Source organism: Aulonocara sp. 'chitande type north' Nkhata Bay, linkage group LG17 (assembly GCF_057382095.1).
Source record: "Aulonocara sp. 'chitande type north' Nkhata Bay isolate Kocher_YH1m ecotype deep benthic linkage group LG17, A_spYH_male_GT1.1, whole genome shotgun sequence".
In the NCBI taxonomy this organism is placed as follows: domain Eukaryota; kingdom Metazoa; phylum Chordata; class Actinopteri; order Cichliformes; family Cichlidae; genus Aulonocara; species Aulonocara sp. 'chitande type north' Nkhata Bay.
In genome coordinates this window covers 1,097,671-1,227,500 of record NC_141360.1, presented here as the reverse complement: position 1 = coordinate 1,227,500, position 129,830 = coordinate 1,097,671, and the positions used below count along the sequence as shown (strand labels likewise).

Below are 129,830 nucleotides of genomic sequence, written 5' to 3'. Positions count from 1 at the left end.
GAACTACAAAAATACACCAGTAAACATGTGAACACAACCAACACGCTTCCAAGACCTGCACATCTGGATATCAGACACATCTGAAACTGCAGATCCATCATTCTGCCTGCTGAGCTGTGACATGTTCCTACAGCTTTGTGTTTGTATGACAGTGCAGCGCTCACAGCTCCACAGCAGTGCTCTCTGCGGCTACGTCCACACTGATCCGGAGAAATGTTTCGTCTGAAAACGCTCCGCGTCCACACCAGCATTTTCAGTCGTCTTCACAGAGTTGTGCGTCCACATTGAAACGTCTGAAAACGCTTACGTTCCAGTCCTGCGCATGCGTGAAGATTCGACCTGCCTCATTTCCGTCTGCCGCTTATTTACTCTCCGGCTCTTTGAAACGTGGCGGCAGAATGTCGAGGAAAAGCAGCGAGTTCTTTAAATGGACTCACAATGAGGAGGAGCTGTTGCTGCGAGTAACACAAAAGTACAACGTTGCAAAAGCGAGTGAGAGTTAAAGAATTTGAAGAAAAGCTCTCTGCAGCACGTACAGACTGATATTCATCTTTAACAGGGCTGTCAAACAGAACAGCTGCTGTGTAACGCCCTCTGCTATCTTAGTTTAATTGGTCACATGACTGCATCACATGACCAACACGCATCATCGTTTTAGAAAGGCTCCGGGTTCGCTGTCCACACTGCGACACGAAAACTGCGTTTTCAAATGTTTCCGCTTGGAGAGCGTTTTGAAAACGCCGTCTCAGTGGGCGGGAGGCCAAACTGCAGCGTTAGAGCAGCTTTGGTGTTATCAACTAATGTCAAAGTGTGAGAAGGTAATAAAAAAGGAATCTACTTGCTGGCATCATGGACACAAACATGTTTTCCTCCAATTCCTCACAGGAAGAATGTCCTGGCTTCAAATCCATCGGAGCCTTTATGTGTGGAGTCTGACTAACTGGCAAATGAGCTACAGGTATGAATGTGAGCACAGATGCTCCATCATCTTTCACAGCAGTCTGACCAGGACAAGCAGAAGAAAACAGGTACTGGTGTTTCTATAGGAAGTATTTAGTTTCCTAATGAAGTATTTTATGATACTAATGTGTTTAAAAAGAAGTGAAAACTTTGTAGAGTGAAGTTTGGAGGTCTGATGTGAGCAGAGAAACTCTTCCCTTCATCACCGACGGTCTGCAGACCCTCGTGTCAGCGCTCTGTCTGCTGGACAGGGAACCAGAAAAGCATGGACAGCTCATGGCTGTGAGAATTGCACAAATTGCCGTGAGGCTGCATTGGATGAATGTCACTGAGCTGTGAGCGTTTAGCTTCAGTACTTCTCTAGCACATCAGCAGGGGACAAACACACGAGACGATGACAGAAGCCATCAGCCTCACCAGCCAGCACCAAAGAAGCACGTGAGCTTTGAAAGCAGGGCAGGATGGCTGCAGGTCCAAACTGTTCTCCTTTCAGGCGCCAGGCTGATTTGTTCAGGCTAATCTGATCTTTCAATAAACTGTTATTAGAGTTTAGAGAGAAGCAGCGATTTAATGCTGCAGGGAAAGTCTTTGTTTTATTGCTGAAGGCACACAGTGTCTGCAGACACACACACGCAGCTACAGCAAACACAGCGAGGGGTTACACAAAGGTGCATGCACACACTCACAATACAATACAGTTTCATTTATATACACATTGAAAAACCCAAAGGCACCAAAGTGCTCACAATGATACAGAGACTCAGCATAATTCATTACAGATCGGGCACAGTCAGGAGTTAGGCACTCGCAGACCGGAAGAGTAAAATAGTTATGCTCAATTCAGGAGGATGAATGCAAAAACCAGCAATAAACGTTATTCTAGGTTTAAAAAGGGTATGAACTGAGAAAGCAGGTTAAATAAGTACGCTTTCCATCTCGATTGGAAGGATTGGCTAGAGTCTGAGGCACGAGCAGAAGCAGGGAGGCTTTTCCAAAGGTGCAGCTGGGGCAAAGGCACGATCACTTAGCTGCCATTAAACCGACTGTTCACTCAGACTCAGATACTCAAACTACTCTGCTGTTGTTTCCGGGCAGCTTTGCAGCAGGCTGCAGAACAAAACTGCATCACAGCAGTGCAGCTGTAATCACTTTATCAAACGTGATCATTTCAGCCAAAGTTCGTGAGCTTTGGAGTCGGACGCTCCTCACAGACATGCACTCCGCTGGTTCCTGCTGTAAAGAGGCCCAAATGTTTGTTCCTGTTTCAAACAGGCCTGGCAGCAACATACTGTGTTAGTCATCGACGTGCGTTCTTTGACCCTGATGTTAGAAACATCACTGTGAATTTTACTCAGCTCTGTTTCCTGCAGATGACACTGGTAATCACACACGTTTGACTCGGTCATAATTCGTTCTGTATGTTTAAAACAAAAAGTCTTTTTTAATCTGCGTGTTTGTTGGCAGAGACGAATCTTAGCGGTGGTGACGCAGCTGTGTCTGCAGCAGTGACAGCTGGAACAGGACTGCGTGCATCGCTCACTCGCCTGCCGCCGTGTCTCTGAACGACGTGCTCTCCTGCATTTCTACCACGACTGACCTTTAACATCTGATTTGTCCTTCTTCAGTTCAACACAGGGATTACAGAGCTTAATAATTTTACCCAGATTTAATTGTTTCATCTTAATCATCAAGTGTATGAAGTGAGCATATAATACTGGTCCAGCACGGTGGGGTGGGCCCAGCCTCAGGTCTCCCACCACACTCACAGGGTCAGGACACGACTTGTGTTGGAACGTCACACACATCACATTTCAGTGATTTGTATCAGGAGCCAACGAGTTAGGTAACTTGACTTGTACCTGCCAAAACTGCTTCACCGCTGTGTTATTACAGAAGAATGGGGTCATCATATATTTAGCATATTTATGTGGCATTCAGTACATAACAAGCACAGGTTTCAAGAATCTCAGCATACAAAGCAGCGACACACACATTGTGCCAAAGTATTTACAACCTGACGGCTCCTCCTTCAGCCCCAGCACCGACATCTCTGCTGGTATGTAGAGCGAGCTCTCAGCGTGCGCACACTGAGGTGAGGCCGTGTAATTAGCAGCTGTCAGGGAGAGAAACACAATCTGAAAACCAAACAGCAGCTTCAGCACATTCTGTTCTCCACATTTGTTTTTCAGGTGACATAATGACATCAGCTCACACAGACGGGACAAAGCCGCTCTCACAGGAACATTTATCAGTCGTCAGACGGCGTTTAGGAGGAAAATCATTCCAGTGCAGCTTTAATTCAGTTGTTTATAAAAACCTCTACAGTGTGAGCGCTGACAAACAATGATGGGGCCCAGCTGCAAACACATAACTGTATGATACTGATGAGTGAAGTGTCCAAATAGTCGTTATGATAATGATTTTAACAGAAACACTCTTTGATTCACAGTTTTAACAATAACAGGACTGTTGCTGGAGCAATGAGTAAAGGCTTTAAATAAAAAACTGTAAGTTTAAAGTAGCCAATTAAAGTTGCTTCCATCTTTAGCTAATTAATAAAGTGCTTGAAACATCCTGTTGACATTCTTTAAATGCTCACATACGTGAAGTCGTTGAATATGTGCATGAAACAGAAATGTGCTCGTGCGTCACTTCAAAGTGAACAAAACCAACAAACCGTGGATAGAAAAATCAAAGTGACACACGAGCATTTGCTTGTGTGTGAACATCTTTGTTTAATGTGCATCTGTGTGTCTGTGTGGCAGAAAGAGCTCATCAACAATCACGCGTGCAGCTTTCATCCACAGGTAGCAGCTTCACACAAACACTCCTCTGCTCTTTCGGTGTGTTGTCTCTCTGCGACTCACACGCTCGTGGTCAGCGTCCTGCACGGGCGGCAGCAGGCGGGGATCGAACAGCAGAGACCTGCACACAGCTCACGCTGGGCTCTAAGCTCATGTAAGGAACAATAAATCTGAAACTTTGCATTGGCTTGGTTTCGACTGGCAGCCATGTGTCTCAGCATTCTTCAAATGATCTAACAGTCCTTCAGGTTCGTTATGCAACCTCACCTTGAGCTGGTATGTGAATATTTGCTTTTAATGGGAGCTGCCCGGTTGAACATGAAGCGTAAATAGACAGGTGTAACGTAGTCTGATCAGGGAGGGCAACCACTGTACAGTTTCATCCTCAGGTATTCACAGAGGGACGGGTGTGTTCTTTCTCAGCGTGTGACGCTTGAAGGCTGGCAGTGACCTCACCTGGTTAGTGTTGAAGGATGTTTTTGATTGGTTCTCCAGCTTCGGTCAGGACACACATGAAGAATCTGTTCAGCAGCAGCGCTGTGGTCATGACTCGTTTTAAATCTGGGCTGAGAATGAACAGTCAGTGTTCTTAGGAAGGACCTGTCATACTGAGTGGCAACGGTCAGGCCGACTGTTCAACCAGACACATTGTTGTTATCCTTCACGCACTGGCTCACAGGTGGCTGGTGCTGTTTCTCACCATGAGGTGACGTTTTTAGAAACACAACATCAGTTCCTTCACTCTCAGTCTGTGCTGCATCCACCTGGAGTAAGAAAACATGAGCCACAGAACATCTGAGCCTCTGAGGCCAAACTGATTGTGACCGACTCTTCTGTCAAACAGCTGCTTGAGTTACCACCTGCTGTGTGATGACTAGACCTCTGCTGTGTTTGGGCCCGTGGATCTTTTATTCGTCCTGGGCAGCAGCAGCTAATGAAGGCAGATCATTCAGCTTCCCCGTGAAGTAAAGGAACTCTCCACAGAACAGCAGCAGGTCAGCCGGGCGTCGTGCGGGCCGAGGCCTCTCACGCTTCACTGGATCTGCATCAGCCGCTGAAAAACAAAGACTGAGAGGAAAAGCGTCTGGGAAGGAAACTCTGTTGACTTCATTCGCACCGAGGCAACTTTATTTGAGATTGGAAAACTCTGTGACGGGGGACTCCCTCCAGAAACTACTACCAGATGTCTGCACCATCGCGCTGCTTTTGAAGTGTCCCTGTGCGCTGGTGTGCTCGTGAGCGTGAGTGCGTGTAACCCCGGGCGCTGTGATCCAGACACACGTGACTATGTCAAAGCAGTCTGTGAGTGTGGGAGCAGACGTGAGGGTGGAGGCCAGTGTGGAGCTGGAAACAATTAAGCAGCCTTTAATCTACTGTTGTAATCAATAAATGATTATAATTAAAGCGCTAATCTTCTATATCTGCTTCCAGCATCGCTGCTGGTTTTGCCTCGTGTTATAATTTACAAGATGGATGTTTGCTTGATTTATGTCATTGTTATGTGTTTCTTGTTGCTTGCTGGGTGGTGTCTGTGGAGTTTCTCCGTGTCCACCCTCCGACCGAGACCCGGTGCTCCTGATAGAGGACAGGAAGGATCTGATCAGCTGCAGTTCCCTTTAGCAACACTTTAGTGTACAGCACGAACGTTTTTAAAAGTAGGTGTTTGTTCTTTAGAAGATTCATGTTGATGAGGACTGGAAATAAAACCCTCTCACGCAGGTTTACTGACACACTGCTGGTGATACTTAGTGCACCAGAGCGGCCTCAGTAAGTGATGATGCTGGATACGCCTGAAATACACCAGCTATTCTTCTCTGTGAAGACTGAAACACTGCCAGGTGGTGTGTGCTGCTGGGATCATGTTTACACACACACACACACACACACACACACACACACAGACACACACACATCTGCCACTTCAGTGGAAAACAAGGACATGAATGTTCCCAGTATTTAGTCTGCGCCTGTCTATAAAAGGGGGCACTTCGTGTTTTGGCAGGACGATCTGGTGTTGCATCATCGGTCAGTGCAGATAATGTGATTAGGCAGTATTGATCCAGCATCATTATGATATATCAGCTCCTTTTGGCATCTTCTCCCCGACTCTGTGGGTGAAAGCCTCAATGAGCCAAGCTGCTGTGACGAAGTGTGTTTGAACCCAAACCACAGCATCCTGACACTAACCGGGTGGTTTACGGTGACTAAACTTTACCAGCACGTGGACAAAAAAAGAAAAAAAATCCAAAGAGACACAAACCAGAGTGTGGTGCCTAACAAGCCTACCGTATGCCAGGCCATCCCTCCGGTCTGCGCAGACACTGGGGCTGTGGACGCCGTGCTGCAGCAGAGTGGGCCTCAACACGCAAACAGGACCTGAATCATGTAAGCAGTTACAGTGTTTCAGCTTCGTGTGACTGAGGAGGAATGACAGTCTGGGCTCTCTGAGCAACATGTTAATGGAGTGTGTGTGCTGCAGTCCCAGCATGCTGTGTGCCTGCACAGCACGAGTCACGTCATGTATGTCACGTTATAGAAACAGCCGTGTTCAGTCCAACACAGAGAACACACGGTTTTAGACTACAATATGCTCATTTTTGATGAACACACTGTTGATTATTGCACCATCGTTACACGTGTACGAGTCTGTTAATCATTCGACTCTCAGCCGTGATAATGACGTTCCTGTGAAACCGCTGTAAATCTTTTAAAAGGTGGACGTTGCACCTTCAGTATAAAAGCGCTGCAGGACAAGGCGACAGCTGCCAGTAAGAGCGCTGTTGCCTCTTCTTTTAAATGTATTTATGTGTGAATCTGTAGCAGCAACAACAATGTTACACCACACAATAAAAGCATTATTTTCTTTCTTTCTATGAAGCTTTTATTCTGACATGAATGCACGAAAGAACTCCAACAGCTGCTCCGTCACCGACATGGCCTTTCTGCAGAAACCTCTGACCTCCAGCTCACTCCAGGCACAAAACATCAATACGGGAGCAAGAAAAGTGAGCGTGAGGCCACGGACGGTGTAACGAAAGAAGAGAAACAAGCTGCACGTTCAGGCGCACTGCATGTTTGAGACAGAAGCGTCCAGTTCGTATTTCCCACCAGTGATTCTGCTCTCATTCTAAGGGAATCTCAAGTTCATTAATGTCAAATATCCAACAGTGCAGCCCTGCTCATCTGACCCCGACCCTGAAACAGTTAGCCCGGCTTTGTCTGGAGATCCAAACCTGTGACAGTCTACCTGACATCCTGCATACAGCTGGAGTCATCGTATCCCCCATCGGTCACTGAACTCAAGCTTCCCGTTGCTCTTTCTAGACATCACCCACTTTAATGAACATCTGGATATGAACTTTTAGTGCACATGCATGCTGGCCTGCAAATGTGACGCTAGCCTTCAGCGCAGTGATCACATCTGCTGCTCATTTGAGCGTGGTGATTTCCAGGCTGCAGTGTCTGTTGAAGGAGCGAAGCACTGGACCATCACAGCATCCAGCCCTGTGTTTATCTCTGACTCTCAAATAAAAACCTCCCAGTTCCTGTCTGCTCCAATCCACAATCTGCTTGGCTCCATTTGACTTTCCCCTGCTCCTCTTTTACCGCCAAGATGCGATGCCCCATCTGTTTATGGCCTAATGACAGATGTGGTCCTCAGGAGGCAGAGCGAGGGATGTGAGGAAATCAGCTGGGCCAAATTATTTAGCCACAAGCTGGAGAGTGGCCACAGAAGCTCATCTTGTCTTTTCCCTCAGGGTCTGAACACATGCTGACACAGCCTGTTTCATGCTCACCAACATTATACACTATCTGTTTGCATGACAAAGGATTTCTTTGTCCATGGCGCCACCTAGCGGCAAATGAGGGGAACTGAGCGGGCTGCTGCATGAGCTAAAATCATGTCAGCAGCAACCAGCGCTTATAAACAGCACTGATTCTGACAGCAATCACAAGACTACAGTCAATGAAGTCTAAGTGTGAAAGTTACAGAGCATCTTATCTTGACTTTAAACAGGAAATGCATGTCCTGTCCTCTTCCTCCTGAGCGTCCACATTTTGTGCATCACTCCAGTCACATGCGCTCACCTGCTGCTGCCATAGATTCACCTGCTACGTTTTTCCACAAATATCTGATAAGCCAATCACATGGCAGCATTAGGATATACTGACTTAGCATGAAGAGATGCTAAAGTTCAAACTAGGAGAGAGTGATTAAGGTGGCTTTGAACATGGTGTGGTTATCGCTGGTACATGGACTGGTCTGAGAAATTCAGTAACTGGTGATGTACTGGGATCTTTCCACCCCAAAGTCATTGGGGTTTACAGAGAATGGTTTGAACAGAGGAGATATCCAGGAAGTAGCAGCTCTCTGATGCCAGAGGTTAGAGAAGGATGGCCAGAGTCCTTTGAGCTGACAGGAAGGCAGCAGTAACTCACGTAAACACACGTCATACTCCGAGTACAGCTGAGACCACAGGAGGTGCTGCTGTGGCAGCTGAGGGCAGGAAACTGAGTTAATAACATTGTTAGTAGCTGTGAATGGCAGCTGCTTGATTTCAGCACATTAGATAACCATGAGCTTTCCTCTGACCCACACGGCTTCATGTAAACGTGAGTTTGAGCTTTGTATTTGTGCACGTCACACACAACCCTGAACCAATCAAGTTATATATATAAACATATCTCCAAGTTGGGGTGGTGGTTAGCACTGTTGCTTCACAGCAGGGAGGTGCTGTGTGACTCCTCCACCTGCCTTTCTGTGGACTTTGCATGTTCCCCTGCGTCTGCTGCTCCCACAGTCTTAGGACACGCAGGGTTAGCTTGGTGACAGTGGGAAGAAAAACTCCCTTGAACCAGGCTGAGGGAGAAGCAGCCAGTGTGCTGTAGTATATGTGACACATTTCCCTGTCGAGTGTATTTGATCATGATGAGTACAAGCCAACATATTTGTGTATACATGCATCTTTAATACCTGCGGTTTTACAGACTTGTTTCATCTATAAACACCTTGTTGTGCGTTAGTGCGTCATGTTTGGTTGTTTGGGACTTTTGGACTCAGTTATTGGTTACCGTGGAGCGGCTGCAGAGCAGGTCACCTACTAATTGGAAGGTTGGTAGTTCGATCCCTGCCAAGCATCCTTGGGCAAGATCCTAACACCAAGCTGCTCTCTGATGCATCCATGGGAGTGTGAATGCTGTGCACAGCACGATATAAGAATCGGTCCATCGAGCATCTCTTCAATGATGGAACGACACGGGAGAAATAAAACGCCATGCTACAGTGCTGTCAACAATCCTATGCTGGTCACAAACGGTGCTTTCTAGAATAAGCTGGCCTGTTCAGCACCTGCTGTTGTGATCTGACACAGACCGATGCCGCCATGATGGCCCGGGCCAGCATGCAGGTCCTGTTGTTTCTCTGAATTCATGCAGGAAAAAAAGGTCAGCAAACACATCGTTAGTGCACTTTAAGTTTATTCATCACATGCAGAGCAGTTTAACAACATGGATACTGAGGACACGTTGTGTGTTATTGATCAGGATTTTAATCAGTGCTTGAGAGAGAACTGCATCTGTTCAATCAGCAGAAAAGAAATGCTGTCTACAGCAAGCTTTGCTTTCAAAGCTCTGTTATGGACTGAGAGACGCTTCTTATCTTCAGTAGCTGGGCGCTGCCCTCGTGTCGTTCTTCAGCCCAAGCCTTTGACACCAAACACATTTCATAGCAGTTATTTTCAGCCTGAAGCAGAGGATTTGATTTGCTGTTGAAGGCAGCGCTCCGTGAGAGCTGTGCTTCCAAACCATTTACAGGCTGACGTTACAATGACCCCGGCTGCATTTCTTTCAAATGAGTAACAGCCTGACATGGTACGTTTCTAGGAATCTAGATTTTGATTAACTTTTTACAGCGTGCGTATTTATGACAGCAGGCCAGCATCGTGAAGCCCGCTCACGTTTGGCCAAACGAGGGAGTGAACAGAGATTTGGATGAAGGCATGAACTATGAAATATTGGTTCTGAATTCTTGCTGAAGCTGTCAGACCAACAGGCAACACAGCAGGTGCTGATCTGCACGAGCGCTGACAGACGCCCCGTGCTCTTTAAAGCTGGGCAAGGTAACTGTGCCGGCTGGCAGCTGAAGACAGCAGCGAGGAGAAGCTAAAACACTGAAGGGTGATGTCAGCAGGCCGCACGTGCACAGAGTTGATCCTTCATGTCATCAGGTGTGCGAGGAAGAAAAGAGGCGAGTTCTCGTGGTTCAGGCTATAACATGAAGCACTGCGACATGGAAATGTATTATGTCAGTGAGAGGAGGCATTACAGGAGCCAATCGAATGGTCGAGTCGCTTCTTACACACAACATAAACTAACCTCGGCATGAAACCGTCTGCTTGTTTTCTCCTCAATAAAAGATTCTCCAACCAGCTCACGGGTGGCTGTTGGGTTTGTGATGGAGGCTCCACCAGGAACTTCCTTGTAGTTTGGATGAAAATACCAACATTTGCTAACTAACTAACTAACTAACTAACTAACTAACTATCTTTGCAGCCAGTTTCACAGTAGCGCCTACTTGGCAGCTGGGTGTGGGATCCACATTTTCCCTGGCAAACGGGAGTTTGCAGAGCGACCTGTGTGACTCGGGCTTGCTGCTGCTGTTATTTTCAAATGGAATAGTTGCAAGTATGGAAACTATAAAGGGCGGAGCCACCATGTTACCCAGTCACAAAGACGCCGTCTGCTGGTGAATGTGACGAGAGGAGTGTACCTGCCTGAAACTGAGAGACGTCCCTGAGCCCACACATGAATGTTTGTACCACCTCCACATTAGCCCAGATAGATTTGACAACGCTCTGCGTCCACCCTGCGTTTTCACAGAGTAAAATGCGTCATTGTTTTAGAAAGTCTACGTTTGCGCTGTCCACACTGCGACGCAAAATGCTGCGTTTTCCTTGAGCGAAAACGGCGTCTCAGTGTGGACGGGAGGCCAAAACAGAGAGAAAAGCATGCATCAGTGTGGACGTAGATCAGAGAGCACAGAGTGTGACACTCATCACCACCCAGTGGTCACTCAACAGAATCCAGCTGTGAAGCGCTTCTGCAGCAGTGTGAGGTCACAGATGTGCGTCCACTCTGTAGGTGATGTAACCTGAGCACGAGTCAGTGACAGTTGTGATTTGTGAATACGGTGTCTTTGTGAGATCAGCAGTGGTGTTAAAAACAACGACTGCTTCATCAGAGACCACCCAGAAGTTAAACGGTTCCCGAGACGTTTGGCTGATCATTAAGACCATTAATATTATTATTATTAAGAATGTGCTGCAGGTATTTACAGACACATAATCCAGTAACACTGCTAAAGAGAGGCCTGTGGCCTGACTCCCTTTCCAAGGATAAATCACAGTTAATAACTGCCAGACAGGGAAAAGAAACAATATAAAGAACTTGAAGGAATTCATACCAGCTTCCTGTGCCTCCTGTTAAAAATATTACGACCTGACAGGGCTCAGTGCGTCGCCTGTGGAGCAGATTTAATGGAATAAATGTCTCACGGCTATAAATAAGTGACCAGGATCAGCGTCTCCTGGAACTGCACCAGCAGGGAGCATCTGCAGAGTTTCACGCTGCAGCCCTGACAGCAGACTTGCTTGGTATTCCTCTTACGAGAAGCTTTCTTTCCTTTGCACGCCATGCCCCACTTCATCATTTCATACTTTGAGTCTGTGCTGCGCTGTCCCAGCAGATCCAGCGTTTGATCCAGAAACCATTAGCTGCTTCCAAAAGCAACATCTCGTCTTCCTGAGCGTCGTTTCCAGTTAAAAATAAACAGCCTTACACAGTCATGGATTGGAAGCACACTCTGCTCTGGAGGTAGACAGACTGTTCATGAAGCTGTTTAGGACTCAGATTAGTCGCTGGCAAACAAGTCCCCCACACATCATCTAACTAACAAAGTCAAAGAGAAGGTGTGAGAGCCGCCATCTCTGATAACAGAAGCTACTGTAGGAGGCGAGTCTGTCAGTGCTGCTTGTGTTAACATCAGCAGATAGAAAAGCTGCTGTTGCGTTTCCACTCGCTGTCCCTGCCATCACTGCCAGTCGACTAAACGCATCACATGCAGAGAGTGAAGTGCTGAGCTTATTTTAAAGTAGCTGCGGGACTAACATCACTCTCGTTTCCTCCCGACTCGAGGTCATACCCAAAGACGTGCAGTGCAGCAGTGTGTTGCTGCTTTGTGCTTCCTCTCAGACTCACAAACTGTCGACCAGCATAGAAACCAAACATTAAACGTGTATCGTGTGTTTTCAGCAGCATTAAAGGCATTTACAGCACAGACACTGTGCATTTAAACACTTCCTGTTAACAGGTGGTGATGTCACAACATCAGAGTCAACATCCACATATTTTGTCCACGTTCAACACACATGTTTAAACTAGCTTTGCAAACGAGACAGAAGCAAAGAACATGTGTTCAGTGTGTGTGTGTGTGTGTGTGTGTGTGTGTGTTAGAGAGCAAGCCAAGTGAAAGTCAGTGTTACTCTGCTCTTTAAAAACATCTCATCTTACAGCAGCACTAATGCGATCACACAGCCTGAACACGCCGAGTGCAATAGCTGCTGCAGTGTGTGCATGGCAGGGCTCTTAAACTAAAGGAATCTCAGGCAGCAGCTCCAGAGCTGTGCCAGCTGTGCTCATATTTAACACAGTGCTGTGCAGTTTCCAGTCCTTTGAGCGCCGGTCGGCTCCTCCTGCAGGTGGCGCTCACTGATAGCAGAGGTAGCTGGTGATGAGTTTAGGGACCTCCAGCTGGCCTATGACATTTAGAGCCCTGGTGCCGAGCTTCCTCCTCACTGCCAACCTGCTGAGCTGCTGCAGACTCAGAGGAGAGGCTGAACACGGGGAAAACATGTCAAATCTCTGTTCATAACACATGCAAATGATAATATGACATTTTTCACAAGAACAAAATGACGTGTCAGCCTCTAGAACACTGATTCACTGTGAGAGTAAAGCTGGAGAAGTGAAAGACAGCTGAGCAGCTGTGCATCAGAATGTTATGGCACATGTCAGGTGTCGTCTTTCTGACGCTTCGTGGAAGTGAAAATGATCCTCTCGTGCCTCCTGCTGGTGCTGCACACTCATGAAACTTACTCTCATAAGACTGTAGGCAGGCTGCAGAGGGAGAGCCCGGCGTGGTGTAGTCCACGGGTCTCCTCTCGTGTTGATCTCGAGCGTAGATGTTGGCTCCAAACTCCACCAGCATCTCGATCGTCTCCACCCGCATGCTTTTAGCAGCGTGGTGCAGCGGAGTCTCGTGCAGCCTGGCGGCGTTCACTTTAGCGCCTACGCAGAACAGAAACATTGAAGCCTGAAGGAAGACGTCGGTGTGGTTATTTAACACATCGTTGCACCGCGGCGGTTCGTGCCGCGCCTCAACACAAAGCTCAGTTTCTCAGGGGGGCAAACATTACTGACGGAGGTGCTTTTTGTTCTTTCTGGAGCATTTCTGTGATTGTGTGCCAATAATGTCTGAAGAACACTCGTGCTTTTACCAACAGCATGTTGGAAACCTCTCTCTGCTCCTCACACACCTGTGGCATCAGGACGAAAATCCTGTTGCCTCGTTCTCGTGTTCCCAAAGCGGAGCGTTCACACTCCCAGCGTGACCAGCAACAGTACCCACCATCCTTTTACGGCTCCGGGGTAAGGGGCTAAAAATGTGTTCTCATCTGCTCCTTATACCTGCTGGTCTACAGTTAGCACGCTGACTGTAAGGTAGCTTATACTGTGTTGTACTCTGTGTTTGATTCATCCTACTGTGCAGACCCTCACCTGCATTGAGCAGCTCTCTAACACAGTCCGTGTGCTCGTTAGCACAGGCCGCGTGCAGCGGGGTGCCGTGGTAAAGGTCATACGCCTCGAGACAAGCTCCCATGGAAATCAGCAGCTTCACACACTCAGAGTTTCCTGAAATACAAACATATATAAAATTAACTTTTATTTTCCAAAAACACAGACAAAAGCACAACACGCGACACTCTCACCTCCCATGCAGGCCTCGTGCAGGGGTGAGGCTGTGCGGGAGGTGAGGGCAGGGTTCGCCTTGGCACCGTACTGCAGCAGAAGCCTCACACACTCCAAACTCCCAGCTGAACAGGCATCACACAGCGGGGTACTTCCATCCACATTCCTTGCATCCACCTGACAGCATCATGGGGAACAGAGTGTTTTCTATCAAGCCATTTCTACTTGTTTGATCTACAGTTTGACCGACTGTAGATCACATTACTGCGCCTGTGACTCACCTGAGCTCCAGCCTCAAGCAGCAGCTGCACACACTTGGCCTGTCCGTGGAGGCACGCCTCGTGCAGCGGTGTGATGGAATCCACGGCCACCATGTTGACCGAGGCTCCGCCCTGAATGAGCTCCTCCAGTTGGGAGGCCTGGCCGAGCGACGCTGCCTTGTGCACCTCTGTTCGCTCCGCCCAGCAGCCTGCAGAGGAGCACGTCAGGAAGAACTGAAACCTCATCTCATTTACAGCAGCTGTTCTGCTGGGGTTTCTCAGTTTGCATGTTGCCTGTGGAACACCTATACACTCGCAGACCCGGGGCTGAACGCAGAGACGAACACACCAGGACAAACCTGGACAAACCTGGTGTGTCCTTAGGAATCTTGAAGGACTGTTTACAGAAATCAACATGCTGTAAAAGTTGCTTAATCTCTTCTAACAGTCATTTAAAAACCTCCCACTCATTCACCTCTACAGCTTCCAAAACACTTTGTGAAAGATTTCAACAGTTTCTACTGGAAAAATATCAGATTTGAGGTACTGGTCCCTACTGGGAGTGTCGTTCCCTGCTGCTGTAAACCAGTGTGAGCCTGTGTCTTTGTCAGTGTTAAGTGAAGCGTACGTGTAGGTTCAATAAGGAAGCTCACATCCGTCTGCTCCCAGGTGTTGCCGGCTAAATCTAAACTTCACATCACTTCCACTTTCCCACGCTCTCAACCTGTTTGTGACATCACCATTCTAGTCCAATCATCTTTCTCTTGGCCTTCTTCGGGCCAATCAGCATTCACGGCGTGTACTTTAGATCTCACCGCGCATCTTTGGGAACCCCTGTTTTTCTGATGCTTGTAGCCGACACTCACAGTATCCTGTTATGAAGGCTCGAGCACTGTGGCCATTAAGGGAACTGCTCCACAGTGGTTTAAGTCTTACTTTATGAACAGGAGCTTCTCAGTCCAGATAGATGCTTCTTCCTCAGCTGCAGCACCTCTTACTTGTGGAGTTCCTCAAGGATCCATCCTAGGGCCACTCTTATTTTCCTTATATATGTTGGCTCTAGGGTCGATTTTTATTTTAAATATAATATCTCTTTCCACTGCTTTGCTGATGACATTCATAAAAAAAGAAAAACAAGTCTTGGACGCAGCGTTTTCAGTGGGAGAAACGTTTCATCACTCATCCAAGTGACGTTGGATCCCAAAAGGTTGAACAGAATCAGCTTTTTGGGATTTACTTACCTGGATGTCTGAGCATGCATGAAGACAACTCTGTGAAACTGTTATCGGACTGTCTTGCTGATATAAAAGTCTGGATGAACTCAAACTTCCTCCACCTTAACAATAGCAAAATGGAGGTTATGGTATTTAGGAGATCTTTCCAAAACCATTCTTGAGCGCTTTGTTGTTCACTCCTCTGTCAGGTATCTTGGCATATTCTTTGACAGCTCCTTTAAATTCACAAAGCAAATAAGCTTTAAGCTTTATTCAGCTATGACTTCTTGCTATGGTAAAGCTTTATTTTCTTCCTAAGGATTTTGACAGATTGAGCCACGTTTTTATATCAACTTGCTTACTGATTACTGCAGTTCCCTTTATGTTGGTGTCCTGGTGTATTTTGGTGTTTTTGCTCTATAAATAAAGTGGACATATATAAACATATATGGAATTAGTACTTTTCAAGCTTTGCTACCACTCGGTGACCACTGCGTGATGGTCAGTGTGTGTGTGTGTGTAATTCTAAGAGCCGCATTAACTTTTTCCTGTTTTTACTTAGCTTGCATCCACACCTGAGGCCAGGTTTGAGTTTCTTGGCACCCTTTGTACCAGGTCTGCCACTACTGCACATTCACCCAGTGCATATGTCACACAGTGGAAATTTGTATTTATCTTGTATATTGTTTTTATTCTGATTTTTAGTGTTTATTTATGAGTGTTTTATTTGCATGGTTTTATTCTGTTTCTATTGCATGGTTTTTAGTGTTTTATGTGACATGGTTTTTATCCACTGTGGACTGGCTGCACATGGGACAAATTAGCTGATAGGGACCACCTGCTGAGGCAGGGGTGTGTCCAGAGGTGGCCTATCAGCTGTGTAAAGACCTTTTAAAAACAGGCTAGCCGGGCACTGAAAGAGAGAGGCCCCAGACTGGAAGGTTAATGCGAGATGGCCAGTGTGATGCGGTGACCAAGTCCTGACCTCATGGAACGGCAACAGTAAGAGACAACGCGTGTGATTGGCAGCAGGGCAGAGGTTTACCTCTGCCTGCATTTGACACCGACGCAAGGGGAGCTGTGGCGGTGGTCGCATCATGGATTCGGGTGCAGAATGCAAGTCGGGCTGGGAAGTGATGGGCCAGCGGAAGGACAAGAAGATGGGTGGCTCTTTCTTGTCTGCTGAAGACGGGGCTGGCGTGGACTCTGCTCTAAAGGAGGAATTCCTGGCCTGCTGATGGACCCATAATGAACATGTGGCCTAATTATAGCAAGGGGGAGGGGGTTTAGTGAATGTAGAAAATGGTAGTTTTACGGGTTTTAGAATTGTTTTTAGTAGAGAGCAAACATTTTATGACGTACATTTTAAGGGTGTTTTATTTGTGCTCCCTGGCCTAGTAATAAACTGTTTCTGATCAGACCTGCTTCCCCTCCGTGCCCGTGGTATCTGACTCGCTTGCTCCCCCTTGTATTTTAAAGAATCTTTCTTTTTAGCGTGACATTTGGCGTTGTCGACAGGATACAAGTTTGGGAGCAGTGTTCAGTACCTGGGCTACAGATATAGATGATAGAATGCAAAGCCAAGTATTTAAATCAGCTACCCTCGCTGAGGGTTGAGCAAAGGGTGCACAAGAAAGACTTTGTTGCCACGTGAGGAGTCATGAGTAGTGTTCAACCACAGGGATATCAGAGGAGTTAAGCTTCAAGAGTTGCTGGCTGTGGGATCGTGGGTTGCTGCTATGCAGTAGTGCTTAGGAGAAGCACGAAGACCAGGTTATGCCTGGAAGGATCCCAGCAGTGCCCAGCTGAGAGGAGCCAATAGTCTGATAATCCCATACGTTAGCTATGCTATGTGGTCACGAAATTGAAGAAATGCAGATTACCTGGAGGTGGTAACTGGACTGCATCTCACACCTATGCTGTAACGTTTCTAGGATGCATTCGAAAGAACTGATTGATTGGTAGCAGATTATTGCTGATGTTTTATGTGTTATGGGTACAGAATGTGATGGCAAAGCCACAGTATCCAGCAGGTTCAAATGTTGGCCAGCCACCCTCCTGGACAGAACACCTGAATGTTGTGACAGGGACTGTCACAGTTAAAATATGGGGGGATGTCACACAGTGGAAATTTGTATTTATCTTGTATATTGTTTTTATTCTGATTTTTAGTGTTTATTTATGAGTGTTTTATTTGCATGGTTTTATTCTGTTTCTATTGCATGGTTTTTAGTGTTTTATGTGACATGGTTTTTATCCACTGTGGACTGGCTGCACATGGGACAAATTAGCTGATAGGGACCACCTGCTGAGGCAGGGGTGTGTCCAGAGGTGGCCTATCAGCTGTGTAAAGACCTTTTAAAAACAGGCTAGCCGGGCACTGAAAGAGAGAGGCCCCAGACTGGAAGGTTAATGCGAGATGGCCAGTGTGATGCGGTGACCAAGTCCTGACCTCATGGAACGGCAACAGTAAGAGACAACGCGTGTGATTGGCAGCAGGGCAGAGGTTTACCTCTGCCTGCATTTGACACCGACGCAAGGGGAGCTGTGGCGGTGGTCGCATCATGGATTCGGGTGCAGAATGCAAGTCGGGCTGGGAAGTGATGGGCCAGCGGAAGGACAAGAAGATGGGTGGCTCTTTCTTGTCTGCTGAAGACGGGGCTGGCGTGGACTCTGCTCTAAAGGAGGAATTCCTGGCCTGCTGATGGACCCATAATGAACATGTGGCCTAATTATAGCAAGGGGGAGGGGGTTTAGTGAATGTAGAAAATGGTAGTTTTACGGGTTTTAGAATTGTTTTTAGTAGAGAGCAAACATTTTATTACGTACATTTTAAGGGTGTTTTATTTGTGCTCCCTGGCCTAGTAATAAACTGTTTCTGATCAGACCTGCTTCCCCTCCGTGCCCGTGGTATCTGACTCGCTTGCTCCCCCTTGTATTTTAAAGAATCTTTCTTTTTAGCGTGACACATATACTATATGTATGTATATATATATATATATATATATATATATATATAATGTTCTTCCTCTACACCCCCCCAATTTTTGCACATGTCGAGGAGCGTGTCAGGCTACATTTCACTGTGTGTTATACTTATAACACACAGTGAAATGTAGCCTGACACTTATACAAGTGTATAACTATGCATGTGACAAATAAAGAACCTTGAACCTTGTCTATTTGCTCTTTGTGGGGTGGCATGGACTTCCTCCCACAATCCATTTCATATACACACATACTGTGTGCCGGTGTTCCAGATCTACTGGCGTTTAGATCAACTGGCGTTGGTCGAACAGATGTGTGGCAGTCTTGCGTTTCAGGAGCTGCTACCGACAAACCAGCAAAAAAACACCAAATGTGTCACCTGTGACACTTGTGAGGTTGTCTCAAACACACTCCGTCAGTCTTGATGCTGTTGAACAACAAAATGTTTAAAATGTGGCGAGTTTACCTGGTGATATCCTCATGCGCGACGCGATCGCGAAAACAGCAAACAAGTAACACCACGCCGATGTTGTTCACAGGACAGCAAGAGTAAACGATCGGGAGACTCTTGTCGTCGTTATCGTTCCCCTCGCACGGTTTGTTTCTCCGAATTCAGCGTTTTTGCTTCACAACTACAGCGTGCTGTTTACTTTGTGCACTAACATGGAGTCGGGTCAACCAGCGCCACCTCTGGCCAAGTGCCACAGCCTACAGCCAGATCAACCTGTGACACACATCTGCACCACGTTTGAATTCGTGTCATGCACATTTGTACCTTTCAATTGTGTCTGTTTGTGCGTCATGCAAATAAACCTTTGAAATGAATGAAATGATATCATATATTCCTTATTGGCCTACATTTGTTCAAAATCCCAAATTATATACACAAAGTCATAGAAATCACCACTCCAATTGGTCATCATGATTTTGATATTCTCTTTTTCCATAACAATGAAATACACCTTGGACAAATATGACACATCAATATTTCATTAGTGTTGTCACATCACATGTCGTTAGCGCAGTCTGCCTGTGTCTTCCCTCTGCAAACGAACATTTCAGAGTTGGTTGTTATATACATCACATCCTGTAAGCATCGTCTGTCTGTGTCTGTTCCCTGGAAATTAATATTTCCAGCCAATATAGGCAATTCATCAACATGGCTGGAGTTATATACAGTCTGTATAAGTGTGGTTAATCTAATGAAGATTTGTAAGGAGACGGCAGTTACTGTGAATTCACAGCAGTTACACAGTGATTAGTAATAAACAGCCAGTGAGAGTGAGTGGATTTAAGAAAGTCAGTGACTCAGGTGTGTCGCTTGGTTTGTCATCTGTTTGTGAGACTGGAGGAGACGTAGAAATCCTTTGTTTTAAATCTTAGTTAGGAAGATTCCTGTTTGAAAACAAGCACTTTCTGTGAGGAATGCAAGAAGCACATCTGCAGAAAGCACATTTTGTCCAGCATGTGGACAAAATTGAAAATGTTGAGCATTGAAAAACTGAGAACGCTGGGCAAGTTCAAAAGAAATGTGTTTGTAAGAACGAAAAACCAAATTGTTCCTAAAATAGTTATGGAAAGTCTAACTGTTGTATGTCTGTGTTCTACATGTTTATCTAATGGAAAATAAAGTTGCTATTGTTTCATTGCAGTTTTTGGATAATTCTGAGTGGATTTACACAGTACAGGTCAAAATGACCTGCAACAAAATCAATGTCAATTGTTTGTTCTTCAACATAATACAAGGGTTCATTTCCAAAACTTGCTTATGATCTTCAATTTGTAGCAGATCCACTATCACACAGCAGCTGGAGCAGTTTCAAATGGAGGTCAGTCCACTACTACCATAGCCTACTACTAGATTAACTTGTGACACATCTGCACCTGCTGCTATGATCACAGTGAGTAGAGGCTGAGTGGCTGCACTTACCCCTGGTACATCCAAATCTACCCACAAACATGTTGACAGGTGCAATGGCAGCAATGTGGATTGTCAACACTAAAAACAATCAGTAAGCAAAGACAACAGGGATCACTTTTTTCTGTTTATTTAGCACCCACAACATTTGTCCACACACACTGTGTGGTACCACTTTCCACAGAAGGTGCATTCAATCTGCAAGATTGAATGAGATTGTCAGAGTCATTGTCTGACTGTTTATTACTAATCACCTGCTGTACATTCACAGTAACTGCCATCTCCTTACAAATGTTTATTAGATTAACCACACTTATACAGACTGTATATCACAACCAACTCTGAAATGTTCGTTTGCAGAGGGAAGACACAGGCAGACTGCGCTAACGACATGTGATGTTACAACACTAATGAAATATTGATGTGTCATATTTGTCCAAGGCGTATTTCATTGTTATGGAAAAAGAGAATATCAAAATCATGATGACCAATTGGAGTGGTGATTTCTATGACTTTGTGTATATAATTTGGGATTTTGAACAAATGTAGGCCAATAAGGAATATATGATATCATTTCATTCTTTTCAAAGGTTTATTTGCATGACGCACAAACAGACACAATTGAAAGGTACAAATGTGCATGACACGAATTCAAACGTGGTGCAGATGTGTGTCACAGGTTGATCTGGCTGTAGGCTGTGGCACGTGGCCAGAGGTGGCGCTGGTTGACCCGACTCCATGTTAGTGCACAAAGTAAACAGCACGCTGTAGTTGTGAAGCAAAAACGCTGAATTCGGAGAAATAAACCGTGCGAGGGGAACGATAACGACGACAAGAGTCTCCCGATCGTTTACTCTTTGTGTCCTGTGAACAACATCGGCGTGGTGTTACTTGTTTGCTGTTTTCGCGATCGCGTCGCGCATGAGAATATCACCAGGTAAACTCGCCACATTTTAAACATTTTGTTGTTCAACAGCATCAAGACTGACGGAGTGTGTTTGAGACAACCTCACAAGTGTCACAGGTGACACATTTGGCGTTTTTTTGCTGGTTTGTCGGTAGCAGCTCCTGAAACGCAAGACTGCCACACATCTGTTCGACCAACGCCAGTTGATCTAAACGCCAGTAGATCTGGAACACCGGTGGCCTTCTGTCAGTGCAAGCTGCCTACTCAAATCTAAAAGTGGACGTAAATTAAAACATGCCAAAGGATGTTCATCGCATCCTCTACAGAGACAAAGTCAAATGCATGACTCGATGCGTGCTTAATCATCCAGGTAAGGAAAAAAGGTTGATTCTGTTCACCTGGACGTAGCGAGAAACGTTTCGTCATCATCCAGTGACGTCTTCAGTCCCAGCTGACTGCAGGTGTCCCCAACCTTATAAACGGGGCATTTACACGATGACTCCAACTGGCGCCACTGACCTAGAATACGCTAAAGGTCAAGACTGACCACTGATCAGTGATCAATGCTCTTTGATCAGTGGATGTGATCGATTGTAGTTTATGGTTCACGGCTCAGTGCGTGAGTTCAATAAGCAAGATTGTTTTCATTTTTTACCGCGTGCCACTGCTCGGTGTGTGCGCGTGCAGGCCCACGCAGGCCCATGTGGGCAGCGGCGAAGGTGTCTCTCACGTCATCGTCACGTTTTCCAGGTGAATAATTCTGTGTAATAACATGACAGCTGTCATTACCTGCTAGCTCCAGAACAAGGATTACGGCAGCCGGTGCCAGTCCTGCCGAGCTAACTCGGCCTCGATTACCGACCGTCTCGCTCTCGTACTCACCGATGTCGCCAAAGAAATAGGGCCGAGACTTTTCAGCGTCCATCCTCCGACTGCTTCCCCCGCAGAACAAGCTAGGCTGGCACGAAACGCGGGACTTACGGCTGTTTGTAAACAGCGTCCTCGCGCGCTACATGCGGCAGGAGTCACGTGACAAAACCCGACCTCCGCGGGCATGTTGGACTTTGTAGTTTTTACCCCAAATAACACCGTTTCACGCGTGGAGAGCGACTAACATTTATTCTAACTCAGGTTGAATAATATCCTAGCGGGGTGTAAACAGCCTGTCCTGAACAGAACGCCTGGTCACGATCAAATCTGTAATCTGGTGTTTAACACAGCAGCTCGTGTCGGAACCACAGAGTAGCTGCCCTGCACCCACTCACAATATCTTCTGTTGAGAGCTCCTGTAGATTTTCTCTGAACAGGCTTTGATCAGCTGAGCTGTACCTGCTGCTGCTCTGAGGTTTCACTGAAGTCAACAGTTTGTAACCCAATATTTGACACGCTGATTGGCTGATTTCCATTCCCCACACTGACAGTACACTGTTTGTGCTGTTTTCATACCAGATGGTATAAAGTTGGCATGAATTCAGTGGATTAATCAGCTACCCTCGATGCAATCTAATTCTGATCCCGAGCACCTCTGTGCACCAGTCGCACACTGTTCTTTACTCTAAATCCATCACAGTGCACCTCACTACCCTGTTTATCCTACACAAAACTGTAGCATCTCCTTTCATGTAGCATCTCCTGGTGACCAACACCCAAACAGGACAGCCATTCATCGATCGTCTCAGGAGCATCTTTACACAGCCTGGGGTCTTGCCTGGTGTGACAGACCCCAGCCTCTATGGATCGTGTGCTTAGTGCTTGTTCCTCTGCTGCCACGATTAGTGCCTCTGTTCAGTCGAGCTGTATCCAGCCACTGGTAGGACTTCTGGATGTCAGCCACTTCCTCTATCTGGAGATGCAGGGGCCTGTCCTTCCATGATGGTTCCTCCTCTTCCTCAGGTTTCTGCTGCCTGAGGTGTTCACTGAGCATGCAGTTGGTTATAGGCATCTTCCTGATGTATCTGTGGATGTTCGCTGTCTCATCCTGGACTGTGGTGCTGACACTCACCAGTCCCCGGGCTCCTTCCTTCTGCTTAGCATACAGCCAGTCAGGGTTCTGACTTGACCCTCCATGCATGGTCAGGAGCTTCCTCGTCTTGAGGTCACTGAATTTATCTCCTCCTTTGGCCAGCTTATTATCCCAGCAGGGTAAAATAACTTGACCTGAGTCACTGATGTGCTCTTGGAGTACTTTTGGTAGTCTGGCCAGTGTCGCGTAATGTGGAGTAGAGAGAGCTGACAGGCCCCTGGCCATCACAGCTGAGCCGATAAAGGAAATTGCCTTATGTGTTATACATGTGTTGGAAATTGTCAGAGTGCTGAAACAGAGCTTTATATAGATTATACGTGTTCTCATTCAGCAATGAATTGCTTTAATTTGACATACAGTGTTGAACTGACTCCGTACAGAGATTTTCATCCTGGTTACACGTGTTTCATCTGAATGGCAAACATTTTTCAGGGGGCATTTTAAACCTTGTACACTAAATGTTCATGTGTAAGTCTGTAGGGATATGGGACGATCACAGTACTGGAGGTAGCTGTTGATGCGGTGGGATATATTCAGCTGGCTCAGGACCTCCGATGCTCTGGTACCCAGCATCCTCCTCACAGCAATCCTGCAAAGCTGCTGCAGGCTCAAAGGATTACCTGTCAACAACAAATGTTTTAATAAGACGATCAGGCCTCAAAAGCAAAAAAAAAGAGCAAGAACGTAAGAACTTGAATGTTTTTGCTGTAAGTCAGACACAACGCAGAACCTTACTTTCATAAAACCTGAGGCAGGTGTACGAGGGAGATGCAGGTGTTGTGTAGTCTATAGGCTTCCTTCCCAGGTTGTCGCTGGCGTACACATTGGCCCCAAACTCCACCAGCAGCTCAATCATTTCCACCATACCGACCCGAGCTGCGTGATGCAACGCCATTTCATGGAACTTCACTGAATTCACATTAGCACCTGCATAATTCACAATCATGTAAAGGTCTTAGTCCAAAGACATGCACAGGTTAAATGCTGTTAGCATGAGTGAACAGCTGTCTGCCTCAGCCCTGTGATCCAGAATGAACCCGCCCCTCACCCTCTGACAGCTTTGATTGGCTGCAGCACTCTCTGTAGGAAATAAAACAACCATACATTGCACCTTTAACACACCTGCAGTTAGCAGCTCCTTGACACAATTCAGATGTTCTTTAGCACATGCTATGTGAAGGGGAGGCCCAAAGTGGACGTCAAATGCCTCCAGCTTGGCACCGCTGGCTATCAGCAGTCTCACAACTTGGGGGTTACCTGAGAGGAATGTGAAGCGTTGTTCATAGGGAGACACGTGACAGCATGGCAGAGTGTTGTTCCTGCTGAAGGTTTACCTTGTATGCAGGCCTCGTGGAGCGGTGAGGCAGTGAGGGCTGTGAGGGACGGGTTCACCTTGGCTCCATAGTCCAGCAGCAGCTTGGCACATTCCAGGCTGCCAGCAGCACAAGCATTACAAAGAGGCGTGCTACCATGGATGGTGCGTACATCCACCTGGAACAAACAGAAGAACATTATCTAGCTATTCTTTAGGTAATCTACAAAATTGTAGGGCCATGTTAAGACCTGAACAACAAAGAGTAGTTATCGTTTGTGAGGCTGTCACAGAGGGAGTGCCTCTTGCTGCCCAGCAGTGGGATTCTGCACCAGAGAGCATCACTTTGTACCCGCTGTGTTAAGGTGCGCGACTCCCAGACTCTACACCGGCTTGTAGAGTGAAGCTGTGCCTCACCTGGGCTCCTGCCTCCAGCAGCAGGCGAGCACAGTTTGGATGAGCCTGGATGCAGGCTTCATGTAGAGGAGTGATGTTATCCACAGTCACCATGTTGACGGACGCTCCGTTTTCTATCAGCTGCTTCAACTGCAAAGTCCTGCCGTGGGATGCTGCTTCGTGCAGAGCAGTGCGGTCTGCCCAGAAGCCTCACACACACACACACACACGAGCACAACAGCAAAGAGACCGTCCATTAACCAGTTCCATTATGCGTAAACCCAGTAACCACGGCAGCAGTACTGGGTGGAATAAGTCTATTCTGTCAGTATCCATCAGTGTCATGGCAAAGTGTCCATTACTAATATATGAACAAGGGCAATACTTAGACTATTACAGAAATAACGACGTCTTTTTGGCCTCATTCATCATGTTTAGCACATACGTCCATTAGTTCGAGTGTAGTCCTGTAAATGTCGCATTTGCTCCTCATTTACAGAGGAACTCCGAGCATGTCATCTAGCTCTAAGCCGGTTAGCTACCAAATGACTTGGTCTGTGCAGCGGCCGAACTTCCTCTGACGGGACTGTTATTCTCCGTCTACATTTCCCGGTTAAACCCGCTTTTGGCAGCGAACACACGGTGTTATAATCGGACGTCAGCCGTTCCTGTGGATGAGCTGAGGTGTAAACCGTTAACTGCTGACGATGCTTACCGATGTCGCACAGAAACGAGCGGCGGGCTGCCGTCACCTCCATGATTACAGGTTACCACACACGGCGCTCTACAGAGTCGAACGGAAAGCCACCGCGGCATTCTGGGAATTGTAGTAGCGATCTGAAGACGAACCGAGGATTCTGCAGACTCATAAAGCGAACGCGGAAGTGTCGAAATCCATTTCCTAGTTTGGTCACATGGAACTTTTCTTCTTAAAGCGAGTCAGTAATCATAGACTACCTACCTTTAAGGAGTTAAAGGCTCGTTTACAGTGATGCCAGCGAGGTGTGACGACTGCGGTGGGTGATCCGAGGCTACAGTGGTGCTTGGACAGCTTCAGCTTTCCTTCCGTCACCACGTTTGTCCCACAGATGCCTTCATAAGAAAGCAGACTTGCTGTGTGTCCAAGAAGCTCGTGTTTTAGTTTCTTCAGCTTGGCACGAATCATCAGCATGTGTTTGTGCGTTAGATCCATGGAAATGTGTTTTTACCTGATGACCCAGTATTACAAGTCTGAGCTTTCATCCATGATGATGCACTACCAAATGTTGTCAGGGTAAGGATGTGTAGAAGCAGACATTACAAAGCCTGCTGCATACTTGAAACTACTAAAATAAATAAATCTCACACAGCTTTGGATTTTGACAAAGTTTTTCTTTTTTTACTTTGCAGTACAGAAATCATTTGAGCCCCAAGATAATTTTTTTCTTCCTTTTTTAACAACAGTTGTTCAAAACCAGATATCACAAGGCTCCCATCAGTTCAATACTGCTGCAGTACACATTTGGTCCTTCTTAAGCAATTACATGTGTCATCAATCTGCTGTTAATGCTCGGGTCTTTGATTATTTTGGGTAATACAGGAACTAATACATTTTTCTCAGATGCATTATAGTAACTCAAAGTGTTGAAAACCGGTTCAGGAGGTTCATGTTGAGCTACAGTCGTGCCTGTGACTTACTGTATGCTGTCGCACAATCAGGGGATCAAACAAAGAAAGAAGACCTAGCCCATACACCACTAAAGCACTTTTACAAAACCGGACCATATGATGTGGATGCTGAGGTGCTGCCTCGCACGGCGCTCTGCTGTTACCGGCCTGAAAGTGCAGGAACTGCCACATCCTGTGAGGAACACTCAGCTCAACACACCACAACTGAATACAGACACACGATGCCAAGCCACAACTCACAGAACCTGACACGAAAAGAACACCTGCATATACAAAATATCAGCCGAGTATATAGTGTACATCTTTTCCAGATACTATTGATTATGAATCATTTCATTTGGCATCTTTGGACTACGCATCGTCTTAGCATGATGAATTAGAAAAATGTAGGGTATTAACTGTCTATTAGATATAACCAGTATTTAGTGCAACACCCACCTGAATGATGTGAAGAAGCATAGCGCTCTCCCTGAACCCTATCCAACAAAACTATACCGCCTCTCTCTATGCATCATCAACTTCTTCAGTGGGCAAACTGTGTACTCGAGTAATCAGTCAGCCCACTGGTCTTTACTTTTTTGTGTAAGTTTTCTATTTTTTATAAGATTTCCGTTGTCTTTGATTATCAGAGTGTTGCAGGACTGGCTGCCTCTACGAATCATCGTCACCAAAGGTGTCTTTCTTCTTGCGCTCCATCTCAGCAAAGTCAAACTCTGAGCCTGTCATCCTCTTGTAGATGTCCTTGATGTCATCACAGGTGGTCTCAAAGTGAGTTGTTGCATCGTAGGACCGAGAGATGAAGATCTAGAGGGAAACAAAAGTCCAAGTGTGCCTTAACGTCACAGAGCAAACATCGTGAAATAAGCAAAACAATCATCCATACAAAGTAGAAGCAACAACAGAGCAAAGTCTCCAAGAACTAAAAGAAGTCCAATCAAAGCGCCCGAGATGTTCAACTGTAACTGTTCACCAGGTGGCAGTAAGAGCACGCAGTGCGTTCTTTCATGTCAACTACGCACACTACAAATCATTAGTTACAAAAGTATCCTCCTTTTATTTCTGTGGTCACAGAGGAGCTTTCAATGGCTTTGTAAACCTTTGTGGGCGGAGCTGATCGAGCACGTTGTGTGTGCCTCGTGTAAAAACCCAGCATTAGAGTAAAGAAACTGCAGTGCACACAGATATATGGCAGAACTTTGCAGTCATGTCCAGGACATTTAATAACAATATCTGCCGACTGGTTTTTAGCCTTGTAGGCAGATTTACAAGCTAAAGCTAACGACAGAAGGATAACATGCAGTTGTTGAAGATGTGCACTCTGACAAATCAGCTCAACTGCACAGAGATTAAACCAAGTCTGCCTTTATCATGTGATAAATACGGCCATGTGCTAGTCACACATCTATAAGACACCAACGCTGTGTGCTTCATTAACTGCATCGCTGACTTTAGCCATGTTAAACATGCCATTCAGATCCAAGCTGGAAACTGACAGAAACAGACTTCAGCCCAGTCTGGATCTGACACCATTTTTTTAACACTTCTAGTCAGGTTTAACTGTGACATCAACTCCCACTGTGTTAGCACTGAGATTTAAACATTCACAACAAAAAAACATCTCCACAAGTTCAGAGATTGATATACTTGATGGGAAATACAGATGAAGATGAGGGATACGGACACATGCATGAAAAATCCTGGAATGACACGTTTTTCCTCTGTGGGTATTTGGCAATAGTAGCAATACTGGGAAGTGTACGGTCGGAGGTCAAACTGAAGAAAACACCAGCACACAGAAAAATGGTGTGAAAGCACACAAAACACTGGAAAAAGGCAAAAACAAACTCAACAGAAGTGTTTCTGGCAGGGCTAACTTTCTGGTAGGTCACCGTGGCACGGTCAAGAACAAACTGTGTAATAGTATAAACAATATTTCATCTTCATACCTGACTTTCAGTCCCAATGTCAGTGGGTGCATACTGGTCGCTAATGCTGACAAACTTCTGCTCGATGGGCTCCAGTAAGTCCAGGGCTGGCTTGATCTCCTTCTCTGGCTCACCCGTCTCCACTGTGGTGCTAACGATGGCGATGTATTTACCCTGCGCAGCCACATTGTGTGCAAAGGAGATCATACAAACATAGATGTCTGCAAAAGAAAAACTCAAGTTAGTGTCACATTCAATGTTGTCATTTAGTGCCAGTGGCCAACGTTTTGATGTTAGACGTTTGAAACCCTGCATCAGATCTGAGCCTTAAGTAAAACCTGACGTGCATCTCGAGAACGTGACTGCACATCGGGTGGATGCTTGGTGTGGAAGGTTGGGGTTTGGGGATGAAAGGATTTTCACTTACTACGCAAGTTAGGACGTTAAGGTCTGACTATACAAGCACACTATACAGCTGACTGAAAATTTGATCCTAAAGGCCTAAACATGAGGCTGGCTGCTCACCGTGTTTCCTGTTGACCTGATTCTGGGGGATGATGATCTGGCACGAGTTTACGTCGCCAGTGTTGGCTATAGGATGACTCAAGATGCAGATGGCTCTGATCACCTGACCCACTTTGGTGACACGATCCATAATGTAGCTGGGGTCGCAGATCAGCTGCTTGCACCTTGCAATCTGTGATTTGCAAACATGTTCAAAAAGTTAAAGTAGTGAACAACACCAAAGAGCAACTGCAGGGACATTAAGATTATAAAACGCCATTAATCCAGGTGGCCACCAATCACTGTCACTGCGATTCTCCATCAGAGCAAAACATGGTAAATGGTCTGTATTTGTATAGCGCTTTACACATCCACCCATCCACACACTGGTGATGGCAGCTACATTGTACCCACAGCTGGGGCGCACTGACAGAGGCGAGGCTGCCGGACACTGGCGCCACCGGGCCCTCTGACCACCACCAGTAGGCAACGGGTGAAGTGTCTCGCCCAAGGACACAACGACCGAGACTGTCCGAGCCGGGGCTCGAACCGGCAACCTTCCGATTACAAGACGAGCTGCCAGCTGTTGAGCCACGATCGTCCCTGAGACAGTCTTTGCAGATGCTGGTTCTAATACAGCGCTTTTCTACTCTTAAGGATAGGGGAACATAATAAAAGGAGGAACCAGTCTGGCTGTGCCTTCAGCACTACTGGGACCGGCGTTACTCACCTCCCCCTCCGACTTGACTCCCACCACCTTCCCATTCTCCATCACAATCTCTTCTATTGGCTTGTTCAGCATGTACGTCCCACCGTAGATGGCGCTAAGCCTGGAAATTGAGTCACAATTCAAGAGTCAAAACCACACCCAACCTCAATGTAACAAAGTCCAGTTAAAGAAAACGTCCTCAAACAAAAAGTCCAACATATCAAGTTCCATGTGGATTATTAGTCATCGCAATATATTCTGAAGCAGCCTGACAGTCGTGCACTCAAACAAAGTATTGAAAAATATAAAAAGTTGTCTTCAAATAAAAATGCTTACTTAAAAAATAAAATAACAATGAAAATGTGTAGTTTGAGTTTCCTCCTTAACTCAAGCTCACATGTAAACCAGCATCTCAGCTTTAACTCTACTGTGGTCTCCTCACAGAGTTTGGTTTGCACACGTGCTCTGAATGAAGGATTTGACTGAGTGTCGTCACATTGGATGAGTTACAAATGGTAAATGGCCTGTATTTGTAAAGCGCTTTACTAGTCCCTAAGGACCTCAAAGCACTTTACACATTCACACACTGGAAGTCTGTGACCGGGCTGTGTGCATACAATAACTGCTGCAAAGAGAAAGGCTGCGTATATTACAATATATCAAAGTTAGAGTAAAAACAAGTGCTCTGTTTAAACCTAGGACTGGTGAACTAGGATCTAATCTGCCAAACTGCCAGATTGAAAACGTGGTGCCACCTGCTGTGCCAACCCCCCTGTGAATAAGGGAGCAACCTATACTGTAGCTTATTAAACTTTCAGAACTCACTGCAGGAAGGTAAATGAAACCAAAACCTACAAACAGTGTGACAACTTTGTTAGGGTAGATATCAGACTATGAAGCAGAATATCCAACCCTAAACCACAGTTAACATCTTTTTGGTACAAACAAAATATTCATCACACGTGTCTAACAATGGAAAGTGTCCCCTACCTGGCAAAGCCTTGTGGCAGTTCTCCCAGGCCGTACAGTGGGTACAGATATGGGCTCTTGCCATATCGGGCCAGAGACTCACTGTAAAGCTTTATCCTGTTGATTGCTTCCATGCAGGGTTGATCCAGGTAACTAAGGGCAGAACAATTAGAACAATCTAAATGCTACAAGCTGCAGCGTTTCACAGCAGAGGCCATCATAATCATGCCCAATTACAGACACTGTTAAGACAAAAGAAGGCTACTAACTCATCTGTACGGTAGAGAGCAAGGGAGTGACCGGTGAAGTCCATGACTTCCTGGCCCAGGTCAAACTTCTTGTATATTTCCCTCATCGTCGTCTTCTTTGGGTCGACACCCTCCATAGTCTTGGGGTCATTCTCATCAAAGTTGGCAACAAAGACCAGGAACTTTCTGAAGCGCCGCTTCTCAAACAGCCCCATCAGACCTTTGAGTGAGAACGAGTTTAGAAAAGGAGGAAATCCATAACGAGAGCAACAAAACAACCTTCCACTAAACCGTTCAGTATTTAACTAGACTCACTGGATGCCAGGGCCTCCGTCTCCGTAGAGGGAACTTTATGGATTTTGGGCTTCTTGTACACAAAACTGCCTTCAACCACTTTGAAATCCAGGTAGCGAGTCACCTGTGTGATCAGCAGCATGCGGACCAGCTGACCTGCAACAAAGGGATACTTTCATTCATGGAAACGTTCATCGTTATCACATCTAAGGATCCTTTTAATTGTTGCCCAGTTATTATATCGTTTCTTGTCTACCAAAGATCAGGGAAACTATACCATTGGCCATGAGGAATTTAGGGACAAGGTCCACGTTCCAATCCCGGCCTTTTCCCATTGAGTCAGGAGGGCTTCCGGGAAGGTTGAAGCGCTTGTAGAGCTGTAGTGAGACACATAACATCTGACCCACAGGCAACAGCTTCCACTTTCACAGCGGCATCTTAATTTCCTACTCTCACAAAATGAAATATGCTAATTCTATCATCACCACCTCTGCTGGATAGAAGAGGAACGTGTGGCGTTTCAGAACAAAATGGATCCATGTTAAAAGAAGCCATTACCGGCCTTAAAATACAAACGTTCATCCTAACTCCACATCACTGTGGTGAAACAACCAACTCAATACAAAAGGGAAATCAGAGATGTGGGAGGTCAACTTACGTCTTCAAGAGGTGTGATGGAGGCGCTATCACCTCCGTAGTAGGAGTTGCGATCCATGTGCAGAACCTTTTTCCCATTCACTGACATAATGCCTGATAAAATACATTCCTGTTGGGAGAGGAAGTACAGAAGTTAGACTCAAATCAACCACAGAGTTCTTCAGAGTGCTTTCCTCACACACGAGTTACAGGATATAATAATGACAAAAACACTAATAATAAAAATGATTTACTCAACAGGAATAGCTGTATTTACCAGGGCAGCTCAACTGCATGCAACTGCAGTGAAACATTACTTCATTGGTGGTTCAGAACTCGATTACTGCAGTCCAGCACGTGCTGTTATGTTTATACACATGCAGAAACACTAAGATCTATACAGTTACACCAACAAATCTCTGTTTTTTAAAAATGCAGCCAATTCAGGAAATGAACTTTTGTCAGACAACAACAGATTTACGCCTTCATCCTGACCGTAACACATACCATGCAAGTGTAACCTCCCTGATTCTGCAGCTAACCTTCTGCATGTCAGTTTTGCCTCCCATCACTTCCTGTCGGTCTCGATACTTTTAGCAACAGTCTGTAATGTGTGAAGTGACTCAGTAGGTCAGGTCGTCTACCATCACACTCGTAGGGTTAAACTGCAGCTTTTTTTATTTTAAACAAAACAAAAGCAGTGTTTCTGTTACGGTAATTCACTACGCGATTCGGCCATTTGTACTTTACAATGTCCCACGTGTTACTGTTTCCATGACTTTCAATTTGCCACAAGACCAACTTTGACCGAACATGTCTGACATGTTTGTGCAGAGCTGAGAGGATGAGTGCTGCTTCCACTGGGCTTCAGAGGGTTGGACATGATAAGAATTGCCACAGTGGAATTCCCACCCAAACTCAATAAGATTAGAGCTGAGGGCTTGTAGAAGTTAGCCACCAGTGTGAGCATCATGTGACTGGATTTTACTCTAAAACAAGTTGTTCTACTGAATGAAAGGTTAGGCTCAGGAGAATGTTTCTTACATACCAACCAAACTAAGGCAGCACTGACTGATGCCACCTAACGCTTACTGTCAACTTGTACAGCACCTGTGCCAGTACACACCATACTACAGCTTACTGGTAAACCACCTTTCCCATGAAAATATCCATTGCACAAAAACTAGCTGTTAAAAAAAAAAAAAAACAGTTAAAAATACAAATAAACTGAAATAATACAAAAACTACAATCTAAGAAAAAAAATGGAAACAATGTTGCGCTTTAATTTAAAAAAGATACAAAAACTGGATAAACAAAATGAAAATTTAAAACATGCAAAACTATAAACGCCCTGCTACCAACTCATTCACTCATCTCGGCATCATTTCTGCAACACTGTGCACGTTTGTCCAAAGAAAGTTTCATTTGCTCCAGTGAAACTGGATCGTGACGACTGCTCAAAGCCTCGTGCAGACACACCAAATAAATAAAATTAAATATGTGGGCCAGAGTTGCTGTAATGTGGCACAGCCACTCCTCTGAGGAGACGTGACTGAAGCCAACCTGCTGCTGCCTATAAAAACTGCGACTTTGAGAGAGGCCCGGAGGACTGTCAGCGGCAGGATTCATGCTGACAGAGGGGAAATCGTGCCAGTTCACTGTACTGTCAGGCAAAACATTACACCACCACAAGCAGTGACAGAGTCCCAGTTCAATATTTAACACACGAAGAAGGGAAGGGGTAGTCGGGGGCAACAAAGACTCCATCTGGACGGCTTTCTCAAACATCATAGTCACATGTCTTAAATATAACCTGACTTTTAATTTACTAATAATGTAAAGAAGTTAACTGAAGACCTACAAATGTACAAAGTTGGTGTCAGTTGTGGATATATGACTGATTTTCTTCATGTCATGTGACCATTAACGAGCCTGCCAGCTGGATAAAACAAGACATCAGTTTGAAGATCTGTTTCAGGCATTTTTCATCAGAATTTAATCTGATCACCTACAAATGCAGATTAAGACAAAGCTTTACTCTATAGTAATAAACTGCACTGTGCGGTTGACTCCAGCACCGCCACGGGCAGATTAAAGGTCTACATGCAAACATGTGATGGGCTTATAAAATGAGAATGGAAAGTGCCACATCCACAGGATCTCTCCTTTATGACAGCATTTTACAGCAGCACATGCGGAGTGTAACGCATCTTTACAATCTCTATGCTTTTTGTATAACTTCATCATTTCATCAGTAAATTCTCAAACACACCACTGACACCTACAACCTAACAAAAACACTGGCCTGTTAGAGGACGTGTAAGGTCAGCAGTTTGTGACCCTCAGCTTTTCAACCACAACCCACGTTATACTTCACCTTTGGTTTTTACAGCAGACTTTTAGCAGAGCCTTGAATCTGGATTATATTTAAGGCTTTTCTTTTACCCATCAAGTCATCTCTGCTTTAAGTTTGTTTAGCCACAAACTAACCGGTGCCTTTCAGTAAGTCCCTTTGTTGCTTCCTTTTTGGTTGAGTCAGTTTCCTGGTTTTGTATTCAGTAATTTTGTCTCGTCTACAGCGGTGTACTCCTTGCAGAAGAGAATCCCTCCTCTTTTCCTAGCCTGAATTTCATCTTCTTCTTGAGGGTCTTAGCCCGAACATTTCAGCCCAAGTATCTTGTATCAGTTCCATAACTTCTGTATTACTTGACTCATTAAGATTATCAGCAGTGCTTCAAATTCTCTTATTTTTACTTCTAAGCTACTTTTCATAAGTGGAGTCTTGTGTTCCATCATGCCTCTGCACTACAGTTACCTGTAGTCATTATTGTGACTGAGTACTTTTACTGCACTTTAACTATCAATCTTTTAAAGTAAAGCACTTCTGCAAACACTGCAGATCCCTCCTACACATCAACTCAGTTATTTAAAATGGAGAAATGGTTTACCTGACAATGGGAATAAAAACATTTTGCTGACCTCAAATTACAGAAACAAAAGTCTAGATAGTGACTATAAAAACGACTAAGAGCAGTCACAGGTGTCACAGCTGGTTTATTTAGCGTGTTCTTTGGTGTGTGGCGAGACGCTGACATGCCTCAGGTTTGAAACTGTCTTCATTTTGCAGCAGATGACTTTTAAGCTGGTGGAATAATTTCGTAGTACTGCTACCTTTAGCAGCAATAGTTTTACGGCATTAATGCAAATGACCGCACTGTGTTCTGCATCCTCCTCACGAAATCCAAACGCAGCGAGTCTCATTCCCTCGCTCGTCTGAAGCTCCCGCCATATTTTTCCCTATCTGGTGGTATATAAACACAGAGTGCAGTGGGCCACGGGGGGGTTAATATTGCCATGCCAATTTATACTTGACAGTTACATCGAGTATACTCGATATATCGCCCAGCCCTAGTTTTAACTGTTGCTTTTCTCCTCTGGGCTCTGCACTGGTCACGTAACTGAAAAGAATGAATAGTGTCATTGAGTTTGTAACAGACTTCCTCGTATGGTATGAGGTTACTGTGCAGTTAATGGGATTTCCCATCTCTTCTTCAGCTCCCACCTAAAATGTTTCTACACCTGAGATGTGAAGAGCATCTTTGCCCTTCACTTGTATTCGTTCTTCTTCAGTTATTCACTCATTGGGACGAAAAAGAAATAAAAACACACGCACAGATTTTAGCCTCAGGTAACACATGGTTTACTTTGTGAGGGGGAGATGCCTGAGCCCCACCCACTGAGCCAGAGAGCAGCCAGGGACAGCTCGAGTGAATCGAAGGCAAAACATGCCTAACTTTGTATGCCCATCTGTTCAAATCTGCATATTCACTGTAAACTAATTACTGTTCTTGGTTGTCATTGTTCTACTATGTGTTTTACTCCATTGTTAAGTGTCTTTGGGTGCTTTTAAATAACATTTATTATTATTATCATTATTATGCCTCAGTCTTTTCAACAAAACGCCTTTTAGTCACCCGTAGTCTAGATTCTCCATCCTTTATCACCATCTCAGATGACAACACACTTATGTTTAAACTATCAGGACTGCTGGTTTGAGAAGGGTTTTAATGTCAAACTATAAACTGTAAGAAAACCCACAAATTGGTGAGCATCAATTCATCCATTGATAGAAACACTGTCACTGGCTTAATTGGGCCAATCAACTTGTAGAGCTGTCACAACAATCTCTTTATACTTCTCAATAACTAAATGCTGTCCTACTCACATCTCCTGGCTGGAGTCTAAAAGCTGCTTACTCCAACTACCAGCATCATAATGAGGACCGGGCCACACTTAGAGCTTGGCATCTTGTGCCAAGCCCCTCCTCTAATGTGTCGTCAGTAGTGGACAGATGGGGAACCCCGTCCCCCTGCCCCCTGCATAATAAACCTCCCAAAATCCAAGAAGGCCTGCCTAACAATTTCCATTTAAGACCTAGAGCACAGAGTACACTTCACAGTGACAGCTGTTACCGTGCACTTACAAACGTTTTAAGACTAATTGTTGCCATGTACAACACAGCTATCCCTTTCTAATTAAGCATCTGCCCCAGAGACAGGAAACAAAGTCAGATGAAGTTTCCTGGTGGCAGGGCTTGCACAGATTCCTGCATAACCTGCTCAGTTAGTAAACATAGCAACGCCTTTGTCTGTGTTGTAGCAGAAAAGGAGAAGGGGAAGGTGGCAGAATACAGAAGTGAAGTCATTTATTTGCAGACTCAACTACTTCCGTGTGAAACTACACTATGCCACCTCAGTCTTCAAGTCTGCTGTGGTTCTGAGTGGTTGGCCACCAGCTCTAACTAAACTGGCTTCTGGCAGTGTACTTTCAGTTCCTCAGCCTTGTTGGAACCACACCCAGTATTAGTCCTCAAAGTTAACCCGCTGTGCTGAAGTCCTGGGCTGAAGCAACTCAAAAACACGTCACTGTACAGCGACTCAACAAGGTGGTGACGACAATGGTACAAGCAGCAAGTTGGCTTGTGATTAAGCCCCAAACTAACCACTGGTTTTCCGGCATGTTTAAACAACAAAGTCAGGAAGTCTGTCCGAGGGAATCGTTTTATTTAAAAGTACGAGCAGCAAAGAGAGTCCGCAGAAACAAAGCCTACACATCCCCAATCCCACACACGCCACTCGGTACGTTAGTTTTTGGTGGGCGGCGGGTGTAAAAGTGAACTGAAAGTCGGACAGGATATGTAACTTCAACCTGCTGGTGAAGTTTGCGACTGCAGTTACATTAACGTGTCCCAATGCGCCTCTATGCCAAATAGCTTCTCGTTTTATTAAACCCGAGAACCTGCTGAGATTTATTCGTAGTGCTGTTCAGTTTGTAGTAGTTTAGTTGCACTGCCGCACAGAACAGCGCTGAAAGGACACTTCAACGAGCTCAACATAGCTGCACTGCCGTAGAACTGCTGGCAGCAGGCGAGCGGCGGTGGGAACCGTTTCGACCCCAAGAATTCATTCGATGACACCGCTACAACAGGACTGTGCTCCGTCGTTAGCAGGCTAATAAAATAGCTTAATGTAGGTCAGCTAACGTTAACAGACTACTCATCCGTAGGCTAATCTTATCTTGACTGAGAAAAGCTGCCTTAATTGGCGCTCAGTTTCTGCATATCCACACAATGAACTGCGCTAATTAAACTCAAGCGGTACTACAATACCTATTAAGGATACAAAACAGTTTGAGCGTTTCAACTTATCTCGAGCGAGTTAACAGTTGCTATCGTTAATCTTTCTCAGACACTGAAAGCAGCTGCTGATAGCACAGAGCTAGTAGTTGGGGTTAGCGCCTTCATTTAGTTTCCATTGCTTAACACGTAAACGCTCACGCTCGGTTAGCGGCTAAGCTAGCTACTTAGCATTAACCCTGCTGATTAGGCCCCGTCTTCTCCAGCGTTAACCGCGATGTTAACAGGTTGCAAATCACGCCCACGCGTTGTATGTTTTTCTCTCTCACCGTAAGCCCGGTGCCCAGAACGATAACGTCGTATTCTTCATCCATTTTTTCCAAAAGTCTTTGCTCTTCCGCTCCGGAATATGAGGAAAGAAGAAAATGGAGATCTGCGGGGCTACAAGTGAGAAGGGGCTGCGGCTCAGCGTCAGGCGCCTTCGGGGCGGGGCTTCTCAGCCTGTCAGTCACTGCAGGAAGAGGCGTGAAGAAGCGTCGTACCGGGTACCTGTGTGGGCCAATGGTGTGGACGCACTGCTTCACAAAGCACAGTGTTGCACCTGTGCGTTACAGCCGGCAGGGATCAGGTAGGGTGACCAGAACCCGACAAAGTAGATATGGGCCAAACACTGTGTTGATGTGGGAAACCTTACCAGTGCCGGAAGGTAGTGTGACATATCCACAGCTAAATAACAATCTCATAAACTGTTTTAACGCAATACGGCCAAATATATTTAAATGTGACTCACTCATTAAGCATAAGTAAGTAAAACTTTATTTATATAGCACCTTTCAAGATAAAAATCACAAAGTGCTTCACAGAAGCTAAAACCTAAAACTAAAAATCAACTAAAAGCAAGTTTAAAAAGATGGGTTTCTAGCTGTTTTTTAAAAGCGACCACTGAGTCCACAGATCTCAGGCTCAAAGGGAGAGAGTTCCACAATCTGGGGGCCACAGTTCCAAAAGCTTTGTCGCCTTTTGTTTTCAGCCTCGTGTGTTGGACAGCAAGCAAGCCCTGGTCACATGACCTCAGGGACCTGCTGGGAATGTATGGATGTAAAAGTTCACTTATATATGTTGGTGCTTGTCCATGCAGAGCCCTGAAAGTCAAGGTCAAAACCTTAAACCCCATGCAGCAGACTGTGACAGCACTGAGCAGCTCCTTCAGTGGGAGACTGCGGCACCCACGGTGTGGGACGGAGAGATTTCGCAGGTCTTTCCTCCCCACTGCTGTCAGACTCCATAATAAAGACTTTAACTGATCAAGCACACACATCCATACATGTGCAATAACACTAAGTGCAATAATCCTTTCTGTCATCGTTGTATTTTTACTCAGTTGTATATAGTATTTGTATTTGTATTCTATTTTTATCTTATTGTATATTTATTTTATTTTATTCTACTGTATATAGTATTTTATTTTATTCTATTCTGTACAGCTGTGTACTGTATTTATTCTTATTGTATTCTAATTTTTGCCTCATAACTTTTGCACTGTCCACTTCCTGCTGTGACAAAACAAATTTCCCACGTGTGGGACTAATAAAGGTTATCTTATCTTATCTTATCTTAAAGTGGATTCTGAATTTAACGGGGAGCCAGTGCAGCTGAATCAGCAGGGGTGTGACATGGGAAAACTTGGAGGACTTGGTCAGAAGCTTAAAGTACAATAAGGATAACATATGTATTTCTGGTCCACTGAGTTAGGCTTTATTATAGTCCCGTTTTCCATGTTTCTACACCAGTAGTTAATAGTAGCTGTAATTTGAGCCGGTGTTTTGTCTTGTAATCATAGGGTTCTAGCAGGAGTGCATCCATTGGTTTTATGCCTTACTTGTCAATTATAGCAATTGATTGCCAATTATTACAGACATTTGACACACGTACTGTGTCATTTCATTCGCTTGTGTGAAGCTGAACAAAAAAACTACAGCAAACAAACGCTGTGGCTTCATTTTCTTTGTGATAGTTTCCATCACAGTCTCAAAAATGTACAGAAACTTTTAGTGAATTGGAACTTTGCCTATTGAGCATAGCATGGGCAATATGCTCAACTGCTGCAACAACATATATGCATGACACACCTGTTGGCAAACAGAAAAGTCCCAAGTCCTACATCGGTGTGTGGGCTGCTTTGAGCTCATATAGATAGTCACCAAGACCAACATATTTTTAAGTAGAAACAACAGGCAGCCAAGCAGATTGTCAAACAGTATCAAATGTAGTGGCCGACAATGAAAGCTGCATTTTTGTGTTGTGTCGCCACGAGCTGTCCTGGCAGGATGCAGAGTTTATCAGGTAAAGTGAGATTACTGTTAGCATGATCATGTCTAAACCTGCGTCTTTTAGCAAACACAGTTTTTATTGTAATCCACACAATCTGTGCAAAATAACTTGAATCACACTATTAGGCTTCAGCTTTTCTTTATTTCAATAAATTAAGAACTCAATGTTTCAAGGATTGATTAGGGTCTGTGTGCCAGGTCACGTTCAAACACTTGCACTACGTGGGGTTTCCTGGCCAGCTGCCTGGCGGTTGTGCCGGACGCATCCTCAGAATCTTTGAGGCCGAGCTGCAGGAGCGTCCTGGCTGCGTCTGCGTGCTGCCCAATGCACGCCATGTGAAGAGCTGGGAGAAGAGAAACAGCAGTAAAAAACTGCTTCCTGTAACAACTGAGTTTTGGTGGTGACATTATCACCATATGACAATGAAAAGACAAACTAACTCTGTTCCTGTTTCCAAATCTGTTTCATTCACTGTGCCGACATATTTCCTGTAAATGAGTTTTATGAGAGCCAACAGACGACTCTCCCATTTCAGAAGCTTGGTGCTGTTTCTGTAACGCTGAAGATGTTACAGGTCACTATGGAGCACTGCGCTGATGAGTCTCTGCAGGTTCATTTTTCAGACTGAATGAATGCAAACGAGGGACGTGCACAGGTGTATGCAAAACACAGGAACAGATCTTTCTTTGTTTGATGTTAGTGACAAAAAGAGAAGTAAAGCCGTCACAGACGTTCACCCAATATTAACTGTGCAGCTTTCACGTTATTTCAAAGAGTCCAACCAAAGCTGAATGAAGCCTGTAAACTAAAAATGGTGGATTTTTTATGTTGGTTCACTTGCTGCAGCGGTGCATGGCGTGGAAAATGATGCTGCATCCCTATAACCTGCTCCAGTGCAAGATGTGTATGAGATAAGAAATCAGTAGGTACGAGATTACCGCCTACTGACCAATCAGTTCTCTGGAATATAGCACCATCATTCCTGGAACAGAACTCCGTGCACGGACAGTAGGAAGGTCTAAGGCTTCTTAAAGTCTTCCCTGATGAGCATCGATAAGAATCGTGGAATAAAATTACTCAGAAAAACAAAGCATTAATCTAAACATTCATTTCTGTCTGAATGACAGAGCTGCGACTCTGAGCCTTTATTCCTCACGACATCAAACAGGCAAAACCTTATTAATAAAGTGGAGCGACATGTCAAAGCTCACACACTCACACTGCTGCTTTCAGCTTGTATTGTGTTTAAACTGCTCATATGTTTCTATTATTTTCATTTGAAAGCAGCTGCCTGTGGACCTGTCTCTGTTTGCCATATGCTGCAAACATCGCCTCCTCCATGAAAACTTCACTCATCACCAGACTGACAAACGCAGTGTTCACGTAACCAGCTGACGTCCATCACTGTGTACCAAGTATCCTGACTGTTAGTGTGCGTGAAGCCAGAAAAGGTCACGTGTTATTTCCCCTCGTCACATGATCCGTATTATGTTTTCAACTGGCTGAACAAAAGCAGTATTTCAGCTGCAGAACACACGGCACACTGGACACTTCATGGATGGCATTGTTTGTTAGATAATCACAGATAATAATTATCTCTGATTAAGCTGCATGGTCAGAGAAAATAACTTTACATAAAGGCACTGAGAAGGTCATCCTACCAGTCCTCCCCTTCTTGTCCCGGGCATGAGGATCCGCTCCCAGCTCCACCAGTGTGTTTATAGTGGACGTGTGGCCCTCCTGAAAGAGATGCATGTCAGTGCGACTCGGAGAAGGATCTGTAGCCCGTGCTTTGCCTCGAGGCTTTTGTTCTCGTTATGTTCGGTATGTGAGTCTTGTATCAGCAGTCTGAGAAAACTGTTCATTCACTCTTCATGGCTACAATCACAGACGACATAAAACAGCCTCCAGTAATTCTTGTAATGAAGAGCACTTTTCTATCAGTAAGCACTGCTGTTAGCTGCTGTTAGCTAACATTAAATATCAGTGAATCAAACATTGTTGGACACTTAGCAAATGACCTCTCATACAATGTGTAAATGTAATCAAACTGTTTATCAGAGAGAAAGTGGGATTTTTTTCACCCACGTCTAACATTAGCTTATCACCAGCTGTTGTTGTTTAGCCAGCTCATCTGGACTGCATCAGTGAAACTACGCCATAAAGGGGTCAAAGTACAGGAAAAGTGCTGTTAGTTCATTGTGAAGACTGTCCTGTAATTATAAAATATGACATTTTTGTCAGTTCACAGAAAATGTCCTTTTGTAAAAGTTTGAACTGACTGCAGTAACGTTTTTCCACAGTTTTCCCACACAGTGGAAAAACGTTATTTAATTCGTACAGCATGACCGTCAGGCGTGGGGATGGGTCTTTATCAAAAGCTGGAAAACGAATGAAAATACAGTAAAAATAGATGCACTTCTGCACTTTTCCCAAAGCTGTGCAGGGGGCCGGATTAGAGTGTTTGCCGGGCCGATTCCGGCTCTCGGGCCACATGTTTGACACAAAGGTTTGGAAAGATAAATGTAATATTCCTGAAGGATGAAACTATTCCTCCTTCAAACCAGCAACCCGTGAATTTCAGCGTCGCGCCTCGACATCCACCGCTCCACCAGCTGAGCCATGACGAGGCTCTGCTGTTAGTAAATATTAACCACTCCACACAACAACACAGCAAAATACCTGAAACTTCTCAAGTCATCCCATCTTGGTCCCTTTCCTTACATTCCTACGCTTATTTATTTATCTTTCCCAACCATTCCGAAGCTTCCCACCAGACTGCTGAAGGAGACCAGAGGGAAATCCCTGCTCTGACCTTGGCAGCGTAATGCAGGGCGGTGAGCTGGATGCTGGTCGCCCTCTGGTTCACCTCGACATTCAAGTCCTTCACCAGAAACCGCAGAGCCTCATCCTGGCCTGTGACGGCTACCTGGTGCACTGGCTGAGCCCCGAGTATGTCAGCAGCTGCTGCAGATGCCTGTGGCGCACACACACACACACACACACACACACACACACACAGGTCAGGTGGAGACACTACATATAACTACGTCAGTGCAGAAACATTACTGCAGGGGACTGCTTTCCTCCACCTGGTGCTCGTCTAAAAGAAGCCTGGCCACAGAGATGTGTCCATTCCTGATGGCGTCCATGAAAGGCGTGACTCCACAGCTGTCAGTGCTGTCAGGCATGTAGCCACATCTGGAAAAACACCAGTAAATGTAAGGATCAGTCAGACAAAGTTATCCGTGAGCTGCGAATCAGCATCAAGCAGGTGGAGCTACATTTGTGCCAAAAGAAGTCGCAGAAATTTAAGAGTGCAGAAATTTTCAGTGTCATAAAAAACAACTTAAATTTTATAACATCTATCTAACCTTTGACTTCTGCGTCACATTTAAATACATTTTTATACTGTGAATTTGTCATTTTAGGGCATTTTGAGTTGACATGGGCTATATATGTAAGAACTGCTGACAACTAAAGTCAGACAGCATCCAGAGTTGACTGGATTTGGCGTTAAATATGCAGCAGAATTAGTCTCCATGTAAAATTTCAACATACCTGTCCAGCAAGACCTTAACCACCTCCTCACATCCATGCATTGCTGGATGAACAGAGAAAGTGTAAGTTATATGATTTCCCCTCACGTCACATCTCCACATACTGTAAGTACAGACACCTGCGGTGTGTAGTGGCGTCCTGCGTGTCCTGCTCTCCGTCCTCCAGACGTCTGGTGCAACAAGGAGCAGGTGCTGTATGACCACAGGGTCTCCCTCTCTGCAGGCGATGTGGAAGGAGTTCCAGCCGTCCTTGTTTCTCAGTGCGGGGTCGGCACCGTGGCAAAGCAGCTCCTGGATCACGTCCAGGTTCCTCCGAGTGCACGCCATCATCAGCGGAGTCCTGAGAGCAGAGACACAAATCTCCTCTGACAAACAAACTTACTGCAATTGGTGGATATATTCATACACTCTATGTAGAAGATCTGTCCCGTACTTACTGATAGAGCCACTAGGGGGCGTGGATAACCAGGCGAAATATGGAGTGAAGTTGGAAAGATAATGTGCTGCTGCTGTCCTACTGACCTGTTTTTATTTGTTTCCTGCGCTACAATCATGGAACATATTATACAACGTGTAATATCTTCACATTTTAAGAGTAGCTTATGAAAAAAATAATATTACAATTTCTTTCATGTTAATTTTAAACGACCGTACTGAATACACCCCAAACGGAGCACACAGATACAGTCTGAGCACTGTAGAACAGTCAGTGTTTAACAGGGCTGGACTGTAAAGCCTGAATTTGAAATAATGTACATTTAATTGTAATAACGTATTGTATTGTCAGCTATTTTTACCAATAAGCCCCTTCGATTTCCAACTAGAAACACAAATTTATTGAAGTATATTAAAGAAAAGTAAAGCCACTCCTTCAGGTATATTTAGCTAATATTACGCCATTTGTTTATAGTTGTACTGTTCTGTCGAGTTAAAAAAGGTAACTCCTTCGAGCCGGATTCGAACCAGCGACCTAAGGATGTCAGCATTCAGCCTCTACAGTCCTCCGCTCTACCAACTGAGCTATCGAAGGGCGGTAACCCCTCCCACAGCGAAGCCAGCTTTAAAGTGAACCCGGGAACGATGGCGCTTACTTCTTCCTCCTTCCTTTTGGAGTAGGGTTACAGTAATGTAGTAACACGTTAACAGGTTCTTTCTCACCAGTCAGCCTTCTTCAGACTGTCCACTTTGGCGCCTTCTTGGAGCAGGTAGCTAACACAGTCCTTGTGGCTCATGGAGGCTGCTTCGTGTAGCGGCCTCTTATAGTCGTTGTTGTACACCTCTACATCCAAGCCAACCCTCTTTATCAGGTACTTTACAATGTCCAGGTGTCCATGCCTTGCGGCGTAGTGCAGCAAGGTGTCTCCCGACTTGCCGAAGTGTTTGCCACTGACAGTTTGCGCCGCAGTCGAGCCGCCTAATGTTATGTGTTTCTCCAGCGCGGCCAACTGTCCGTCCTGAGTGAGCTTCACTAGCAGCTTCGAAGTGTTTTCATCCATGCTGGGTGGAAGTTAAATGCTGGAGCAGAAACTGGCCTACGGGCCAAAATAAGAACAGTTACTCTGAAGTGTTGAAGAACACACGCTGGCCTGTTTACCAGCGCGATTCCTGGTTGAGCTGCTTAAAATCACGTGGCCAACCATGACCTAACCCTGTACCTCTGAAACCAACATAAAGCACGCAAGTGTTTGGTTTTTTACGTACTTATAGCTTGATCAAAATTCTAAATATTATTATGAGCACTAATAGATTTTTTTTTTGCAATTTAAGATTAAAATGACCTGAATTATACAGTGTGTACATATTGCTACAATTTGATGAGAAACCTTTTATACAACAGTCAAAACAAGGTTAGAGCCGTCACTTGGATTAGGAAAGAAAGAGCATCATTGCCCTTATAGGAGGGCGTGGCCATGTGGATTGTGGGAGATGTAGTTGTTGTAGCAACGTGATATGGCTCTCTAAACTTTAGAGAGTTCACGTTGCAAATCACTTTGCTCTTTACATTAAAGACAATTTTGGTCGTTTAGACTCTAAATTGTCTTTAATGTAGTTAAATAATAAAGAAAATTTAGGTTAATAAATGATTACTGGAATAATGTTAACACATCTCATGAGGGTAATATCACAGACTTTCTTTTTCTCTCTGACAAAATACCAAAAGTGGATCAGATATTGCCGTCACTGGTCTTCTAAACGAGATAATCCAGCATCTGGCTAACAAGAAGAAGACCAACAAGACGAGTCACATCTGGAGGAAAAGGTGGGGGGAGAGAAAAGCGGGTGAGTCTCAGTCCTCAGAGGTTTTACAACACGGACCATCAGCTCCACGAATGGGACTAGCTGTAACCTCCACGCTGTTCTTGCTGGTGAGTGTGTTTCAGACATTTGACTTTGTACTGCACTTAAAAACAAAAGACGGCTGTCGTATCAAAGCAGCACTGACACACCTTCATGCTTTGCCATCTAAAGGAGCTTTTATTCCTCTTTTTTGTTCTACAGATAGTTTTATGTCTGTTATGGTTGCATGATGTTGTAATGTGTAAGGGTTTAAGTAAACCATAGAGCTTTTTGTCATTTTACACTAACGTGCTCTGCTTAAAGATTTCCATCTAAGCTTTTAACTTCAGCTCTCAGTGCTCGGTGAAAGCGCCTGTTTCAGTTACTTCTCTACATTAATGGCTCTTTGTGGACAGAGGACAAACACAAACTGTTTTCAGAGTGATGGTTTCTGCACTGCACCATCACAGATTCACACACCGTGAGGACTTTGTGCTGATGGTGAAAAAGTGGTTTTCTAAATCTAAGTATAATATCACGCACTTGTTAAACTATTGGTATAAACTGACACTGACAATGTGAAACTGCACTGAGATGCATTAAGAGGACATATTACATACAAGAATACTAAAGTGTAACTTCTGTAAATGATGAGTTGTTCAAATGCAGCCCAGCTGTTGGGCAGCTCTGCTCTTCCCAGCTAAAGCTAAGCAGTTCCAGATGTTTCTGAATTCTCTGAAGAGCAGCAAATAAACCAGAAACAAATGCAGGACACAAACTGCAAGTCCTGTTGTATTTCAGCTGACAGCAGCTCTGGTGAAAGGCTGCAGAGTAGGCGTCATTATGAGCTAATCAAGCTGCCATCCTCTCTGGGCAGATTTTACATTTTAAACTTAAAGCATAATTAATGGGGTGTTGGTAAGAATCCCTTATTTGTCTCATGAAAGGGGAGACTTCACCCCTCCGTTCACTGTGTGAGCATTTGTTGTATTTGTATAAAGGTTTGAGAGGCTGGTAGGCAAACACATGCCCCGATGCAGCCGGCACCAGAAAGGAAGGAAATACTTTGGACTCAGCCACGTGTCAGCCCTTGTCTCACTGAATCTGTGTCTGGTCACATCACTCTGCTTCATGCAAAGGTCTTTTTGTGTTACTTTTCACTGTAGCTTTTGTTCGAGCTTAGAAACAAACCTACTGGCTTAGGAATGATCGTGTACGTCACACTTCAGAGATACGAGCTTCCTTCCTGCTAGTGTTACGATTCCACTGTTATCATTCCTAATCCCAGTGTGATAGGATCCCCGACACCACACCGTGACAGAGCCTCCCCGTGTTTTACACATGCCTCTGGACACGCACTGCTGTACCTCTCCCCTAACCTCTTCCATACATACGGACAACAATTTGAATTGAGGCCGTTTCTAACGAGACTTTGACAAATGGTAGATGGATGGGCCGAAGCCCCAGATCCAGCCCTCAGGTCAGGCGTTTGCTGGATTTTACCCATGCTCTTCATTTGCTTCAAATAGTTTTTTAGGCCTGCCATTCATTTGTCGTCCACGTGTACACAGCATATGTCAGCTCTTTGGGAATCAGCTTGTTTATGTAAAATACTGCTTTATGCTTTTGGGCATTTTTTTGCAGATTCAACTAAAGAAATGGGAAAAGCTGTATGTTTTATGACAGGATGCCTTTTTTACACTTTAATAGTAAGTGTTGAGTGACTGGTCAAACAAAAGAAATATCCCTCCCAGTATGGTCAGGTACTGTCCTCAAAATGACTAAAAAGCAGCCAAAGACTGATGAGGAGTGCAGTGATGTTTAGAGGGAGGGCGAGATCGGATGCTGCGCTGCGGTGACTCCTAACGCGAGCAGCTGAGAGAGGAACACGTAAGGACTGATTGTTCTGCACAGACGGCCTCTCTGCTTTGTGTTCGTAGGGTTACAGCTGTACTCTGTCAGACTACCTCAGATTATTCACAGCTGTAGAAGACGCTGCTTCTAAACAGCAGTCATCAGGTTGTTTGACAGTAACACTCCCTGCACTGCAAACATATGAGAGCTGTCATCTTTAGAAATAAAAACACATTTCAGGGCTGTTAGCTGTGTTGGCAGGTTTCAGGGCTCCCCTCCCTGAGGGGCCAAATTACAAAATATTTCATCTTTTGCTCCTCAGAAGTGGCTTCATAGCTCTCTCCTTCTCTGTTCTGGTGTGTGTGCAGATGTCCCTGGAAGCAAATAGAAAACATGGCTCTCCTGAGAAAAAGTAAGTGTAACCAAAGTGTGATGCAAATGGATAAAGACTGATTCATGTCGTCCAGCAGTATTAGCTGACATGTAGCTGAGAAGTAACGTTAGCAGATTGTGTTGTCTGCATGTGCTTTGCATTCACGTCCACTGTGCATCCACTGGACAGCTGTTGCCAGTAAAGGTCCCCTTATTTTTCCCCAGGAAGAGGAAGCAGCCATGCACATGCACCAAATATCTATGGAATGGGATAGACAGCAGGCTGTAACGACTTATTCCTGAACTGCATGCGGTTGTTAAAAAGTAAAAGCTGCATGTGTGCAAATTTCAGTAACTCCAGTGTTTTTCACGCTGTTTTCTTTCTACAGAAAAGGCACATTTTCCACTTTACTCGCCTTCAGGAAATCCACCTTCTACTAGCCAAACCTTTAACACTTAACTCGACTGGTAACTGGATTCTCTCATACTGTGAGAGCAATCCTTAAGTGCTTTCACTAATCTGTGGTTCTAGGTAACGAGTCAGGATGCTGTGCAGACTCCAGTTAGCACTAGCTACAGTACCCGGACGGCTGCACAAAAACCAAAGTACGCTTGTGTTTGCAGACCCTCCTTCCTCTCTGGTGTGTCTCACAGCTGGAGGAAATACACAAAGCATTTTGAAAATGGACATGTTTTACTTTTTATAGTAACAGCTGATAATCACTTAATTATTTATGGGATGATTTATTCTCTGTCTTTGCTGTGCGACTGAGAATCACTGTACCATTGCTAGCATAAAGGTAGCCGTTACCTGCCTATTGTTGCAGCCAGCGTCTCTGTGAAGTCTTTTTTCTTTCTTTGGTTTAAAGCTTTCAGTCGCTTTAAGCCAACCTGAGCTAATGAACAGCAGACTGTTGTCTGGCTCAGCCATAAAGAGCCTCATTTTTATTTTTTATTATTCTTACTTGTACTTTCCTTTGACTGTGTTGGTGGAGGCTCAATCTGATGTCGCCGTGCTGATGTTCCTGGATCAACAAACTGATGTCGGTCCTGGTTCAACATCGATCACACTGTAGTGATGGAAACACCGTCACATCACTCAGCCCTAACCACAATCACATCCTGACCCTGACCTGTTTCCCTGAGTGGACAGCTATGATGTCACAACGGTGTGATTGGTCAGATCCAATGTTGATCCTGGACATCACCAACATGAGGATATCAGTTGATGGAGAGGAATAGAGAGGATCAGAGGGAGTTTCTGTCTCTGCTGATGTAGAGCGAGCATGTGATAGCGTGTCAAAGGAGGACATGTGAGGATGGTGCAGGATGTGCATGAGACACAGTGATGATGGGCAAGCTGACAGATGAGGTCAGGCACAAGTCTGTGGTTTATGATGTTCCTTCTAAACGTAGACAGCTCTTGTTGTTTTACGGCATCAATCTGCTTTGAGACAAACTTCTTTAGTTTTGCACTCAAACACTGAGCGATCGCGTTTCAGTCAATCGGATCCTGCTGGTGCTGCTGGTGCTGATGGTGTGCCTCCTCCTGCGCAGTACACTGCTCAGAGCCTCCACTCGGCCAAGACTCTCAGGTGCGTCAGCGTTGGTCTTCACTACTTAATCTGAGAAATACTCACTAATGTTCCAAATGTGAAATATGTTACTCTCCTTAAGTGAAAAGGATCCCACTGAAATTGAGCATAAACCAGTCTAAACTCCTGATTCCTGACAGAGAACAGGAAAAGCCCCAAGAATGCAGGACAAGTTTCTCAGGAACACGCTGCAGAAGCGCATGATGTCGTGCCCGTCGTCATCTGTGCATCAGAGGAGCGCATGGGTGCCTCCATGGCAACCATCAACAGCATCATCAGCAACACAGACGCCAGTGTTTTCTTCTACGTTGTTACTCTTCGTGATGCTGTCAAACTCACGAGGTGCATCTTTGAACTACAAAAATATGAACCGCACTTTGTTCCAAATATGGAGATCAGTGGTTTTCTCCCAGTATTGTTTCCCAAAGTGAGTATTTCTCACCTAATCTTCCTTTTGTGTCACGTAGGAGGTACATAGAGAAGACAAAACTCAAAGGCATCCGCTACAAGATAGTGGAATTTAACCCGATGGTCCTTGTTGGAAAGGTGAAGCCAGATTCATCTCGACCCGATCTCTTACATCCCGTGAGTGCTGCATCCGTGCCATCAGCCAAACCAAGCACAGAGTTCCTGTCTCAAAGAAATAAAAAACTTTGTTTTGCAGCTCAACTTTGTGCGGTTTTACCTCCCTCTGCTCGACATCCTCCACTCGAGGGTTATATACTTAGATGATGACATCATCGTGCAGGGTACGCATGTCTACAGTCAGTCTAATAAAAGGATTCCATATTAAACCGAATGATTCAATAAGTGTTTAAATGATCTGTACACACATGTGTAATCTTCTACATTAGACACAACTGTGCTACCGAGGAGCGTCACACAGAGTTACTAAACGGCTGAATTCAGAGGTAGACCCTGACATGACCCAGTGAAGTCAAAGGAGCCCTTTATTGGCTCCTAGAGAACGAACTAAACCCAGAAGATCTCTAAATAAATACATCATCATTTGCCTTTACTCGGGTTCTGTTTGTTAATTATTAAAATGAGTTTTAGGATCTGAAGCATGAAAGTGTGACGAGTATCAGGATGGGGACAAATACAGCAGTCTGGTTGTGTTTCAGGTGACATCAGGGATCTGTTTAATATCAAGCTGAAGCCAGGACACGCGGCTGCTTTTGCCACAGACTGCGACCTTCCCTCCACACACGAGACGGTGCGCAGCATCGGGATGCAGGTGGATTTTTACGGCTTCTGTTATGATGTTAGACTTTTATGCCTCGTGTAAATCTCACATTAAAGAGGTTTTATTTGACATAGTAACATGTGGGAGGGATTCAGTCATTATTATTTGGTATTCTCTCCTCTGAGCTCGTCCCCTAGACAACCTACATGGGCTTCCTGGACTACAGGAAACAGGAAGTGAAAGACCTGGGCATCAACCCCAGCGACTGCTCTTTCAACCCTGGAGTCTTTGTGGCAGATATGAACGAGTGGAAGAAGCAGAAGGTCACCAAAGAGCTGGAGAAGTGGATGGAGGAGAATTTCAGGTAAACTCCTTAAACTAGTGTCATTTCCTAAATGTTACCAATATGAACAGTAGATTTGGTTTATGAAACTTTGATCTTATTTTACCTTGAAAGAGAGGTCAAAGGTCAAGCGCTACATATTTTAGATCTCTATACGGTACTGTCTATACGTCGACAATGCACAGCAAACCTGTAAGGATCACAGTTGTAAGTTATAAAGGCTTTGTGTCAGCTTTCAACCAATAAAACTTTATTAAGTTGACCCCGAAGAGCCACACGTCACTCCCTACATGACCTACCTGTCGTTACATCTGTCAGCTTACTAAAAGTGTGTTTGTGGATTTAAACCTTTTATTGCAGATGTTCCTACAGTTTTGCATATGAAGGCCAGTGTCTGGCATTTAGAGTGAAGCAGCTGTGATGGCGAGCGATATCCCACAGATATACTGTAAAAAGCCATTGAACCACTCGTAACTACAGTTAGCTAACTAGCCTCTGTATGTTGCAGCAGTGCTGTGGTTTGGGGTGAGATACGTACACAGAGCTGTTCCCTTTCAGTCAGTTCACTCGGTACAACACATAAGTACGGGATATCACGCCCTCGCGTGCCCTGGCTGAAGAAACCTTTATTCACATGTGATGACACGCGCACGCCCCGCCTGCACATATAGCCGCTGTCATCACAGTCGTCCCTCAGTTCTTACGCTCTTCACCTCGCGGAGAACACCACTGCTGAGTTGGACTGCCCCTGTTGGTGTTAGCTAGGGCCGCCACAAACGATTATTTTGATAGTCGACTAATCAGATCATCATCCATTGAACATACAGCGTACAGCTTATTGCACCAGCAGCATCTGCTCTTATATAACTATCATTAGCTTACAGCTTTAAGTGTTTAAGGTCTGTGCTAACTAAAAATAAAGACAAGATGATAGTTTATTACATTTAAATGAAATTTGCAGATTGTTTCGGTGAAGTTTAATAAACTCCTTGCTATCTAAAATATAACGGGACACCGGAGTATATTCTGGAGCATCTCACACTTCTGATAATCAGCTGTCTGCTTGACGTTTATTCAGCTGTGTAAAAACTATAACTTTAATCTCAGACAAACTGATTTACTCAGGAACAAATAAAATACTGAAAAAAGCCAAACAATAACATTTTTAAGTTAAGTCTAAGTGACTCATATATATCATGTTTAACCTGAGTAGCCAAAGACGGCGGTGGGTTTGAAAACGATTTGCCGGGAGTCCGGTGTTCTCACGGCTCTAGTGAGCCTAGCCCCCGTCTAGCTATCGAGCTAGTGGGTAACAGACGTCTCCAAAAACGTCGGAGCGCTTTTGAAAATATGTGGTGTCTTGATAAACTGAGCAGATATTTGAGGTTTACACAGCTACATTCTCGCCTGAAAATATGTTAAACGTTTATTTTGTGACCCAGAAAGAATAATAAGAGTAAAGTTAAAATCCGGCGTGCAGCTCGGATCTCAGCTGACCCTTCTCACCCTGGACACAGTCTGTTTGACCTGCTCCCCTCAGGCAGGAGGCTCCGGTCCATTCGCACCAGAACCTCTCGCCATAAGAACAGTTTCTTCCCCTCTGCTGTTGGACACATGAACAATAACCATATGACTGTTCCCACCACTAACACATGACCCTACGCTGTGTCACTGCATCATTCCATGTTTGGCACTGATCACCACCTGCACTCATGTATATATCTTTCCACGTAGCACTCTTAATTCTTATTCTCATGTATATATCTCATGTATATCTCATGCACATATCTTTCCACGTAGCACTTTTAATTCTTATCCCTACTTTTATTTTTTCATGTCTATTTAAGTGGTATTTATGACAGCATGTTTGCACTGAAGCACCGCAGCAATTTCCTAATGTTGTAAACCTGCTCAACATTTGGCAATAAACCCCATTCTGATTCTGATTCTGATTCTAAAACTAACTAGCTGCCGCCATTGTTGGAAACTGAGCTGGGCCGCGCTATGAATTCTGGGATAGGTTGGGCCACAAAGTATACACCCCACCCATCCTTCAAATCTGGGGAAATGAAGGGTCCATTTGTCGGAGTCTTTGAATTTGGACAGTCTTCGTCGTGTCGCTGTAACATAATCGGCCTACTAATGCGGGTACAGGAGGATTCCTGCGTCTTTTGTGATCTTTTGTGATCTTACAAAGCTTCAAACGACGCGTCGACTATTAAATTAGTCGTCGACGATTAGTCGACGTAATCGTGACTAGTCGACTAATCGTGGCAGCCCTAGTGTTAGTCTCCACCGTGCAGTTGGTGCGTAGGCTGCCCGCGGAGTGCTAATTTCAAGTTTTCCTGTGCAGCGTTTTGCTTTGCGTTTTTGAACTTTGGACTCCAAACCTAAGCGAGCAAAGCACAAATCTTCTGTTCGCCCCTGTCCTCAGGGATGTGGTTTCTCTTTGCACGACAGCGACCAGCACAATGCCTGCCCCGTCTGCCTGGGGATCGGCCACGCTAGGAGAGCATTGATGGAGCCCGAAGCCTGTGCGTTTTGTCGCCAGCTCCGGCGCTCGACCCTGGAAAGACGGGTGACGTTTGTGGAAAAAGTGCTGGGACGCTCCGCTGTCCCACCGCATGACCCTCTCCTTTCAGAGTCTGGAGCCCCGGCTTCGTCCGAGTCCGAGGACAAGGATTATCCGGTCGATGTCCCCGCAATTAGCTGGGCTGACCACATGGAATATGTTGACGGGTTAGTTGATGACGAGCCGGAACCATGCAGGAGCGCTGACGGACTTCTCTTTCCTCCCTGTTTCGCCGTGCTGCTGAGAAGCTGCAGGTGGACTGGCCCTCTCCTCCGCCAGCTCAGAGGCCGTCGCGGCTCGCGGGTTTTTTCCTCCCACCGGAGCCCGCAACAGCCAAAAACTGCCTTCCCATGTTCCCAGACTTTCTCTGCGAGCTAACAGCATCATAGGACAAACCTCTGTCTACCCGCGTCACTGTGCCCGGCTATGGACAGTACATGGAATTGGACTTAGCTAACCCACCCCCTATGAAGAAGAAGATTTATCGGGCTCAGGCCGGCACTGCTCACGCCATGAGCTCCGTCACCATGCTCCAGACGTACCGGGCGATGTGCCTGGTGGAGCTCGGATCGCTGGTTCCTGATGACAGCCCGCTGGCACCTCTTCTTAACGAGGTCAGAGTCACCACAGATCACATCCTCCGTACCTAGTGCTGCCGTTCGGGCTGTCGCTCGCTCCTCGCACCTTTGCAAAATGTGCCGAGGCAGCGCTAGCGCCCCTCAGAAAGAGAGGCATCCGCATCTTAGCCTACCTGGACGACTGGGCTCTCGTAGCTTGCTCCAGAGAGCAGGCGGAGACACAGCTGTCGCTGGTTCTGTCACACATTCAGACACTGGGGTTCTCTGTGAACGTTCAAAAGAGCTCGCTAATCCTGAGTCAGCAGATTTCTTTCCTCGGTTTGGAAATATGCTCGCTTTCCAGCCGCGCACGTTTGTCGGAGCACAGAGTGGCCGCGTTTCATCGCTGCCTCGCTCAGTTTCAGCTGGGACGCAGACTGCGTTTCCAGACCATATTAAGCTTGTTGGGCACGATGGCATCTATGATCGCCGTAGTGCCGCTTGGACTGTTAAAAATGAGAGCGTTTCAACGCTGGACTCTCTCTCACCGTTTGTGTGCATCGCGTCAGCTCCGGAGGAGGCTGCCGGTAACCACGTCTTGCATGCTAGCTCTCCGTCCTTGGAGGGAGCCCGGGCTGCTGCATCAGGGCTCTCGGATTGGGAGGGTTTTGTTTCACAAGGTGGTGTCCACAGATGCTTCCCTAAGAGGGTGGGGAGCGCTGTGTGAGTGTGCATCAGTGAGAGGGATCTGGTCCGCACTTAGAGCTGTTAGCAGTGTTCTTAGCTCTAAAGCATTTCCGTCCAGTCCTGGAGGCCAGCATGTCTTAGTCAGGACGGACAATTCAACAGTGGTGTCTTACATAAACAGGCAGGGAGGAACACGCTCTCCTCCCCTGTTGAAGCTGTCTCGCTCTCTGCTGTTATGGTGTTCATTTTCTGTCTCTAAGAGCCACCCATGCCCCAGGCCACCTGAACCTGGGGCCGGACCTTCTCTCCAGGGGGTCCTCTGGTGAGAGAATGGAGGTTGCACCCTTTAATAGTGGCTCAGATCTGGGATCTATTTGGCAAGAGGCAAGGGGCAAATAGTGGTTCATCCGTGCCCGGATCTGTGGCGCCTTCATGCTTACCTGCTGAGAGGTTAAACTTGATTGCTAAGGGTTTGCCACCTAGTGTGATAGCGACAATTCAGAGCGCTAGGGCCTCATCTACTAGAGGCTTGTGCGCTTACAAATGGCGAGCCTTCGAGCAATGGTGCCAGGACCGCCACACTCTCCCATTTCAGTGTTTTGACATTCCTGCAGGAGCTGCTGGATAAGGGCCTTTCATTTTCAACAATTAAGGTTTATTCAGCAGCTATATCTGCTTGTCATATTGGCTTTGACGAGGTGACACCAGGTGCACATCCCCTCGCCATACGTTTTCTGAAAGGAGTTTGCCGGCTGAGGCCCGTGCTTAAGTCCAGTGTCCCTGCTTGGGACTTGTCTTTGGTGCTGGAGGACCTTTGTAGCCCCCCGTTTGAACCCACTGAGTCTGTGGATATGAAATTTCTTTCATATAAGACTGCATTACTTCTCGCTTTGGCTTCAGCAAAGCGAGTGGGTGACCTTCATGCGCTCTCTGTGCATCCCTCCTGCACACAGTTCTCTCCTGATGGTCTCAAGGTCGTATTGCGTCCAAATGCTACCTATTTTCCCAAGATCATGCCTGCGTCTTATAGCTCAGTGGAGTTTGAGTTGCTGAGCTTTTGCTCCCCTCCTTTTGCATCTGAGGAGCAGAGGAGGATGCATTCTCTTTGTCCAGTGCGTGTGCTACGCACCTACATTGAGCGCACTCAGAGTGTGCGTTTACGTGACCAGCTGTTTGTCTGCTTCGCTAATCCAAATAGAGGTAGAGCTCTGTCCAAGCAGAGGCTGTCCCACTGGATTATAGAAGCTATCTCACTGGCGTACGGCACCGGTGGTCTTGCTTTGCCCCAGGGGGTGAGAGCTCATTCCACCAGGGGGATGGCAACCTCATGGGCTCTTTTTAAAGGGGTGCCTGTAGCTGATATTTGTGCGGCAGCTAGTTGGGCATCACCGCACACTTTTGTGCGGTTTTATCGGTTGGACGTTACAGGCCCTTCGGTGGCTCATGCTGTCCTTTCTGCTGGGTCTACCACTCACTAAGGATGTGGTGGTCCGATTCCGGTTCGGTGACTGCTCTGTGGGGCCTGTATATATGTCCCATACTTATGTGTTGTACCGAGTGAATCGACTGAAAGGGAACGAATAGTTATGTCTATAACTTCTGTTCCCTGAAGGAGAGGAACGAGGTACAACACAAGGTGGCCCCACTGAGCAGTTTGGCTCGGTGAAGAGCGGCTATCGAACTGATGACAGCGGCTATATGTGCCGGCGGGGCCGTGCGCGTGTCATCACACGCCATCTGCCTTAAAGGCGTGAATAAAGGTTTCTTCAGCCAGGACACGCGAGGGCGTGATATCCCGTACTTATGTGTTGTACCTCGTTCCTCTCCGGCTCCCAAAATTCTTCCCTACTTCATCCCAATTACAGAGTTCTTTCAGATGCGGTTGGCATGTCTGAATTATGCACAGAGTCCTTTTGCATGCGTGCTGTGACCGGCCAAAGCAACACTAAAAGAGTCGTCTCCTGAAGAGCCGGGGTGTGTCAGGAAACTGTGATTATCGTCTAGAGTTTTATCTTTTTATCTTTGTTTATGTGGTTTTCATTTGTTCATGTATTGTTTGTTATCAGTCACTTTTTCATTGATTAGGTTTAAGCACTAAAAAGTACTTTCCCCCACGAGCGTATTGATCCCATCAGCAGATGGGTGACGTAAACTGTTTTGTTCGGAGCCCTGCAGAGGTAGCTGATGGAGGCTCACTGGTGTATAACAAAAAAATCTCTTTCTTTTGTTTTCACTGGCCACTGCATCTGATTTTAAACCCTTCTCACCAACAGACAAAACATATACAGCAGTGCCATGGCAGGGGGCGTGGCAACCCCACCCATGCTAATCGTGTTTCATGACAAATACACGATACTGGACCCTCTGTGGCACGTCAGGCACCTGGGTAAGATTGCTCTCCACACACAGCTGGAATATTAGTGCCACCGTCAGCTCAGTTTCCAAAAAGCTTCGCTGTGTGTCCAGGCTGGAGTCCGGATGTCCATTACCCAGAGAACTTCCTCCAGGAGGCGCACCTGCTGCACTGGAATGGCCCGTTCAAACCCTGGAATTACCCTGCTGTGCATTTAGATCGCTGGGAGAAGTGGTTCATCCCAGACCCCTCTGGAAGGTTCTCTTTGGAACGTCCTGACGACGACAGCTGAGGTCCGTGGCTGCGGCACCAAGGAGCCGGTCAGAGGGTCACGTGACACACGCTTACAGTGACGGGGCGAAGGAGTAAATCCACGAATGTAACACTGAAACAGCGAGACACCAAACTGACCAATCTAAAGAACATAAGAGACTGAATGCTGTTGTGTGTTTGTGAAACGTGTCGCATTATAAAAACTGTATTTCAAACCTAACATTTAAGATTGTTTCTTATCTTTATATGTTTTCCATACTGCTTCATATATCTGTCATCGCTATCCTTAAGCTAACAATACAACTGTATAGTTTTCTACCCAGGATATATTACTGATTTCATTTAGTGTGCAGCTCCAGACAGTGATGGGCTGAGAGGCCCCAGGAGCCCTGAGGACTGTGAAAAGCTGGTTCAAATATAACGTCGTCTCGCGTGGCAGAGCCTGCGTCCGCTCTGTAACGACAGGCTGCGGTGGGCTCTTTTGCGCCCCCAGCAGGTCAGACAGTGCACATTTCATGTGAACTTGAACAGGCACACTCGTCGTTCCCAGACATGAAGCCAGTGACTCTGTTCATGCCTCTTTTCTCTCTCATCTGTGAGGCTGACCTTTCTGAGCGAACAGTCGTTACATTCATGCTTCCTCACACAGAACACGGCGGTCATTTAACTTGTGCTGTCAGATTTTCAATCGAACCAAACATCTACTAAGTCAATCACCATTTAGGTTTCCTTTTCTTAATTAGCCTTTTATAAAAGTGGCTCAGTGCAGATATAAATATATAACCTGCAATTTGTTAAAACCAGTCTTGCCAGGCACACTGGGTAGTTCATATGATGGCAACGGTAAAATGCGTGTTTGAAACTGCGACAAAGTTCACAGCAAGAAGTGGATGTAAGTAGAAGTCACAGTGGATTTCTGGGATGAGCACTTTCTATTGTTGTTATTACTCTTTAGTTTCATGTTGCACTCACTGCTTGGCTTGTTCAGCCCCACAAACTTCACGCGTGAGCAGAAGGCAGCCTGAAGTTTTCAGATTTGTGCCTTTCACAACATGAGCTCCCGTTACTGGTTCCAGCCACCAGAGGGCGTGATGCTCCTGGTAGTCTGTACTCGATGTGAAGCAGCGACTGTCACTGCTGCAGTTGACTGTTGGTAAGAGACACATGATTCCTCCTGAGAACAAAATAAAAAACAAACACACACCTGACCACCTCATTCTATTTAAATGAGTTTATTCTATTTACACAGCACCAGGTCACAACATCAGTCGCCTCAAGGTGCTTTATATTGTAAGGTAGACGCTTTGGCGACAGTGGGAAGGAAAAACTCCCTTTTAACTGGACTGGTCTCATAACTCAGACGCCCTCTACAGGAAAGGGCAGAGCAGGCTGCTGTGGAGACTCAGGTCGTTTGGAGTGGAGGGCCCACTCCTGAAGACCTTCTATGACTCTGTGGTGGCCTCAGCCATCTTTTACGGTGTGGTCTGCTGGGGCAGCAGCATCTCTGCCGGGGACAGGATGAGACTGAACAGGGTGATCCGAAGGGCCAGCTCTGTTCTAGGATCCCCTCTGGACTCAGTGGAGGTGGTGAGTGACAGGAGAATGGTGGCTAAGCTGTCATCCCTGTTGGACAACATCTCCCACCCCATGCAGCAGACTGTGACAGCACTGAGCAGCTCCTCCAGTGGCTGCAGCACCCACGGTGTGGGACGGAGAGATTTCGCAGGTCTTTCCTCCCCACTGCTGTCAGACTCCACAACAAAGACTCCAACTGATCAAACTCATCCACACATGTGCAATAATACTAAGTGCAATAATCTTTTCTGACAAAGTTGTATTTTTACTCAGTTGTATACAGCATTTGTATTCTATTTTTATCCTGCTGTATATTTTATTCTATTCTATTCTGTACAGTTGTGTTCTCTAATGTTTGCTATGTAACTTTGCACTGTCACTTTCTGCTGTTTCTGCTGATCTTATCTCATAAACCTCCGGCAGAGCCAGGCTCAGGGAGGGGCGGGGCAATCTGTCGGGACCTGCTGAGAAATTCACTGTTATGTTCTCTGTCCTTGAGCTGTCCGCCCTCACACACGTGGTCACTTTCCCCTAAAAATTGTTTAATCTGGTTCTCTTTATCTACTTGTAGGATCTGTGCAGGATCCACTGATGTGTAAGTTTCCAACTTTTCCTTCGGTGTTAAGCTTTGTCTGGTTTGTGTGTCCATTTATTTTTGTGTCCTCGCTGCAGCTCTGTCCGACTGCATCGTATAAGAAAAGCAGCAGACGTGGACGCTTCAGGTCAGTACAGGCTTCACTTTGTAATGTCAGGGTGAGAATAGAAGAGCTGGATCACCTCTGACAGGATTCTCTGTAAAGAAGTGCAGAGACTTTGAGTACAGCCAGTGAGCAAAGCCAGAGAAGTCAGTGTATCTGAACCAGAAATCAAAGAGAAATCAAGAACAGGGAGTACGCTCCCAAGGACAGTGTCAGAAAAACGCCTAACGCATCCTTTTTCTGCCCACGTCTCTTCTCATCTGTGTTGCAGTTTCCAGGCTTTTATTTCTCCATTTCCCTACTTTAAATGTCTGCTTGTTTATTGCTGATATTGTAATAACACATGCTTTTGTTCATAGACATAAGAGCAGCTTCCTGTCTGCAGTGTCTGTGCTCCATCTGTCTGGATGTGTTCACCGTTCACCAGACGCAGCTTCTGAACAACTACGGCACACTGCACGGCGACGCTCGTGTCCCTGTTTTTCACATTAAACTGCACTTTTATTTCTGCTGCTGACGTTATGCAAACCGCTGCAGGAGGAATAGACTGACAGCTTCATCTAAGATCTGGAAAAACTCCAGTTCCTCCAAAGTTTCCCGTTCCCGAAGTCTGTTCCATCCACCGAACACTGGACCGAGGGCAAAGTTGAGCCGTTATGTGGCGGCAGAAAGAGAACTGTTGATAAGCTGCAGGAGACGCTCAGAAATGTACGAGCTGTGCAGTAACTGTGAAGTGAAGAGGGCCTAGAAGTATGCAGTGGATGTGACTCTTGGTCCTGACACAGCAAATATCTATCTCATCCTTTCTGATAATGGGATGCAAGTCAGCCCTGGAACAGTCAAACAGAACCTTCCAGACACCCAAAGAGATTTTCTGTTGTTGAGTTTGAGGAAAGCAGCCAGATTTAGTTTGAGGTTCAGGGCAGGAAGACTGGATCTTAGCCCAAAGACCGTGAACAGGAAGCAGGCAGTGAATAGCTGTACGTTTGGCCTCACGCGGTGGCTGTTTGTGGACCCTGAATCGGAGCTGGTCACTTTTATAATATAGATGGGCCGTATGATAAAGTGTTACACAGAACGAATAAAGTATGAACTGAATCTCCTTCCTGTTTTCCTTTGGAAATAAGTCTGTGAAACTCTTTTAGTAGTGAACTAAACCACAGAGTAACATCCCCAAACTGCCAATACTCAGTGTAGATGACCTCACCGATGTCATGCAATACAAGTCATAAAATAGGATCAGACGTACAGTCACATCGATCCTTTTATTTTCGACTGTGGAGCTACGTATTCCTTTCTTCAGGTATTCACAAGCGTGATTATATTGGGAATCATTTGTTTAATCGTTTCACAGCTGACTGAGATTTTTTCACTTGTGTTTGAATTGGTGTCTAAAATTAAATATTTGTTTGTTACATTTTTCTGCTCATGATTAAGATGAAGTGAACTCGAGAGCCGAACTCACGTCATATTGACTCTTTCCTTTTGCTAAAGCATATAGTTAGGGCTGGGTAGTTACACTGCAGTAGGTGTAGGCTGCCGGGGATTCCCATGATGCACTGGGTGTTTCTTCTTCACTCACTATGTATTAACAGACCTCTCTGCATTGAATCATATCTGTTATTAACCTCTGTCTCTCTTCCACAGCATGTCTTTATCCTGTCTTCCTTCTCTCACCCCAACCAATCACAGCAGATGGCCCCGCCCCTCCCTGAGCCTGGTTCTGCCGGAGGTTCCTTCCTGTTAAAAGGGAGTTTTTCCTTCCCACTGTCGCCAAAGTGCTTGCTCATAGGGGGTCATATGATTGTTCTACCTTACAATATAAGGCGCCTTGAGGCATCTGTTGTTGTGAGTTGGTGCTATATAAATAAAATTAAACTGAACTGAAGTTTATCAGAGATAACTGTGGAATAGAGGGGAGATAATCCGGGGATTTCTCTTGCTTTTGATTAAAGAAAAGTAGCTTTCAAACTTATGCAAACACAGTGGGAGTCAGTCTCGTCTGCTTCTTAGTTTTTGTGAGTTTAAGAAATTCTTTCTCTCTGACATCAGAGATTATGGTCTTAACTACCAGTCCAGGACTTATGATAGTGTTTGCTCTTTCTAAACGACTGGCATGAGAACTAAATCTAATAATCAAAGATGCTAAATTGTGCGTGGCTGATGCTATGACTACAGTAGGTTGTGCGTTTTGGGATACTCCTAGTTCATGCTCATTAGCTGTAGGAGTGGATGTTCGCTGTTATTATGTGTATAATTCCAGGAATGACATTATTCAAGTTTTCCTTCAAAGTCAAACAGGTTTGAACAATATAACAATGTCGTGTCAAGGTCACAGATACTGTTTGTGTGCGTCTGTAGGCTGGGTGTATGTGCTGGAAAGAAGACAGGGACTTTGAAGGATCCCTCCCCTGCACACCTCCTGCAGTGGTTCAGTGGTTTTTCTGGACGTTGGGAGCTTGCACCGAATACGTCAGAGGTGGGGGTGTGTGCTGTTGACGTCATCGGGGCATCAGAGTTCAAGTTCAGGTTGTTGTGGAGTTGTTTTAGTCACGTGTGTGCTCAGCATCCCAAGGACATCTGAACTGGAGCTGTTTAATGAAAACATGTGAAAAAACCACGATGCAAACATGTCACGGAAGCACTTTCTTCAGGTTTATGAACGGATTCCTTTCTTTTCCAAGCTCAACACACTTACCTCTTTATCACAGAGATATTTCTAAAGCCTGTTCAGTGCCAGACCCTTATCTCAGACACATTTCAACAACCAAAACATAGCTCTTGATATGTGTGTGAAACTGAAACTCCCTGCTGCCATTGTGTAATAGTGCAGACCTATTCAAAGTTATAACCTGACAGTGGCTGCACGGTGGCTCTGTGTCCTTTACTGCAGAGAGGCACTCTCCCCAGCACCCAGCTCAACAGCTGATCACTGCCCAATGATGTGAGACACACTGAGAGTGATTCTATCATTAGGGGTGTCTGTCCTCACCAGCTGACTCGTCGTCTAGCTCTCTGTGCTCTGTCCTGTGTGTGTGTTCTGGTTTTGGTGCATTTCTGTAATTTTGCACCTGCTCCTGACGTCCTTGTTGTGGCCTCTTCTTCAGGGAGTGGCAGATCTTCAGGCCTCACTGGATTGCTTTTGGGCAACAGTTAGTGTTCCTCGCCTTGAGTACATGTGTCCATTTAGAGAGAGATACTTGCCTGTGTTTTCCTTGTGCTCAGGTTTGCCTGGAGAATTCCCTGTCATGAGCAGTCTTTGTTTGGATTGACAGAGTCTGGAAACTGTCTGGAAAATGTGCAAAGCCATAGTGGAGTTCTGGTGATTTTAAAACTGTATGCAGTGTACTTTGACTTGCAGCCCTGTGTGTGAATCCTACCTGTGTTTAGACAGAGCGATCCATCCAAGAAGCTGGACGCAGCGGGCTTGGGTCCTGTTAGTCCCGCCCTCACTAGGCTAGGTTTTCTAATGCAGTGCTTGTTGGCTTTAGGTCAGCAAAGTCAGACATATTCAGACTGTCAACAGAAAACTGTTGCAAAGAAGAGCATTAAGGTGGGGAGAAGCAGTTTAACCCAAATCTTTCCTTGGAGTAGTTTAAAAACAAATCCAGATGCAGCAGCTCACAGGTTGCTCTCCCTCAAACACGGTAAGTGGAATATGTCAGATTCTCTAGAATTCTGGACAATGAGCGAAGAGACAGACTGCGAGGAGAAAATCTCTACGCAGCCTTTTTGCAGCCGTAATGATGGACTGAAAGGAGAACCAGCTACCAACACTCCTCAGTCACCCTTGGCTCATCTTCCACAACCCAAAATATTGACTGCAGAACAAATAGCATCTCAGATTAGAGCTAAACTGCCATTATTCTTTAAAACACCTCCCGTAGAACCCACCACCACTGCCAAGTTACCTGAACCGCGTCTGTACCCAAAGTTCATCATGACCTCGCCGAAATCCTCAGGTCATTTCCGTGCACCTCTTAACTCCACACCGGACTCCCACGCACCATGAGCCCTCCTTCCCCTGTGCTCCTGAGAACACCCTGTGCCTAGTTATTCCTCCTAAGTAGTTTCGTGATTCAGACAAAGTCTAGTTGGTTTTGAAGTTGGTTGTCTGTCTCTGGTTCTGCGTTTGGGTTTTGTGTTTGTCTACCTATGACATACTCATTTTCTCCAGGTCTCTTCAGGAACACAAAACCCACGTCCATCTGACAACCGACTCTACGTCAAGGGTGAAGAATTTAAAGCCAAGTCAGTTTCAGTGTGTAGAAGGGATAATTAAAATCAGACCCAGTTGAATTTAAAGCAGTTTGGAAAAAAGCAACTCCACATGTTTGTGGGTTTGCTAACTTTGCTATAGGTTTACCCGGGACTCCTGTAAAGTTTCCTCCCCTCTAACAAACCTCACCTCTCCCAAGGTCTCCAGTGAAACCCCACAGCTCAAAAAGCTTTCGACAGCCTGAAGCAGTGTTTTGCTGCAGCTCCCTCCCTGGTCCAGAGTGGAGGTGGATGCCTCAGGTGTTGGGCTGGTCCTGTCCCAGCAGGATGCAGCTAAAATGCATCCCTGTGCATAACTTTCTCGCTTCTCTCTCCAGCTGAAAGAAAGTCTGGACAAACCACAAACCTCTCATACCTACACCTGGCGAAAAGACTGAACGAGTCTTTCCTGCTTTTTTATGTCCAGTTATAGCGGTGTCATACATTTTAGCTTTTCACTCATCTTTAGGTGTTAGCTAGCATGCTAAGTTAGTGCTAACCTCTAACTTTGTAACTTCGAACCGTCAACCTTGTGAAAATTTCGTGGATGCAACACTGTGTTGTAATACCTGTGAAAATAGCCGCATTCATTTTATTCTTCTTCTTTTGGCTGCTCCATCTCAGGGCCTCCATCTCCACCTGTCTCCAGCATCCTTCTCCTCCACACCTGCCTATCCATTAATTTGCAGTGAAGAGTCCTGGGTTTTTGGTCCTATTTTCCTCCACATCCCCAGAAACACTTCTGTGAAAGCATGACAATGCCCTTTTAAACCAAGACATAATCCTCCAGCAAGAAGCTGAGGCAGGAGGAATTTTACAGACACCTTGTTACGTTCTAAAACAGTTACCAACCCCACCTTAGCCTGCCGAACCGTCTAACTCATAGGTGTCAAACTCTGGCCCGCGGGCCAAATTTGGCCCGCAGCCTAATTACATTTGGCCCGCAAAGCCACACCAAATTACTATTAGAGCTGGCCTACTGGTATTATACAGCTAATATATCTATTGTTTAGTATTAAGCTTTGCTTGTTCCATATTCAGTTTTTCAGCAAAACTTGTTCGAGTCCATTAGAAGAGATTCATTCTCATATCTGGAGGTAGATTTTTTTTTCAATAAATATTAATGTTAGCCCGCGACTTTGTTCGAGATTTGAATTTTTGCCCACTGTGTATTTGAGTTTGACAACCCTGGTCTAACTCCTCCCAGCGTCTGTTAGGATAAATGCTGTGAGCAATAACTGTTTACCTAGTAAATCTCCTCAGAGGCATAGTACGTAGGTGGGCTCTGACAGTGTTGGCCAGTGATCATATGCACTTATGGATTAAGTGCAGATATGACAGGATTTAATATCTGCAAAGGAAGGAGAACTGTGGCACATTATCCTGTGGGCTTCTGTGCGTTTTGGCCAAAACCTAAAAGTCAGGTTGGAAAGACAAGGGTTGAAAAATGTTTTTTGGACAGTAATCTCACTGAACAACAACAATTCGGAAGTACCTTGAACTCCATTCCCAAAGCCCTCCAATTTACTTGCCCAAATGGCAAATTCCTGGCTCACATAGCCTGCCACACCTACCACATACACCTACCATTCCTGTTTGCTTGATTCTCTCCAGCAAACACCTGGTGGGGGTGGGGGTCACTTTGATCGTCAGCTCATGTTTTGTGACTATTCACCAAATACTGAATTTTGGGGTGTGTGGGATCAAAACAACTTATGACCACTTTTAACTAGAACCACTGAGGATTTTGCCAGAGCAGAGTATGGAGGCAGGTTGTTGGCTGTCATGAGCAGCACCCAAAGCAGAACTCTGAACAGTGTCCAGCGTCTGGAGAACTAATCCAAGCAAAGAAAAAGAAAGAAATCCAGAGCAGAGCAGTCGAATCAAACAGATTTCAGGTAGAGCTGAGACGATAAAGGGTTGCAGACTAAAGTGGAGCAGCTGGATGAGGGGCTGTTGGTTTGGTGATCAGAGGTAGTGGTGGTTAGTACTGTGGCCTCACAGCAAGAAGGTCGTGAGTTTGACTCCACTCCATTTGGCTTTCTGTGTGAAGGTTGCATGTTTTCTCTGAGCCTGTGTGGTTTCAGCTTCCTCCCACAGTCCAAAAACATGCAGCTGGTGAGGTGATTCTAAATTGTTCATAGGTCTGTCTCTTTGTTAGCCCTGCGTCAGACTGACCTGATGTGCTCTGTGACTTCCTCAATCATTCTGTCTTTTTCTTGGGTGACATATTTTGTCCATCAGTCCATCAGTTAGTGCAAAGACTTGTGGGAAACAAACTGTTTGTCAGTGATGACAATTTGAGTTCAATGGGAAAACTGGTTCTTGGGCTTTATGACTGAGAAGGGGCAGGTGATTGGAGACGCATGTCCAGGCAGTGGTGGATTAGCCGGAGCAGTTTACTTGAAAACAGCTGCAACGCATCCTGCTGTTTGCAAACGTTTAATGTTAGTTTATCAGAAACTTGCTTTACTTCTCCCACGGTCCCATTGTGCAGGAACACAGCAAGCCTCGGCCTCGCTCAAACAACCTGACACCTGCGAGCAGTTCATCATGGAGGTCTTGGTCTGAGGTGTAGGAGCAGTTCTTTCCTGCACATTATTTTGTCCTGCTACCTCATCCCTGAAAAGCAACTGTGTCATCAGTGATGTCATGATTTCACAATTACCTTCAACCTAGAATCCCAGCACATGAAGGCAGACCCCCTCTGCTGGTGTTTCTCCACCACCAAACATCTGATGAACCTTCTGTCCAACAGCTACAGACTGGATGAAATCACATCATGCTGCAGGACAATGACCCCAAGCACAGCAGCAAATCCAGCGGCAGTAGCTGAAAGTGCAGACTTCAACCCAAAATGTGGTGGGAGGAGCTTAAGAGAGCTGTGCATATGTGAATCCCAGAAAACCTGGAGCCATAATTCCTCCACAGCACCGTGAGGCTTCTTTACTTCGAGGTATTGCTGATGAAAAGTGATTCTACAAGTTACTGAATCATCATACTTCCAGACACCGCTTCTGGCTGATTTTTGTTAAATAAAGAATGACAATGAGTGTAAAGTCTGTTAATTATGACTGATATTAAACATATATGTAATCTGATTTATGGACATTTATGAGTGCTGTTTGTCAGCTTTCCGTGGCATTCGTCTTTCGGGATTACTAAAGTGCTCTCATACATAGCAATGAGTGATAAGTCTTTACCATAAAAGCTAATCTGAGAGCATCATGGAGAGTGTGGTGCTGTTCATACGCTCCAGGTGTTACCTGGATGAGTCAGCAGCAGGAGGGCGATCTAATCATATCAGTCTGATTGTAATAAAGCAGCAGTGGGTGTGGTCCACCTTTAAGTATGCCTAACAAGGCCAGATAGTAAAGTCAGCTCACCAGTTTTTCCTGCACCGCTGGAACAAGACAAAATGGAAAAAGTCAAAAACGTTGTGCTTTGAAGCCGTACGTGAACAACCAGGCTCCGTTTCTCTCTATTAATAGCAATAAAATAGTTATTTGTGTTTGACACAAGACCACAGACACACAGCAGAGGATAATCCAGGTCTTGTGTTAATAACCGGTGAGAGAAAAGGGTTGTGGCCTGAGAGGAGGCTATGTGTGAGACTGCACGTATGCTTTCCACAGCTGGCAGCCAGGCCACGGAGAGCTGAGGCTCAGTGTGTGTGTGTGTGTGTGTGTGTGTGTGTGTGTGTGTGTGTGTGTGTGTGGGTGTGTGTGTGTGTGTGTGTGTGTGTGTGTGTGTGTGTGTGTGTGTGTGTGTGTGTGTGTCGAGTCACGTTTATCTATGACTTATGGAGACTGTGACATCACTGCCTGCCTGCAAGGCTTTCACAGATTATTTTCCTCTGCTCTGCCACGATGCACGCTCTTAAATTTAGAGACACATTAACACACATCTGCACGTGCGCACACACACTCACAGATAAACAAAAGGATGACTGTGAGTATCTAACTGACGGTAAATCACACGAAAAGACCACAACAAAAATGTTTGTGTGTATCCAAATGTTTGACTTCTCTGAAAACAATATAAGACTTAGTGACATGTTCTTTCATTACCATAACACACACACACACACACACACACACGCACACACACACACACACACACACACACACGCACACACACACACACACACACACACACACACACACACGCACACACACACACACACACACACACACGCACACACACACACACACAGACACACACACACACGCACACACACACACACACACACACGCACACACACACACCCACACACACACACACACACACACACACACACACACACCAAATGTGTATCAACCCATCACTAAAAGTAGAAGCAACAAATCTAGCATAACCGTGCACAGCTGTAGGCGACTCTGTTCATATTATCAGTGTTGGGGATGGAAGTCACAGCCAGGATTGTAAAGCCTCCTTATCTTGATAGACTTTCCACAGAACTGATCGTATGGATGGATTTTTGTACCTGCTGCTCTCAAGTAAAGATTCGCCTCGATAGCTGCGTGTCATTTTTAGTCACCTGCATCACCATAAGCACCCAGTCTCAGCGCTCCTGCTGTAGCATGCTGTGGGTCTTGGCTTCCTTTTGCGTTATGCAGTGAAGTTATTTTGGCTGTAACACACAACCACGAGCGTCTAAACTTACGCTGCACTATTACGGCCAATCACAGTCCGGCTCCAGTGATGTGCAGCAGAACATGCTTACGTTTGACAGGACATGTGACTGAAGTGTCATATCTCATTGTATCTCACTCTGGCTTCCTAAACGGTCCCTCGGTGGGAATCTATGACCTGCATCCTGAGTTTGCTTTTACCCACTCAAGTTAAAAACTGTCATCAGTGGAGGTAAATTATGTTTTACCAAAAGCTTAAAGCAGCCAAAGTGGATCTGTCTCCTGGTGTAATATGACAACCACAGCCTGTGAAATAAATGAAGAGTGACAAGAGGAATCTGTGCATGATCCATGTGTTTGTGCTCCTCTTTTCTTTTATCCACATTTTTGAATGTGACCTTGTCTGTAGGTGCATGAGGCTTTGCATGGACCCGTCTTAGTAAAAAGTGGTTTATGTAAGGACACTAACCTCGTTCATTTTCAAATCCCCGCCCCGCCTCCTCTGCTAGGTATGGTAACACATTCTTGCTCAAGCCAGTGACTCACTGTCTTATTCCTGTCTCAGCAAAAACCGCCCAACACCAGATAACTGGGGAGCGTGATTTCTGAAAGCACACTCAGAATTTAACTTGGCCAAAGGACAAAATGACTCTTGACTATTGATAAAGTGAAATTAGGCCACAGTCAGTAGTGCATATTTCCACATGTTCATTCTTCATGTCAGGTACCTATTACACGTCTGTTGGGTTCCCCAGAAAAATGTAAAATGATGTAAAAACTGTCAAACAGGCTTCGTCTCCCAGCACGTTTTTCTCATAACATTGTTTACTGTGATTATTTAAGAAAGTGCATTGTCCAGAAGATCCATCATTTCAGTTCATTCCTTACGTCAAGTCAAACCTACTTGACCTATTCTGCTCATTTCTAGCCAAGACAACTTTCCCGTGATTGGTTGCCCATCACAAACATAAGGTACAAATATAGCATGTGGGCGGAGCTCCAGCCAGAACTGTCAAGCAACTTTAAACACATAAAAAGTGTCTGAAGTGTTTTACTTACAGAGAAAACTCGTTTATGTGTTGACCCCATACTACACTTTACAGGTTTCCAGATCAGACTGTTGCTCTTCCTGTGTGGATCCAAGGCTGGTGGACAACGTTGCTGTTACAACCAGTTTTAAATGGATTTTCATTTCATTTCTCCATCCATCCTTCCTTTCCCCTCCTGAGTCGCCTGACGGTTTGCCAGAATCAAAAGTCTTTTTCCATGGTCTCTCCGAACTCCTCCCACACCCGGGGTTTTGCTTGAGCCACAGCCTGAGCCATGTTCTGCTTGGCCTGTCGGTCCCTATCAGCTGCCTCCGAAGTCCCAGAGGCTAACCAAGCCCTATAATTCAATTCAATTCAATTCAATTTTATTTACACAGCGCCAAATCACAACAACAGTCGCCTCAAGGCGCTTTATATTGTACAGTAGAGCCTACAACAATACATACAGAGAAAAACCCAACAATCATATGACCCCCTATGAACAAGCACTTTGGCGACAGTGGGAAGGAAAAACTCCCTTTCAACAGGAAGAAACCTCCAGCAGAACCAGGCTCAGGGAGGGGCGGGGCCATCTGCTGTGATTGGTTGGGGTGAGAGAAGGAAGACAGGATGAAGGACTCCTTCTTCAGCCTGGTGGCTCCCTTCACCTCTGGTGTCCACCATTTGGTTCGGGGGTTACCACCATGACAGGCACCAACCATCAGCTGCAGCTCAGTGCAATGGAGGTGCTGAACATGGTCCATGTCCCCAGTCTCACTGTTGAAGCTCTGCTGGAGGTGTGCATTGAAGATCTCGCAGACTGGGGCCTCTGTCATCACACCCTCACTATACATCATCCTCCCCCGCCACCTGATCCAACTCACCACCAGGTGGTGATCAGTTGACAGCTCAGCCGCTCTCTTTACCCGAGTGTCCAGAACATATGGCCTCAGGTCTGGTGATATGGTTACAAAATCGACCATCGTCCTTTGGTCATTGCCCACATGAGTGTTGAAGTCTCCCAGCAGGACAGCAGAGTCCCCAGGTGTGGCACCCTCAAGCTCCCCGCCCAAGGACACCAAGAAGGCTGGGTACTCTGAACCGCCACTCGTCGCATAAGCGCAGACGACAGTCAGGACCTGTTCCCCGACCTGAAGGCACAGGGAACAAACCCTCTTGTCCACCGGTAAAAACCCAACGTACGGGCAGCACACCGAGGGGATACTAGGATACCCACCCCAGCCCGCCGCCTCTCAGCAGGGGCAACACCAGACTGAGACAGAGTCCAGCCCCTCTCCATGATACTGGTTCCAGAGCCAAAGCCATTCCTTGAGGGGAGCCTGACTACAGGGAGTGCAGAATTATTAGGCAAATGAGTATTTTGTCCACATCATCCTCTTCATGCATGTTGTCTTACTCCAAGCTGTATAGGCTCGAAAGCCTACTACCAATTAAGCATATTAGGTTATGTGCATCTCTGTAATGAGAAGGGGTGTGGTCTAATGACATCAACACCCTATATCAGGTGTGCATAATTATTAGGCAACGTCCTTTCCTTTGGCAAAATGGGTCAAAAGAAGGACTTGACAGGCTCAGAAAAGTCAAAAACAGTGAGATATCTTGCAGAGGGATGCAGCAGTCTCAAAATTGCAAAGCTTCTGAAGCGTGATCATCGAACAATCAAGCGTTTCATTCAAAATAGTCAACAGGGTCGCAAGAAGCGTGTGGAAAAACCAAGGCGCAAAATAACTGCCCATGAACTGAGAAAAGTCAAGCGTGCAGCTGCCAAGATGCCACTTGCCACCAGTTTGGCCATATTTCAGAGCTGCAACATCACTGGAGTGCCCAAAAGCACAAGGTGTGCAATACTCAGAGACATGGCCAAGGTAAGAAAGGCTGAAAGACGACCACCACTGAACAAGACACACAAGCTGAAACGTCAAGACTGGGCCAAGAAATATCTCAAGACTGATTATTCTAAGGTTTTATGGACTGATGAAATGAGAGTGAGTCTTGATGGGCCAGATGGATGGGCCCGTGGCTGGATTGGTAAAGGGCAGAGAGCTCCAGTCCGACTCAGACGCCAGCAAGGTGGAGGTGGAGTACTGGTTTGGGCTGGTATCATCAAAGATGAGCTTGTGGGGCCTTTTCGGGTTGAGGATGGAGTCAAGCTCAACTCCCAGTCCTACTGCCAGTTTCTGGAAGACACCTTCTTCAAGCAGTGGTACAGGAAGAAGTCTGCATCCTTCAAGAAAAACATGATTTTCATGCAGGACAATGCTCCATCACACGCGTCCAAGTCCTCCACAGCGTGGCTGCAAGAAAGGGTATAAAAGAAGAAAAACTAATGACATGGCCTCCTTGTTCACCTGATCTGAACCCCATTGAGAACCTGTGGTCCATCATCAAATGTGAGATTTACAAGGAGGGAAAACAGTACACCTCTCTGAACAGTGTCTGGGAGGCTGTGGTTGCTGCTGCACGCAATGTTGATGGTGAACAGATCAAAACACTGACAGAATCCATGGATGGCAGGCTTTTGAGTGTCCTTGCAAAGAAAGGTGGCTATATTGGTCGCTGATTTGTTTTTGTTTTGTTTTTGAATGTCAGAAATGTATATTTGTGAATGTGGAGATGTTATATTGGTTTCACTGGTAAAAATAAATCATTGAAATGGGTATATATTTGGTTTTTGTTAAGTTGCCTAATAATTATGCACAGTAATAGTCACCTGCACACACAGATATCCCCCTAAAATAGCTAAAACTAAAAACAAACTAAAAACTACTTCCAAAAACATTCAGCTTTGATATTAATGAGTTTTTTGGGTTCATTGAGAACATGGTTGTTGTTCAATAATAACATTATTCCTCAAAAATACAACTTGCCTAATAATTCTGCACTCCCTGTATATCTAGTTGGTACCTCTAAGCCTCATGCACTAACTCAGGCTCCTTCCCCACCAGAGAGGGGATGTTCCATATCCTAGTTTCTAGTCTTGGTAGCTGGGGATCAGTCTGCCACGGCCTCCGCTTCTGGTCACCCCACAGCACACATCGGATCCGACCTCTACACCACCTCCTGCAGCTGGTGGGCCTGCAGGAGAATGGGTCAGTGTCCCTTTTTTTCGGGATGTGCCCAGCCAGGCCCCATGGACTAAGGCCCGGCTACTAGATGCTCCCTCCCCAGACCTGGCTCCAGGGCCCCGGTAACCCTATCCTGGGCAGGGTGGACTGCTCCCTTGATCTTGCGCTCATTGGGGTCTGCTGAATCGCTCTTTGTCTGATCCCTCACCCAGCACCAATCTGCCATGGGAGACCCTACCAGGGGGCAGCGCCCAGTCCCAGGGATCCTTGGGACACACAAACCCCTCCACTATGATGTTCACGGAGGGGACGTGAATTTAATTTAATTTAATTTAATTTAATTTAATTTAATTTAATTTAATTTAATTTAATTTAATTTAATTTAATTTAATTTAATTTAATTTAATTACTTTTTATTCTTTTTAATTACACAAAAAATGAGTCCACGTAAATGTTTTCTTCCTCAGTCTGTTTCTCGCTCATGTCCTCGAGTGTTCCCTGGTTTGTTTTCTTGCTGGCTCACTACTTTTTTATAATCATAGGGTTTTCTTGCCACACTGCAGCACTTTGTGTTTAAGTGAAAGTTCCAAATTAAAGTTCCAAAAAGAACAGTACTCTTCAAACGTCACGATCACCCCTCATGTCTTTATATTTTGCTAGGAAAATGGGAAATATGTGCGCGACTTATTGAAACATGCTAGCATACATGAAAATAAAGCACAAGGCAAAAACAGAGTTTGTACAATCGTAACAAGCTCGAAAGTCAATCTTCTGAACCACAGCCTGAACTCACTTTCAGCTTTCTTCTCATTTCTTGCTGTAGTCTTTACAGTAGTGGGGAAAGTACTCCAGGCTTCCTGACAAAAGCTGCTTGGATTCCTTTATTTTCTGGTAAGATTATCCCACATTGCTTTAATAATGTTGTGGTCTGTTCTGCATTCCTTATTCCATCACTTTTGAAAAGATCCCCAACACCGCTGGCTGAAATGCAGAGTGTGACAGGTGCTATTGTTGTGTTTGAATGAGGTCAAAGTTAAACAGGCTAACAAACAAAAAACACTCTTCTGAAAACGGTGAGGTACAAGAACGGGACTGAAAACGAGTGAGTGAAATGTCCAAAGAAACCTTTGAAGGAAAGCCTGCAGTACTGTTGCTGCAGTTTAAAATGTGTTTGCACAGTACTGGACATACAGTAGAAGCTGTTTGTGGAAAGCCAGTGTGTGCCTCCAGTAACACAAGGAGGGCAAGATTTTGCCCAGCGTGCCCAGTGTAATGATGATGGTTGAAACATTCAAGGGTCGGAAAAAAGTCCAAAAGCCAAATTTTTATCAGGCCGAAGTCATGCATAGCAGGTCGGTCACTGCTGCAAACAAATGTGCCATGGAGTAGGTGAGAGGCAACATCCAACAAACTAGGCAAAAGGTCATTCCTTTGAAGATCCTCTACACACACACGCACACACACACACACACGCACACACACACACACACACACACACACACACACACACACAGATCAGTATGAAAGAAAGCAAAAACCCAGACGAGGAGAGGCTGATCTTGCATGAGACAGGGAAAACTGGTATATGGATATAAATAAAGTGATCCTAGACAAACGTGCCTAAATGTAGGAACAGAGCCAAAATTCAAACCTTAAGACATGTAATGGACACTACTATTGTTTAGCTGTTTTCTTAAGCAAGGCTGTCAGAGTAGTATTAGGAACTCTTGAGTATGAATATTCATCTTATGTAATCCCGAATGTTGACTGTGACATGTTTATCACAACAGCATGAATCCAGCAAATATACTGGACTCCAGGGTTAAAATACACTATTGCATATAGAGTGAAAGGACTTGAAAGAAGCAATAGCAGAAGTGAGGAGACAGACCCACAGCTTACCGGCCCTCAGAGTAGTAGAGTGTGGCTTGGATGCCACAGTGGTGCCAAGTCTCAGGAGGAAGCACTGGTGGCAAAGCCTTAGCCCATGGGGCCCACCCAGTCTGTCTTCCTGTAGGGGTGCTGAGGTCAGGTGCACTGGTTTTGCACTGATCATCACCTTCATGTATATATCAATCTGCTCAGCACTTTTTTATTTTATTTAAGTGTTTGTCTTATAGCATGTTTCGCACTAGGTACCACTACAATTTCCTAATGTTGTAAATCTGCTCAACATTCGGCAATAAGCCCTTTTCTGATTCTGATTTTCTGAGGTGAGATGTGAGCTTGGTGGAAGTGCTGGTCTCACACCTTTGTGTTCACTTGGATAAGCTGGAGCAGGTTAGGCTGCTGCTCCTGTAACCTAGCCCCAGATATGGATGGATGGATGGATGGATGGATGGATGGATGGATGGATGTGATGGATGGATGGATGGATGGATGGATGTAATGGATGGATGGATGGATGGATGGATGTGATGGATGGATGGATGGATGGATGGATGGATGGATGGATGGATGGATGGATGTGATGGATGGATGGATGGATGGATGGATGGATGGATGTGATGGATGGATGGATGGATGGATGGATGTGATGGATGGATGGATGGATGGATGGATGGATGGATGGACGGACGGACGGATGTGATGGATGGATGGATGGATGGATGGATGGACGGACGGACGGACGGACGGACGGACGGACGGACGGACGGACGGATGTGATGGATGGATGGATGGATGGATGGATGGATGGATGGATGGATGGATGGATGGATGGATGGATGGATGTGATGGATGTGATGGATGGATGGATGGATGGATGGATGGATGGATGGATGGATGGATGGCTACAGATGTTGTAGTAGCATATTTGTCCACTCCTCTAAAATCACCACCCATCCATGGATGTAAAACATTACATTACTTACTTAAATGATGTTCATCAAACTTTGCTTTCATAATCTGCCAATGTAATCTGGAGACATCTCCATCCATCCTTCCATGACAACCTGAAATGAGTAAGAATGACTTGATGGGCTTTTCTTGAATACAGTATTGACAGACTATTCCCACAACACCTCGACGGAGTGACTGTGCTGAACACCAGACAAGCAGAGACCACCAGTGAGAAGATGAAGCGATAGCCTTCATCAGTCGAGATCCTTTTGAATCTGTCCAAATCCCACTTTTACCACCAAACACCCCAAACATCTGGAAACATATTTGCTAGGATTGCTACACCATCTTTTCATTTGTTCCTCGTGACTCGAAAACCTCAAACTGGTGTTTGTCTGTCCATGGCACTGTTTTCCTGTCCTCCTCTGTCCAGTTTCTCTTCATTTATGGCCAAACTGAGACGCCACTTTCTGTTTCCAGGGCTCAGCTCTTCAGTGTTGATGAGACTGGTTTGAGTGCTCTGCTGCCAGTTTGAGATCCATGAGCGGTCCTACTGTGAATGGGCACTGTGACTTCTTTAGAGCCGGCTTGTGCTGATCCTGAAGGGAACTCTGTGGAATCTGTATGTAGTCATTAGTTTGTTTTTTGTGTTCATTTTTCTAAAACATTCAGACAAGGCTTTTCCCCCTGTAAATTAGTTTACATGGTGTAACCTGACAATAGTGCACACAATGTGCCACATGAGTGATGAATGCTGAAAATGGCTCGCTGTAATTTCATGTAGGCAATCCATTAAATATTAATTATGTCCAGTGATCTGAGACAGATTCATTACTCATTTACAGTATGATCAGTATGACCAGCCTTTCTGATCGGCGTGCAAACAGGCTTTTCAAAGACAAGGACGTTCCTAAGTCACCTCAGTGTCTGGACACAACAGAAAATCTGATTATGTGACAAGTTTGATGTAACAATAATAATAATATTCAGTTTACTTAAACATGAACATTTTACATGGTTACATTGTAGTCATGGTGGGTTGTTGGTCAGACAAAACAAGATTCTTGGGCACTGTGATGACTTTTGTCAGATCAGATAAAAGCAGATAAAATAATCTCCACTTCAATTAAAATGTTTCCATTATTTGCTGTGTCTTCTCACTCTGTGCTGCTAGTCCCACAGTGTTCATATTCTGTGACTGTGGGGCTGCGTTCCACTGATGGAAAATGTGACGGCACCTGCGTTCTGCCAAGTGTAAAATATTGTCTTGCCTTTTTCCATTAAGTAACACGAACCAGATCCGGCTTCCTGAGTTTCCACTTATTTAAAATCACTGCAATAAGTCAACTATCTCCAGTCACTTGACCTGAACAACACTGCGGGTTCTTTACAGTGTGGATTCAACGTGCTTTACTTTTACTACACAGATCATGTAAAGTCTTATGCTGTTCCTAAAATAATGACACAAGTTTTCTGTGAAAGTCAACCGATCAAATTTATGGTAGATAAGGTGGGAGAGTAGTCTCTGGTGTGTGACACAGTTTCTGCTGGCTGACACATCAGCTGCAGGCAATGATGTGACATAACTCACGCTGGTGCACTTCTGTGCTATTTGATTTTTACATGGTGATAAAACTTTGAAGCAAAGTGATAACAGAAGGAAATATAAACATGGAGAAGAAGTATCCATCCATCCATTTTCTTCAGCCAATCAAAGTCAGGCTCGCAGGAAGGCCAGAGGTTAGGCACTCTACAGGGCCAACACAGAGGCCGCGTCCACACCAGCGCTTTCAGTCGTTTTCACTGAGTTGTACGTCCACATTGAAGCGGCTGAAAACGCTTCATCTAGTCCTGCGCATGCGTGAAGCGCAAGAAGATTCAGCCTGCCTCATTTCTGTCTGCCGCTTATTTACTTTCCGGCTTTTGAAACGTGGCGGCAGAATGTCGAGGAAAAGCAGCGAGTTCTTTAAATGGAAACGTAGAAACTAACAATGAGCTGGAGTTGTTGCTGCGAGTAACACAAAGGTACAACGTTGCAAAAGCATTTGAAGAAAAGCTCTCTGGAGCACGTACAGACTGATATTAATCTTTAACAGGGCTGTCAAACAAAACAGCTGCTGTATAATGCCCTCTGCTATCTGTGTTTAATTGGTCACATGACTGCATCACATGACTAACGTTCGTCATCGTTTTAGAAAGGCTCCGGGTTCGCTATCCACACTGCGACGCGAAAACGGCGTCTTCAAATGTATCCGCTTGGAGAGCGTTTTGAAAACGCTGCGATTTCCTTGAGCAAAAACGCTGCGTCTCAGTGTGGACGGGAGGCCAAGACGCAGAGAAAACGATGTGTTTTCAAACGAAAGCGTATCAGTGTGGACGTAGCCAGAGACAACCATTCACACCTATGGCCAATTTACACACTGACTGCAGGTCTGTGGACTGTAAGGAAGCTGCGGTACCCAGAAAGAGCGCATGCAGGAGGACACACCTCCACGTAGAAAGGCCCGGGTCAGATGGTGGAAGAAGAAATATGTATTTCTAATTTGAACGGCCTTATAAATGCACCAGTGTTGACCCCGCTGTCCCCTCAGTTTGGGAAACTTGAGCATTAGCACATTACCATTAAGATGAAGAGCTCACAACACATACAAATGGACTGGTTTTCTACTCTGCCAGAGCACTCAAACATCTTTATACAACATGCACCATTCACGAGTCTGTCAGAGAGCAACTCAGGGTTACTATCTTACCCAAGTATGCAGGCTGGAGCAGCCAGGAATTGAACCACCAGCCTTCCAAACAGTAGATGACCTCCTCTCCTCCTGAACTACAGCCAGTCAGCATGATAAAGGGCCACCCACCCATCCACCCATTCACTTTCCTTTATCCAGCTGAAGTGTGCTGGGCTGCTGAAGCCTCCCAGCAGGATGAACCCCAGATCTGATCTGATGCTACATAACCATAACATGATAACATGGTTTCTACAGTCTCCTCTGTAGACTGATAACAATAAAGAGACTTTTTCTACTTTTTCCTCAAACATGATCAGGGTTACTTCCTTTCATCCATCATCCATCCATTACAGGGGACTAGAATCAGTGGCAGCATTCTCTGAGGTAGGATTACCTGCCAGAAGTCAAAGCACGACAGTTGTGTCCAATTCTGGGTGGTTTTTGACCGATCTTTGACTTTTAATGCTCACATCAAGTCTCTGGGCCGCTCTCGTTTTTTCCAAACCAGAGATGCTTGTGCATGCTGCCTCCAATCTTTGTGTCAAAGTGCTGCTCTGAGGCTTTCATTGCCTGTTTTCTGTCCTCCACTCAGCTGGGCACCGAATGAACCAATAGCTGGTGTTCTGTTGACCAGCCTCCGCCGTTTGTGACTCATTAACTCTGTGCAGTCATACGACTTCAGGCTGCTATCAGATCATATCCTGATTTCTCAAGGACTGTCCCCCCATAATGATTGACTTCAGTTAGGGCAGATGAGTCAGAACAGCCAGTCGAGGCCATTGCAACATCCGGAGAGTGGACGACGACACAAAGTGGATATGTGCTGTGGACTTCGTTAACCTAATTGGGATTTTGGAGAGGCACTTTCACAGCCTGACGTGACCATCACGTATGTCTTCACATGTTTGAGAAGTGCACACACACAGAGATCATACTGTAACTCACTCCACAGAACACCTTTTATTTCAAAAGTCAATAAAAACAGTAACAATAAGACTTTACTACAGTTCAGACTTCTTTTCCTACCATGTTTAAGCAGCAGTGGAACAACTTTGGTGATACACAGACATAAACATACAAAGATAACTTAAATACATGACTTTTTTAAATACTTTGGTTGATTATCTAAATATTCACAGGTGCCCGTGATGCTCACGGTGAAGCCACGTGGAAGGCACTGACATCTTCAAACACATTCGCAGACAGCCACATTTACACAAGTACATCAGGGCTTTTCATAAGTCTGTTACAGGGAGCAAAATTCAAGTTGTGACAAACGTTGGACAGACATGCTTTAAAGTGCTTCCTGTGATCTAAAGAAGATCGGGTGTCTCTCAGATGGAAAACAAGCAAACAAACCAGATGTGCCTGTTTGTAACAGAAACACTGTTAACCTGCCTGATTGGCTCTGGATGCTTGCTCTGTGCGGACGTATCGGCGGTCGTGGACAGTTTGCTCATACAGCCCCACATGAAGCAATGTCTGATGTCACAAGAACACACTGCGTTTAAACAAAAGACGTTAAAATACAGGCAGCAGGAGCACAGCGATCCAGAGCAGATCAAACACAGGAGATACGTTTCCTGGTAGGCTAGCAGTGCAAACACACACATGTATCATGTGTGTGTGTGTGTGTGTGTGTGTGTGTGTGTGTGTGTGTGTGTGTGAGAGAGAGAGAGAGAGAGAGACATTCTGGAAAGTACAGAAATCAACCAGGTTGTTTTAGCGTTTGAAAAGCCTTTTAATGATCGGTCACGAGACACTGATTAGCTCCATTACAGCAGAGAGTTGCACCTCAACAAGCCTTTGAACAGGTTAAGACCTCTGATTATTGTGACCTGTGACCTCACAGCCCCCACAATTACAGGCAGGATTAGCAAAAAAAGAGACTAAATGCAAACATGTAAAAAAGGAGAAAGACATCAGGCTATAAAAGAAGCGCACACTGTAAAGTCGATTTGTCAAGTACTATCAGGTATTTGGTGATTTTAAACTAACGTCAGTAATAACCAGATATCGCTCAGTGGCCTGTATCCTTTAAAAAGACATAAAGAGTAGCCAAACATATAGTAAAGACTTGGAATAGAGAAATTAAATATATGTTTTACAGTTTTTGTAAGGTTTAACCCAATTCTAGGACTCTTGATGAGGAAACTTCGGTTATTTTCAGTCCATCGTCTGCCCACCACTTCGGACGTGAATATAAATAGAGTGAGAGGAAATGTTAGGACTTGGGTTTTTGCTATTTCGTGTACATATTTGAAACTGGGCACTGCTACACCTAACATTTTGGTTGCTCTGGTCCCTCATTACAAAACAGCAATGTAGTCGTAAAGCCTTTGGCCATCATCTCAGGACTAATTTAAACCCATTTAGCCCATTACACATCAACATTAAGGGTGTTTTACCAACTGTAATATGCAGCTGAACTTTTCTTATTCAGTCTTCCTAAAAAAGACTTCACACAGTTGGCATCGAAGACTTGGCTCATGAGCAGATTGCAGGCTTGTACAGCCTCCACTTTAATGAAACACAGAGGAAAACATTTAGGAAGAAATGCACTCATGTGCACACTCAGCAGTTTTCACAAAAGTCCTTCAGTTGGTCCATAAGACGTCCAAAGGCACGTAAAGAAGGTCAAATGTGTTTTTGGTTTCATGAGATCGATCTAGAACTGAAAGCGACTATCGAGCTACTGAGAAACATCAACAGGAACATCTTCGTCCAGACCAAGAGTCCACATCGCTCCGTTACAACTACTCGACAACACTGTAACTATGGGAACATGGGCTCATTTTTACCATTTGCCAAGCCTTTAATATCTGCACGTTTGCGTATTTCACTTTAGCGCCGCAGACAGCGGGAGACTTGGAAAGCCCCCCAGCCCCCTCCCACCCCTCACATTGTGACTGAACCTTTAGGTTTATTAAACGGCTGTCAGTCCAAAGTCCTGCCATTCTCCCTGCAGGGAGAATGGCAGCAGCGGCGTGACAGAGGACTGATCCATGACTCCAACGTTCACTGTGCTGTGATAGCCAACCAGCCAGTGCAGCTCAAAATTGAAAGCGATACTTAGGGGAGTCCGTTTGTTTGCATTCCATCCAAAGCAACAGAAGCTGACCCTCTCCTCTCTCTGTGGTAAAGTCTTGCTGAATGATGAGTTCGCAGTTCTGAGGCAACTGGAAACTTGCGACCTGCTCCAGGGGTGTCAGTGTTCAATCTGAAATTGCATGTGAGTCCAAAATTAAGACAAAGGGGGCCACAGAAAAGAGGTAAAAGGGTTCACTGAGTCGCCGACGAGTTCTCTAGGAATACATTGGTTCTGACAGGAATCCAGCTCACGCTGCAGCTTCAAATCCACATTAATGGCTTAAGTGTTTGATCAGTGAGCGGCAGGATAACCACTCCTGCGGAGGTCAGTGGGCAGATAGGACCAGGCCACTGGATGGTGTTGAAGACAAGCCTTCATTCTTATATTAACAGGATTTAAACATCAGCCTGAGATCTCTTGGCTTCTTTTGAACGTTCCAGAGGGAGATTCAGAAAGACATCACTAACCCTCAAAGCCAAACTTCCTCATGATGGTGGGAGAAATCAGTTCAGGGGCTTGAAAGAAGATTCAATCAGTCCTGATTTAAAGTTTTAAATCCATATATTGTGCACAAAAATTAGAAGCAACAGTCATCTAAGGCGGGTATAATAAAAGTTGTGTACTACATCAAACTCTAATGCAATAACTATCAATAATACATTAAGAAACAATAAATAAATGGAGCAATAGATAGACTTGCTGTGGCTATTTGGAGGTTTTATCGAAGTCATCCAAAGCTGTGGGGGCTCCTGGGATTAATGGGAGAAGAGTCTTCTCTGCCAGTTTGGCCAATAAGCTGATAGAGCCTATGGCTGAGGTTCTGCACTTGACAGGTCCCCAGGACGCAACCCACCCGCATCAGTTTGGCATGGTGATGGTTGTGGTGACCCCCTCGTGAGTGGGCATGGCGACGAGCTCTCGGTGCCCGTCGCTCAACCTGCAAAGCCTCGGTGGACCGCACCCACGCCAAGGCCGGGGAGGCTGTCCTTGCTCCTGATGCCAGTCGCTGCTTCATGAATCCAGGCAGCCGGTTTGGGGATCGGCTCAAGGGTGAAGATGGGACCGTGCTGATAGTCTGGCTTTCTGCAGCGGGAGCGTTATCCTCTTTCTGGCCAATGAGTTTGTTGAGAACATCCAACCTGAGGAGAAAAGAGATGTCGGGTGAAAAGCTGTTCTACAGGAGTGAGAGGGATTCATACTGAAAGTGCACCAGAAACGTGAAACAACTCAAGATAGCATGAGAACATAGAGCAATACTAGCAGCTACACATAACTAAAAGTGTAAGCTAGAAGTTAATGTGTTATATTCTCAGCAGGTAGAATTGTGACGAGTTCACGAGACAGTTTTGCAGCTAGCATGCTAATTTGTGCTAACTAGAACTAGCTAAGCCGTCAGGAGTTTGTTTGTCCAGAAAATTCCAAAAATATCAACTGTGCCAATCACTGCCACGACTGTTAGCACGATCGAGGGCAATGCTAATTCTGCGGACATCTAATTATAGGTGCAATTTGGTAAATAAACATTTTATGCTAGCTTCTGAACACCGCACAGAGCATCCTTCAGCATCTATATCCTTCACAGGCCAAGTTAAGCTACAAACATGAAAGTTGTAAAGGATCACCCCATCCAACATGTAAAATGTAAAAAATCACACACTTTCTCAGAAACTATTGGCAAGATGGACAGCACCTCTTGTGTGATTGGTCCATCTGTACAAACAGGCTCGTGAGAATACACATGACACTAAATGATGTGTTAAGGTGTGCAGTGTGGCGGACCACTGGCTCAGACATTTTCAGCAAACAGCAGTGGCCGACTCGCCATCTGTTCTTTGTTTGACAAAAACAGTGGCTCCTTCGCTGACCTGTTAGCGCCATGTTTGCGTAGCACGGTGTGACTCAAAATCCCGAGAGAAGTAAAAAGAAACAATGACTGCTCGGTCACATTTCAGACTGTGGAATAGCTATGTTGGTCCACACACGACGCGGTGCTTGTACAAATAAAGGATGTAGGTGCCTTCGTATTTCTGTACCCGTTACCTGCTGGACTGCCCCTCTGTGTGACTATCAAAGTGATTTCTCTTTGGTTTTACAGCCTGTTGTGAAATACTGGTGTTTCTCACTGCTTGGTTTTGCTTTGGCACCAGTAAGGTTTGGGATAAGATCGCTGTTTGGTGAAGAATATCTGGCGTCACAGTGTCAGCTACATCTGTTAAAGCCACAATTTTCATTTCCCAAAGTTGCCAGGATAAATATTTTGCTGTGACACTGGGCTTAACATCATGTTGTGCCTGGATGAACTAAAAAGGTGGAATCTTTGCCAGAGGTTTACATTTAGGATTAGAATGAATCCATCTTTCGTGTTCGCCTTTCGAAGCAAAGATGGAAAAATGTTTCACCATTTTAATTATAAAACGTGTCTTCCACATGTGAAACGCTAACTCGTGTTATCTTCTCATGAACACTCCCTGCTGAGTTCTCCAAGACTTCACAGCCTGTGGTTGGTTTGAGACTCCTCCCAGAGACGCTAAGTGCAGCTGCTGGCTCACTGTTGGCAGAGCCGGTCGCCTTTAGAGGACCTGCTATCCAACAGTGGCGATGGCTGAATAAATAGTTGCATAATGGTAGGCCGCAGACGGAGGAAAGCACTATTTCCAGGACAGGCCGCAGTCTGCCACAGTGCCACATCATCAAGTTACACCCACATGGTCTGCACGGTGAACGCTTAAAGCTTATTTGCATAGCTGCAGCAGTGGCCCCACAACAGATCTCATAAACGCATTTACACAACCCAATGACAGGATGTATAGTTTGTATATTTCCATACGGATACTTACTGTAACCCACAGCATTTTCATTGTTTCAGGCTGGTTTTCACAGCAGTGATAATGGATGTGACTGATGCGAGTCTATAGCAGCTGTAATCTGTGGTGCTCATGACTCTTTCTGTTTGTATCCTGGATCCAGGAGGTCAAAAGTTTAGCATAAGAACATCAATCTTTTCTGACTGGGGCTGAAAAATACACTCATGCAGCTGCCATGTGCAACGTTAAGGTGCTGCAGTGATGTAGGCAATAATAACTGCCTCACATCTAAGAAAAGCATCTGGTACCCCATGGCAACCCCCCCTTGCTTTTCCTGGTCAGTAATCCAGCTCTGTTTATTGTGCGCATTAATGAGGTAAAGGGGATTATGGAGCAACGCACCGCAGTGTAGGAAAAGCCTTGTGATCAATGACAGCAGTGCCTCCGATTCCCGAGCAAACCATCGGAGCACCTGGTGCACTTAGTTAATGGTCTTGAAAAATAAATATGTGCCGGGGAACAAGCGCTGCATTTTGGTTGGGCCAACATCACCTGCAGCTGGAACAATGCCTGACCTCCCTGCAGTCTAACCAGTCATACAGTGAAGGAGACCTTTGTGTTTGGCAGGAAATCAAAGACGTCCGGGCTTCTGGTTTCTGATGTGTTGCAATATCCCAAGTTTATGGCTTTCAGACACATTTGGCTGATGATTTCATAGGACCTAACAGTTAGATTAAAGGTGAAGCCAGTACCTGTAGATCAGCCGTGTTTCCTTTTCTTCTCTATTAATGACGACGAGCTGTATTAGTTGTTTTAGGAAGTCAAATCTGGGCTGAAGTCTCTGAGCAGATTTGGCCTCCCTGCAAGTCATAGTCTAATCTTAAATTCCAGCCACAGGTCTCATGGAGGGGAAACGAAACATAAACCCAACCTGAGCCTTCCTAAGATTGGCCCGCAGTAATCCCAACACTTCAGATTTAAACCCACTACGTTTCAAACGTACACGTTTACAGATGTTTCAAAGGGAATCAGCCATCCGAGGATGAGGAGCGAAAGCTGACAGAAATCTCTGTCTCAATGAAACGAGCTGGGCACTTCCAGCTTTCTAACCCTGGGCTGTAATTTCTATTGTTCAAGCCTTTTTGGCCTCTGAATAAACTCCAGCTGGTGAATTACATGAACTGACAGATGCCAAGTTATAGTTCACAAACCACATAATTCTGATGGATGTAGACAAGACAAAAGGGTGGTTTCTCTTCCCCTCAGAAGCTGCTTTTATTTTCCAAATGCCTTTTGAGGAACTTAAACCACACACTGATCCTCTTACATGCATGTCTTCTACTCTTACATGACGTACAGTGCATTCATGTGCAGCGGCTCTCTGTGTGAGCAGAAACCTGCTCTTTAAGGATGCGAACGTTGGAATTTAGGTCTTAGACATTAATCCACAGCGGAATTCCTGCCGGCAGCCTTCTCAACTTCAGCCTGTGCTTGTGCAGATTTACCTTGATGTGCTTGTACTCTACACATACTCCACACCAGCCCTGAGCAAGTTCAGTGTTTACAACAGGCTGCAAATCAAAGTAGACGCATAAGAAGAAGCCTGGGTTGAGGCGCTAAATTTGAAATCATCCCAGAGGAATAAAGGTGGTTTAAAGAGATGCTCAGAATCGAAACATCAAATGTCTGGACCCCAAACCAAGAAACAGCAGAAAGGCTCCGGCCATGCTCTGTGAGGTGTTTTTCTCTGATAGTCATGTTGGTGCTCGGTGAAAACGCGACAATTCGGCCCTGAAATGTTCAGACAAACTTGCAGCCCAACTTATGCACACAGGCTGATCCAGACAAAGCCGGGGCCATCGAACAAAAGCCTGACCGCAAACCAGCTTCAGAGTCTTCAGTCTGCAAGCAATGAGCTGCTTCCCACTTCCAGAATCTGGACCTAAAGCCGCTTCACTCCTAAAGCCATGTTTAACTTGTCTGGCTGCAGACTATTTTCAACTACAAAAAAGATGTTATGTAAAATGATAATGAGGGGTATGTGTTGCCGTCTTATGCTTAACAAACAATTTCTCCTCGTTTGGAAAGCGCCTGCTTGGCATTGTTACATCTCTCTGTGTCCATATCAGGACACAGGGAGACAATATGGACACAAACACAGGACGTGGAAGGAATGACAGACATCTGAGCTCAAGAGTCCAACAGACAAAAACATGTGAAGTGGTGGTGTCTGCTGTTATCATGCTGTCAGCTGGTGACAGGAACCGAACAGGATGCGTTAGGAGGGTGTCGCAGTCGAGGTCTACAGCACGATAGAGCCCAGACTCTTTCCTTTCACCTGCACGTCTCTGTAAGTGGTCAACAACAGCTCAGACCTCCTCCACAGTACCTGCAGTGCTCAGCTGCAGACACTCGGGAGTCCATTTATCTGAGATAGTCTAAAAGACAGAAGTCATGAGGAAATGTGACTGTTCTTGTTTTGTTATCAGCTTTTTTAAGGCAATAAAACAATGTTTAATTAACTACACGGAGCTGGAACTGCAGCCTTGAACATTTGTAATGGAGCAGAGGACTGATGGGGGAGCCGGCCAGGTGCAAACAGAGCTGCCCCCCCCTTCTCTGGGTTTCAGCAGCAGCCGTTTGTCCAGATGACAGAGACGGCCACAGGAGCGCTTTCCCACCTGGAGGAAAGTTCCACCCTCGGATCCTCTTACACTGGGTTAGATTCAAGTGCGTTTTCACATCATGGGAAACAGCAGCTTCTTCCACGGCGCTCGCTTTAAAACTGCAGAATCAGCGCTGGCACAGAGTTACGGCTCCACACCCAACCAGAAGAGGTCGCCCTTCACTGTGCCTCATCCTCAACTATGCAACCCGGCACACTTACTGCCACTGTGACGAGCTCCCTGCCTCTGACCAGGTGGACGTCTGTTTGCTGCCTCGTGTCTAATGAGATCCTGCTCTGACACCAAAAGAGTGGAAAAGTACAGGTGCCATTCATCCCCTCACAATATCCTTTACAATGACCCGTGATGGTGTCTACGACTGGGCTATTCAGAATGACAAACTGGTTTTCCCACCTTTGGAAATGACATTTTCCCTGCTTGATGTCAGGGAGACCAAAGCAAACAAAAGCCCATATGTCAGTGGTTCATCATGTGACACCGAGAGCTGGGACTAAGGCGACGTTTGGGGCTTTAGAAACATCTGAATTGTTTATAGAAAACAAGCTGAGGCGCAGTTAACTCACTTTAGTCATGTTTCAGTGGCAGGGTTAAATGTAGGTCAAAGGTCACCTACAGCTCAGGTGTAATTTCTCATCATCTCCTTCATAACTGCAAAGATCATTTCGCCTTCTAAAAACACTGAACTCACGCAGCTCTGTGGATTTCTGTGGGCTTTGACCGAGATACACTCCGTGTGGATGTGGAGCAGCAAAGATAAAGCCACAGCCTTCAAGTGTCCACTATCTACTGTCAGGCTGACACGCGTTTACACACACCAACCCTCGTGATTCAAGTTTCGCAGTGTGCGTCAGACTCACAGAAGAGTAAATATCAGCGTGTCTTTATTGTGAACTTTAGAGCACGTTATTTATCTCTGTTAGAAAAACGTTCCCAGCGAGAATATGACGCGAATAAAAACAGTGAGAAGTGTTTGAACTAAACGACGACGGGAAAGTGACGACGTTACAGTCCATTGAAACGCGTTAACGACGCTGATGTTTCTGCCCGATGCAGTGCAGCTATGAACAGCAAGACTTCAGCGGCTCCAGCTGCCTTCTTCGCTCCTCTCAGACAGCAGAGTTGCTCTGTAGGCACTAAAGTAGCACTAATACAGCAGCAGCGCAGCGGTGTGTCCTACCTGTTCGTGCCCGGTCTCTCCTCAGCCGGCAAAGCCTGCTGGAGGGAAAGCAGGCTGATGCAATACACAGTCAGCGGGAAAAAGAACCGCATCTCCGGGCCGACTCCAACTTTACACCCTCTTTCTGGGTAGGAGGGGGCGAAGTGACGGACTGGGTGAAGGTTAAATCCCAGGAGTGGGAGGGAAAAAAAATAAATAAATAAATAAAAAGTGTGATAATGTGTCCAAGATGGGCGGATTGGAGACTGCAGATGGAACCTTTAGGGGGAAAGTAAATAATGGGTCAATCTGCTGCTAATAAAACCAACATATATTTTAAAAAGCACGACAGTGTGAACGTCTACTCATAGCACCAGGCAAACTGATGCACCAAGAACTTTACATTATGCTGAAAAAATGTCCCAAAACGGCAAAATCCATAAAGTCCTGCCTGCTGTTTTATATTTGTTTTTATTTTACTTAAAAGAAGCAAAGACTAGTCTCACCTTTTAGGCAATTAGAGCTCAGAGGGAGGATTTAGTTCCCACGAATCCAAACGTGTTGGTCAAGATCAAGTTCTCCGGTTCTCTGAGCTCCGGGTGATATTGTGGGTTTAAATACTGAGAAGGCGGAGTTCACTGCCTCTATTCCTGGTGGGCAATTTTCAGAAAGGTGCTGGGAGGGTATAATATGCTAAACCCGGGAAATCCAGCGTTGATATGGTGCACAAACCCATCCCACTGCTAATCCTTTATCAACGAAAATCACAAGAAGCGCTCGCTTGTATTTGAGCCCCAGTTCTCATGTCCTTGTATAAAAGATGCTGCTGGATGTGACGAAGAACAGAGCCCTTACAGCTTTAAAGGTCCTAGAAGCTGAACACCAGACACCTTTGTGTTAAACATCTGCTATCAGTACTTCAAAGATAAAAGTGTCACCGTGAACTTAACGCACAGCTGTGAGCTAACAAGTAACCAGCACTAACACATCACCCACAACTCCATCTATCATAATCCACCACGTGCACGCGCAGGAAAATGCCTCACGTTTGCATGAATTTCTCAAGCAGTCAAACCCTCCTCTTCACCTTATCACCGCCTCAGCCCGCGTGTGTGAAGCAGATAGAAGGAGATGCGGGAATCTTCAGACTCTCCGCTTCGCTGGTGAGTCAGGCTATCACGTTTTCCACACGTGAATATTTCCTTCACACACTTTATTGCTGCTGGTGTCTGTTCCTGGTAGGAAGCACGCGTGGTTTTATTTGGGTTATTCGGCAGATGCTGTAATTTTCGGTTGTATTTTGTAATCTCTTCCAGTTCTATGTCACAAGTCTGAACATGCATCCTACAACTCTGCAGAATGACTCAGATGAATCCTGTGGAGATTATTCCACCTCATGAGGCAGGACTGCTGTGCGTGTCCAAGTCCCCTCCTACTATTCTTTGTCGGCCTGATGCTAATTCATACACCTGATGCTGCCTCAGAGGCAGTGGCGCAACTTTCGTTTCCAAGAAGGCGCGATGAGAGCATCCACGTAAAGACAGAGACAGGGCAGAAAAAGCAGAGACTCCGCGAGGAATTCGGAGATGTAATGTTTGTTGTTTCGCCCTTTTGCTGATGTCAGAATCCTCTCAGGCTCATAACCTCTGCATCTAAATAAACACGGACACAGAAGAACACAATAAGCACTTGGACAGAAAGAGTGCGCATAGCTGCTTTTTGCAAATGCTTCCAGCTCAGCGTGTAGAATCTTCTCTCTGGATGCAAAATGTTTCATTCTGAAGACACAAGCTGGACATCATGACATGTTTGTGGAAAACATGAAATACTGCCAAACAAATCCTGAAAAATGTGTGCTAAAGACTCCTGCCCGAATCATCCCTGTACTTGTGGTTAGCACGCCGTCATTGCTTTTGTTTCTACTGTCTGTTCTTATTTTTAATGCTTTTTCAGTCATGAGAATAAAGTTGGTTTTCATTTCTTGGGGTTTTAAAAAGAGAAGCTTTAAATATGTCATGTCCAGTTTCATAGTAAGTAGATAAATCTTGAAAAGACTCGAAATGTCAAGAGAACAACAGCACGTTGTGCCACAAGGCTTTCAGTGTCAAAGATCACACAGGAAAATCAGATGACTCCAGCTGACTCTATGACTCTCCTGCACTGTAATCATAAGCCACGAGTTTCCATCTATTTTCTAACCGCTTACTTTATCCAGTTATGTGTCACCGAGGGGCTGCGGCCTATCCAAGCTACACCCTGGACAGGTCCATCAGGGGGCTGACACACAGAGGAGGCCAAGCACACAGGCACACACATCTACTGCCAACTTAGAAACACGCGTTAAACTAACAAACAGGGATGTGCACTTAGGGAGAAGACGGGAACCTGATCAAACATATGCAGGAACAAGGAGCACACAGCTCAGCTGCCCAGATTAGAGGATTAAAGGAGCCAGTGTCTCCCATACTGACCTCTCCTCATTGCCTCTCTGCTCAAGTCAGTTCAATTTTAATTATATAGAACCCAACATTCACCTCAGGGCGCTTTATATTGTAAAGTAGACCCTAAAACAACACATACAGAGAAAACTCGACAATCATATGACCCCCTATGAGCAAGCACACTGAAAAAAAGGGACTGGCCATCTCTTGGATTTATGTAAGCATCTTGCATGTATTTAACACAATTGCCTCATGTTTTAAAGATAAATGTAACTATATAGTGTAAAAACTACATGATATGCAGAAAGGGTGTATTAAATTGTTCATATCATGTTCAGGTGAAGTAAGTCAATAAGATAGCAACGTTAAATCTCGTGAAACCACGCGTGATTTCATCTCGCGGGCTTTGGATCGTGGTTTAAAAAATGCATCCATCTCAGTCAAGTCGAGCAGCCAACTCTACGTTTTTTGGTATGTCTTGATTTTTTGAATTAATATTTACCATATTTCAGCCAACTGTAGTTAAACGTCTAAAGTGCCGCCATGTAACATGCTAAAAAAGAGCCGTTAGCTTATTTGCTGTTTTATCTGTTATCAAAGAATTGGCGCTTTTTCATTTGAATTTGTCTTTGGCACAAGAGCCATAATATCACATTAAACCTAATTACGAGGCACTCATAACATAATTTGGTTTTCTGTGTGAATAGATTTGCCAACTGACTCTTCAGTTACATTGTGTATTTACTGCACCGTGGTGTTAGTGAGATTTTGGACATTGAACAGCTTTAGCTAATATCATCAGTGGCATTATGCTAGCTTACATCCCTACCCCTCCTGCCCTCACCTGCTGTCCTTTTGTTTTTGTTTTTGTTTTTGTTGATGCACATTGAGAGACCACATCTATTCTGCATTTCACCAGGAGTCAGCTGATGGATTGTGGGTTCAAGGTGTTATGGTAAGAAAGTATATTCTATTTTCGCTTAAGGTTTCTGTAACTTAATTATAATAGGTTTTTTTATAATTATTAGGTGCATGCATACTCAAATAGACCACCCTATTAATACAACTGAGAAATCCAAAATCTGCCATAGGTTTAACCTGTATGTATTGTCAGAAAGGTGATTACTGGACTCACATTAATGCACACTTGAACTAAAATGAGGTTGTAACTTGTGGGTTCTTGGGTTGCAAATCAGAAATAAACATCTTTGGATTTTTTTAATCCCATAAGATCTGGAAACACAGTTTTTATTCAACAAAACATTACTGATTATTAACCAAGCACAGTGCCTGCTGTTATTTCAAAATAATTTTATGTCATTTCAGATGAAATGCAGCATTCCAGTGCATCCCAACCATGCCTTTACAGTCAAGGTTTCTGACGGAGCTGAGTTTCTCTCTGACAGTCTGCTGAAAGTGTTTGCAAAGTGATCGGGGGAACAGTGCACAAAGCTAAAGGATGTAGCTGCCATGATGACAGTAAGAACTTTAAAATTCTTTAACTACAAAGTGTATATGTATTGCATTAGGTCAGTAAAAGATTTTTATGCTACATCCATTGAAACCGTCAACTATTACCTGTGAGTAATGATTCCACTAAAAGGATGCCATAATTTTCGTTATGCATTTACTGGCCCACTGAGAAAAATTGATCTTTTTAAAAAAATAAATGTTCTGGAAACTATATATCCATAAAGTTGATGTCAAACAGGAACTTTTGATATTGCTTTGTAGATGCTGGTGTTGCATGTTGACTGGTTTAAGTTTTGGTCTGGGATCATTTTCTTCTGTGCTACTGAAAAGTTCACAAATCTCTGTTTTCTTTGTTATAATACTTTAGGATGACATTAATGCTCAAAGGGAGTCTCATCAAAGTGCTCCGCATCTGTGTGAAAGACAATTGCAACATCTTGGTGCAGGAGTTCATGGTGAGTGTTTTATGAGTAGATTGTGGCTTTGCAACATTTTAAAATGCATTTAGTTATCCACTTGATCCTCATTGGACCAGTTAGGACCAGTAGTCCTCTTTAATAATTTGAAGTTCACATGAGGCCTGGTAGTGAACTCAGCCGCCGGCCCTTGAGGCCCCACCCCTGTATTAGGGGTCACATCAGTGTGAAAAAACTTTAAATTTGTCATTCTAGTGAACAAAGGAAAATCCCACCAATATTTACATTAGCTTTTGTTTGAAAAAAAAAAAGACCAACAGCTAACCAAATTGTGGGGCTGAAAGTCTAAATTCTAACATCTTCTGAGTGACATAGCCTGGATTTCTGATGGGCCGGTGTCTTTCTAAGAAAAACGAATGTAAAGCATTTGAAATTATGTTTTTCACCCTCTCTTAGAAACTCTGTTAGACCATGAATGGCAGCATGGCAGGCCACTCTTTGGCTATAGCTATTTACTATGTTGCTTGCATTGGTTTAAATTACTCTAACATTAGAACTGGTAGATTCAAAAGAGATGAGTTTAAAAAGGAATCTTAAAGAAATGTTTTGTGTTTAACCAGGACTTGACTGAGGCCACTGCACAGATTGAGAAAACCACAATGAACATCTGTCTCCAGAGATGCGCCAGGCAATGACTTTTCTGATGTTGTTCTTCAAGATCTGGATAACGTGACCTTTGCAGTAGCCATGCTGTTTGGACCTTTTTTATTCCTTCAATATGAGTTACCCATCACAACTCTGCTACACTTTTGAGGTGATTCAAAGGGTGGTAATGGAGTTGGATGCAACTCAGCTCTCAAGAAAAGCTCACAACTAAGACAAAACTGCTCCTGCAACGAAGCTCACTGTTATGCATGTGAGGTGACCAGCTCTAGGTGAGAGGACATTTAAATCTCACACTTGTTCTGCTGCATTTTTGAAGCTCAATTCCAGGAACAGATCGCAGGGTTCATTTTTATATACACTGCAACTGCCATGAGGACGAGCCGTTTTTTTGTTGTTGTTGTTGTTTGTTTTTCCTTTTGCTCTGTACAAGTTCTCTGTCTGTTTGGCAGCATTTTTAAATTTCTCTTTGTATTTTTTCTTTCTTTTACTAGTGAAGAGATGTAGCATGAACAGTTATGCAGTCTAAATATCCCATATGGGCCGTGTGAAATGGTATTTTCAGTTTCATTCAGTTGAAGTAAGGAACGTTGAATATTTCTAAGCTTGCTGTTTTGAACCAAGATGTCACAGTATGATCAGTGCCGTAATTTTTGACAGTCACTCACCGTATCAATGTTATTTTTGCATCTCTTGAATAAAGGTTTTGACCTGCAAGTGCTAATTTCTTTAGTTATTGGGGTAAAATGGGTAATGTTAATAGGAAGGTGTTTGCCAATTCAGTAACCTAATTTAATGTTAATGGAAACTAACATTACCTCAAATTGTTTAGTTATAATTGTTGTTTAACTGAATCTTGATGTCAGAGGCCTTAAATAGAATGTTTTGTATTGTTCTTTCCCAACATTTTTCAAAAGAAAGAGTCTAATTTCTTTGCTGTGATTGATTCCAGAGAACACGGAAGAACTGACATTATTTAACTGTTGGTTTATATAGATTCAGTAGTGGAGTAATGTCAGTTTAATTCTTTACCTACTGTCAATGCAGTGAAATTAGACATTTTGTTTTGAAAGGTTACTGGTGGATGCCAGCAACCATCTTGGAAGAGAACAATATAATCTGTTATAAGGCCTCCATTTGAAAATTGTGTATTTGATACTAGAATATAATAGCAAAATGTAATTTGAAGATAACATGTAGTATTTAAGTGACCAAGTAGTATTGGGTAAAAGTTATTGAATGGTGTTGGGATAAAGTGAGAAAATTGTGAAGGATTAAAATATTTCAAGAGCTCAAATTACTTCATCAAAACATGTTTAAGTCACATTTTATCAACACAAATTGCACAGGTTTATTGAACATGAATAAATTGTGTTAATTTAACTCAATTGTTTAAGTTGCTGCCAAAGCAAAACATCTGTGTGCAACAAATGTCCACCATTGAATTAAGTAAATCCAACAACATATTTTTTTCAGTGCAGTTTGGCAACAGTAGGAAGGAAAAACTCCCCCAAGGTCTTAAATAATCAGGGCCCATCTTATCTTAATGACCTTGTAGTACCATATCACCCTATTAAATCAAATCAAATCACTTTTATTGTCACATCACATGTGCAGGCACACTGGCACAGCACATGCGAGTGAAATTCTTGTGTGCGAGCCCCACAAGCAACAGAGATGTGCAAACACAACAACACAAACGAGCAAAATACAAGAATGGCCAACCTGAAACTAATAAATATATGTACAATATATAATAGTGTATGCATTTCTGGATGTGTATACTAAATATTTTCCTACGTGTGTGTGTGTGTGTGTGTGTGTGTGTGTGTATACACATTTTTACAAATTAAATAGTAAAAAAAAAAAAGAAAAAAAAAAAATAAATAAATAATAATAATAATAATAATAATAATAATAAAATACAGAGTTGAATATGTGCAAAACAAGTGGCATTTATATACAGTGTGGAGTGCATAATGTTAAAGTTCCAGTAGTGAAGCTGAGGTGTCTATGACGTGTTCAGCAGTCTGATGGCCTGGTGGAAGAAGCTGTCTCTCAGTCTGCTGGTACGGGACCGGATGCTGCAGAACCTCCTTCCTGATGGAAGCAGTCTGAACAGTTTATGGCTGGGGTGACTGGAGTCCTTGATGATCCTCCCCGCTTTCCTCAGGCAGCGCTTCCTGTAGATGTCTTGGAGGGAGGGAAGCTCACCTCCAATTATCCGTTCAGAGCACCGCACTACTCGCTGGAGAGCTTTGCAGTTGTAGGCGGTGCTGTTGCCATACCAGGTGGTGATGCATCCAGTGAGGATGCTCTCAATGGCACAGTGATAGAAGGTCCTGAGGATGCGGGGGCTCATGCCGAATCTTTTCAGTCTCCTGAGAAAGAAGAGGCGCTGCTGCGCCTTCTTCACTGTTTTGTTTGTGTGTACTGACCACGTAAGATCCTCAGCCAGATGTACTCCAAGGAACCGGAAGCTGCTCACTCTCTCCACAGCAGCGCCGTTGATGGTGATGGGGGTGTGTACTTCTCTGCACCTCCGGAAGTCCACTATCAACTCCTTTGTCTTTGCGACGTTGAGGGTGAGATGGTTGTCTTGACACCAGTGGGTCAGGGCGCTGACCTCCTCCCTGTAAGCCGTCTCATCACCGTTGGTGATAAGACCCACCACTGTAGTGTCGTCCGCAAACTTCACAATGATGTTGGAGCTGTTAGTGGCTGTGCAGTCGTAGGTGTAGAGTGAGTACAGGAGAGGGCTCAGTACACACCCCTGTGGAGCACCAGTGTTCAGTGTGATGGGGGATGAGGTGATGCTGCCCAGTCTGACCACCTGGCGTCTGTCAGACAGGAAGCTAAGGATCCAGCTGCAGAGGGAGCTACTCAGTCCTAGATCCTGCAGTTTCCTGTCCAGCTTCGAGGGAACGATGGTATTGAATGCTGAGCTGTAATCTACAAACAGCATCCTCACATACGTGTCTCTCTTCTCCAGGTGTGACAGGGCAGTGTGTAGTGTCAGGGCTATGGCATCATCAGTGGACCTGTTGTGGCGGTATGCAAACTGTAGAGGGTCCAGTGAGTCGGGTAGTGCAGAGCAGATGAAGTCCCTGACCAGCTTCTCGAAGCATTTGCTTACGATGGGGGTCAGGGCTACAGGTCGCCAGTCGTTCAATGAGGAGATGGTGGAGGATTTGGGTACAGGGACGATGGTGGCCATTTTGAAGCAGGCTGGGACTACAGACAGAGAGAGGGAAAGGTTGAAGATGTGCGTGAACACTCCAGCCAGCTGAGCCGCGCATGACCTGAGGACGCGGCCGGGAATCCCGTCCGGACCAGTAGCTTTGCGTGCGTTCACCTTCCTGAAGCACTTCCGCACATCCTCCTCAGACACAGTGTGCGCACTGACGTCATCCGCGGTGCGCACACTGTCCGGTCTCATGGTGTTCGCTGTGTCGAATCTAGCGTAGAATACGTTTAGATCCTCACACAGAGAGGCCGTGGTCTGCGGTGTGCTGGTTTTCCCTCTAAAGTCTGTGATCGTGTTTAGTCCCTGCCACATACTCCGAGCACTTCGCTCTCGCTCTGCAGGCCTACTTGTTGTTCCTAGAGTATTTAAAAGTAGAATGGGAGGCAGAGCCTTCAGTTTTCAGGCCCCTCTTCTGTGGAACCAGCTTCCAGTTTGGATTCAGGAGACAGACACTATCTCTACTTTCAAGATTAGGCTTCAAACTTTCCTTTTTGCTAAAGCATATAGTTAGGGCTGGACCAGGTGACCCTGAATCCTCCCTTAGTTACATCACAGTTTGCCTAGACTGCTGGGGAGTGCTTCTTCGTCATCCAGTTTTCTCACTCTCTGTGTTTATTCATCAGGTATTATTATTCCCTGGCTCTCTTCCACAGCCTGTTTTGTCCTGCCCCCGTAATGAATTGGTCGTGTTTCTGCAGTACATCCCACAGATGCTCAATTTCATTAACATTTAGGGACTTGTGAGGCCAAGTGAAGACACTGAAATCTTTGTCTCGATTGTGAAACCATTTCTGATTTCCTTGCGGTGAGGTAGAGCATATCCTCACGTTGGAAGAGGCTACTGCCATAAAGGTGTTTAGGAAGATGGTACATTTCAAAGTGTGATCGCAGCAGAACATTGTCCAGAGCCCCACGCTGCCTGCATACGTTTGGGAATGTCACATATCGCCCTGATAGAAAGATGTGATTGACTGGAGTCCATCAGCTTCTTTACTGGTCCAGCTGTGTGTGCTTCTTGAGGTTTTCCAGTAATCTGGGCTACAGTAACTCTTTTGTTGGATCGGAGCACATGGAGCATCTTTTGGTCCTCTTGTGCCTCACTGAGCCCGGGGCAGCTGTGGCACGGGGCATGTAAGAAGCTGATCACATCCTTTACTCACTTCCAGTACACCACCTTCAAGAACTGAGTGTTCAACTGACACTTAACATATTCCACCCTTAACAAAAGCTGCTGTAAGGAGACCGTCAGCAATAAAGAGTGTTTGAGAGGAGTACTGGTTGGCACCACTGGTCTCAACAGGCAAACTCAAAAGGAGAACATTGGAGACATGGTTGGAAGCATGACTTGGATGTTTCTGCTGGGTTTGGGCTATAATGTGCCGTGTGATCCCCGCCTGAAGTGCACTGTGAGGCTTATGTAGAGTGATATTCACTAAGACAGGTTCATTAGAGGTAGCTGCCAGCTTCGCACCCTCAGCAGTATCCCCTTACAGCTCAGCCCTGCTGTGATCGTGTTATAACACCATCAGAGCCGAAGCCTTGGAACGAGCTACAGCTGACTCCTTCATCCATCTGTGAGAAGATGTGTCTGCTCAGGTTATGGTTTAAACATTTCACTGTACCATCTTGCAGTCAGGTGAGGGACGTTCTGACCTTTCACCTCCTGTAATCAGAGCTGAGGTTAAGTCATCCCTATTAAATAGTGCATGTTGAATCTGCTCTAACCTTCACCCACAGTCTGCACCAACAGCAACTGCTTTGTGATGACACAGTGGTCCCTGAAATTCCCCCACGTAGGCAGATAGCAGTAACTCATTTATCAGTCAGACTGGCTGAGAAAACAAGCCACTGTTTACTGGCTCTGACACGCTTATGTAAGAGTTTTCTGGTGTGTGACAGCAGCCTGCGAATCGGCCCCGCTGGACTCTGAACACAGGCTTCCCACTTGGTTTGATCTCCCGGGCAGGAGCTGTCTTCACTTTTGTTTTAAGCTGCAATTAGCAAATATGAGAAGATGCACCGTGTCGCTGCCCAGAATGGCACAGGGCAGCTTTAAAGGAGCTGCTGTCTTTGAAACTCATCCAAACATGTGCTCAACTGATCAAAGATCTCGATGTCCGCTGATAATATGAAGCTTTGAACAGTTGCATAAACAGTAAAACTAATAAGTGTCACTACACTGGGCTCAAACAGTGGTCCTTAAAAAGCAACATTTCAAATGCACTGGAGCTCCAGAGCTGTAAGCATAGAGCCGTAGCTTTGTCTTTCCACGGAGATGATCACATGAGCTGTGGGATTGAGACAGCTAACCACAGTGCTGATAAATGGACGTGGTTACCATGTCTGAGCAGCCTCGTCACAGCCACAGAGGATTTTATGGATCCTCGTAGAAGTCGCTTTTCAGCTGTTTCACTTAAGTGTCGTGTTATTAAGGACTTCATTGCATTCATGAGTTCAAGTTAGCACTGCAGAGGTGAATGGGAGTGGCTCAGTGTTCAGGTTTAAAAGGAAACACTGTAGCTTGTCTTTCTGCTTTTATTCTTCTTAATAAATCGAGTCGCACTGATTCATGCACAAAAACAAGCCTGACAAAGCACTGGACCCTGCAATGTTCCAACAAACGTTACTGAAACAGGAGGAAGTCGTGAGTGTGTGGCTGTGGATTCATCTACTTTTTTTGCTTGCTAGCATCACTCTAAACTGCAGCGTACGCACACATTACCAAAGAAAACCTGCTTTTGATGACGGTCACCTAACAGCACTCACCGTGTCAGGCTCTGCTCAAAAACAGGACAAATCCAGTCGTGCTGGATCTCTGTACTGACATGGACGTAGAATGAGTCCACATCATTCCCAGCTCTGCCCATCATGGAGCACACAGACAGTCTGAGGTGCAACACGGAGACATCAGATGACCTTTATGTTTCAGTATTAATTCCTTCATCCTCCAGGAGCTGCCTGCATGCTCTCACCATGAAGCCAGGAGGAACCCAGCACGAGTGTCCTCTACCTGCAGGAGCATGGCTGTTTCAGGGGTTGCCTCATTGTTCCCCCTGTTCTTTATGTCATTAACTGATACCTAACTGATCACATCAACATCCCACAAGTTTAACTGACCGTTGCTACAAACGTGTTCCTTGAATTCCTTTGAACAGTTCACTTCACACTGATCAGTCACAGCTTTTACTCAACGACTCTGGTTGGGTGATTTTGGTGTGAATGTCTTTTGCCTCTTTTGTGTGTAAGCACCACTTGTGACTTAAATGTGGAGAAGCATAAACCCAAACAGACACACGCAGTTCTGTAAGCGTGTTTGTTTAAATGCTGAGCGCACCTTTCGGATGCACTGGTCCATAAACAGACCCTCGATGCTGCAGTGTCCCGGCTCTGGAGTGCGACGGCCTGTGATGCAAAACAAATTCATCGCCTGAGCAGACGGAGGCGAAGTCACTGAGCTGAAGGCCTGGGTACACAAACACACACCACCTGCAGCTCACTGTGCGGCCTCTCTGAGCGTGCGTGTTTCTGCTTCCTCGCGGCGCGTGATAGAAAAACAGGGTTCCAGCCGAGCAGCGTGGGGTCATCCCCTGCAGTGAAACAGTCCACACCGTGTGGATTCTCCCTCCTACAGCCTTTAAACTAACAGGTGAAGCTGCTGTGTCACATATTATTCTTTGTTTTACAGTGTTTCTAGCTTTTCTCACTGAGCCAACACCAGCCACCCTGTGGTAGTCTAATGATTGCTGCCCCCTAGTGAAGCTCATGTTACATCAGCACAAGGCCCAGTGCAGCCTCTCCAGCTGTCCCTGAATACACTTTGGTGCTTCCCATGAGGACCAGCCTGACTTAAGCCCTCCAAAATATGAACAAACATCGTTTACCAGCGTATTCAGACTCAGAAATAAACTTCAGATCAGGGTGTTGTCCTGGGTTTCAAGCAGAAGCTCTGTGAAGAATCGAAACGCAAACATTTTCCCATGTTGTGAGGTTAGCGTCCTCTTGGCTTGCTCAGTATTTGCATTGTTTGTTTTGAGATTGTGTACAAGCGAGTTTGTCCGAGCGGCCCGTTGTCTCTGTCCGAGCCTCTCGGTGCAGTTTGTTTGACATGGCTGCTCACCAGTGCACTGCTGCGTGGAGGGAGGGGGCTTACAGGACAGTGCAGTGGACAAATAAGCGATTGGATTTCATTGTGGGAAACATGATGGAGCTGACAAACTCCCACAGAGTCTAATAATGAAAGTCAGGTCCAAAACAGCATCTCTCACCAAACAGGAGTCAGACTGAGACTCTCCCTCTGATACCCGTAAACTTCAGGCTTGGGGAGGATCGTTCCCCGGCACATTTGCATCCATCTGTGATGGAAATGTCTCTCATGCATTCTTTAAAACCATTATTTGGAACGTTTTTCTTTTAATCTAACTCTAGTGCACGTACCAGTGTCCTGGTATGTCAGTGGCATTCAGTCTTAAATGTTTATTACCTTCAAAGTGTAGAATTCCAGGTCCAAGGTAAAGTTTCCAGTAACGGACCTTATATCCTACAAAACACCTTCCCAGGGCTTCAGGAAGCTTCCTTCTCTCAGCATGATTAACTTTAACAGACCGAACCTCCTTCAACCTTATATGAGAAGCACTAGTTTAGATTAGAATTACTCTCTCATGACAAATATCGACTCACAAAAGTTGGGACGGGAACAACAAATGTGTGAAACAGTAGGTGGTACTGAAAGTGAACAGCTGAGGGGATATTTTGTATCTAATGAAACATTATTGGGTAAAAAAGACCATCGACAGGAATCAAAGTTTCACCAGTGCCCAAAACAGCACGTCTGTAATTACGGAGCGATCTCAGAATGTGGAGAAACATCGGGCACAAAACCGAAGTCCGTACTGGATGTCAGCGATCTTTGGCTCCTCAGGAGCTGCTGCCTTAAAACAGCCATGATTCTCTCATAGAGATTACTGCACTGGCTCAGAAATCACTGTCGCAAATGTAGGTTAAAATTCTATTATGGAAAGAAGTGGACATGATCCAGAAACACGCCGTGGAAAACATCCTCTGAACTAAAGAAGAGAGGCACCAGCAGGTCTGCGTGGCAGCTTTAAGGCACCCTCAGGTTTTGGAGATAAAGGTTTTATTTGTAGAGCATCTTTCAGGACAAACATCACAAAGTGCTTCAAAACAAAAAGTTAAGTCTGACCAGCTGAGTTTTAGCTGTTTTTTCAGAGAGACCACCGAGTCCACAGATCCCAACAGAGCTCGACAGTCTAGAAAAGCTCTGTCTGCTTTACCTTTCAGCCTCATGGGATGCACAGCCAGCAGGCACTGATCACATGACCTCAGGGAGCTGATCAAAGGTGCTGCCTGTCCACGAAGAGCTCTGAAAGTTACTCGAATCTTTAATGAAAAATGGAATCGGTGGTGAGTCAGTGCCGCTGGGTCACTGGTGTGACGTGAGAGTACGTAGAAGCAGGTGTGATGACCTAAACCCACGAACAACAGAGATTACACATGATCACGCAAAGCGAAAGCAGGGTCAAAGGTTACCTGTGTCATGCAGTCCATATTCAGGTCAGTGCTGCTCTATCTGACATTAGTTTGTGGTCATGGGGCGATCGTGGCTCAAGAGTTGGGAGTTCGCCTTGTAATCGGAAGGTTGCCGGTTCGAGCCCCGGCTTGGACAGTCTCGGTCGTTGTGTCCTTGGGCAAGACACTTCACCCGTTGCCTACTGGTGGTGGTCAGAGGGCCCGGTGGCGCCAGTGTCCGGCAGCCTCGCCTCTGTCAGTGCGCCCCAGGGTGGCTGTGGCTACAATGTAGCTGCCATCACCAGTGTGTGGATGTGTGTGTGAATGGGTGGATGACTGGATATGTAAAGCGCTTTGGGGTCCTTAGGGACTAGTAAAGCGCTATATAAATACAGGCCATTTACCATTTAGTTTGTGGTCATCTGCACAGCTGGGCTTTGCCCTGAATCTAACCCTGAGATGAGGAAACGGAGCCTGTTGCCAGGGTGACAGAGTCCATGACTCTAACGTCCTCACCGTCAGGTTCAACAAACTCTCAGTTTCTCCTGCAGCACCTGGAGCAGCTGTGTGATGTTCACTATATCCACGCTCCCTCCTCGTGCACACGTCCACAGTATCTCATGCTCGTCTCCAAACTGCTCCAGCTTCTCCTCCTGGTCACTGCACATCCCAGCTCAGCCTCCTGTTACATCATTGCACATCTGGCTACCCTTTTATAAACCTTCCCTTTCACTCTTGCTGCTATCCTTCTGTCACAAATCACTCCTGACATATCTCCACCCACTCCACCCTGCCTGCACTCTCTTCTTCACTTTTCTTGTGGATGGTTGACCCCAGGAAGTTAACCTCCTGTCTCCACCCCCTCTCCAGCTCTCTTCCACCTGCTGCATACTGTCACTACAGAGCATTAGGTTGTTTGTGAGCCTCCTCCACCTCATCAGTCAGCCTGTCAGTCACCACAGCAACAAAAAAGGCCCAACCCCTGATGTAAGCCCATCCCCATCTTGGAGCCACTTGTCACTCCCCCACACCTCACCACATCTTGTCCTGCACGCTGTGTCATACGTGTCCTCCACCACGCTCACATGCTTCTCTGCCACTCTGACTTCCTCCTGCAGCATCACAGTTCCTCTCTTGGCAGCCTATTGTCTGCTTTCTCTAGATCCACAAAGACACAGTGAAACTCATTGTGGCCTTCTCTCTCTGTACTGCTTTCACTCAGCATGAAGCCAAACTGTGGCTCGCTGACGATCCCCTCTCCTCTAACTCCTCTAACCTTTTCCCCATATCGTTACGTTATGGCTCAGATCTATCCTCTGTAGTTACAGCAGCTCTGCACATCACACTTGTTCTTGCAGACTGGCAGCAGTACACTTCTTCTCCATTCCTCTCACTATTAAACAATCTGGTTAAAGTCCCCTGCCCACCTTTCTTTTGATGGACATAAGCACTGGTCAGATTTAGGTCTTCACACTACTAAGCACCTCTACATCGACAGATGTTTAGCTTCATTTGCTCAGCTGCAGTCTGAATTCCTGCTCTGCTCATTTATTTACAAATCAGGAATTCTGTTAAAGTCTTTCTCCCATCTGGATCAGCCCCCTGCTCACAGTGACTTTTATTATCAACGCCTAATCAGCCAGTTTACTACACGTTGTACACTTACAGCACCACAGCAGAGATGCTTGGTTAAGGACATGGAAGCAGAGACGCTTGATGGGCCAATGAAATGCCAGATTACAACTTACACAGTTCAAAGTCCTCCATCGTTTGCATTTCTGTAAAACGAAGCTTGGCAGCATTTGTCCGTCTATCTCCTCATTGTGTGATGAATGCAAAGCACTGGAAGGAACCCTTGGCCACCTTTTCTGGTCCTGTGCTACACTCAGGAGTTCCTGGGAGGAGATATTTACTGTCTATATCCTGATTTATGACTTTAGAGTAAAGCCAGGTGGTACAGCTGCAGTGCTAGGCTGCTCCCCGACGTCCCCTTCAGAAAGCCTTAATGTTTGGTGTGATTGTAGCTAAAAGACTGACCCTTAGAGCCTGGAATCACCATCTCCTCCCATGTTTAGTGTTTGGCATGTTTGCATATTGAGAGCTTCGTCGTCACTTTAAATTTTCTGAAATCTGCGGCCCTTTTCTCAATCATATTAACATCATTTGACTGCACTTGTTTATGTGAAACCACACCTCTGCTGGACTCTGACTCCTTGCTGGACTTGTTCCCCACATCTTCTGGACTCGGTGAACTCTCTAGCTTCACACAGAAGATCATCTTCTTCAGACTCCAGCATTGCTCCTGTACTTTTGATGTGGTCTGACTAAGCTGTGTGGGCTCTGTCTGTGCTTGGATGTTGTTTTCGAACTTCTTTCCTTTGTCTTGTGGGATTTTATGTAGTTTTAAATATAAAACCTCATAAACAAACATTTATAAAACTGCCCTTTCTTCTAGACATCTCCATGCCTCCACAGGTGCGTCATCTGTCCACCTGCCCATCGTCTTCATAGCTGCGCTCGTCCTTCATCCTTACTAATCCTCTAAACCTTCTTATTCACTAACCTTCCTCGCTCTCTCGTTGTCTTCAGTCATCAGATCCTGATGAATGTTACCTGTAGGAGACGGGATCGGTCAGGGCCAGGTTGATTAGAACTGATGGGTTTATGATGGCACACATGCAGTGGCTGTGTGTGAACGCTGAAATGCTGCAAACAGGAGTAAAAACTTACCTGTGATGACCACTAGCTTAAAGTGGCTAATGCTAGCTAATGTGATAGCATGTTAGCACAACATGACCACTGAATAAGTGATCCTACTTGTCACATAGAAAGCTGACGACTCCATGTACTGATGTGCTGTTATTCTGTAATCACCTTGTGAAGCCACTGCGGGGATTGTACAGCAGAAATGACGCATTAGGCAAACTTGATTTAATGTTCACTGCAAAGGCCACTCAGACTGTTTTATATGGAGTTATCTAACAGTTTTATGGGGAACAGTAAGCTATGATTCAGCCTGATGACCATGAGTTGTAGTTTCTGTGTTATCAGGATGCTGGGGCCCATCTAGGGTTGCCAACCGTCCCTTAAGAATACGGAATCGTCCCGTATTTAGAAACAAAAGTACTCGTCCCGTATTGAGCTAATAAGGGACGCACTTTGTCCCGTAATACAGTGAGAATCACAAAAAGTCTATAAATGTTAATGGATTTAACGCTTTGTTTGAAAACATAATTCCCAGCCCATCTCCTGCTCTGTGACCAATGAGCTGACAGCACACTTAGCACGAGTATAACAATTCAGATTACCGCTTATCTCATTGGTCGAGGAAAGGTCGCGTGCGGAGAAGATACCGGAAGACAGCAGATGACCAGCATGGCCAACAGGAGACAAACACCGACACTGCGGCACAAGTCTGGGGCGACAGTACACCTTTGACCAACAGTGCTTGTTCCCCTCCTAGAAAAAAAAAGGCTGCAAAAATACAGGGAGGAATGGGAAAATGAAAACACCTGGCTGGGAAAAGTGCGCGATAACACATATAAAGCGCACTGCACTGTGGTAAATGGTAAATGGCCTGCATTTGTATAGCGCTTTTCTAGTCATTAAGGACCCCAAAGCGCTTCACACTACATTCACACACTGCCGATAGCAGCTACATTGTAGCCACAGCTGCCCTGGCGCACTGACAGAGTGCGTGCCGGCGCACTTTTTCCATTTGCCATGGTGGACTGACTGACGTTAAGCAGCATGCTTCTACTGGTGGGCACATGATGAATATGAGGGGCGTGAAAGAAAGAGGAACCCTTGACCAATTTGTTGTCCACCAGGCCACGGCAGAAGCAGATATGGTATGTAAACCATATCTTTTCTTGGCCACAACACCAAGAAAAGCACAGTGGGGGGGACTGTGGAGAAGGCAAACGAACTCAACAACTTCTTCAACAGGTTTGACCAGCCCACAACCCCCCCCACCCTCACCCTCACCTTCACTACAGAGTCCTCTCCCCACTCTTCTGCCTCCCTCGCTTCCCCCCCTTCCTGACACCATGACACCCCCCTCCTCCAATCCCTCTCTCAGCAGCAAGACATCTCCCCCCCTCCCCTCCTCCCAAACATCTCCCAGTGTCACAGTGGATCAGGTCAGGAGGCAACTGAGGAAGCTTCGCCCCAGAAAGGCAGCAGGCCCAGACAAGGTGTGTCCTAGGATGCTAAAGGCGTGTGCTGCTGAACTTGGGGAGCCGCTACAACGAGTCTTCAACCTCAGTCTGCGACTGGGGAGAGTGCCCGCCCTATGGAAGACATCCTGCATCGTCCCGGTCCCCAAAAAGAACCGGCCCAATGAGCTGAATGACTTCCGACCGGTGGCACTGACGTCACATCTTATGAAGACTCTAGAGCGGCTCTTCCTCAACCTCCTCCGACCACAGGTACAACATGCCCAGGACCCACTACAGTTTGCATACAAGGCGGATGTCGGAGTGGAGGATGCCATCCTGTACCTCCTACACAGAGCCCACTCACACCTGGATGGGGGAAAAGGCACGGTCAGGATCCTGTTTCTTGACTTTTCCAGTGCCTTTAATACCATCCGGCCCTGTATGCTTCAGGAAAAACTGAACAGGATGGAGGTGGACCCCTGCCTGGTGGCTTGGATCTCCGACTACCTCACCGACAGACCACAGTACGTCAGGCTGAAGGACATCACGTCTGACACAGTGGTCAGCAGCACAGGAGCACCACAGGGAACTGTGCTGTCCCCTCTTCTCTTCACCCTGTACACCTCTGACTTCTGCTACAACTCTGAATTATGCCATATTCAGAAGTTTGCAGATGACACGGCCATCGTGGGGTGTATCTGGGATGATCAGGAAGAGGAGTACAGAAGTCTGGTGAGGAACTTTGTCGCATGGAGTCACACAAACCACCTGCAACTCAACACCTCAAAGACTAAGGAACTGGTTGTGGACTTCGGGAGGTCCAGAGAAGGTCCACTGCCGGTTCAGATAGAGGGGGAGGAGGTGGAGGTGGTCAACAAGTACAAGTACCTCGGGCTGTGGGTGGACAATAAACTGGACTGGTCATGCAACACAGAGCACCTGTATAAAAAAGCCCAAAGCCGACTGTACTTCCTCAGGAGGCTGAGGTCTTTTAACATCTGCAGGAAGCTCCTGAGGATGTTTTACCAGTCAGTGGTTGCTGGAGTACTTTTCTATGCTGTGGTGTGCTGGGGGAGCAGCACAGCAAAGAAGGACTCATGCAGGCTGGAGAAACTGATCAGGAGGGCTAGCTCTGTGGTCGGCATGAAGCTGGACACTCTGGTGACAGTGGCAGAGAAAAGGACATTAAAGAAACTGATGGACATTATGGACAATGCTGGGCATCCTCTGCACACGGCCATAAACAATCAGAAGAGTCTGTTCAGTGACAGGTTGCTTCTCCCCAAGACAAGAACTAACAGACTTAAAAACTCCTTTGTCCTTTCCTTTATTTTTTATTCCTATTTATTCTATTTATCCCCTTTGTATATTTTATTTATATTTGTCTCTGTATTTATATGTGTGTGTGTGTGTGTGTGTGTGTGTGTGTGTGTGTGTGTGTGTGTGTGTGTGTGTGTGTGTGTGTGTGTGTGTGTGTGTGTGTGTGTGTGTGTGTATGTATATATATAACAATTCTGTAACTGTAACTTCGGTCGTTGCTGTGCTTTTTTTGGAAATCGAACTTCCCAGAGGAACCCACCCGAGGGATTAATAAAGTTCTATCTTATCTTATCTTATCTTATCTTATCTTAAACATTGTTGTTGTTTTTTTTAAACCCTCTGGTTAAGATTAATATGGGCATGTGCAGTGAATATCAGCGCTATGTGGCCAGAAGTGTGATAATATACTTTATTTTGTGTAATAAACAACTGCAAGGATAGATGATTACAACGAATAGATGACTAATACATAAAAGTAATACATAGATGAATAATGATGATGAGTTAAGATGCGTAATCATGGGAACAAGCGGGTTTACAAACGGGAGCAGCTGATTAGCTTCAAAAAAGCTGAAATAATACCTCAGCTGAAGCCACAAAGCCCGAATAAGTTGACACAGAAGAGACTTCAGTTTCAAGGCAAGGCAGAGATCCTTCCTTCCCACAGTGATTGTGGTCTTCAACAACTCTTTGAAGACTTGATTAGTCTGAGCTGCAACAACACCTAATTTCCCTCTGGGATTAATAAAGTATTACTGAATTGAATATATATAAAGAATACACATTATATTGAAAACATACATATATATGACCATACCCATTTCTTACAAGTTGCATGCGTAATTTATACTTTAAAGTCAGTTGATAAACTACACAAACTATACAGATATACTGTAATATATATATATATATTTCTATTTTATAGGTGACTGCTGCAGAGGTGACCCATGTCTACCACACTGTAAAGCACGGTTTAAGTTATAACTCGGGTGACTGTGCACTCAAACTGACTGTACGAATGCTGAATGACTCCAGTATTGCCAAAAAGATGTCCTGTGGGAGGACGAAAGCTGAAGCAGTTGTCACAGATGTCCTGTCTCCAAAGGCAATCGAAGAGGTGATCAAAAAATTGAAAAGTGGTGCAACTCCACTCCCATTCTCTCTTCACACTGATGCTTCAAATAAGGGAAATCGGAAGATGTTTCCCCTTGGCCTTGCAGTTTTTACAGCAGAGGCTGTAGTTGTCAACAAGATATTGGATTTTGTTGAAAATCCAGATGAGTCTGCAGAGGGAATAGTAAAAATAATACAAAGCTCTCTTGAAAACGTGGGGCTATCCTTAGATCAGGTTTCTGCATTCAGTGCTGACAATGCAAATTATGGCATCCACAACTCAGTCCTCACAAAATTCAAAGAGACCAACAGTGAGATCCTTCGTGGCAGCTGCCATGCACATATTATTAATAACACTGTGAAAAAAGTCCTGGACAAGCTCTCTGTTGATGTGGAAAATATTGTCCTGAAGATATACAGCTTCTTTTCCACCTCTGCCAAAAGGAGAGAGTCCCTGAAAGAGTCCTATGAATTTTGTGACGTTGAATTCCATGATATCCTGCGCCATGTTGTGACGAGATGGCTGTCACTCAACCCTGCAATCACCCGCCTGCTGCAGAACTGGGACCCACTGAAGTCATATCTCATCAGCATTGGTGAGGAATGTCCAAGGCGCCTGAAGGAATTGCTGAAGTTGACAGAAGATGCTGCTGGAGTTGAGGGAGAGGCAGACATTGTGGAAGTCTACCTCCTCTTCTGTAATAATGTCATGTGTCTGTTTGAAGAAGTGGTGAAAAAACTGGAGAAGAATGTAACCACGTCTGTTGACCTCTATTCCATCATGGAGTGTTTCCTGAAAAGACTTCTTCAGAGAAGAGATAATGGGTTCTACGGGTACCTAACAAGACAAAAGCTCCAGCGTCTCTCGCCATCTGATGCTGATGGTGGCAGGCAGGAGTTTACAGCCTTCCTAGACACTGCCATCAGTTATGTCCGGAAGTGGTTTGACTTTTCAGAAGAAAACTGGCTTTTCCACCTGCAGCCCCTCTCTCTAGCATCTGGGAAGATTTCCTTTGATGACATGGAGAAGATCATTGAACGGCTTCACCTGGCTGGCAGGTAAGAAGAAAACATTTGCCAGTGAAATGATAAACCATGTTTTAATAGTATTGATGGTTAAAAATAAACAAATACAATTGATAGATAACATATATAAATAAAACCATAATCATTAACTTTGTTTGGAGTGTATATACACACGCATGCAATCTTTTATACACTATTTTACAAATTCAAGGAGTTCATATACTTAATATAAGGATGGATAAATACATAATACATAAACTATACTTATTGTATTGTTTAAATGCTATACAACGTTATAAACATATACAATACATTTTTTCCATTTATTTACCACTGTAAATGTTCTATGTACCACTTAGGATTTAGGTCAACTTCTCATCTCTATTGGCAGGTTAAACATCTCTATGGATGAGCTTTATGAAGAGTGTGTCACTGCAACCAGCCTTCTGAAGCACCTCACCAAAGAACACCAGGAGAAGGAAAAGTGGCAGTCCAAGGGAACAGCAGAGAAGTGGATGGAAACTCTTCAGGTAGCTGACCTCCCCAATATGCAGGCTGTTGTATCCTCAGCATCCCATCTTCCACTGGGTTTGAGGAGAGGATTTTCTCTCTTATGAAGAATAAGTGGACTGATGTGCGGAACAAATGTTCTACTGAATTAATTAGAAGTGAGCTCATTGTCAGTCTAAATTATGATATGTCTTGCTCAGAGTTTTACTCTGCAATCCTGAACGACAAACAACTCCTAACTGCAGCAAGAGCTCAAAAAAACACAAATGGAAGAAGTAGTCTGTTTCCACCTAATGTAGCATTGAGCTTGAGTTCATGAGTTTGTTGTTGTTTTTTACTTCAACTTTCAGCTGCAGTCGAGGCCTTTGAGGCACAAATGTTGTGTTTGCAGGTGTTCCACAGACTTTTTTTGCACTTTTCTAATTGCACTAAATGTGCACTGTTACAAGAATGTTTTTCTTTCTATTGTTTTCTATTAATTTATATAATTTTAGGTTAAGCAGGACAGAGTTCTTTGTGTTAACGTTGTCATTTTGTGTTAAAAATAAATGGATAAATGATCATTTGTTTCCCGTGTGTTCATATCACAAAGAATATGCATCTACTTAAATCAACTTCAAGTCAAATGGTTAAAAAAAAAATTTCACACACAAAAAGAGCTAAAAAAAATTCACCACACAGGGAAGGGTGAAGACAACTGGGTCGCCCGGCCCTGGCCACGAGGTGTCCCTTATTTATTTTTCAGGGAGTTGGCAACCCTAGGCCCATCTCATCTGATACATGTGGTTGCTTAAAAAGTAGCAACCTTAAAGAGTAAGGATGTATTCATTTAAGACATATTTGTGAATAAACTATATTCTGACACGACACTTTACTGAGTTCAGAAAAATGAGAATTATTGGACAGTTACAGAGCGGGTTTCATGACGAGTCACTTTCATGGCCCTCTGTAAGATCTCTGGAGTTTAGTGTTTAGGATGTGTGTATCCAAGTCTCTAATTATTCAGTTATGATCTTTTTTTGTTTGTTTGCTTTTCATCTGTTGAGTCAAAGTCCCAGATTATCAAATAAAAAGTGGACTGGCCCCTCACAACCTGGATTTCCCTGGAATGATTCGCAGGACACACCTGAGGAGAAAAACAGAAAGAGTGTTTGTATGAAAGGGTGTGAGTGGGTGAATGAGGCATGTTGCAGAAAAGGCTTTGAGTGCTCATGCAGAGAGAACACGAGCACTGTACAAGATCCCGTCCATTTAATGCTTACTGTAGTAAATGCATGGAATATTTTTCCTGTTTATAGTCGTTCATCCTCGGTGTTATGGGTACAAACACTCAGTTACAACTCAGCAAGCAGCAGTTTGGTGTACATACAATATTTGGCCACATTACCTTTGTGTATGCAGAGCTCAAATTACCTCAGTGACAGACATGAGACTGTGTGTGTGTGTGTGTGTGTGTGTGTGTGTGTGTGTGTGTGTGTGTGTGTGTGTGTGTGTGTGTGTGTGTGTGTGTGTGTGTGTGTGTTTGCTGGTTTAACAGCATATCATATTAAAACATCTCTCATTAGAAATCAGCTAAGGGGTTCAGCACCTGCTCAGCGAAGCATTTTCATATGCTATGCTTCACCTAAGCTGAGGGGAAGTCAGCTGCTGGAATAGCCCTGTGAAGAGCAATGATGTGCATGAGGCCTTCAAACCACTTCCTGTCTGTTGGTTAGTCTACAGGAAGTCACATGATTGTTGCATCCTGCACAGACCTGCTTTGCGCTCTAATTGGGCTGCATGTGTGAAGAGGATCAGTGATAGGACAGGCATGTCGCCTCACTTCTTCTTTATTCCTAGAAATAAAATGTGCACACAAAGAGAGAGATGGTAGCTGAATATAGTAAATGAGTAAAGCTGTGATGTGTAATCTTTACTTGCACAGGGCCATCTTATGTATGCTGAAAGAAAAACAACTACCAAGTCACGATGCACAAATCTGGCTTGACTTATATGATTTCATTTAATTCATGCAAATCCAGATTCTTTATTTTTACACACAAATATATTAAGATGTTGCATTAAATGTCAAATAAATAGAATGCAATGACATTCAAGTCACTTCAGGCCTAAATTCAATTGATAAAGGCGCCAAAACCGCATGAAAATGATGTAAGGGAGATACCCATCACTGCATGGTAGCTCCTCTTCTGGTTTTGTTAGCATCTGGTAACCAAGGAGACCAAAAAACCCGGCTCATGTTGGGCTCTTTCATATGTTCACAGTGCAACAAAGGTCATAGTGCATCGGTCTGGACTCTTTTTGAATATGACGTCATGCTGTCAGAGGGTGGGTTGGAACAGTCTCGCTGAAATAAGGATTCAGCCTGACTGATGTTCAAGTGCCACGAGTGCCAATGCAACTCCGTTCAGCTCAGTAACAGGTTGATTATCTTTATGCACTTTTGCTAATCTAACCTGCTGTATATAGCTTCAGCGTCTTGATAACGAAAGAGGAAGAGCATTTCCAGCTAAGAGCACAGAGCATGTTCATTTAAAGTCAAAGGCCATAGTACTAGTAACTAATAATTCGGACATTTGCAGAGTTCACGCTTGTTTCAGTGATGTGCATTGCTTAATCTGAAGGGTTAGAGCGATGGCGCTGCTCTTGTCCTCCCATCTTTGTAAGCACTGCGCCGCTGCTCTCGGGCAACCTACCAAGCATGCTTCAAAGTTAGAACAGAATTAATATCAGCAGCAAGAATTAGTACCAGAGCAGTGACCTTAGTTACATGTTATCTTCTCTTAACATAGGTTTGGTTGTCAAAAGCCATTCTTATCAAAGAGGAGGCCTGTTGTCATCGTGCCCAGTCCCGGGTCACAGATAACTCTGAGAAAGGAGAAGAGCCAAGTTTTTACAGAGTTTTGGGAAAACAACGCTCTTCACAAAAAAACATGACATCCCATGAACACGATAGCTTGCAACCAGAGAGCGATAGGAGCATTAGGTCAAAGGTGAAAGCACAGGAAGTGCTGGGAGTCTCTCAAGGCTGTTACAGTGCTGACAGCAAGGACAGGCCACACGGATGTGGGCTATTAGGCCTTCCTTACACACTACTGCATCATAGAAACTGACACTGCAGTCTGGAGCCTCGATCAGTGTGGTGGAGCCGTGATGAGAGACGGTGGAGTTGGGGGAATGTTTTGGCTACACAAACATTTTGGCAAATCTGACAGTATCTTTGTATGGTTTGGCACCGAGGCTGAGGGTGTGGACCTCTGCTCACACGGAGCAGATAATTAAGGACTGAATGGTAATTTGGGCCTAATCTGTGCCGCTAAATGGTTCCCATAACATTCCTTTGGAATATGAATTCTCAACCTACTTAAAGTGGAGCTATGTGCTAAATGTATTATTGGAACAAAACATTAAATGTTTGCATATTAAACATTGGCTTTGTACAGCCAGAAGCAGAGTACTCATGTAAAACAAAGAAACCCCCAAACGTTAAAGTTTATTTCAGATCAAGTTAAAAGAAGACTGAAACACAATGAAAAAATGGAAAAGTCAGTAAAAGTAGTACGCCAATAGCAATGACTGTGAAACCGACTGTCTGGTGTTATTTAGATCCCTCCCGAGCCATCGGGGCCTGAACACGGGGCCTCTGAGGATGTGCTGGGTCATCTGGGATTGCGGGCACCACTGAGGAACTTGGAGCCAGTGTGAATGATGATTTTCGTCATGATAACTGAGCAGTTTTTACAGTTTGGGAATATCATCCTGCCAGGTGAGGCTATGAATGTGTTCCCCATCATAAAATGTTATTTGGAGGAAAAGTGACAGACTGAAAGCGCTTTAAAAATGAGTGCTGTAAAACAAACACTGCACAAATGGAAGGAGGCCCAGGCTGTGGCGATGTCATGCTATCTGCTTAAACCACTAAGAAGCCTCGCTGCTGCGTTCCGGACTCGCTGGAGGTGAGAGCGAGCCAGAAAAGAGGAAGTCGCAGCAGTTCAGACTGATGTGGGGGAAATGTTGTAGAACAAACCCATCCAGGTGTTACTTGCTGTTGCATCCATAACACAGGAGAACAAATGGGGGTCCCTGGAATGATTCACAGAAATCGATTTGGAGACGAGCTCCAGCCTCTTGTCATTACTTTAAGGGTTAATTTTCAGCATGATGAAACATGAGTAAAACAGACAAAGCTACTGTCTTTTTAAGTTGAAATTTCCTCTTTTTCTCCATGACTGACGACAATTCAGACGAAACACAAACAGGAAATTTTGAGAAAGAAGGCAATAGGTCTGGAAGATCATCATTCAGGCCGATCATTTTCAAAACGAGGGTGCCTGCTTTTCATTTCAAACGTGTGTGTTCATCACACGCGTCATTATGTTTGCTCTAACCTAATCTTTGCATACCACATCTCTGTAGTGTCTGCACGGTCAAGCAAAGGAACAGTTTGAGGTGCTCCAGTAGTCTGCACCTGTGATGTTGGGATCTGAAGATGGAGGATGAAAAACAATCTGCCACAGTAATCATGTGTTTACTTTGTCGCAGCAGAAGTGGACCTCACTCACTTAAAACAATTGTTTTCATTATTGACTAATCAATAAAAACTGTATTTTTTGTATTAATATGACGCTTTATCTCAGAGTGTGCCCCTCTGATTCAAACATCCAGTGAACATAAAAACACTCAGCTAAAAATAAATAAATAAATCATCTTTTAAAAAGAACCACTCTTCCTAGCTTCTGTGGTGAATCTGCGTCTTAGTTGAAATGCTTGGGCTTCGCTTAAGGAGGACTGCGTTTGGCTGTTCGCTTCAGGAAAGGCAGCTCCACTACATTTCTGTGGGTCCTCTTTCTTTCCGGGCACTGAAAATCCGTCGCCACCTTTCACCCCTTTAGCGCCGGCACTGTCGAAACTTCTTTGAGTTTATTATAGGTTTTGGTCAGACTGTTGGCCCCTGAGCTGGTTTGGCTCCCCACATGGGACATTCCTGTCGAGCAGCCCCTCCCTGGAAGTCTCTCAGTGCGCAGACTCGCGGCTCTCCGCTGTCAGGGCAAGGCAGACTGACAGTATGGCGGCGGGGTGCAGCTGGAAGGATGCTACTGTCGCCCGTGATGTGTCTGTCGCCGGCAGGATGTGAATGGACTATTGACGGCACAAAGAGCAGAGGATTTAGCGCTAAAGGCCTGTCGCCGTGAGCCTCCAAGATGGCCAGGCTCGCCGACTACTTTGTTGTGGTCGGTTACGACCTAGAGAAGCGAGGTGGGTGTTTGAGTTAGCCAGCCCTGCTAGCTTTAACGGCTGTGGGCAAACAGGAGGAGGGGAGGGAGGCGGGGACGGGCCAGGCCCCCGTTCACAACTAACCGACTTGGGCGCTGTCATTTGGCTGCTAGCCTCAACTTTAGACCGGGGCGCGCAGGCCTCACGGGATTAGTGTAGTTGAATGCGAGGCTGTCAGCCGGTGTGTCACATTTGTGACTGTAGGAGAAGCTGCTTGGAGAACTCCATTACAACCGCCAACTTCCAATGGCGTTTTAGCTTAGGAAACCGAGCTGCCTCACTCCGGTGACAGAAAACTTGGGCTAACTTCATTTGCTAAGAGCTAACGTTAGAAGGACTAGCTTTGAGGGGCTTTCAGTTTGGTCGGTGAGACCTGAGACGGATTTATTCACCCGCATCTTGCCCGTTCTCTCTCATTTGCAAGCCTTAGAAGTGGCGTTTTGGGAAAATGACTTGTTTCAGGGGTAGCTTAACACAGGATGTGACAGCGATTAGTCAGTGTTGTTGTGGCTGCAGGGTCCTGAATAGCCACGCTGCGTTGACGTCCACCTGGACTTGATCAAATCACTTTAAAAGTACAAATCGATGCTTCTTCCTGCCGCAGTTGCTTATTGTTTTCTTTGTGTGTGTTTTGTCTGGATTAACCTAGATGGCTTTGCCCCCCTCTTGAGCCCCCTCGGACCGGAGCTGTGTTCCCTCGCGTTGCTGGGACGGGGTTTGGACCGTTATCCGAGCCCCCCTCCCTTCAGCCTGAGCCTTGGCCTAGATCTGTGCCGTATAATGGCCCGTTTAATCATGAAATATTCAGCTCGCCTATCCAACGGAAGCATGCAACTTGTAACGCGGTTGTCTTTTATTTAGAGTGATTTTTTTCTTTTGCTTATGATTTATTCAGAAGAGGCAAATTTGTAACATGACGAGGCCCTCGTGGCTAAAAGCAGGCTCTGGACTGGCTTTTATCGTGATGCTGGGGTGGCCTACATCCCCTTTTCTGACACATGAATGCATTTATTGCGTCTTGTATGTTTCTTTCAGAAGGGGGGAATACAGGATGTTATAACGTGGACGCTGCAAGCGCTGCAGAAACTCCCCTTCCTGTGCTACAGTGCTTGAATGCATTGCAGGGCAGAACATGCCAGTAAAAAGCATCTGGGAAGCAGACATTAAAGCCACGGTGGCTTAATGGATCAAACGCTCCGTGCCTCATAAAAGCCAAACACTTTGAGGGTGATGATGATTTTTGGTGTGGCTACACTAACGTTGCCTTTCTAGAGGCTGAAGGCGTTGTTGTTGTGGTGAACGTCCCCATTTGCAACAAGGACGGTTTTTGCTTTCATCCACGTGCTTGGTGGGTCCATCTTCTTCTAGTTTCTTCTGGTTCCAAATGCAAAGCTTCCATTATTGTTTATTTGGAGAGTTCTGACTTTACATGTGTTTATGCAGGATTACTTTGCTTTCTACCAATGCTGCAGCTACAGTGTGCTGGCACTAACTGACTGTAAAGAAAACACTTGGCTTCGCATCAACAATGAAAGGTCCTCGAGTATAAGAATACCAGGAATTCTGTAGTACAGTGGCGTTTCCTCCTGTGTCTAAATATTTCATGCATCCTGTCTACGTGTGTGTGTGCTTATGTTAGTTGGGTGGTTGCTGCTTGTCACTCAGTTAGTGGAATGTTTTGCAAGCGTGGGCACTGACAGGCTGTCGGGGCTGACATCATCGCTGCTCATCTGCCTCTTAGAGGAACCATGTGGGTGTTTACAAACACGACGTCCATCTGTCAGATTTTTTGTGTCTCTTTGCTGACTTTTAAACGGATGCGAACCCAGAGGGAAAACCTTGAACCTTTGTTTATCCGGGAACTGTTCTGCTCTGCTAAGATGCCGCCTTAGACAATCTGTGGAGCCCTACTTAGAGCCAAGATGGCTGCCTGCGGCTTGGGAAGAGTTCGCAGTTGCCCCGAGGTGTGGTGGCCCTAGAGAGGGTCTCTTGAAAAACTCAGCATGTCACAGTGTTTTGACAGCGGTGTGCCGAGTTGGCGACCAATTGGATTCACAGTCTGAGGCCCAAACAGGAAGTTCAGGCGAAGAAGTCCAGAGGGAGACTTATGTTTAGAGTGAGAATCCATATTGTCCCCCAGTGCGTGTCTGAAAACCAGGAAAGAGGCGTGTTTGGTCTGAGGCTCTGCGAGTTGGTCTCATTCAAGACTCACAAACACACAGGCTCTATTGTAGTTGGTCTGTGTGCCTCTGGCGCTCCGTTTGAGGGTGTTGGTCATTGTGGCGGCCCTAAACAGAATGTAGGATGGCTGTTTTGAGGCTGCAGTGACAGCTCTGGTAGCCAGCCTCCTTTTACACACAAAAACATCTCCACAGCTTGCAGTCAAGTAAGGAGGACACGGAGAGGGGCACAGAGGGGATGACCGAGCATGAATCGGGCTTGTGTGTGTCATGGTGTGGCTGTCGTAGTGGAGTTGTGACACTGCTAACAGGACGTCAGTGGCATCAATCAGTGTGCTGTGACTCTTGACCGGACAGATTTGTAGCAGTGATTGTGGTGGAGATTGGGTTTAAAGTTCCATGTTTCACCTCTGGCACCACTTTTGTTGCCACGGCTCAGACTTGAACGAATGACTGAGACTGAAGCATTATTTAGCTGTAGCAACGATGAACTTCACGTAAGTGATTTAGAGCGTAATTGTGAAACTATTTCCAGTATGTGATTCCACGTAGAAAACAATTTCTGTAAAGAAAGAACAAAAGTGTGTTTGGTTTCAGTGCTGAAGCTTGTGAATCTCATTGGCAGCAGAGCTGTGACAGAGCTCGGATCACTTCCTCTTCACACACCGCGTGCATACAGCGTGTCTCCGAGACGTGTTAGGGTTGGACCGTGCGATGATACTCGATGTGAAGTTGCAGATTTTTGATAGAGCATTTACACTGTACACACACAATCAGGATGTATTTTACAAATCACTCAGCAGCACTGCTTTATAGTCATATCTGATTTTTATATGAATGTCTGCAAAGCATTTAAAGCTGCGGTCAGTTGTTTTTTAGGTTATTTGACAGAAAAGTTTATAAACTTAAAGTTGGTACATTAAAGATAAATAGAAGTGAGCAGCGGTTTGTGGAAGGCACCACATTGTCCCAGCATCGTGAATACGGCGGCTGAGATAGATGTCACCGTTCCACCTCCTCGTGTGGTGGGTGGAGCTAAAGACGGACGAGAACAGAACACGTTCTTGTGCTGTGAAAGCAAATTTCACATTCAACATGTGATCAGGCGTCTCCTTCACCAAAGAAGCAAAAACCAACAAAACGTCATAGTCTTCCTCCTCATCTCAAGCATCATCATCAGATCAAAAGTCAGGCCTCCAACACAGGAAAATGTGCATGAACATTAGACATGTGACCTTCCCGTCTACCGACAGCTAGCGAGCCGGCTTAACAGCGGCAACAGTTGGTTACAAGTTAACAGTCTTGGTCTCGTGTGTTCTAAAATCCACACCTGCTCTCTGGTTGCATTCTCACATTGGATGAGCTTATTTGCAAAGTGCCAAGCAGTATTCGACTTCAAAGAAAGTTTTACGGATGCCAGTAAACTGCTAACGGTGGCAAAACCAGACAGAAAGTGGAGAATATGCTCAACAGTTCACCTCAGTATGGCTGCCAGCAGTCAGAAGGGACTCGCGCTGATTTATCGACTCGTCTCGCACTCCTGTCACAGTTTTACAGCCTCCTCCAGAGTAAAAACATGTTGACAGCTGTGGACAACAGGCTCTACTCACTACAGATGAACAGCAGCCAGAGTTATTTGTCCTACAGCAGCCACCGTATCTAGGATAATAGTAGGTTTTACCTGTGATACCCTCTCTTAATCTGCACGATGTTATCATCTGTCCACCTGCTTGCCTTTACGTTGTCTTGGGAAATTTCTTCAAATTTGGCACAAGTGTTCACCTGATTAGAAGTTGGTGTGACCCCACCACAAAGCGGTTTGGCCATTACTCAAAACTCACTCTAATAATGATGAAGTCCAACACAAATGTCTAAAAGTATTACTTGTGAGATTTTACATCCTAAAGGTGGTGTGTTATAAAGTTATACAGAAAGCTTTGGTGTTGGTACCAATAACATTTCAGAAGACTTGATACCATATCTCACACGCATCAGTCTTTGTCGTGTTTTTATTTAAAATATTTTCTATAACAATCAAATAAGAACGCACAACTTCTGTACCCACGTTCTTGTAGAAATATAGGAACATGTATGTGCTGGCATCATCTGGTACGAACATATCTTGTGACCTTGCCAGTTTGAATGGTTGGAGTATCGAAGCTGTAACTCTGTGGTGCTTACAGGCGCGTTCAGAACTGAGTGAGCAAATGCAAGGACAGATTTACGTGATGCTTCATAAGGCTCAGGGGCAAATAAAAACATTTCATATTGCAAGTGAGATGAAGCGAGGGGGCTTGGGGAGGATAGAGGAGTGTGTGTGACGCTGCCAGCAGTGCCTGCCTGTGGGCAACCACTTCCTCCATCGCTCCAGAGCAGCAGCCTTTCAGGCCCTCCAGAAATAGCCCACACAATCTGCCTTTCATAGGGGGGACAGAGTGACGCTGGGTCACAGCCGTGGTTGTGGTGAACTGCAGCTTTGTGTGCGTTTGTGTGTGTGTGCATGCAACTTTTGATGGCCTGCCTGTTTGTGGCTGTCTCTGAGTGATTGCTTTATTACCATGGCAACGTTTACCCGCATGTGGTCTGCTGGTTGTGAAGAACAGTTTTGGCGTGCCGACTAGTAAAAATGTGGATATTTGAAAACCCCCCTGTCCTGTTCTGTCCGAGCTGCTGCAGGGGGCAGTACCTGGACAGGCTGCCAGCACACAGGGAAAGACCACCTTTGAAACGATAATGGTGACCCACAGTCTGAGTTAGTAGTGGCAGCATTTGGGCTCAATTGAAAGTTTTCCCAGTTTTGGTCGAGTTGACTGATTATAAATATAGAGTGATTTTTATTGCTTGCTGTTTTCAGTGATGGCTGCCGTGATGCTGAGTGTTGTGAGAGTCATACATGCTCAGCTTCAGGTGTGTCCGCACTGGGACTCGAGTCGAGTCAACCAATTTGCCATTTTTTCTTTGATTAGTGTAGGATTATTTCAATAACTGTTAACACATGGTTTTAGATATGACACGTCCACATCATCAATTATGGCTACGAGTCATTGCAGCTCTAGTTTAGGTGAGGATGGTGCTGGGATAGAGTGCAGGATGCAGCACACATGACACGTGGATTAAGTTGGCCAAGTTAGTACTGTTGCTATTCTCATGGTGGTTCAGTAGAAGAACGTGCAATAACCTAACTGTAATCGGTGACTCTGATTGGCCGTAGGTCTCGCTGTGTTGCCTTGTGCTGCATACAGCAGTCTGTCTGCTTTTCTGAATGCTTGTTATTCATGAGGGAGACGACGGCCCGTGTGTGTGTGTGTGTGTGTGCTGGGTGTGTGTGTTGTGTGTGTGTGCTGGGTGTGCTGGGTGTGTGTGTGTGTGTGTGTGTGTGTGTGCGCGTCTCTGTGTGTGCGTGTGTGTGTGTGTGTGTGTGTGTGTGTGTGTGTGTGTGCTGGGTGTGTGTGTGTGTGCTGGGTGTGTGTGTGTGTGTGTGTGTGTGTGTGCTGTGTGTGTGTGTGCTGGGTGTGTGTGTGTGTGTGTGTGTGTGTGTGTGTGTGTGTGTGTGTGCTGGGTGTGTGTGTGTGTGTGTGTGCTGGGTGTATGGATGCCTCCCTCCTCATGCTTTGATGGTCTCCCTGGAATTTTGAGAATTTCGCTGTCCCCTCACAGGACAAAGGCTGAGTCAGTGCCGCTCACAGTTAGCCCGTCAGAGCTCAAGGGAGCAATCGTTGCAAACCCTGCGGGGTGATTCCAGCGTGTCCGGAGCACGTCTGATTTAAAGATGAGATGGGGGTTGTTAGGATTACCAGTGCTGGCTGCGTGCAGCTGGCTGCCTGTTGTGGTAACCACACCACTATGTATGTAAGAGGATGATGCTCATTTTAATCTTCTACATTTTTTAAAAGAAACTAATACCATTGGTGAAATGTGTGCGTAATATAAAATCTGTGAAAGCAACAACATTAAGCTGGCACTATGCAGACGTCCTGCTATTAGTGCTTTGTGCAGTCATTTGTTGTTGTTCTTCCTGCAGTAAGAACTACTGAAACTTGACCAGTGGTAGAAGATTAAGTCTCATCTCTATTAACATGGACTCCAGATCAAATCTGCCCCTCAGTTACCCACTGTGCTTGTGCTAATCTCATACGAGGCCTGTGATTGGTTTGAATATACAGATTAGAGGTCGCGTGCCGCACCCAGTCTGTGCCTGGCTGCTCTCTCCTCCCCCAGAACAACATCGCTGAAACTTATTGACGTAATGCTTTAGGTACATTCGTGGTTAACAGTTAGCAGGCTTAGAAGTATGATAGAAATGTCACATCATGTCATGTAGCTTTGAAGAAACATTTACTGCATGTCTTCCTGTAAAACAGACCTGCTCTTCTTTTAATTAAAATGTTATATAATGCAGTAGATGGACGTGTTTGTGAAACATCAATGAATTAATCCGTGAAAATTTCAGACACAGAAAAAGTCACGAGAACGAGCTTTTATAAAACTCTGTATAATAGACTCAGAGTGGCTTAGTGAAACTACATATTGGACCAATAATTAGGTTAATCAATTGAATTCACATCATGTATTTGTGTGCATTAAAGTTGGAGCTTGCAGCTGTGATATGAACGCACTCTTCTTCCGTCAGACGTGACAGACTCAGATGTGCAGGACAATTCTGGGTCTGTGTTTGTGATGCTCAGCTAATGGGACGTGCACCTGTGCACTTCCAGGAAAATATCCATTTGTTTCATTATCTTTTTGTGAGAAGGGAGGAGCTGGCACATGGTTGTAGGGAAGGGCTAGCTGTGCTAATGAACCCATGTGTCAGGGTGGTGCTGTGTGCAGGTCAGCTGTTATGCTTTGCCCCAACTTGTCACAGTAAACTGGCTGAAACAGCTCTGAACCATGACGGAGCCTCCGCCATGTTTTACACATGGCTGCAGAAACTCCCCCTGTGACCTCTTCATACATACTGACAACACTTTGAACCAGAACACTTCAGACGTGGACTCGTCACTCTGATGATCTGGTTTTCAGTCCAGTTCTGGTGCCGTTTGGTCAGCCTGTGCCTTGAGAATGGCTTCTTGACAGACTCTTTCCTGTTGAACGCGTTTCTGCCGAGTCTTCAGGGATCACTGTATGGATCAGCTGAAATCTGTCAGCCTTCTTTGCCCTCTTGTTTCTGAAGGCCATCACTTTCAGATACTGTTTGTCTGCTGTAGGCCTGAAAGTCTTCATTGGTTCTCTCGAGTCCAGTTTCTGTAGACCAAACACTTGGTTCATGCTTTCAGTTAAATGTCTTTTTATTGGTTGAATGATTCATGCGTTATTGTTAGCTGGTGTAACAAACAAGCAAAATGTTAGAGTCCAAGGACTAAAACATCAAATATAAAGAAATGAGGGGTGCCTGATAACCTCTGCAGTGTGCTGGGGGCTGTCCCGACAGAGCTGTCTGCCTTCACTGTCTCGTAGTCTGGTTCCTGTTTGGTTATGAGACACGTAGTTGTTTCTTGGCTGTTGGTTGCCCAAGTAACCAGATGTCATGTCCGTTACGTGTGTGTAGGTGATTAATGCCATGGAAGTTAGTGTGACATAGGAGACTGCAGCGGGAGAAAAGACAAATTAAATGATTAAAGGGATTTAATGCATTTCTGAGTAAAGACAGAGGTGTGGGTGCCAGGAGATAAGGCGCAATAGCACACATCTATTGAGTCAAGTTTCCTGTTGCCGTGCTCAGGGGGAGAACACGGAAGCAGAATCTACATCGTGCTCGCCGGGACCATATTTCCTCTATGTAATGATGTGATGAAGAATCTGCTTTTATTAATTAACGCGTCTTTTCTCTGTGCTTGTTGCCATTAGGTTTCCCAAAGTATTGAAATCCTGATGAAGCTCTTACACCCTCATTGCCCACCGTGCCCCACGTCCTCCTTATAGATGTGTCACAAAAACTGATGGTGTGTGTGTGTGTGTGTGTGTGTGTGTGTGTGTGTGTGTCAATTTTCAGAGAACTTGCTACAAATTTTTAAGAAGTTTCTCCACCGTGTTTAAAAGAACTGCGACAGGGGAAGTTCAGTTTCTTTATGAGGTGGTTGGTTGATGGAGAGCATACAGTACCAACTAGGGCTGGGCGATATGACCCAAAATTCATATCTCGATATTTTTTAGCTGGATGGCTATATAAGATATATATCTCGATATTTTTTTTTAAAGCCATAAGTTAAGAACAAAAAGAGAGTTCTTAGTCACACTGTGTCCCAGATGTCACACGGGCACTTTTATTTACATACAGCGTAGATGTACATGAAGAAATTACTCAAAAATAAATTATCAGCATTTATTAAATAATCATGGTCCATAAATAAAAGAAAACAATGTTGTTTTTGTGCATAACAAAAAGCTCACAATTGTGCAGTCAAAATGTAAACTAATAGACGCTGAGCATAATAACAAAGAGACAGATTTCAGAGCTGCACCACGTCTCTGAACAGGTGCCATTTATGGTCCTTATACACACACAGTACGTATCACTCCGCGAGGCTCCTCCTCGGTAGCCGTAATCCTCCGACATCAAGCCGTGCAGCTCCGTAGCTTAGCAAAGTCATATTAAAACATTTGACAGATTGCTGAGCGCTGTGTACCACATAAAATCGGTTTGTGGTCAGTAAGCACAACCAGAATTCATACATAAGGCGCGCTGTCGATTTTTGAGAAAATGAAAGGATTTTAGGCCGTGCAGCTCCTCCGGGCTGCATGTCGTTAGCGCGGTTAGCTCGCTAACACGTTGACGCCGTCCAGCCCCACGCACGGTAACTCGCTAACGGAGATTTTCCGCTTTCATCTTGTCATTGCCTGCAGGTGAAGCTATGGGGGAGGGGGAGTTGTGTTCAGTGAAGGAGAGGCGAGGCCGAGTAACGTTGCGTAGAGACAAAAGTGGACGAAAGAGAGGCAAACCTGCGGCTCCACAAGTATAATTATAACATAACATAGGCTATATCGATATAAACGATATTGTCACATCTTATATCTCGTATGAAAATATATCGATATTTTTAAAAAACTCGATATATCGCCCAGCCCTAGTACCAACTACTACTCATCACAGCCGTGTACTGCTGCTGAATGGTTTTCAGCTATACAAATACAGAATTTAAGGACCAGTAAAGATATTTCATGTGAAATCTAAATCCACTGTGTCTGATCACTGTTTGCATGTAGCGCATAAGCTGTGGTTGTTAATAATAACATGGTTTTCTGAGGTTACACAGAGCTCCACTACATGCAATGCTTTGTTCAGATTGGTGCACCTGTTCAGGAGGACAAGTCTTTTAGTGTTTTGTGATTTCAAAAGTATTTTAGAGCTACATTTTAATGTCTGCTTAGATAATGAGATATCATTAAATATGGCAGTCACCAAAAGCCCTTTTTGACTCGTGCCTACTCAGCTACTCAGCTCAACCCTGTTTGGTGGTTAGGGTTTTCCATCAGGTGGTAATAACTGCTACCTGCTGCTTTTTAAAATATTATATGTGGTGTCCCTGTCACATCGCACGGGACCTTTGGCCATGGTACTCTATTGTAATGGAAAACATCTAAAACTGACTCGAGCCGAGTACTGATAATGAAAAGCACAGACCTAAGTGTTAAAGCTCAGGATATGAAAGCTCATAGTTCAGAACTGAGAGTTCAGGTGATTGAAATGAGTGATGCTGTCAGGCGTGCTGTACAGCAGCGGTCCCCAACCTTTTTCTGCCACGGACCGGTTCATATCTGACAGTACTGTCACGGACCGGCCTTTAAGGTGTCGGGGATAATGCAACAAAACAAAACCAGTACCAGCATCAAAGACGATTTATTCATAACACACGGGGAAAGACCAAGGGAAACGGAGTTGACGATAAAACCCTGAAAACCACACACCCGAGCCTCAACTCTCGCGGCCCGGGACCAAACGACTCACGGACCGGTACCGGTCCATGGCCCGGGGCTGGGGACCGCTGCTTTACATCACAGAAAAAATGTCTTCCAGGGTTACAGGCAGAGTCAGGAGGTCGGTTTATGTGTCAAAGCCCCAGAAACGCTGGCAACACTGACAGTTTCAAACTGTTGTGTTTTTGTTTGTTCTGCTGCTCTAGCAGAGGAGCGTGCACAAAGGTAGAAGATGCACTGCTGTCTCCTCTATGCTGGGCCAATCAGTGTCGAGCAAAACCACAGTGAGGTTACCAACGTGCTGCTCCGTGAGGTTTCTTTGAGGGATTTGCTTGATCGGGATTGGAATCCACAGATTCTCGTCTTATGTGAACTGATTTTAAGCCGTATAAAGTCTATTTTGAGCCGCACATATATATTAGAGATGGACCGATACGTAATATCGGATCGGTCCATCTCTAATATATATCTGAATGAAAACACTAATTCTGTGTTGTCTTATGCTGTTTCTGAACATGATGTGAATGAGTAACAGGCTGACGGTGTTTGTCTGAAAGTGTCGAGTGGAAGTTGAATGGTGGGTGGATTTGATTCAGAGAGACTGGGGAGTAGATGGCCTGTGTTGTGGGAGCCTTGGCTTTTTTCCCGTGCTCTTCAATGTGTTTGGCAGCAGAGGACAGCTGGAAACAACATGTAGCTCCAAACATGAACGTGAGAAGAAATTAAGCTCATGTTATCAATCATCAGCCTTGTGACGTGTTAGATCTGAAGCAAGTGGCATCCTACAGCTGAAAGTTTGGTCGCTCTGCTGGGCCTCTCTGTGAGGCCGTTTCCTCTCCTGGAAAGCCCTTTCTTTTTGTTTGGAGCTTTGGAGGGGGGGAGCTTTTTGCAGGAAGGATGTGAGTTTGCTGAAGAGCTTTTGCACAAAGAAAACGTCCCACATTGTCTCCAGGGCGACGGCGTTTGCCAGATGGACCCTTTTTTTCTGTGTTTGATTCTTAAAAGGCGTCTTTGCTCATCCAGTCCGGTTTGAACAGGGATTGTCTTATTTGAGGGTATCGTGTTATCCAACACCAAACTGAGAGACACTGCTGAATGTCAAGTGTTTCTTATTAATGTGCTGAGCGGCTGTATGGATTTCAGGCACGGTGAACCATACTGTGTACCCACGAGGAGCCTGTGTGCTTTAGATCACGCACAGAAACACTGTCCTGGATGAGTATATTTGACAAATGGCACGAGTGAGCGATGGTGTGTAAGCTGGGCGGACAGCAGAAAGAGCAGGACCGAGGGTGTGGTGATGATGATGATGAAGTCATAGCTTTTCACCACGAAGGCCTCAGTTCTGCTTTGGAGATGTTATCTGAACAAAGATGCAGTCCATGCAAGCTGAGAATATGTTAATGATGTGTGCATTTGCAACTGCATCATCTCGGCATTATCGATGTTTTCCACACAAAGATTCTGTGAAGAAGAGAAGATTGTGTCTGTAATGGGTTGAGTGCACAAATGAAAGGAAGCAAGCTCATGTTTTATGAAATGAATTAGTGAACACTCCCTTTTAAAATGCTCAACACGACTACCTCGTGTAGTTGTTAAGTGCTTTGTGACTGTAGAAATTCTTATCTTGTGGAAGTGCTCCAATTCCATCCTTTCAGATTGAGCTTGGCCCACAGCGCATCAACCAGCTCTCTGTCTGCAGCAGTTGTGCCTGGTGGCAAAGGCTCTCCATCCAAACAAAGACTCTTTGGCCATCTGCTGTCAAAGATGGTGAAGAAAGACTGGAAATGTAGCTGAATGATATCCAGGACCACAAATGTTCACCTTGCTGGGGCAAAGAAGCTCGTAAGGGCTCGGGTAGATCACTTGTAGCACTGAAACTTCCAGAATAGGAAAGTGAGGGAGTGTTCACTTGTAACTTGATCTTTGATTGCTAAATAACAGCTGCTGTTAAACGGCTGGGAAACATTGGACATGTTGTAGCAGTTAAAACGTGAGATGCCAGAAAAACAGTTGCAGTGCATGTAAACGTCCTCCCCGGGTCTCGTTCGGTGGTGACGTTGCTTCGGACCAGCCTACATAGTTACAAATCTGCACACACACCAGACTCTGTGGTCCTGACTGCTGTCACCGTAGAAACGGCCTGATGTCGTGTCACTGTGGTTTGGAAGCTTGCGAGAAGCTGCGGTCTGCTTCAGCAGCAAGAGCGTGACACACAGACAGCTACACACTCGGTTCAACCCCGAATGCCATCGTTCAGGGATCACATGATCATTCAGGCTCCTTCATCCTGTGTCACTGCCAGCAGTCATACGTGTGAGGAGTCATCGCTTAACTGTGGCGCACACACTGACCCACGTCCTCCCCTCTCCTGCCCCTTCACCTTGTTGTGTTTCTACCATTTTTTGGTAACCTTTGCATGACCTGCTCATCTTCATGTGTTCTTGATCACAGTGGATTGTGGCTCCAATTGTACCTGTGGGATAAAGTAGTATAGCTCAAAGCTGAATGAGAAACCTGATTGATTAGATGGGGAAGAGTTAGTTGGACATGTCTCTGTCACTGTAAAAGCATAACTGTTGTCACACTCTGATTGACGAGGTGGATGTCTAAACTGAAACACAGTACAGTGCAGCCGTTAGCACTGTGGTCGGCTGGTTTTAAACCAGTTCGTTTGGAGGGGTTCCTTTTGTTGTTTGAGGTGTTTGAAGTCGGTGTGGCTTGTGACCTCTCATTCTCTTTGACATTTTTACAACGTTCCAGGCCTTTGTGTGTATGAGCTTGACCATCTTACAAGATTGATTTAGCATGTGATCGGAGCAGTTGTACAGATTATATCGGTAGGTTAATAATTAACAGCCCTGTGCACACTTTCCTTGTTCACATGAACTAAGACCGTGAGCGACTGTTCGAGAGGTTATCACTGTGATTTAATTAGAACAACACAACCTGAACACATCTTGGAGGTGTGACTACTTCTGTCAGCTGGAGCAGGGCGATATGACCAAAAATATTTATCACAATATACATTTGAAAATTTGTGATAACGACATAACTGACGATATAATTGACACGAGACAAAATACTTTACAACTCCACAACTTTATTAGTGCAAAAAACCCCATCAATGTATTTTCACTTAAACAAGCAGCTGTTTTTTATGTGCATTAAAGTTATATAAACATGTAACAGTGCAAATGCAAATTCCTCGCTGACAGTTTAACCAAAAGGCGTTTCCAGTGGAAACTGGCCGACACATCCTCAGCATAACCTTGTATAATATCCACAAAACTTAAAAAGAGGTTATACACACACACAATACGGTAACATTATGTTGAAGCACAGTAAGTATCACTCCGCGAGGCTCCGCCTACGACAGCCGTAATGCTCCGACAATCCATCGAGCGGTGCGGCTTCGTAGCTCAGCAAAGTCGCACTGAAACGTGACAGATTTTCGAGCGCCGTGCACATAAAATCGTTTCGAGGTCAGTAAACACGACCAGAGTTCATACATAAGGACACGGGATTATAAGGGGCTCTGTTGACTTTCAGAAAAATCAAAGGATTGATTTTAAGTGCGCCGTATTTTCCAAATAACGACGGCCCGCTCTGAACCAGTTCTGGTTCATCGTTTCATTCAACGATCCGCTTTCGCCCTCCTCATTCTGCGTCGCCGCCATGCTTTTTCCGCCATGTGCGTATGTAAACAAAGGCACTGCGCATGCGCGTTTTACCCATATTCTATCGCCATATTTCATTTTCTTATCGTTGGCAACATTATACCGGTATTACCGTGAACGGTATGATATGGCCCAGCCCTACTGTCAGCAGAAGACGAGTGGACATGAAAAATAGCGTTAAAGTGGCAGAGATACGAGGTGCTTCACTTCAGGTCAGAAGTGCTAGAACCACAGTATAACCAGGATGCTGACGTTTGGTTAGGTCTTTAGCTCTGACATAAAGTGAGCTGTATCCAAATGGCCACGTGTAACTTATCAGTTTTTCAGCTACTTTTGAGATTTTGGAGATTCAGGAACTACACCGTGATGCTACCCCTAAAAGATGTTGGCCACGTTGTCGTCTCCTAAGATGAAATGTACGTTATTATCCTTGACAGGAAAATGTGACTTGGTCAGCAGTGAAACTTAACTAGCACCATCTTGGCCTGCAGCTGGCAACAGCACATCTTCTTTGCTCTGCTGCCTAAGTGAGCTTGACGTAGCATGAACCACTTTTCCAGTTGGTGCAGTTCTGGTTAGACTGGCCCTCAACCTCAAGCACATCTTTACAGCAGAACAAGGACTAGTGTTGTAGTTGATGGACGAAATTGTGGAGTACCCTGTGTAACTCTGGGGCCAGTCTTTGAATGTTATTAAGGGCGTGGTCAGCTACACAGGAAGTAGAAAATTGGGCCAAGCTGGTGCTAGCTGGTTGGCAGCAGCTGATCTTTCAAAATAAAAACCAGCTGATTGTCGGAGCCTGTGTGTGTGAAGGACACTGATCCCAGAAACATGCTGTTTTAAAACACGGACCAGGACATGTTAGAACCTGGTTATAATGAAAAACCTGAGAATGGCCAAGGATGAAAAGCCTCAGTGCAAATAATCCATATCCATTCACT

The 129,830-nt window shown here is 45.2% G+C and overlaps 7 protein-coding genes, 1 long non-coding RNA gene and 1 other non-coding gene across 21 annotated transcripts in view; 3 read left to right on the top strand and 6 right to left on the bottom strand.

Annotated features, from left to right (window-relative positions):
- Positions 1-9,225: 9,225 nt before the first annotated feature.
- On the bottom strand, positions 9,226-22,125 carry LOC147309393 (ankyrin repeat and SOCS box protein 13-like). Of its 4 annotated transcripts, XM_086269024.1 has the most exons (6): positions 21,960-22,120; positions 14,072-14,259; positions 13,811-13,967; positions 13,599-13,733; positions 12,918-13,109; positions 9,226-12,655 (listed from the first exon to the last, which is right to left on the bottom strand). In XM_086269024.1, the coding sequence occupies exons 1-6, from the start codon at positions 22,000-22,002 to the stop codon at positions 12,528-12,530; spliced, it is 843 nt and encodes a 280-aa protein (XP_086125150.1). In that variant the 5' UTR covers positions 22,003-22,120; the 3' UTR covers positions 9,226-12,527. The 4 variants fall into 4 exon arrangements, with proteins under 4 accessions (XP_086125150.1, XP_086125148.1, XP_086125149.1 ...); XM_086269022.1 differs by having other exon boundaries at positions 9,226-13,109; positions 21,960-22,125; XM_086269023.1 differs by lacking the exon at positions 21,960-22,120 and adding an exon at positions 18,719-18,905 and having other exon boundaries at positions 9,226-13,109.
- A 1,300-nt stretch (positions 22,126-23,425) lies between these two features.
- Positions 23,426-26,030, bottom strand: asb13a.1 (ankyrin repeat and SOCS box containing 13a, tandem duplicate 1). 5 transcript variants are annotated; one of them, XM_086268439.1, is made up of 6 exons: positions 25,524-26,030; positions 24,830-25,017; positions 24,435-24,591; positions 24,223-24,357; positions 23,836-24,027; positions 23,426-23,720 (listed from the first exon to the last, which is right to left on the bottom strand). In XM_086268439.1, exons 1-6 carry the CDS (start codon positions 25,564-25,566, stop codon positions 23,563-23,565), a joined length of 873 nt encoding a protein of 290 aa, XP_086124565.1. In that variant the 5' UTR covers positions 25,567-26,030; the 3' UTR covers positions 23,426-23,562. The 5 variants fall into 5 exon arrangements, with proteins under 5 accessions (XP_086124565.1, XP_086124567.1, XP_086124566.1 ...); XM_086268441.1 differs by having other exon boundaries at positions 24,223-24,345; XM_086268440.1 differs by having other exon boundaries at positions 24,830-25,005.
- A 128-nt stretch (positions 26,031-26,158) lies between these two features.
- On the bottom strand, positions 26,159-37,896 carry gdi2 (GDP dissociation inhibitor 2). Its single transcript, XM_086268438.1, has 10 exons — positions 37,727-37,896; positions 31,784-31,891; positions 31,403-31,502; positions 31,147-31,281; positions 30,853-31,051; positions 30,605-30,736; positions 29,636-29,735; positions 28,927-29,098; positions 28,423-28,622; positions 26,159-27,280 (listed from the first exon to the last, which is right to left on the bottom strand). The coding sequence occupies exons 1-10, from the start codon at positions 37,769-37,771 to the stop codon at positions 27,128-27,130; spliced, it is 1,344 nt and encodes a 447-aa protein (XP_086124564.1). The 5' UTR covers positions 37,772-37,896; the 3' UTR covers positions 26,159-27,127.
- A 1,951-nt stretch (positions 37,897-39,847) lies between these two features.
- ankrd16 (ankyrin repeat domain 16) lies at positions 39,848-44,931 on the bottom strand. 2 transcript variants are annotated; one of them, XM_086269740.1, is made up of 7 exons: positions 44,447-44,931; positions 43,408-43,628; positions 43,290-43,332; positions 42,821-42,929; positions 42,544-42,705; positions 41,390-41,468; positions 39,848-40,071 (listed from the first exon to the last, which is right to left on the bottom strand). In XM_086269740.1, exons 1-7 carry the CDS (start codon positions 44,782-44,784, stop codon positions 39,908-39,910), a joined length of 1,116 nt encoding a protein of 371 aa, XP_086125866.1. In that variant the 5' UTR covers positions 44,785-44,931; the 3' UTR covers positions 39,848-39,907. The 2 variants fall into 2 exon arrangements, with proteins under 2 accessions (XP_086125866.1, XP_086125865.1); XM_086269739.1 differs by having other exon boundaries at positions 43,290-43,628.
- Positions 44,231-44,318, bottom strand: trnay-gua (transfer RNA tyrosine (anticodon GUA)). The gene is given in 2 exon segments: positions 44,231-44,266; positions 44,282-44,318. It is a non-coding gene; the product is annotated as a tRNA-Tyr (tRNA).
- Positions 44,932-45,408: 477 nt separating the features above from the next.
- On the top strand, positions 45,409-58,518 carry glt8d2 (glycosyltransferase 8 domain containing 2). The gene is made up of 10 exons (XM_086268792.1): positions 45,409-45,654; positions 47,788-47,831; positions 49,294-49,386; positions 49,527-49,728; positions 49,854-49,971; positions 50,051-50,135; positions 50,511-50,623; positions 50,770-50,936; positions 57,005-57,117; positions 57,198-58,518. The coding sequence occupies exons 2-10, from the start codon at positions 47,813-47,815 to the stop codon at positions 57,374-57,376; spliced, it is 1,089 nt and encodes a 362-aa protein (XP_086124918.1). The 5' UTR covers positions 45,409-45,654; positions 47,788-47,812; the 3' UTR covers positions 57,377-58,518.
- A 20,635-nt stretch (positions 58,519-79,153) lies between these two features.
- Positions 79,154-89,293, bottom strand: adm2a (adrenomedullin 2a). The gene is made up of 4 exons (XM_086269263.1): positions 88,993-89,293; positions 88,453-88,821; positions 87,968-88,225; positions 79,154-82,438 (listed from the first exon to the last, which is right to left on the bottom strand). Exons 3-4 carry the CDS (start codon positions 88,057-88,059, stop codon positions 82,027-82,029), a joined length of 504 nt encoding a protein of 167 aa, XP_086125389.1. The 5' UTR covers positions 88,060-88,225; positions 88,453-88,821; positions 88,993-89,293; the 3' UTR covers positions 79,154-82,026.
- A 1,618-nt stretch (positions 89,294-90,911) lies between these two features.
- LOC147309386 (uncharacterized) lies at positions 90,912-94,414 on the top strand. Its single transcript, XR_015125830.1, has 4 exons — positions 90,912-91,342; positions 91,714-91,866; positions 92,228-92,315; positions 92,897-94,414. It is a non-coding gene; the product is annotated as an uncharacterized LOC147309386 (long non-coding RNA).
- Positions 94,415-114,859: 20,445 nt separating this feature from the next.
- sbf1 (SET binding factor 1) overlaps positions 114,860-129,830 on the top strand; it is a 53,546-nt gene continuing 38,575 nt past the window's right edge. For 3 of the 5 annotated variants that reach the window (XM_086270395.1, XM_086270394.1, XM_086270393.1), the window contains exon 1: positions 114,861-115,097. In XM_086270395.1, coding sequence (XP_086126521.1) covers positions 115,043-115,097 — 55 coding nt within the window. In that variant the 5' untranslated portion in view covers positions 114,861-115,042. Of the gene's footprint in view, positions 115,098-129,830 lie in introns of all 5 variants that reach the window. The other 2 variants (XM_086270392.1, XM_086270391.1) reach the window with 1 other exon arrangement.

What these genes read in the sequence shown, in the direction of transcription:
- LOC147309393 (XM_086269021.1), bottom strand. Translation starts at nt 14,467, where the DNA reads ATGTTGATTTCTGTAAACAGTCCTTCAAGATTCCTAAGGACACACCAG. An exon ending in TGCTTGAGGCTGGAGCTCAG is followed by an intron (nt 13,968 to 14,071) that starts GTGAGTCACAGG and finishes TGATGCTGTCAG; the next exon opens with GTGGATGCAAGGAATGTGGA. An exon ending in TAGAGAGCTGCTCAATGCAG is followed by an intron (nt 13,110 to 13,598) that starts GTGAGGGTCTGC and finishes TGTTCTGCGTAG; the next exon opens with GCGCTAAAGTGAACGCCGCC.
- gdi2 (XM_086268438.1), bottom strand. Translation starts at nt 37,771, where the DNA reads ATGGATGAAGAATACGACGTTATCGTTCTGGGCACCGGGCTTACG. An exon ending in CCATCACACCTCTTGAAGAC is followed by an intron (nt 31,503 to 31,783) that starts GTAAGTTGACCT and finishes GTCTCACTACAG; the next exon opens with CTCTACAAGCGCTTCAACCT. An exon ending in TAAATTCCTCATGGCCAATG is followed by an intron (nt 31,282 to 31,402) that starts GTATAGTTTCCC and finishes CCTTTGTTGCAG; the next exon opens with GTCAGCTGGTCCGCATGCTG.
- ankrd16 (XM_086269739.1), bottom strand. Translation starts at nt 44,784, where the DNA reads ATGGATGAAAACACTTCGAAGCTGCTAGTGAAGCTCACTCAGGACGGA. An exon ending in AGTCTGAAGAAGGCTGACTG is followed by an intron (nt 43,629 to 44,446) that starts GTGAGAAAGAAC and finishes CTCTGCTCTCAG; the next exon opens with GACTCCGCTGATGATGGCGT. An exon ending in CCCTGCATTACGCTGCCAAG is followed by an intron (nt 41,469 to 42,543) that starts GTCAGAGCAGGG and finishes CATCTCTTTCAG; the next exon opens with GAGGGCCACACGTCCACTAT.
- asb13a.1 (XM_086268439.1), bottom strand. Translation starts at nt 25,566, where the DNA reads ATGGAGGTGACGGCAGCCCGCCGCTCGTTTCTGTGCGACATCG. An exon ending in TGCTGGAGGCAGGAGCCCAG is followed by an intron (nt 24,592 to 24,829) that starts GTGAGGCACAGC and finishes TGTTTGTTCCAG; the next exon opens with GTGGATGTACGCACCATCCA. An exon ending in CAAGGAGCTGCTAACTGCAG is followed by an intron (nt 24,028 to 24,222) that starts GTGTGTTAAAGG and finishes TGAATTATGCAG; the next exon opens with GTGCTAATGTGAATTCAGTG.
- glt8d2 (XM_086268792.1), top strand. An exon ending in TGATGACATCATCGTGCAGG is followed by an intron (nt 50,136 to 50,510) that starts GTACGCATGTCT and finishes GTTGTGTTTCAG; the next exon opens with GTGACATCAGGGATCTGTTT. An exon ending in TGCGCAGCATCGGGATGCAG is followed by an intron (nt 50,624 to 50,769) that starts GTGGATTTTTAC and finishes CTCGTCCCCTAG; the next exon opens with ACAACCTACATGGGCTTCCT.
- adm2a (XM_086269263.1), bottom strand. Translation starts at nt 88,059, where the DNA reads ATGCGGTTCTTTTTCCCGCTGACTGTGTATTGCATCAGCCTGCTTTCC. An exon ending in GAGAGACCGGGCACGAACAG is followed by an intron (nt 82,439 to 87,967) that starts GTAGGACACACC and finishes TTTTCTCCTCAG; the next exon opens with GTTGGATGTTCTCAACAAAC.